At 51.8% G+C, this 138,116-nt stretch overlaps 4 protein-coding genes and 1 long non-coding RNA gene across 17 annotated transcripts; 2 read left to right on the forward strand and 3 right to left on the reverse strand.

Annotated features, from left to right (window-relative positions):
- The first annotated feature begins 2,104 nt into the window (after window positions 1–2,104).
- Window positions 2,105–6,742, forward strand: RCOR2 (REST corepressor 2). Its single transcript, XM_046017886.1, has 12 exons — window positions 2,105–2,247; window positions 3,029–3,085; window positions 3,390–3,470; window positions 3,703–3,755; window positions 3,842–4,003; window positions 4,124–4,248; window positions 4,352–4,421; window positions 4,498–4,713; window positions 5,056–5,133; window positions 5,274–5,331; window positions 5,449–5,678; window positions 5,775–6,742. The coding sequence occupies exons 1-12, from the start codon at window positions 2,121–2,123 to the stop codon at window positions 6,087–6,089; spliced, it is 1,572 nt and encodes a 523-aa protein (XP_045873842.1). The 5' UTR covers window positions 2,105–2,120; the 3' UTR covers window positions 6,090–6,742.
- A 211-nt stretch (window positions 6,743–6,953) lies between these two features.
- Window positions 6,954–64,243, reverse strand: MARK2 (microtubule affinity regulating kinase 2). Of its 10 annotated transcripts, none has more exons than XM_046017877.1 (19): window positions 64,110–64,243; window positions 23,611–23,790; window positions 23,394–23,447; window positions 20,318–20,366; window positions 19,945–20,010; window positions 19,772–19,842; window positions 19,466–19,522; window positions 18,603–18,839; window positions 17,801–17,920; window positions 17,592–17,691; window positions 17,403–17,515; window positions 16,075–16,207; window positions 15,614–15,792; window positions 15,217–15,314; window positions 14,011–14,172; window positions 13,106–13,363; window positions 12,064–12,090; window positions 9,916–9,960; window positions 6,954–9,253 (listed from the first exon to the last, which is right to left on the reverse strand). In XM_046017877.1, the coding sequence occupies exons 1-19, from the start codon at window positions 64,161–64,163 to the stop codon at window positions 8,893–8,895; spliced, it is 2,364 nt and encodes a 787-aa protein (XP_045873833.1). In that variant the 5' UTR covers window positions 64,164–64,243; the 3' UTR covers window positions 6,954–8,892. The 10 variants fall into 10 exon arrangements, with proteins under 10 accessions (XP_045873833.1, XP_045873832.1, XP_045873837.1 ...); XM_046017876.1 differs by having other exon boundaries at window positions 15,614–15,795; XM_046017881.1 differs by lacking the exon at window positions 64,110–64,243 and adding an exon at window positions 28,918–29,297 and having other exon boundaries at window positions 15,614–15,795.
- LOC123950036 lies at window positions 53,727–60,094 on the forward strand. Its single transcript, XR_006820117.1, has 3 exons — window positions 53,727–55,781; window positions 57,459–57,592; window positions 58,945–60,094. It is a non-coding gene; the product is annotated as an uncharacterized LOC123950036 (long non-coding RNA).
- A 12,350-nt stretch (window positions 64,244–76,593) lies between the features above and the next one.
- Window positions 76,594–89,572, reverse strand: SPINDOC (spindlin interactor and repressor of chromatin binding). 4 transcript variants are annotated; one of them, XM_046017786.1, is made up of 7 exons: window positions 89,226–89,572; window positions 85,680–86,009; window positions 85,445–85,594; window positions 85,177–85,314; window positions 84,808–85,008; window positions 82,070–82,127; window positions 76,594–77,355 (listed from the first exon to the last, which is right to left on the reverse strand). In XM_046017786.1, the coding sequence occupies exons 1-7, from the start codon at window positions 89,350–89,352 to the stop codon at window positions 77,223–77,225; spliced, it is 1,137 nt and encodes a 378-aa protein (XP_045873742.1). In that variant the 5' UTR covers window positions 89,353–89,572; the 3' UTR covers window positions 76,594–77,222. The 4 variants fall into 4 exon arrangements, 2 of the variants coding, with proteins under 2 accessions (XP_045873742.1, XP_045873741.1); XR_006820110.1 differs by having other exon boundaries at window positions 77,275–77,355; window positions 82,070–82,280; window positions 89,226–89,570; XR_006820109.1 differs by having other exon boundaries at window positions 77,275–77,355; window positions 82,070–82,286; window positions 89,226–89,570.
- A 33,152-nt stretch (window positions 89,573–122,724) lies between these two features.
- LOC123948546 (putative monooxygenase p33MONOX) lies at window positions 122,725–130,943 on the reverse strand. Its single transcript, XM_046015762.1, has 2 exons — window positions 130,936–130,943; window positions 122,725–123,262 (listed from the first exon to the last, which is right to left on the reverse strand). The coding sequence occupies exons 1-2, from the start codon at window positions 130,941–130,943 to the stop codon at window positions 122,725–122,727; spliced, it is 546 nt and encodes a 181-aa protein (XP_045871718.1).
- Window positions 130,944–138,116: the final 7,173 nt, after the last annotated feature.

Below are 138,116 nucleotides of genomic sequence, written 5' to 3' on the forward strand. Positions count from 1 at the left end.
CTTTGTCCAGACCTCCCTCCGCACCCTGGGGCTTGGTGCCCAATCCATGATTTAAGAGGAGGAAAAAGGCTCCCTAGGTCTGGACCGAGGTGTGGCGGGCTACGTGGCCGCGGGCTGGGTGGCCCCATGTGGCCCCACAGCGCCGCAGCCGGGTGGGGTGGTGCCTGACTTGCCTGGACGCCTCCCAGGAGCCCCCAGGACCAGGCGGCCCCAGCCGGGTCGTGGCCCGACCGCAGGACCCCGGCCGACTGGCCGCAGGCAGCGGGTGGGGGCGGGGATCCCTGGCTGGGCCCCGGGTTGCTTCTAAATTTAGGAATCTGATTACAGAGTGGCCGAGAAAGGGAAGGGAGAGGAGGGTGCTAACGCAGGATCGGCTCGGTCTGGGCACAGCGGGGTGTGCCCGGCGGAGGTGTGTCTAGGAATCTGGGGCTCCGGTGGGAGGGGCGGCAGGCGGGGGCTTCGGCCTGTGTGAGCTGCAGCACGTGCCCTGGGCGGCAGGGACGGGCACGGGCGCAGCTCGCAGGCTCCGAGCCGCCGCCGGTGTGTGCGCTGGCTCTTTGTGTGCCTGGCAGGGTGGCTGGGTCTGGCTTTGAAAGTCTCTGCCCACCCCCTCCCCCATCTCCGTCTGTGCCGCTCTACCCGCTTCCCGGTCTGTCACTCTGCCCGCGCTGGTCCTGGGGGAGGGGGATGCTGCTCCCAGCTGGGGTGACAGTGAACCCAGTGGGGAGGAGACCCGGCTCCTCCCACTCCCTGCGGTCCAGACCTTCCCCTACACCTCCCACTCCCCAGTCCTCGGCCCCTTATGCCACTGTTTTGGGGTGCATTCTGCAGCAGTTAAAGGGAACTGAGGTGACCCCTGGGAGCCCACAGATGCACCAGAAGCTAGGCTTGGGCCCAGTAGCTCTTGGAGGAATTCATTCCTCGCCTGTCCGGCCTCCCATCCGCTCTGGCCCCCAAGGGCGCAAGAGGGAGGGGGTCCCCCCTTGCGGAAGGGGGGGCGGGGAGTTCCTTGGCAGGAAGGGAAATGGAAGGAAAAGCTGGGCTCCACCCGGGCGGGCGGGCAGGCGGCCTCAGGGCCCCCGGGGCAGGCGGCAGTAACCCGAGCCCACTGGTGTGCGGGGCTGGTGTGCGCGTGGGTGGAGCTGACCCCGGGCTACTCCTGGGGGGCAGCCGGGGTCTCCCCCCAGGGGCAAGCCCGGGAGCCCCGGGGCCCCGCGGAGGGAAGCGCTCTCCACCCGGACCCTGACCCCACCCCCTGGAGGTCTAGCCCCGGCCCCCAGGCCCCGCCCCCCGGGCCCTCCCTCCCACCCCAGGGCCAGATGTTCAGCTGGCGGAGGCATCGGCTGGGGGAGGGGTGCTGAGGCCGCAGCCGGCACTACTTCCCTGCCAGCAGCTTCATTGTGTGCGCGAGGAGCGAGCGGCGGCGGAGAGCGGGCGGGCGAGCAGCAGCCCGAGCGCGGCGGGGAGAGCGAGCGCGCCGGGGAGGGTGCGAGGCGGCGCCCGCGGCTGCGCTCCGCCCGCCTCCCGGCAACTCTGCCCAGCGCGGCGCGCCGTGCGCGCCGTCCCGCCGCCGCCGCCGCCACCGCCACCACCGCCGGGACCCCGCCGCCTGCCGTCGCAGGCAGGGGTCTGGTCGGGACAGGGGTCCCCGCCCGGGGACGGGGGCATCCCGGTGCAGCCGAGAGGCGTGCAGCCCGCGGGGGGCGCCACTTGCGCCGCAGCGCCCGCCCGCTCAACTGCGTGGGCGTGAGGGCGTTGGGGCCCCGGGGCGCCCCGAAGGCAGGGTGCCCCGACTTCTCCGGGGGAGCCCCAATCCCGTGGAGCGTCCGGAGCGAGCGCGCCCCAGCCGCACCGGACCTTGCGCTCGTCCCCCGCGTACCCCACTTCTGCACAAACTTTTCTGACGCCCTCGCCCGTGGGGGTCGCGGAGAGCGCGGAGCTGTCCGCAGGGCTCCTGCCACGGACCCCGTGGCCGGACCCCGGCCACGCTGACCTCCTGCCTCTCGTAGCCTCAGTGGCGACCTCTCCAGGCCGGGCCGGGCGCGGCACTCGAGGCAAGCGCGGCAACCACCGCAGCTCTCCGAAGGCTCCCGCGCCCCCCGGGGCAGCTGGGCGGGGTAATGCCCTCGGTGATGGAGAAGCCGAGCGCGGGCTCCGGGATCCTGTCCCGCAGCCGGGCCAAGACGGCGCCCAACGGCGGACAGCCCCACTCGGAGGATGACAGCAGCGAGGAGGAGCACTCGCACGGTGAGCCCGGCGGCCTAGGGTTAAAGGTGCACCGGCACCGGGGACGCGAGTGGGGCGGGGGGAGAGTTGCGGACCACGGGCGTTTGCGACTCGTGGCTCCTGCCTCCTAGGACTGGAGCCTCTGGCTGGCTTCTTCCCAAGCCCGGGGTCTGCCCGCACGGGGAGTCTGGAGGCTGGGCCCCTAGCTGCCGAGGAGGCGGCCCTGCCCACCCCCGCCCTGCCCGCCCTGCCCGCCCTGCCCTGCCCTGCCCTGCCCTCAGTCTCTGAAGGACTCAGGCGGGCCTCCTTGGCGCAGTTTGGGTCGCTCATACCTTGCCACCTTACGGGGGACTGAGGTCTGGCTGGGGCAGGGGCTGGAAGGACACTTCCACACCGAGCTGTGAGGCTCATGTGGGGAGGAGCCTTGGTTTCCCTGCAGGGCTATGGTCCAGGTCTAGGGACAGCAGACCCCCCTCCCCACCCTTTCACCCCCCGCCAGAACAAAGGGCTCTGCTTGGCCTGGGCTCTAAACTGGCCCCTTGTCCCCGCCACCACCCCGCCCCCCCCACCCCCTCCACTATGGGCTATGACTAGGCAGGGTCTCTCATCTTCCAGTTTCTTCTGTGGCTGAGGGTAACTGAGGGGAAAGATCAGGGGAAAGTGAGCCTTCTAGAAGGTGAGGGCCCTGGGTGGTCAGGAAGGAGAGCCTTGGGCCGGCGCCCCCCACCCCCTCCCCGCTACATCCTCCTGTCCTCCCCCCCTCCCTCCCTGGAGTCCTGACTGCCTCCCCCTGGCTCCACAGACAGCATGATCCGCGTTGGAACCAATTACCAGGCCGTAATTCCGGAGTGCAAGCCTGGTGAGTGGCAGGACAGGCTGCGAAGGGAGGGGAGCGGAGGGCCCATGGCTTGGCCCTGAGCCCCACCTGGGGGAGCCCTTGGCTGGTGCCCACTGGGAGGACAGGCAGGCAGGCGGGCGGGGGTGGGTAGCCCGTGGCATGGGCTTAGCTTTCCTTCTCTGCCTTCCTGTCTGGGTCTCTGCCCCTTCTTCCTTTCTGGGCCTCACCTCACAGGCCCCACTTCTCTGCCCCCTCTGGCCACTTGTCTGGACCAGCGCCGCTAGGCTGAGCCGAAGGTCTTCCCCTTTCTGGTCTTGCATTTCAGAGAGCCCAGCCCGCTACAGTAACAAGGAGCTGAAGGGGATGTTGGTGTGGTCACCCAACCACTGTGTGTCAGATGCCAAGCGTGAGTGGGCAGGATCCCGGTTCGGTCACATCCTTGGGAGCTGGGGGTTTGGGTTCATGCCAGTCAGTGACTGGGCTGGAGGCTTAGGTATGTGGGTTCAGCCCCTGCCCTGGGGCTCAGGCTCGGGGGGGGGCGGGGGCTAGCCCCTGGAGGCCTCCCTCCATCTGGGCAAGCAGGCTTGGGTCGGGAGTGGTAACCCCGTCTCCAGTACCGGGCCCTCCCATCCCTGCAGTTGACAAGTACATAGCGATGGCCAAGGAGAAGCATGGCTACAACATTGAGCAGGTGAGCCTTGGCCCCGTAGGTGTCCGGGGTGGGGATGGGACAGTGCTGGGGGCAGCTGAGCTGAGTGGTTCCCTCTCCCGGGCCAGGCACTGGGCATGCTCCTTTGGCATAAGCACGATGTGGAGAAGTCGCTGGCCGACTTGGCCAACTTCACCCCGTTCCCTGACGAGTGGACCGTGGAGGACAAGGTGCTGTTTGAACAGGCCTTTGGCTTCCATGGCAAATGCTTCCAGCGGATCCAGCAGATGGTAAAGCCCCATCGCCCCAGCCAAGTGTTCCTTAGCCCTTCTCGTTCTGACGAGCCTGCCCCGGGGGGTGGGGGGCGCAGGGTCTGGGGTGGGCCTCAGCCTCTGGCATTGCCCTTCCAGCTGCCTGACAAGCTGATCCCCAGCCTGGTGAAGTATTACTACTCGTGGAAGAAGACCCGCAGCCGGACCAGTGTGATGGACAGACAGGCTCGGCGGCTGGGGGGCCGAAAGGACAAAGAAGACAGGTGGGGGTCTTGGGGGGTCCCGGGGGAGGAGGGCACACTGACCTCTGGGGAGGGGGTGGCCCTGGCCTCTGCCTCACTCCCTTCTGGGCCCCTGTGTCAACAGTGATGAGCTTGAAGAGGGCCGGGGAGCCGTTAGTGAGGGAGAGCCGGATGCTGGAGACCCTAAGCGAGAGGTGAGGTCTGGCCCTGCTTACCCGCCTGCCCTGTCCCTGGGCTCCCCACCACCCACTCCTCTCCTTTCCCTGGCAGCCTCTGCCCTCTCGGCCCCTGAATACCCGGCCAGGCCCCGGGAAGAAGGAGGCCCAGGGGTCTCAGTACCGTCACCACCCGCTGCGAACCCGACGTCGCCCACCCAAGGGCATGTACCTGAGCCCCGAGGGCCTGACGGCTGTGTCGGGAAGCCCAGACCTTGCCAACCTCACTCTTCGAGGCCTTGACTCGCAGCTCATCTCCCTCAAGCGCCAGGTGGGGGCCTGAGAGAGGAAGGGGCCGTGTGGAGGGGGTGGTGGGCAGCCCAGGGAGCTACAATTTTGGGGACAGCCGGAGTATAAGGGGAGCAGTCCAGCTGCCCCGACTGCCTCTGCTCCATCCTCTAGGCTTCTGGGTAACTGGGTCTTCTTCTCTGGGCCTTTTGAAGAAAACCCTCTGCTCTGCGAGAGGGGGACAAACCGCGTGGGGCGGGAGGGGCGAGCTGGGTGGTGGGTGGGTGGCCATGAGCCATGTTGCCGCAGTCCAGGCGTGGCCAGAGTTGGTCTTGGTGGCCTCTCTGGCTGGAGAGCTTGATGGGTCATTGCTCGGCCTTCTCAGGTACAAAGCATGAAGCAGACCAACAGCAGCCTCCGCCAAGCACTGGAGGGGGGCATCGATCCACTGCGCCCCCCGGAGGTGAGGGGGCTTTGGGCCTGGGTGCAGCAGGGGCTTCTCCCGCACCCCCCAGGGGAGCCGAAAGGGGAGCTCTGGGGGGGGGGGCAGGGCCCTCTGTTTGCATAGTTTTGAGTCCAAAGGATAAATCTTCTGCTCTCTAGGCCAACACCAAGTTCAACTCCCGCTGGACCACCGATGAGCAGCTTTTGGCCGTACAAGGTGGGTTAGACTTTTCCCCACCCTCCAAGGACCTGGGGCAGAAGGGAAGGGAAGGGTCAGGGAAGGAAACACTTCTAACGGGGTGTTCACACTTGGCTGCCCTCTCGATCCTTGCAGCCATCCGGAGGTACGGCAAAGACTTCGGGGCTATTGCGGAGGTCATTGGAAACAAGACCCTGACCCAGGTGAAGACCTTCTTCGTGAGCTATCGGCGCCGCTTCAACCTGGAGGAGGTGCTGCAGGAATGGGAGGCCGAGCAGGATGGGGCCCCCGGAGCCCCAGTCCCAATGGAGGAGGCTAGGAGAGGGGCCCCCTTGCCGGCCCCAGCCCTCGAGGAAGACGACGAGGTGAGGGGGTGAGAGGAGCGAGGGTTGGAGCCGGCTGCGGTCTTAGGTGGGGGTGAGGCTGTGCTGGAGCCTGGTCTCCCTTCTCTCACCTCTCAGGTGCAGATCACCTCCGTCTCGACGTCTGTGCCCCGATCGCTGCCCACCGTGCCGCCTCCGCCGCCGCCTCCCGCCTCGCTGTCCCAGCCGCCGCCGCTGCTGAGGCCACCTCTGCCCACGGCACCCACCCTGCTCCGCCAGCCGCCCCCACTCCAGCAGGGCCGGTTCCTCCAGCCCCGCCTGGCCCCCAACCAGCCCCCACCACCTCTCATCCGCCCTGCTCTGGCTGCCTCCCGCCACGGTGCCCGGCCCAGCCCTCAGCCCCCACCCACCCTGATTGGAGCCCCCCTGGAGCCTCCAGCACCCTCACTCTGAGCCCTGAGGTCCTCTACCCACCAGAGGCTCTAGAACCCCGTTGCCGGCCATCCTCGGACACGTCTGGCTTCACTGAGGACGGAAGGGACTAGAGCTCTTGGGCAGGTCTGGTCAGTCCCAGAGCTGCCGGTGGACAGAGTCTGGACCTGTGGGCTCTGCAGGGTTCTGGCAGCGGAGTCTGTCGGTGCCCACCCCGGCCGGGGGCTGGGGCTCAGGGGCCTTCTGAGCTGGCCTGGGGGTCTTTGCTCTTCCTGGCTGGGGCTGGAATGGCTGCCTCCTGGTCTGGGGCTTGGCCTTTGGGTCTGGCCCTTTGTGTAGAGGGGGTAGTGATCTTAGCTTGGGGGATGGGGGAGTGGACGGCCTTGGCTGTTCTTCCTCTTTCCTTTCTTTTAGCAATAAAGTCTGGGTGAGGTGGGGAGGGGGCTGGAGGGGGGAGGTGGGCAGAGAGGTTCCTTCGGGGCCTGAGTGTGGCAGAACTGGATGGGCAGGCAGCTCTCCTGTCTTCTGGAGCCCGCTGAGAAGTGCTGAGGAGCTCTGAGGGTGCCCACTGGACCCGCGGCCTGAAAGCTTAGAGAAAGGAGGGCTGGGAACATATGCAGACATGGGTTTATTTTTCAATGTTTTTAAAAAATAAATAAAATCTTCCACGTTCACCGAGTGCGCTCTCTTCCTTCGGTGTGGAGGGCCCTGGGCTTTTTGCTTCCTGTCTGTGCCCGGAGGATGGGAGGGAGCAGCCACCCAGCACTGGCCTCCCCTAGGCCCCAGACAGGAATCCATTCTCTCCTGCAAGGCTGGCGGGCTGAGCCACATCTTGCCCAGGGGGACTGGGTCCCTGCCCGGCTGGGAGAAGAAACAGGAGGCAGCTCAGATTCCAAACATTCTCTTTATTACGTGTTTGATCCAGAGGAGAAACTAAGTGCGGGTGTGGGAGTGGGTGGGGAGGGGCCACCTTGCCTGGGAGCCCCTCCATGGGCCACCACCCCCTCTGGGAGCCAAGGCATGCCCTCCCGGCCCCTCAGAGCACCCGGGCTGTTCCACTGGGCAGGAGGGGTGGGGAGGGAGGAGGAGAGAAAGGGAGGGAGGGACAGAAGGAGGGGGAGCCCTTGGTCGGAGCCTGAGCCCAGAGCCTGGAGCCTGGAGCCCGGAGCCCGGAGCCCGCAGCTGGGGCTTGGGGCAGGAGGGCTGAGGTTGGCTAAGCCCCTTCCTGGGACCTTAAGGGCTTGACTTGCCACAGAGCCTGGGCTGGGAGTGGGGTGGGGGTGATGAGTAGGGGTGGAGTCATCATAAATCAAAAAAAAAAAAAATAAAAATAAAAATAAAAATAAAATAAAAAATAAAACCCATCACAAAAAAATGTACAACTCAGGTGAGGGCAGGGGCGGCCTCTATGCAGGACCCCCCTCCCCCAGGTTCTCAGGAACAGAAACAGCAGAGAAATAAATTAAGGGTTGCAGCGGCCGCCACCAGCCAAGCGCCCATAACCAGCCACTCCCACGCTGGCCGAGGAGGTTAGCAAGCTGGGAGTCACTAGGCCGATCTGTCCCCCCACCCCCGGGGGGAGGGCAGAGGCTCCCGGCCCCCCGCTGCCCTATCCAGCCTCCCACCAGGCGGCCGTGGAGGCCCTAGGCAGTGTCTCCTGAGAGGAGGGGCGACAGTGTCAGGAAGAAAAGGCAAGGCCGGGAGATGAGTGGTGAGGGGAGTCACTGCTAGGGAACTAGCTGGTGCCCAGATTAATGCCAATGAAGGGGGCAGGGGAGAGGAATGGCGAGGGGCTGTGCTTTCAGACAAAGGCTCTCCCATAACGGAGTGCCCAGCATCCCTGTTCCAGAGACTAGCAGCCCAGGCGGCCCCCTGGGGGCCGAGGAGCCTATCTGCCCTGCAGTCCCCTCCCCTCTCCCAGCGGGGGGTGGGGAGGTCAGCCCCCCCCCCCCCCCCCCCCCCCCCCCCGCCTTCTGCCCAGGAGGGGTGGGAGAAGATGGCACAGACTTTTGAGGAGGGGAACAAAAGTCCCCACAGCAGCTTGTGGAAGGAAATGCCCAGCTCTGGGGAAGGAGGGGCGGAGGGTACAGTGTGGGGAGGGGCCGGAGCCCGGAGCCTCGCCTGCCAGCCCAGGGCAGCCGCCAGCCCCCCCCCCGGGCCCCCCCCACCTCAGGGCTGCGCAGAGCCCCTCCCCTGGCCCCTGGCCCGGCCATCCAGGCCTCCAGCCCTGGGGCCTAGGTCAGGGGAAGGCCACCTCTGGTGGTTTGCTTGGAGGGGAAGGGGGAAAGGAGAGGGGAGAAGCCCAAAGTGGGCCTGGCGGAGGGCCTGACAGGGAACTCCACCACTCTTGCCTGAGTGTCCCAGCCCTGAGCCGCCCTCCCAGGAAACCCCACAGATCCAGTCTCGACTGTCCCAATGGGGCAGGGAGGAAAGGTGGCCGCTGGGATTTTTTTTTTTCTTTTTTCTTTTTGGTAATAAAAAATTTCTTGGTTTAGGCGAAATACTCTGTGCAACCGCAGTACCGAGGGGGAGCCCTGCCCCCCCCACCCCCCCTCCCCCCTTCCTTTGCCTCCTGTGGGGGAGAGGGGGAAGGGGGACTTTCCGGGCAGGGGTCAATGTTGGGGGGAAAGGACCGTCTCCTGTCCCCCCCAAACATGGAAGAAAAAAAACCAAGAAGGGCGGGAGGGGAGAAGTGCCAGCAGGGGGAGACACGGCCATCCGCGCCCGCAGTCTCGCCCAGGTGGGTGGGAGCCCGGCCCCAGCAGCTCCGTCCGGCCGGCCCGCCTCCGGCGCCCTCCGGCGCCCCCCGGCTCCCAGCAGCCCGTTAAAGCTTGAGCTCGTTGGCTATTTTGGAGGCAATGTTTTTGAAGGCCATGGAGGTGCCCGATATCCGCTTGAATCGGACCCCGTTGAGAGAGAGCCGCGGCAGTTTGCACACCTCCATCTCCCACTGCACGAAGTTCTCGTGGCCCGGCGCCCCGTGCATGCACAGCAGCATGTACTTCTCGTGCAGCTCGCTCTGGCAGCTGTTCGCGTCCAGCACCTTGCGGATCTCCCGCATCATCTCGTTGGGCTCCATGGAGCTGGTGGTCTTCATACTCCACGTGAAGCGCAGGGAGCGCGGCTTGGCCTCCCGGAACTCCTCCTTGTCCTTGTCATTGCCTCCGCTGCCCACCACGTGAGGTCTGCAGAGAGGCCGGAAGCGGGGGGTCAGGGCGTGGCCCGGGGCACCCCACCCACGGGAGAGCCACCCTGGCAGCCGGCCCCCACCGAGGCCAGAGAGGAGAGCGGGACGGTGCCCCAGAGGCGACAGTGCCGTGGGAGGGAACATCAGACCTGGTAGGGGGGGAAGCAGAGGGAGGGTGAGAGGGGTGGGCAGTTTTGTGACCTCTGTCTCTCAGGGAGGGCAGAGAAGGGGAGGAGAAGCCAGGCCCTGGCAGGGGAGGGGAGGGGAGGGGAGGGCAACGGTTCCATGCTTTTCTCTGATGAGCGGAGGGTCAGGGAGGAAAGGAGAGCACGTGCTCCACAGCCCTGAGCGGTTCACAGACGGGACAGAAAGCAACGGCTGAGGTACAGAAAGGAGAGCTGGTCGATGGGAAGGAATCTGTAGCCCCAACCGCCCAGCCTAGGGCTCCTGCTTCCAGAAGGCACCAGAGCTGAGGAGAAGGGCCCACACCTACTGCCGCTGGGGCGTGGGGCTTCTCTGAGGAAAGGGAGGCCCCGAGACGGTGGGGACAGGGCAGAGCCACCGGAGAAAGAGCCAGGGGGCAGGAGGAGGAGAGGAGCGGGAGGCTCGAGGCAAGCCCGGAGGCCTGCGCAGGGCTGGTGCTGGCCCCAGCCCTCTCACCTGAGCGTCTCCACTCGGTCTTTGCTTTCAGGTTCATTCAGGTTCCTCAAAAAACAGAGCGAGGGAGAGTTTAGTGCTGGGACCTCTCGCTCCTTCCACCGCCGCAGACCCAGGTGAGGGTGGGTCTGGTGAGGGGCCACTGGTGGGTGAGCGGGACCCTAGCTCTGAGGCCACTTGCCCGTCACCTGGCAGGCCACCACGGCCCTGCAGCACCTCACACCGGCAGCTGGACTGTCCCTCTGCAGCAGGGAGCCCAGCGCCCGGGGCCTGTCCCTCCCTACGCCCCCAGAGATGTGTGCTGGGGAGGCGGAGCCTCTGGGCCCGGGGAGAGGGGGGTGCGGGTGTGCAGGCGCGCTCGGAGCACACGGCCGCGGCACGAGGCAGCTCGCCCACCAGCCCACGGCCAGGGCCTCACGCTGGGGATGTGTCTTCTTCAACACCAGTACCGGGGGGCCCCTAGGGCCGCAGTCCTCTTGAGGGGAAGGGGCTGGGCCGGGGGGGTGGCGTGGTGTGTGTCGGGGGGTCAGAAGGAAGCCTCTTTCAGGAGGCTCAAAGGGCTGAGAGCTGGAACCGTGAGCAAGCCTGGGGGCGGGTGCCTGGAGATGGGGTGGGGGAGAAGAGACACGAGGCCGTCCGTGGACAAGCCCGCCTCCCCCAGTCTTTTAGAACTCCCCCTGCCTGCCAGGCTGCCAGGCCATCTGCTTGTACAGAAGGGAGGACAGAGGGCAGGGCAGGGCCAGCACCTTGGGAGGGTGGGTGGGGAAGAGGTCTGGCCCCGCTGAGCGGCTTCTCCAGCTCCTGGCTGGAAGATGGGTGCCTGGAGCCGGGAAATTGGGGGCTGCAGAGGAGGGCAGAGGGCAGGGATGTGAGGATGACAGAGCAGCAGCAGCACATGGAAAAGGAACACGAAGACACGACAGACACACGAATGCACACAAGCGCGCTGCGTGCGAGCAGGGAGCCGGGGCTGTGCAGGGGAAGGAGCCTGCTGCTCTCCCCAGCCCCACCTGGTCCCTGCCCTGTGGGTGGAGGCGCCCGGCTGGGCAGGCCCCCACCAGGGCCTGTGAGTCAACAGCCAGCCATGCAGTGAAGAGCTGGGTGGGGAGCAGTGGGTGGGAAGGGGAAAGCCTAGGGACCCTGCTTGGCCATTAGTCAGTTGGGTCCCCAACGCATCTGCCAGGTGTCCTATAGCCCTAGCACAGAGCCGGGGCTGACAGCCTTGGGGAACCAGTGCTCCCAACACGGCCCTTGGTCTTCAGCTTGGTCTTCGGCCCACCCAGGCTTCCAGAGAGGGTGAGGACAAGGCCGGAGGGTGGCAGAGCCAGGTTCTGGTCTCAGAAGGGAGATGTCTGAGCTGGGGTGAGGGGGATCTCCCAATGTTTTGCCGGGGCTAGGAGGCAGACGGCTCCAGCCCTACAACATCCCGGCCCCTGGCTCTCTGGAGGCCACAGTCCCTATCCAGAGAACATGGGCCCAGAGAAGCGGCGTGGCTTGATTCGTCCAGATCCTGCGGGAGGCAGGAGGTGTGCTGGGTGGGGGCGGGGCAGGCCTAGTTCTGCAGGAGCTGCCAGAAGGGGGTGCTGTGCCCACTCCTGAGGCAAAGGCTCCTGAGGGCCTGGAAGCGTCAGACGGAAAAGCCTTGGGACCCCAGCGTCCCTGTAGCACCTCCGAAGTCCTGCTGTCCCTAGGACAGGGCCGAGCTCACACGACCCTGAAGTGTTCAGGGGACCAGAGAAGGGAAAGACCCAAAGACCCAGAAGGAGAGCCCATCCCAGACGCACTTGCAACCCTCCTGGAGCTCCTTCACAGCGCATGCACAGACGGGGGAAAGGGCCAGGGAAGGAACCCAGTGCTACGACCAAAACCCAAACCTGGGGTGGGGGTGAGGAGACAATCTTAAAGGGAGAATTCCCTGAGAAGGTCCCCTGTGCCTCGGGACAGGCCCCTCATTTTCAAAGTCACCTGCCCTGAGTGGCCGCCCAGTCAGAGGCAGTCTTCATCCCTTTAAGATGGCAGAGAGAGGGCCACACAGACGTGGTTAGCAGATGGAGGCGGGAGCAAGAGCCAGAAAAGGGGAGTTAATGACGGAGGCAGGACACAGGACACAGAAACACACACACACACACACACAGCGGGCTGAACGCCTACCTTCTGGCAAACCTGAAAGACAGATTTCTAAAAAAACAAACAAAAAAAGACAAAATAAAAAAAGAAATAAAAAAAAAAAACCAACAAGACAGTATGTGGATAAGCAGGTGGGGAGTGGGCTTTACAGGTTCGAGGGTCACCCCACGTGGAAGAGCCGCTCAGCGAGACTAGAGTCCTAGACGCCCCGCCCCGCTCCGCAGCCCTGCGCTCTGGGACGGGAAAGGCCATGGCTTTGGCTCTCGGCTACTCCGGCTGAGTGAAGAGCAGCGGGAAGGGCGGCGAGCCTGCTGCTGCTTCCCGAGCTCCGACGAGGTGGGGACACAGGAAGCATCCCGCCAGGCGCGATGGCTCCGGCGCATCCTAAGAATCAAAGCTGTCTCTTCGGGGTGGCTGGGGCCCAGGTGTGAGAAACCTCATGAAGAGAACGCCCCTCCCCCCGCTCGCCACCTCGGAAAGCGTCAACCCACGGGGCTTCGAGGGAAGAGGCCAGCCTGGCCCCCAACGGCTACTCATTTATGACAGGCCTTCATCCCGGCGAGCCCTGGGGAGGAGGACGCGGCTGACGCCGAGGGAGCGACCGCAGCTGGACCTAACTAACCGGATCGGGGGGAAAGGAGGTCAGAGGGGGCGAGCCAGAGGACCAGGAAAAACTCTCCTTGCCGGCCCAGCCTGGCTCGGGCCTCATGACTTTGCAGCTGCGTCACCAAATATAAGTTTCCATGGGAACCCAGGAGAGAAGAGGGGGGGCTTTTATTTTAGCATCTGAGTTCACACTCTCCTAGAGAGGAGGCGGCATTGGCCATCTGCTCTCGGGGCCAGAGAACGAGGGCTGTGTACAGCAGCTAGGGAGAGCCCGGGAGGGACAGACGGGTCTCGGATCGTGAGATGCTGAGAAGCACCCAATTCCTTAGGCTTCCCAAGGCCTCTTCCAACCCCAAGACCCAAGCCTCATGTCGGCAGTCCCCACCCCCACTCCCAGGCAGGTAGGAGGGCCTGGCCTTATTCTCTCTGCCACCCTAAGCGCCTCCCCACCCCCACTCACCTGCGTACAAACTTGGAAGTGAATTTGCTGAAGATGCTCCCCGAGGCCCCCCGCCGGCCCTGGCTATTGCCAGAGGGAGAGGCTGGGGTCACACCGTAGGGCAAATTCTGCTGGTCCCGCACCTGCCGGAGCTGTCCAGCGTGGAAGGTGCTTCGACTGGACACACCCCGGGGGAAATTAGTTCGGTCTGGGGCTCCACCACTGCTGCTGATGTTGTGGGCGGAGGGGGAGGCGACAGGGACACGCTGGGGGGCTGTGCTGTGGGAAAAGAGGTGGGGGCGGAGGAGAGGTGTGAGGGCACAAGCGCGCCGTTACCACCGAGCACCTGCAGCGCCCCGGGCTGGGCAAGGGGAAGGGAATGCTAGGGCAGAGGCAGCCATCACGGAGGACACAGAAGGAAGGGGTGTGACCACTGAGGACACCGGCAAGGAGGACATCTAGGCGGAGGTGGAAGGAGATGGTTCGGGGGAGGGAGGGAGGCAACAGAGGATACGTGTGTGGAGAGCAGTACAGGCCGGAGAGAAGTGGCTCCTTGGGAGCTAGGCACACTGGAACCTCCAGGGGACAATGCTGACCAACCCTCAAGGACTGAGTCCCTTTGGTGCTGACTGTCCCTGGGGTCCTAAGGAAGTCCGGGAAGGCTCAGAACAAAAAGGCTTCCTTCTGGAGCCTCGGGACGGCTTCTTGCATATCTGTTCTGAGAGGGGAACTGGAGGAAAAGAGGGGCATTAAGCTATTTTTTTTGTTCTATTTCCTGACTGTAGGGGACAGAGCCATTTCTTGTGGCTAAGATGCCAAGAGCAGAGTAGCACCCTGGGGCCGGGGCGGGGGGGCGGGACTTGTGGGACGCAGGGGGTGGGGCAGGCTGAGGGCACCCGCCGCACCAGCTGCCCCAGCACACTTGCCTGGGCCGCGGCACCTCACAGTTACTGTCCGTGGGGGGCAGCCCAGTGGCCTTGTTGGGGTGCACGGAGGCCGACATGGATTTCTGGTGCTGGCGGGGCCGGGCCGCAGAGACCGCGGCGGAAGCAGAAGCTGTGGAGGCCCGGGACCCTGGCATGGTTAGGCTAGGAGACAAAAGCAGCGAAGAGGCCTGGATTAGGGGTGGGTGGGAGGGGGGGCAGTAGGTTAAGGTTAGGAAGCAAAGGGCAGGGCAGAACGGTCGGGGGGTAAGGGGTGCGGAGCAAGCCTCGGCAGGTGCAGGTCAGGTCAGGTCAGGTCCGGGGAGCAGCAGTGGGACTCCAGTCAGAGCGGAGGAAGGCGGGGCTGGGAAGTGGAGGGCGGGTGAGGAAAGTGAGGCAGGCCAAAACCTGGGGGAGGAAACCAAAAGTGCAGGAAAGCCGACAGGAGGTAACTGCCTCCGGGTTGCGCTGGTCTCCTAGGAATTCTAAGAACAAGGATGTTTTGCCGACAGAAAGAGCAGGGTGTTGCTAAGGGGAATTTTCATTAAGCTCAGAAAAGGAGGAGCCAGGAAGGCAACACACCAAGGGACGCTGGTGGTCAAGGCTAAGGGGGGATCTGTTTGGTTAGGCCCAGCCAGGGTCACGCTCAACACGTACACCCTTCAGGTGGGCAGCTCGGGGCTCTGCTCTGAGCTGGGGCCCCCTAAGCAAAGCCTCAGGCGCTGACGCCGAGAGGAGCACGGCTGCCATGCCCTGGCTGCAGTCAGGAAGCAAAAAGGCAGGGGCGCCCCATGGGCTCAGTCAGAAGGGGTGTGACTCTTGACCTTGGGGTCGTGAGTTTGAGCCCCGCACTGGGTGTGGACATTGCGTAGATAAGTAAGTAAACAACAACAACAACAACAACAACAACAAAAAGAAAGAAAGAAAGAAGCGAGAAGGCAGCCAAGATGACCATGGAGTCTCCCTTGGTCCGCCCACTGCAAGCAGCAGTCCCAGGAACACAGGGGAGAGGACCCGGCGGCAGGGGTGGGGGTGGGGGGAAGAGCAGGGGGAGGAGCTGCTGTGTGGACAAGCTGGACTGGACAGAGCCAGGACGGAACTCCAGAGAGCAGGGAAGGGAGGCGGGGCTGCCGACCAATGTCACTGCTGTGAGAGAGGGCTCAGGGGGGCTCAGGGGACGCCTGGTGGGCAGGGCCTGGGCTGGCTCACCTGTCTTTGCCGTTCTGGATGGAGGCCTGCCCAAGGCTGGCCCTCTCCAAAAGCGGGGAATTCCTGCTTCGATTTGTGCTGGTGGAGAGGACGCTGTTCTGTGGGGAATAAAGGGCAGAGCTGTACCACAGAAAACCAAAGTGTCCTTCTGCTTGCCGAACTGGCTTCCCCTCTGCCTTGCAGCAGGAACAGCAGGTAGAGAAAAGAAAGGGTTCTGCTTTTCCTCTTAGGGGTAGGCTTTCCACAGGAAGCCAAAGTGGCCTGGGAGATAAGACCCGGTGGGAGGTAAGACCTGGTGGGCGGCCGGAGGGAGCTGCCAGAAGAGGGCAGACCCCACCGCAGGAGAGGAGCGGGGAAGGGAGCGGGGCTGGTGGTGGTGGGCCTGAGGGACGCTCACCGTGGAAGGGGTGGGGGTGGTCTTCTTCCTCTCCAGGCCGGGCAGGGGGCTGGCAGGCACTTTGGCTGTGCTGCTGGCCTTCCGCCCTGACTCCCGGTCTTCCTCAGGCCGCTTATTCTCTGCGTTGTTACTCTGCGTCTTCTTAGAGTAGGAATTAGACGTGGGAATGGCAGGACCAGCTGCTGGGCCAGAGGGGCGACAGGAAGTGGTAAGGGCGAGGGGCCCACCGAGCGGCGGCCGCCCACATACATGCACGCGCCGCGCTCTCCTACGGTCTTGCCAGCAACTTGGCAAACCCCAGGTCCCAGAGGGCGAGGGGAGTTATATTACGTGGCTCGGCCTAAGGCTAACAAGTGGCTGAACTGGGACCGAAACTCAGCAGTGTCATCCCCAGCCCCCAGAATCTGTTCCCTTTCAGGAGAGGGGTGAGTCCCCACCTGCAAGTCCCCCGAAGCACTCACCCTGGTCACTGAAGCGCCGCTGCTTGGGGTTGGCGGAGACACTACGCTGTACCTTGTGGGAGGGGGAGGGGGCACTGCTGTTGGTCAGATCGGCCGAAGGCCGGGGCTTCAGGGTGATGGTATCGCCCTCCAACTGCAAGCAGAGGCAAAGGGGGGCAGAAGTCATCGGAGATGCGTACAGATGGACCCGCGGACACACCATGCTGCCTGACACAAAGCCACCCCAGACTCACATGAGATAGGCCTCTGTAGGACCCAGGTGTACCTGAACCTTCCAGGAGACACATTCGCCCTAACACAGATCCTGACAGAGCCTAAGACCTCCCCCGCCCAGCACCGGCCCCCAGCACAAAAAGGACCCCCCCTGCCCCCATAGAGGGATACGCCTGTGTGAAAGTGTGAACACACTTTCACACTTGGAGACCACACCCTCCTGCCCCCGGCTAGATACCTCCCGAGCAGGCTAAGGTGAGAACCGACAGTCCAACACTACCAGGCGGAGAGCAGGGAGACCGGAGTGCATGTGGGGACACGCAGATGGTGAGCGAGACCCCACTCCCACACACACCCACAGACTCACACACAGGCATGGTTACCCAGACGGGCAGAAGAGCAAAGACGAGGCTCCAGATGAAGAGACGGGAGGACGGACAGACATGCACACAGATACACACAGCCAGACAGAAGCACTAGGTAGAAGCAACGCAAAGACTCAAGATTCCGATGAAAAAGGCACAGAGACCCGCACACCTGAACACCCAGAGATGGACAGTTCCAGATGCAGAGGGACACAACACACGGAAACAGACACACAGATTTCTAGATCAGCAAAGAACTGATCCTGGGGCGCCTGGGTGGCTCAGTCGGTTAAGCGTCTGCCTTCAGCTGAGCTCATGATCCCTGTGTCCTGGGATTGAGCCCCATGCTGGGCTCCCTGCTCAGCGGGGAGCCTGCTTCTCCCTCTTCCTCTGCTCCTTCCTCCCCACACTGGTGCTTGCTCTCTCTCGCTCTCTCAAATAAAATCTTTAAAAACCCAAAAAAAAGACAAAGAGATCCAGCCTAATCAACACAGACGGGGCCAGATCTACTCACCCACGCGGGAACCCAGGCCCAGGCCTAGACCCCACCAGCTTTCTTAGTCATTCTGTGACGGAGACCAGTGCAAGCAAAGGCCAGCGAGCCTTACCCACCAGTGCTGAGGCTTAAAATTCGTCCGTAGAGAGCACACCTACTCAGAGAGGAGCTGCTGCCCTCCACGGCTGCCAGAAGCACGGGGGTTCTGGTGACAGGAGAGCTGGCCGGCAGGGGACAAAGCAGGGGACACACACCTCGGAGCTCTTGTAGCCCAGGAGCAGGTAGGTGGCCATCACCTCGTTGTACCTCTGGCCCACCAGCGAGTCCTGGATCTCCTCCCGCGTGTAACCCATGGACACCATCAGTTCTGCACAGGGGGGACATACGGTTACAGCTGGTCCCAAGTCTGAGGGTGTTCAAGCTCACAGCTTGCAGAGCCTCACCTGTCCGCCGGGGGTCCTTGTAGTCAGGGAGCGGCTCCACGTAAGGCTTTAATTCATCATCTTCGTGACCCACATTCATCCATCGATCTTTCATGATTTGCTGGGGAGCAAAAGGAAGGGTATGGACAGGGAGGAAGGGGACTGAGCTTGGAGGTGGCCCTGGGAGCGTTCCCTGGACTATCCAGCCAGCCGGGCTCCAGGCTGCTCACCTCTAAAGTGCCTCTCTTGCTGGGGTTGAGAATGAGAAATTTCTTAAGCAGGTTTTCACAGTCCGTGGACATGTAGAATGGAATGCGGTATTTTCCCCTCAGTACCCGCTCCCGTAGCTCCTGGGTAGAAGACAAATTTATTTTATTATTTTTTAAGTAAGCTCTACGCCCAACGTGGGGCCTGAACTCACCACCCTGAGATCAAGAGTCGCCTGCTCTACCGACTGAGCCAGCTAGGCGCCCCAACAGGAGGGAAATTCAAATCACCCCAAGGCCCAGGGAAGAAAGCTAATATCCAGGCTCCTGAGAGCTGAAGACTGACCAGGCAGACATACCTGAGACACGGCAGGAGGCAGAGTCCGAACAAGGCAGCCCACTAGAGAGGTTCTGGGGTCAAACACCCTGCTCAGCCCGAGGCCTGCCATCCCTGCGCCTTGGAGGAGTGAACGGACACACAGTATCTCCCACCCCTTGAGGAAGAATGGAGGCCATGACACCGGGCACAGAAGGCCCCGCGTCCGCTGCTACCTTTGGCAAGCCCTTCTCTGAAGCTGAAGCTCTGGCTTGGGGAAAATGTAGCGGCGGCAAGGATGAGAGAGGTCAGGGGGTAAGACCAGAGGCTGAGAGGGGAAACGAGAGACAATAAAAATGATCTAAGCCCCGGGCACCCGGCTGCCTCAGTTGGCTCAGCGTGCGACTCCTGATCTCGGGGCTGTGAGTTTGAGCCCCTTGTTCGGTGTCGAGGTTACCCACAAATAAATCTTAGAAACAAACAAACAACTAAGTGTGAGCTTCACTCCACCTTGAGGTTCTGTCCGTCAAAAGGCAGGGATCCGCTGACCAGTGTATACAGGATGACTCCCAGGCTCCACACATCTACCTCGGGTCCGTCGTACTTTTTGCCCTGGAAGAGCTCTGGGGCAGCATAGGGGGGACTGCCACAGAAGGTGTCCAGCTTGTTCCCAAAGGTGAATTCGTTGCTGAAGCCAAAGTCTGCAATCTTGATGTTCATATCAGCATCCAAGAGCAGGTTTTCTGCCTGTGAGGTAAGATGGAAAATGTCAGGACTGAGTGGACCGCGGTAAGCCAGGGGACCGGAAGGACCTGACGGGGAAGGGAGGACAAACAGGGAGCCATCCTCCGTCTCAGGGCTTTCTCCATCAACTCCAGGGCAGGCCCCCAGTCAGTGTGGGGAGGCTGGGCTGGAGGAGGGCAGCGCGGGCTGGAGGGGCTCTGGGGGTTCCGCTGTGTCAGGCTCAGGTTAATCGCAGCCACGTCTGCCTGGACTTGGGCGGCCGGGAGCCTCCGAGGCATTCCACACTCGAGCAAGTCAGGGAGAGAGCGGAGCGAGCACGCGCCCGCTGTGGGTCAGTCACCGTTCTGCCCTCGGTCAGCGGCCAGGCCGCCTGAAGGGCCAGCAGAGCCTGCAGCGCTCCCGGCATGCCTGGCAGCCCCGGCGACGAGGGGGCAGCGGCCCTCTGTCTGCCCGCCAGAATGAGAACTAAGGCCAGTCGTGAGGCCCGTGGCAGAAGCAGCCCGAGGGGCTTCCTCATCATCTCCAAAAAATTAAAAGCTGGAGTTTCCTTGAACACGCAGGGCCTGATGGTTACATCCTTGCCGACCCCCGCCCCGACTCGAGACATGGGGGATAGGAGTGAGCCTTACCTTTAAGTCTCTGTGCACAATGAACTTCTGGTGGCAATACTGCACAGCAGACACTATCTGAAAGGAAGGAAAGAGGGTCAGCCCAGCGGTACCCTCCTTGCCTACCCGCGGTACCACTACCCGCGGGTCACGGGGCTGGCGGACCTGGGACCCGGGACCTAGTTCTGCGCTGCCACAGCGACAGGCAAAGCCCAGAGGACCCTCCACAGGCCACTCAGAGAGAGGCAGCTCCTTCCTACGTGCCGAAGCCGGAGGCACAGAGGCGCCGAGGTCGGGCCCATACTCCGCAGTGGGAGCCGCACCCACCTGGCGGAATTTGGCTCGAGCCTCTTTTTCTTTCATCCTGCCGTGGGCCACCAGGTAGTCAAACACCTCTCCTGCAAGACACAGGGTGGGGTCCAGTTCGGAGCTTACTGGGGCTGGGGGATGGGTACGGGGCTGGGGGGGGTGCCCACAGGAAGGGGCAGTTCCACACCTACCTCCGCTAGCATACTCCATGACAAGGTATAGAGTTTTCTCAGTCTCGATCACTTCAAATAACTTAACTACAGAAGAAAAGGCCAAGGCACAAGTCAGAGAAGAAGCAGGGGGCACACTCAGAGCCCCGACCTGAGCAGAGGCAACCTGGGACCAAAGCCCCCTCCCTTCCCCCACGAGAGAAAGTTCCTCTCGTGGCAGCCACACCACTCAGGACAGCCCAGGGCGCCAGAGGCACAGCTGGATTTTGAGCTGGGCTTCCCCAGAGGCGTTCGCAAGGACTCCAGAAAGCAGCATGCCCTCGGGGAGGAAGAGAGGCTGAGAAGCGGAGCCGTGCTGTGGGGGAAGGAAGGAAGGAAGACATCTCGTTCTCACCTATGTTGGGATGATTCAAAACCTTCATTATTCTTACTTCGCGGAATAGCTAGGAAAGAAAATACCAAGGGTCATGCTTGCTTAACTTGCTCCCCTTGGGTCCCCTCCAAACAGAGCCACTGCTAGGATTCTTCTCCCCGAAGAGAAAACAGGCAGAGAATAGAAAGAGGGCAGCTTGTCCCAGTCACCCAGGCCTGTCCCTGGTGGTTGAGAAGTGGGGGAACGAGAGCAGAAGCATCCGCAGGAGGAAAGCGGGGTTCCTGTGACTGGTAGCCTCGGGTTCAGCATCTGGATAGACCAGCCACGTGCCCTGTTGCAGTCTCCCCAAATCCAACCCCCAAACAGCAGACGGGTTTGGCCGGGTGCCTCTGAAGGAGGGAGTGTGAGCCCCTGTACATGAATATTCAGGACCAAGGCTGTCACTGAAGTTGTGACAAAACAGACTCCAGCTTGGTCTGTGTGTGTGGGGGGGGGGGGGGTTGTTTCTGAAGGGGACCCCCTTCATCTTCTGGTTTACAGAAGTCAGAGGGCTCTGCACTAGTGGGCAGGCCCTTCTCTCCCAGGCCTCTGGGGCGGTGACAGAAGCCGCCGCTCCTATATATAGCTGATGCCAATTTTAATCAAACCCACCTCCACACACTCACGCTCTCTTTGTGAAACAAAATCAGGGACTCCAAACCATGTATTTCCATAAAGAAAGATGACAGAAACGAACTCCATCCCCCCCTGCGGGGGCCAGAGGACTGGAGGTGGGGTTTTGGTAACTTCCAGGCCTCACCATTTGCACAAAGAGCAGAACTAGTTGTTTATATTTTGTTTGGTTTGGGGTTTTTTTTGCAGAGAGGAGAGGTCTGGAACCCTAATTCAGGAGAGAGTTTATGGAATCAAATGAGCATGGTTTTTCCCCTTAATGAGATCTGAGAGCTTCTGGGAGGTGGAAAGGAAAGGGAGAAAAGACAGGCTTTCCAGTCTTTGGGAATTGGACTCTGAACCTGGCTCCCTTTTCTTGTTAGAGCCCAGGTTTCTCTTGCCTTCTATCCTGGTCCAGCAGCTGTCTCGGATGAAGAGGCAAGAAATCCTGGACATCACCTCAGGGGTGGTAAGCAGCAGGGAAGTAACACTGAAATGGGGCCAGAGGCAGTGACCAGGGTTGCCCCCCTCCCATGCGGTACAGACACCCCCCCCCCCCCCGCCAGGGTCCTACTGGCCTGGGAGGGGCATTCTCCTGGGAGAACAGTAGAGTTTTCTGGGCTCGCTGAGAACCCTAGGGGATAGATTCTTCACTACTGTCCTCTTTACGGATCACTGCTGGGATCAAATTTAAACAGAGTGATTTGGCCAGAATCAGACTGGCCTTGGTAACAGTGTGTGTTAAAAGGCTTTTAAAATGGCTACATTTGTCTGGCATTGGTGCCTTCCAGCCGGCTGGTCAGAAGAGGCAAGGAGAAAAAAGAGATGGGAAATAAGACGGCCTGGCCGACCGTGGCAATGACCATATGGCAGGCTGGACTGCACTGGAGACCAAATGGCTCACACCAAGCTGGCTTCCATCCTGCACGGGCTGAGCCAAAATGCTGAGGAGCCCTCTTCCCCTTCCTTCCGGAAAGCTCTAAGCAGGAAAGCCCTGGTGATGACAGTAGTGTTTCCTGTGAACCGAAGAACCTTGAGGGGATCCCAGGGCTAAGAGAAAACAGGAACCACTCTGGTTTTGGCTGCCAGCATGTTAAGGCACCTGAACCTCCACCCTGCTAAGTCCAAGAGTGCCTCTTCCCAATACCAGCCCCCAGCCCCTAGTCCCAAGCTCCTAAATCACACTGCAGCAGTCAGCGTGAGCCTACGGCCTCTCCTAACTCAAATAACACAGTGCGGTTGTGGAAAGAAAAATTCAGTCCGCCTCCTGATAGAACTAAGGTGAATCAAGGTCAGGAAATCTGAGCCACGGTCAGGGGAGTATGAGGGCACCAGGAAATCCGACTGACCTGGATGGGGCAGCTAACTCTCTGGGAGCCAGATGGGAGACCTCCTCCTTCCCCTAACTGCCAGAGCCCAGGATGAGGGGAGAGGGCAGAGAGTTTCCAGTTCGACATCAACCCGTCACTGGCAAGCGGTCCCATTTTGCGATCGAAGCCTCCTTTTTGTGTCCCCACCAGTTCTTCATAGCTTCCCAGCCAGGGGTATGTGTGCCCACCTGAGCAGCTAGCTAAGACAGACCTCAGTTTCCCACTGTAAGTCAAGGAGGGAAGGAAAAGTTCAACCTCACCTGGCGAACATTACATGCAAATGACTCAGACTTTTAGCCAAGAGGAGCCTAAAAATGAGAAGGCAGGGGTGCCTGGGTGGCTCAGTGGGTTAAGCCGCTGCCTTCGGCTCAGGTCATGATCTCGGGGTCCTGGGATCGAGTCCCGCATCGGGCTCTCTGCTCGGCAGGGAGCCTGCTTCCCTCTCTCTCTCTCTGCCTGCCTCTCTATCTACTTGTGATCTCTCTCTATCAAATAAATAAATAATCTTTAAAAAAAAAAAAAAAAGAAATGAGAAGGCAGATTGGGAGTACCTGCCCTTCCCCTATGTGAATTGTCACAGGCTCGAACCTTTGGATTTAGCTTCTAAAAACCCTCATCTTCTAGACTCCCATCCCCGAAGTGTAGCTGGCACAAATCTGGTGGCAGGGCTCCCTGCCTCCTATCCCTCCCTGTACGTCTAGGTCTAGAGCCACTCCTCTGGGTCATTCCAGATCTTGCAGTCACCAAACGCATGTTTCTAGTAATGGCTACCAACCCAGGGCTGGCCACAGGCCAGAAGATAACAAGATGCAAGAAGTAGGTCAGACAGATAGGCCAAATGGTGGGGAAGGGCAGAAAGACTAAAGAGCCAGTGCCTGGGGCCAGGAAGCCCACCCAGAGGGGTCAACGTGGTGGATCTGATCAGAGCCCCACAGGTAGCCCCACGGAGCAGCAGGGACAGTGAAATGACCCAAAATTTTTAAATTAAGGATCCAAGGGGAGGCGCACCTGGGTTCAGTAGATCACTGACCCCAACAGAGAGGTTTAGAAAAGAACAGAAGATGCCGTGTGCTTACCTTCTGGAGGCTGGAGGAGTTCAGTTGAGTCTTGTCAATGATCTTCACAGCTACCTGCAAAGGAGACAAAAGGCCCCAATTCCCTCTTTGAGCAGGCTGAAGCCGGGACTCAACTCTCCCTGCCTTTGCCTCCTCCCTCTCCGCACTTCCATTCAACGGGGATGGCCTCTCCGCCTGGGGCAGTTGTCCCACCGCGCCCCGCGCCGCCAGAGCTCACCTCTTTCCCGGTCAGGATGTGCCGGGCCAGCTTCACCTTGGCGAAGTTGCCCTTGCCGATGGTCTTAAGAAGTCGGTAGTTGCCGATGTGGGGCTGCTCGTCAGCAGAGGCGGCTGAGTTGCGGCCCCGCAGCATGTTGGACTTACTGCTGGGCTTGGGGTCGAGGTGTCCCAGGGTGGGCTGCGGGTGGAGACAGGCACACGTTCCCGGATCCCGCCCTCTCAGTGCCCGTACCCTTGCCCTTAGCTCTCCACAAAAAAACGCCAGGGGGCTGGAGGAAGGGGAGGACTGCAGGGGGCTGGCAGGCAGGCAAAGGGTCAGAAGGAGGAGGGGGAGGAGAGGAGAAACTAGCCAGTCTTCACTCTGAGGGAGCAGAGTGTCCGGTCCAGGGCCAGCGTCCTATGGGCGCGGGAGCTCAGGTGCTGTCCCACCACCGCGGGCTCTGCCGGCAATAACCCACCAGGCCCTGCGCCTCCGGAGGGCGAGCGCCTCCTGCTACCCGCCCTGCCGCCCACTCACACCAGGGCGAGGGGGGCGCGGCCAAGTCCCAGAAGCCCAAACAATCAGGATGACTTCAAAGCCACTCATTGCCACTCAACACTTCACCTTTACTTTTAGTATCTATCGCTTTACATTCATGAGTGGTCGATCCCGGTGAGAAGGGAGGCTCACGAGCACGGCGTCCGTCATTTATTCAGAGACACGTCCCCGCACCTACACGATCGGAGCTATGGCGGATGCTCATGAAACCTGTGCCGTGAACAAACTGGGCGACAGGGTCTGAGCAAGACGATCGTCTGCCCTCAGACAGCCCGTGGCTGGAACGAGGGTGCGACAAAGCAGAAAGAGCAGACGCGGCACTGAACAGCTGCAGAAACGGAACACAAAACACTGTCCGACCCAGATGAAAACACACGTTCCCACGAAGACGTGTGTGTTCCTCGGAGGGCTACACAGAGCGGATATGCGAGCCGGCGGTGCCGCTCCTCCGGCCACACCTGAGAGAAATGGAGCAGACATCCGCCTCGAGGTTTGGTCGCAACACCCCACGCTTGCCAAAGCCCCAGAGCAGAAACCACGTGAGTGGCCATGAATCGACAAATGCAGAAACACACTGTGGAAAAGCCACACAACGGAATCGTCGTTGGCAATAAAACGCAGTGACGCCTGCCACGACATGGAAGAATCTTGAAAATGGGACGCCAGGTGAACAAAGCTGGTCACAAAGGGCCATATACTGTATGATTCCATTTATTTGAAATGTTCAGAATAGGCAAATCCAGAGAGACAGATTAGTCTGGTGCTGAGGAGGGTGGGGATTTAGGGGTGACAATTAAGGGGTGTGGGGTTCCCTTCTGTGCTAACAAATGTTTCCTAATGAGTTGCTGATTGTGGGGATGGCTACATCGCTCTGTGAATTTACTCAAAGTCCCTTAATCGCACACTTTAAACGGGTGACCTGGGGCGCCTGGGTGGCTCAGTGGGTTAAAACCTCTGCCTTCAGCTCAGGTCATGATCCCAGGGTCCTGGGATCGAGCCCCGCATCGGGCTCTCTGCTCAGCCGAGAGCCCGCTTCCTCCTCTCTCTCTGCCTGCCTCTCTGCCTACTTGTGATCTCTGTCAAATAAATAAAATCTTAAAAAAAAAACAAAAAACCCCCCACAAAAAACGGTCAATTGTGTAGCATATGAATTATATTTGAATAAAAGTGTTAAGAGTTTGGTCTGAGTCTCATTTGGAGCCCGGCTTTACCTCTCCAAGGGAAATGATGCCTGATGCCATCACTCGCACACACTGGGGCAAAGCGCTGCCAGAGCTACATCCCAGGACCATCCAGAGCTACCCTGTTAACTTCAGGGACACGGTGTGGAGGAGAGCAGGGTGACACAGAAGAGTGTGAGTCCAAGCGCTTCCTTTCACGGCCCCTTTGGGCTGGGCTGTCATGAAGGCCTCCACAAGCGCGGGGGTTAAAGGACTCACTACGCCACCCAAGGAACTGTCCAGGATTCCTTGTGAGAAGCTTCCCTCCCTCACCGCACGCTTTCCAGGCAGAAAAACAAGAACACAAAGCAAATGGAGCCTGCTACGGATGTTTCCCTTTTCTTCCTTGTGTCAACGGAGGACCTTTCTTTCTCTTTGCGCAGGAGCTGCTGGCTGGTTTGGGATAAGCGGTCTGACTCAGATCCCAAGAGCTCACGGATTTAGGCATTCGAGGGAAAAAAAAAAAAAAAAAAGATCCCGTGCATATGGTTGATTTTGAAGGAAGAGCTTCCTGACTTCTCAGCAGAGTCTCTTTCAACCTCTTTTCACCCTTTAGGGAACGCTCTCTCTCTCCTGCGAGTCCTTACCAACCCTCCCATGTCCACCAAGTCCCCAGGGCCTTTGCAATAGGCTCGCCGCAGGCCACACAGCTTTCTTGCCCTCTCTGCCTCAGACACCCTGTTGCTCACTTACCTCTGGATGGTCCTCAGTGTTTGTTAGATCAGTAGATTTTCAAACACCTGCTTTTTCACCCTTCCCTGCAACCCGAGGGTTCACACCCCTCGCAGAGAAGGGCATTCCTAGGCCCTGCTAGTACCTGCACCGAAGGGTACCCTAAGCCCCTCTATCAGGGGCCCGAAGGCTGGGCCTCCATGGCCTACCTCTTCTCGGCCCCACCCTGCCAACAAGTGCTGCCAGAAATGCCCATTGTCCTACCTGGCCTGCCTCAGAGGCCATGAACAGGGGCCCCAGCTCTCATGAGAGGAAGATGGGTGGCCAAGTGTCCCTGGCAACCTCCAATTCACCCCTTAAGTTTCTTGTCACGCCCCTCTTTACTGAGGATATGAGCCAACGGCAGCAGGAGCTTGGCAGTCTCGAGTCCTCCAAATTGGTAATAGGAATTTAGTGCTGACTTGATGATTCAGGCCCTCTCTGCCCCTCTGAAGCTAAATCGGGGAATCCTACTGTCCTTCCTGACCTCTGCTCTGCCCCTCCCTCCTGGTGTTTCTGGCCCTCTGGGCTGCTCTGTCTGTGCAGCAGGGCAGGACAGCACCGCCCGCCGGGCTCAGCTCAAACGCGGGACCGCAGGCACATCAATAACCCTCCCTCCTCACAGGGGCGGAGAGGGGTGGCTGAGAGTGCAAACGCCAGAGACAAACTGCTCCAAATCCTCAGTCTGCCAATGACCCCACACACGCTAATTTTATTATTATCAACACCATCCTTAAGAGGGAGATGGGATTATTACGAAGAAACCATCCAAAAGAGGACCGGTGCGGGGTGATCCCACACATCTGTGTCAGGAGATGGTCTGGTGGGGGCCAAGGAGTTGGCCAAGGGTCGGGCAGAACTGGGTTTGGGTCGTGGCTCCCCCACTTACTGCCATTAATTTCCTCAGCTGTAAAGTGGCAGCAAAATGACCCTACTTCCGGGCACCTGGATGGCTCAGTGGGTTAAAGCCTCTGCCTTCAGCTCAGGTCATGATCGGATCGAGCCCCCCATCGGGCTCTCTGCTCTGCGGGGAGCCTGCTTCCTCCTCTCTGCCTGCCTCTCTGCCTACTTGTGATCTCTGTCTGTCAAGTAAATAAAATCTTAAAAAATATTTTTAAAAAAGCCCCCTACTTCACATCCGGTGAGAGAACACACGTTAAGATGCTGCATTCAGGGCTCAAGGGAGAGCAACCACGACTGCTATCATTTTTAGTTCCCAAATACTACCGTCCGCAAAGTCACAGGTCTCTGTCAACAAGACTTGCATCTGAGCGGAGCCCTCCTAAGCCGGTGGTCACTCAGCGGAGGCCAAGGCAACAAGAGATGCTCTGGCCCTCCCTGCCGGAGAGGGGTCTAGGCCGGGCGGCGGATGGCCTCCTCTCCGGGCCGCGTGGCTACTAGCCTGCACCAGCGCTTCCAGCCTCCCCAGGAGGCGACCAGACGGGGCAGCTGTGAAGGACTGGTTCCAAGCCGGGGATCCGGAACAGGAAGAGAGAAGGTTGTGCTCTTCCAGGACCAGGGAAGCAGGGAACGCTGGCCCGTGTTCCTTGATCCCCTGCTCCCAAATTCACCCACTCCCCTTTCAGGACTGAAATCACCCACTGTCAGGACTCAAAGACCAAAGCTCTCCTCTCCCTCCTTTTCTCTTCTTCTCTGAGATAGTTCCCATAGCAGGGATGTGGGCCACGGGGAGGAGAGCCCAGGGAAGGAAGCAAAGGACGGGAGCGGAGAAAGGAGAAAGGCTCCAGTAGGGAATGTTTCTTGGGCCATGGCCCCACAAGAGGTGGCTGGCCTGGAGGCTGAAGGGGAGGTAAGGGAGCGGAGACCGTCTCTTCGGTCGCCCTGACGAGGACCCCTCAGCCTGGATCCAGGTCTCACCACCAGGTGGGGGGCTGCGGACTGGCCGCCCTTCTGGGTGGAAGAAACAGGATCTGGCTAAAGCCACACTCTTCCCTCTACGTCTGTCCTCCCTGCTCACAGTAAGGTAGAAGACCAGACATTCCCAAAGCCCGGAGAACGCCACCGCCAGGCCCTCAGAATCTGAAGAAGTCTGTTGCAGGTTGCCAGCGTGAGTCTCAGGCAGCCTTCAGAAAGAACCCTGCGAGGCGGCACCTGGAACCGATGGCAGACCCCACAGGTGACTTAGCAGGCCTGACTCAGAAGCAGGACATGAACAGCTTCGGAGGCTCGGCAGGGAGGTGGAATACAGGACCCGGGAGGAAAGAAAGAACCTTCTATCTAGCAGGCCCTCCAACCTGGGATCTCCAAACTCAGCCTGAGGCGTGTTGCCAGATTCACCCGGAAGACAGCCTCCACCCCAGAGGCCCAGCGGTGACTCAGGTAGGCAGGGCCCTTTCCCTCACACTGGGGGCTCCTACCAACAGTTCTCGCCCAGAAAAGCTCACGCTGTGGGGCTCTGCATGCAGGCCCGGCCTCAAGTGTCCTGAGACTTCCCCGGGGCTGGGAGGGGTGACAGGCAGGTACGCCCCGGCCAGAGGGAAAGTAAACCCAGGCACTGTGGGGAAATGAAGGGTCCCCTGGGCGCCAGCCCACTGTACCTGCCCCAGATCCCAGTCTCCCCTCACTAGAACACCGGAGCACCCTCCCTGGGCCTCCACCTGTCACCTGCCCCCTCCTCTCACTCGGGGTGCGCCTGCTGACTCAACCTATGTGGCCTCTCTTCCTTTCCCAGCCAGTGCCTCTTTCCACGGAGTTTCTTCCTACCTGTGCTACCGCCTGGCTCCATTTAGCAATTCTTTAAAGATCCTGTGTCTGGGGTGGGAGGGAGGGAGAGAGGAAGGGGGCAATCCCACAGCAGAAAAAGGGGAAAACATACCCGGCTGGAGAAAGGGACAAGCACTACCAGCAACTTCCATTCAGCAGAGCCCACAGGAGAACCTGTCAGGCAGCGAGGGCAAAGTACAGAGGCCGGGAAGAGCCAGGCCCAGGGCGGGGGCTGCGGGCTCTGCCAGCCACCCTTACTCAGCCGAAGCAGGCGACACCTTCCACCACCTCCTCAGTGAAAAACAGTGAAGCAGCCAGGCCCCAGCGGCTCCTGCCTGGGAACCTGGACTGTGTCGCAACCGAAACCACCACTAGCAGAGAGAGACCCGGCTTGGCAAGGAGAGCAACAGGGACGAAAAGCCCCACGGCTTCCCGCAGGCCAGGGCCCGGTGGCCAGAAAATGCATGCAGTCCCAGGACCCGGAGCAAGGTGGGAGGAAAGGGGCAGACAGGCGACGGGAAGGAAGGGAGACGGAGAGAGAGGGGCGGGTTTAGATCAACTTCCTTCTCCCTTCCCCTCCCCCTCCCCGGAAGTGGGCTGCCCCACCCTCCCCAAGGTGCTTTGCTGGGTAACAGCTGGGAGAGGGTGAGGAGGCTCCCTCCAGTCAGGGCTGTCATAAAGTCCTTATCTCACCTGCAGCAGGTGGGACCTGGGTAGGGGCTCCCACTGGCTGGGAGGAGTATGTGTGAATCAGGCCGGCTGACCCGCAGAGCAGCAGCCTGGCCAAAGCCCAGCAAACCACCCATGGGAGAACAAGACGGGGGTTAAGCAGAAACCAGTCACGTAACAGTGGCAGATGGACCTCCTGCTTCACGAAAAGCAGTGTTTAACTTAGAAAACTGCATATTCCACTTACATGCAAAATATTTTGGACATACTTTCAGGGAGTTCAGGGACCCTGTGAAGCCCCTTTAGATGTCGATGAGTTCTAGACTAAAAACCTTTGTCACTGACTGAATAAGACATTTAATCCTAAATCTTGCTCCAAAGATGGGGAACCAACCAGCCCCAATTCTGGGAGTCCATCCCTAGGTTCCTACCCAGCCTCCAACAAGTCCCCGCCAGCACACCCTCCAACAGCACTGCTTTAAGAACTCTGAGGGCCGGGGACAGCAGGGATGCTGGTCTTCACACCTTCCTACTACAGAGCTCTCCTGTCTGGGCATCTGCTAACTTGGGGGTCACTGAAGCCCTCCCTTGTCTGAGTTCTGCGTCCGGTCACGCCTTCCTTCCGGCTCCCAGAGCTACTTCCAATTCATCGCATATCTCTAGGCTAGGATCTTTCCCACTAAGCAGCTCCTGAAAGATCTCCGGCAGGTAGGCCATAAAGCCCCCTAGGGAAGGGCCAAGCCTCCTCTGTGCCCTCCGAGCCCCTGAGCACAGCTTCCAGAAGGACCATGCCACTCAGTGTTTGCCTTACACAGGAGCCCGGATCGACACATTCGACGTTCCTGACACTATCTTCTGCTGCCACATACTCCCTATGTCCTCCGCACCCACAGGTCGCATCCTTACGTTACAGATGAGAAATTAAAGCACAGAAGTTACAAGACTTGCCCAAGGTCCCACAGCCCCCCAGCACAGAGCTGGGACTGGAGCCCAGGCCTTTGGTGCCCAGGTCAGCACTCTGCTGTTCCTCACGGCCCCCTTTGCTGGCTTCGCCCAAAAGAAGTTAAGGAGGCGGAGAGGCGGGTGGAGGGGAGATACCCAGGGCAAGAGGAATGCCAGTGTCTGGCTCAGGCCAGTGCGGAGGGCTGTTGCGAGGACATATCCAGCGGGTCCCACAGCACACCCTGCTCCTCTCACCCTTCTCCAAAGTGGGCCCCGATCTCAGTGCAAGAGCTTAGGGTTTATTCTGGACCCTGGGCTCAGGCTTGCCTGCGACCACCAGCCCCTTCACTCAGAGGTCAGAGTGCATCAAACGGCTTCATTTTTCCAGTCCCTAGGGTTCTGCAATGCGACAGAGGACCGTTTCCTCAATCCTGTTGGTGGGAAGCAGTACGGGGTTTTGTAAACTGAGGAAGTACTGAGCACTGACCTCAAACAGAGAGGCTGGGGAGAAACGGGTATGACTGAGCTGACAAGTCACGGAGCCGTGGCGAATGGCTAGTTCTTTAACCCTTCCTCCTTCACTGCATCCAGAAACCCTCTCCGCACCCTTTAATCCTGAGCAACTGTCACTCTCAACTGCCAAGAGTCAAGAAACCCGAGGGGCATTGTGGGTAGGAGAGATCTCATGCGGCTGCGGGAAGCACTGACAGTGGTGAGGTCGGGAGCCAGCTCCTCCCCCCGAAATTAACTGTGATGGCTCCGCCCAGGGGGGGAGCCTCACCTTCCCTTAATAGCCTGGTGCAGGAGGGAGGCGGGGCTGTGTCGGAGTGTCAGATGGCTGCTCCCTCCTTCTAGCCGCGGCAGGTGCCCCCCTGACGGAGGGGACCTGCAGAGCCAGCAAATGAAGCCCAAAGCCCAAAGCACGGTGGGTCACTGCCTGCTCGCTCTCTGAGCTGCAAGCCTCACCCCGAGGCAGGGGACCAGCGCTGCAGCCTGGGCCCACGGGGAGAGCAGCCTGTAGGCCTCCAAGCAGCCACTGCAGGAGCGAGCACGTGCCTGGGAGGACCAGCAGGCAAGAACCAACCAGAATGATTCCGGCACCTCCAGCTCGCGCCCTGGCACGCATGGACGCCACGGTACAGTGCTCATTCCCCAAATCTCCTGCCTTCGAAGCCACTGGAAATGCCCGGCTCTTCCTCAAATAGGGCGGATTCTACAGAGCAGCAAGAGCTCTGTCAGCTTCCAGTCCCACTTCGTCCCTGAGAAGCCGCTCGCTGGGGTCTGGTCTCTATCTCAATCCCCAATTACTGTTGCTAATTCAGTAAACCTCTGTTGCGGGCCTACCTCTGGAGCCAGGGCTAGTTACGAAGTTCAGAGAGATCTGGTTCCTGCCTTCCAGAAAAAGAGGAGGGAAGTGAGTGTTGTATTAGACTCACCGCAGTATCTCTGCTCACTTGTTAAGGGAGGCAGGATAGCATGACAAAGCTCTGGAGGCTGAGGGGCCTGGGGCGGAAGCCTTGCCTTTGCTGCTCCCTAGTTCACTGAGCACGACCAAGATTCCTTGACTTTGTTAGATCCCGTTTCCTCATTGGGGACATGTGGACAGCAGCTGTCCCCACTTCACAAGATCGGCGTGAAGACAAAATGAAAAATGCACACCAGGGTGGACCACAGGGCCCAGCGCATGTAAGTCCTGACAATGTTTCCTATGATCTTGCTTCTCTTTCGGATAGGAATCTGCTTCCCATCTCAAGGGGTCCTCTGAGCCCAGAAGAGTTATCATCTCTAAGCACTTGACCAAAAGCACCAGTGGAGTAAAGCTGGTCTTGCTTCTGGAACATGGAAAAGTCCAATGTCCACCATGGCTGGGCTGTCAGGCAAAAAGGACCCTCTTTCCTAACCTAAAACCGCTCTCACCAAGAGAAGTGGGTGAATGAGAAGGCAGCCACGCCTCTGGCCTCTTAAGTAGCCCAGAGGAGGAGGAAGGTGTGCCTGCTTTTCCTTTCCTCATGGGCTCCTTAACTCCTTCCTCCCAGAAGAGGCCCAAGAAACAGCCGACATACCAGTACCACATGGTGCCAAGGGCTGGGGGAAGCTCACACTGCCAGCCTCGCGCTCCACTCGGCGCCGCCCGTACCAGTGGGTTACTGTAACCATGGAGACCAACAAGTTCCTCCATATCACAGGAGAGAGTCCGCCTGCCAGCAGCCCAGGGCTCTGGGGGAGGCAGAAGGCAGCCTGCAGCAGAAAGGTTTGGCTCACTCCACAGAGGATTGTGGGGGGCTGATGGGAGTCTAACCAGTGCGGCTGAGGTGCCTGGGCCTCCCTCTTCCTTCCTTTGTAGCTTACGTTTTTATTCAGCATTGTCTGGCTGTACACGGCGGAGCAAAGGGCTGGAGTCCCAGGTCTGCAGTGGGACCCCAGCTCCGCCACTCTGGCTGCCGGGGAGGAAACGGCTCGGAAGTGTGGTACGAAGAGTCACACAGATCCACACGCACTAAAAGCAAGGCTCCCGCTCTCATGTAACATCTTCTTTTAAGGGATCCAGGTCAGTAAACACTCTTATCCCTAGTTTATCCCAAATCCTTTTGTTCGAGGAATTACCCAGACACCTTCTGAGCAGAGCGTGATCTGTCTCTTCCCTGGACCTCACGGCATCCGTTCACCTCTTCTGACCCTGTGTCGCCACGCCTTAGCCTCCTCGAGCTCTGAGAGGTCAGAGCGGTGTCTTGCTCACCCACGTATGCCCTTAGTGCCCAACACTCAGTACCTGCCCCCGGCTGGCCCGTGGTGAAATACTTGAGGAATAAAAACGATACAAGTTTTTGATCTTTGCAGTCCCCCGCCTGGAGGGTGAGACAAGGGCAGAAGAAAGATCAAAACCTGTTGCCACAAGACCCCTTTCTCCTCTTTCAAGGTAGCTGTTGGTTCCCCGTCCGGTCTTCCCACTACACAGCGCTTTCGGGAGGGACCCGGGTCTGATTCGCGGCCACAGCAATGCCTCTACCGCAGAGCAGGGGTCGGCAATCGGTACTGAATGCATTAATGGGTATGGAGGAATAAATAACATGTAGGGTCATCTTAACGACAAGTCTCCGGGCCCTGCACCAGTAACCCGCATCTCTGTCCTCTGCAGACACATCTGAGTGGGCAGGAAGCCACAAGATCCCCTCGCCCAAGGAGGGAGGGCATCTAGGAAGCATTAGTTCCACAAACTAACTTCCTCAGGTGGCGACAACGCCCTTGGCGCTCTCTCCTGACACAATGCTGGCAGCAAAGGTCATCAAGAGGTGGACTGGAGACAGACTGAGAACACAGGCACAGCCAGGGATGGGGGGGGCCACGCCCCACACTCCCGTCCCTGACCCCCCTCAAACAAGCCCAAGGCCCCTCCGTTCATCATGGCGGGGTGGGGGGCTCTGCTCTGAACTTCCCGATGCCCAACACCACTGGGCCCAACTTAAGACCGTCCTCTGCCGCTGCACAGTCAATCTCACACCTGCTTTGCTATCCCAAACCACTGTGTCTTGCTGGGACGGGCCATTCTAAGAGCTACTGATTTGGGGAAGTGACAGTGACTTACTTGCAGGAGACATTTATTCTCTGGCACACTGAGAGCTTGGCTTTCCTATTTCCTCCCTGAACCGATGTAATGACTGTAAGGCCCTGTCACCCCTGGAACGCCAGTAAAATTCACCCATACACACCTTCCTCCTGTCCTGCTGCAAAAACTGGCATTCCCACCCTGCCCCCCAGCCCTCCCCAGGCTGCCTCCTGTTACAGAAAAGCAAAGGAACTAAAAACGGCAGCTGGGGAGCTCAGTTGACTCACCCAGCATAATCATCTCCTCCCAGAATCTCCCATCTTCTCCTGGGGTTTTTGCCAACACAAAGTAAAAAAGAAGCACGAGATCTTAAAAAAAAAAACAACAAAACACACACACACACACACACACACACACACACAAAACCCCCCCCCCCAAAAACTTCTCTCAGCGTTTATGCAACAGCCTCTCTACCTGAGTTCAGATTTAACCCCTTGTATTTGCCCCTTCCAAAGTGGTTTCCTTAGAATGACTTCACGCCGAGGAGCAGCTCCAGCTCCTGGCTGGGAAACAGGCCTTCTGGGTCCCATCCAGTTCCAGCTCCGCACTGGAAGGTGCTGAATAAGACATGTGCCTCCGTCCACTGCACCTTCCTCTGGAAGTGGAAAAAAGACTGCCTCCCTACTCCTCCAGCCTCAAAGAGGGTGCTGGAGGAGAAGGAAATACTGGGAAAAACACTGGGATAGCACTTGCCCCAGGAGTCCCGGCCAGAGGCTGGAGCTTGAGCTGGGGAGTAAGGAAGGGAAACCACCTAAGGTCATCACTGCCATGTCGCCTCAGGATGATCCCCACCTGGCAGGGCTGCAGTGAGGCTGCTCCGCTTTTGTGACCATTAAAAATCCAACTGGCCATGCGGGCCTCAGCAAACCTCTAGGGGGCTGCTCCGCTCACAGGTGGAGGCATCGTCTTTCTCCTACAGCCGACTGTTAGACAGCACCTGAGGGGCTGGGGACCTGCACCTGGTCGGGGAGGGGGAGTGGGGGCTGTTTCCAGCGCCTCCTGACAATGAGCCCAATCAGCTAAAATTGAGAATGTGGTCTCCCCCATCCCTTAGAGCGGTCAAGGGAACGAGTGTAGCTCTCGGACGACCTTTCTGGGTGCAAAGTGGTACCTCTGTGTGTTTCTGTTTGTCTTTGTCATTTGGTATCCAGAAGGCCAACTTACTTTTTGTAAGAGATGCTAGGACTACAGACTAATGAGAACACTTATACAAAGCATATACAAATAGGCTGGGGCACATTGGTCAAGAAATCCCCAACTTCCCGAGTTCCATTCGGAGAAGAACAAATGGTGACTGTCTCAGACCGGCTCGTGAGGGCCCGCCATTGAATTTGAAGTAGTATGTCAACCGTACCGAAGACTTAATCCACAGCCCAGAACGGGAAAGCTAACTCAAGAGTTCTGCCTTGGGTCCTAGGAACACGTCTTTGCTCCCTAAGCAGCACGGGTAGCAGTAACTGAGTCTCTACAGCCTTCCAACCTTGGGTGAGGGCTTAGAATAAGAGGACGTGAGTTGGGGGACAGGGCTTCAAAGCACTTGGGGCGTTCAGGTAGAAGGCAGGGTCTGAGGAGAAATGAACCCAGGCAGAGGTGAGAAATGAGGCTGGAGTTTCGAAAGGAATTTTGAGTAGGTACTGCCTTTCAGGAACGAAGGGCTAATCATGGAAGACCTCTTTGGCTTTCTCTCCTCCAGCTAGAGAGAGAAGAAAAGGGAGCCTGGGACAGTCCCCTGACGTATCAGGGGCAAATGCTCCTTAGAATGGTCTCCCTGCTTGGCACCTGAAGCCTGGGATGTGCTTCCCATCTACCTCACTGGGCCCACTGTGGCCTCAACCCTGGGCTGAGGATGGAGACTTGCTGGACCCTGTTATTAAGTGGCCATGACCTGGGCAGGTGCCTTGGCTAGCTGGCCAGATATCTGGAAGAAGGCTCATTCGTTTGAAGTTAGGTGGGGAAGACTGGAAAGCTTCTCAGTAAGACTGTGAATATGTGAGCTTCTGCTTGTAGGCCTTGGTGTCCCCTAAAGCCAAATCCTGGTCATTTTCTGGTGGCAATGGCCATTCTACTCAGGGCGCCCTAGTTATTCGTGCAGTTGACCTAGGGAGCAGAGAGGATGGTACATGAGAAGACAGCCATTATCCATTAGAAGTGCTTTCTTAACAAGCACTTTTAACAGTTAATTCATCTTTTCAAACAAAGTCCTACGAGGAGAATCTGTCTTTTTTCTTTTTTTTTTTTTAAATTTATTTATTTGAGAGAGCACGAGTGGGAGGGGCAGAAGGAGAGACAATCTTAAGCAGGCTCCACACTGAGCGCAGAGCCCAACTTGGGGCTTGATCTCAGGACACTGAGATCTCGACATGAGCCGAATCCAAGAGTCAGACGCTCAACCAACTTAGCCACCCAGGTGCCCCGTGAGTCGGAGTTTTCTGACCTCTGAAATGGACCTGGGAGCAGGGCTCTTTGGTACAGACTGGCTCAGTGCTGGTGGAAGCCCCCCGGAACGAGAACACCGACCTACAGTGGAGCTGGGGAAGGAGGGGGCCACTGTCGGGCACTGTTAAATGACTATTATGCAGGCTGCAGACAGCAGAATGCTGGTTATTTTGAAGGAGGCAAACAGCCTAGTCTCTAGCTCATCACCTCCGAATTCACCTAGAGAATGCAGGGAAGAAAGGGTGCCTACAGAGGCAAACAGACCCTCCCCAACACATCCCGAAGGGCAGCTCTAATTACCACCAGGCGTGGTGGCTTAAATAAAGATCTGAAGACTGAGAGGAAAAAAACCCACCCAGGATAACTCTGATCAGAAGACTCTAGCTGGGAAGCAGGAGGCCACTACTACCCATTGTGCTGTTCTACCTAGTCCAAGCAACCACCACCAAGACCACAGAGGCACAGGAGGAACTAAGACCCCCGAGGTGGATCTTTTCGAACTGGCCTGGGAGAGTTCCTGAGATGAAGACCAAGTTCTGCTCATCTCTTGGCACAGCTTGGACTTGGACTTGGGTTTCTGGTAGAGCCAGCAAAGGCTCCAGAGGTTCAACTGTTTTATCCCTTCCAGAAAAGGCCATTCTACCCTGTCCTGATTAAAAACAGATATTAAATCTACACATCCCACCCTAGGAAAATCCAGAGTGCACCCCACAGCTCCTGTGATATACAACGTCGGCAATATATATTTCTAGGTATACGGACCTGGAAGCTTGCAAATCAACAGTCGCAACTGGACAGGTGTCTAGTCATTAAGAAACGGACACACGCAACTCACACACAGTGTGGCTAGAGTCCCTGGCGCGTCCTGAAGAGTACTGCCTCTTCAGTTGTGAGACAGGGAAGCCAGCGTGAGGGGAGCAGGGGGGAGGGTGGTGATGGAAACTGAGCGGCACTCCGAGCTCCGGGGCGGCTCCGGCTCTGAGACTCTGCAGCCTTCCTCGGCAGCCAGGCTCCCACCACCCGCTGTCCTTCACACAGCACAACAAGATCACTGTTTGGGAAGATGGGATTTTTGGTGTTGGGTTTTGTATCCATGAGCTAGCAGGCATCTGTCTCAGGGGCAGTTTCCCGAAACAGCTGCAGGTCCTGGGCCCCGAAGCCAGGATTTGAGATACAGGAGAAAGAGAAATGAGACACCAGAAGTAGGAATTCAGGAAGAGTAAAAGCAGGAGGAATGAAACTGCTTTCCTTCTCGCCCCTGTCCCACAGGAGCTGACTTTCCCCGCCTAGTCCCCACTAAGGAGTTACATCCACCCCACATTCACCCCCACTTACAGCAGTCCCTATTTATTCATGGGGGATATTCTCCAGGACCCCCTCAGTGGACGTCTGAAGCCACAGATGGTACCAAATCCTGTATACAGCTGACCCATAAGCAACATGGTTTGAACTGTGCGGATCCACTTATACACGGATTTTTTCCATACAGAACAGTACCGTAAATGCATTTTCTCTTCCTTGTGACTTTCTCAGTAACATTTTCTTTTCTCCAGCTTATTTTAAGACTATAGTACATAATGCATGTAACATACAAAATCCGGGTTAATCAACTGTTCACGCGATCGGTAAGGTCAACCGTAGGCTACAGGTAGTTAAGTTTGGGGGAGTCAAAAGTTATACGCGGATTTTCGACTGTGTGGGGGTCGGCACCTTGAACCCCTATGTTGTTGAGGATCGACTATATACTATGTATTTTCCTACAGATGCATACCAGTGACAAAGTCTGATTATAAATTAGGCACAGTAAGAGACTGACAACAAAAACGGTAATAAAATGGAACAATTTTAACAGTATACTGTAATAAAAGCTATGTCAATGTGCTCTCTCAAAATATCTTCCTGTACCGTATTCCCCCTTCTCGTCAGGATGGGAGAGGACACCATGCCTGCATGCTGAGATGAAGCGACGTAAGGGACGCAGCGTCAGGCTACTACTGACCTTCCGACGCTACGTCAGAAAGAGGACCATCTGCTTCTGGACGGCGGGTGACAGCGGAAAGTGACACTGGGTAAGAGGGGACCACGGTACCGTCCTTGGCAGACCCAGGCTTCCTCCTGGTGTCTCCACCTCTTCACCCTGACAGCTCTGCCTTGTCAAGTGACCGTGGTATCTAAAAGTGATGCTGGTTACCCCATGAAGAGATAACCAAGGTCATGTGAGCTGGCCGGACACGTTCTGCTGCACTTGTTTATAGGCAAGAGGATTAAAACAACCTGTCAGGGGAGGGAAGGGGGCAAACCCTGTATACAGGGCAAGCACTGGCAACACGGCCCAGAGGCCTCCTGTCAAGAAATCTTTTGCTCAAATATAAAGCAGAAATCTCCAAACACCAAACCAGCTAACCACGCCAAATGCACTTATGATCCCGTGACCTTGAGGCACTGCTCAATTCTTCCAATGTTCTTTGTATGAAAGGTTCATGTTAGGGTCTTTTGGGGGTGGGGGGAGACTAGGGGCAACACAGTCCTCCATGAAGAGCCCCAAACTAAATTCATACCCAAGCAAAGCCTTTCGGGCCCTCCAAGAAATGTCTAAGGTGTAGGGTTTACACAGGGAGGTTTACACAGGGTTTATGCAGGCTTGCGTAGGGGTTTCGTAGGGAGGGTCCGAGGGGGTCTTTGGATGAAGCAAGCACTACATTCTCAAAGGTCTACAGGCCAACCGGAAGTCAAACTACCCAAACAGAACTTCCTAAACCATTTCTTGCCTCCTCAAAGCCAGAACAGGGAGGCGAACAGGGAGGCAACCAGGGACAGCTCCAGGGCGGAGGGGCTCAGGTGGCAGGGAGTCTGGGGACCCGACGAGGATCATCCTCTCTAACCAGCGAGTCAAGCTGACAATGGCAGCACTGGTCACAAGACACAGGGAGGAGGAGGGGAGAGGGGTCAGCCCGAGTCCATGGCTCCAGGCAGCCTAAGCTCTTAAGAGCGAAGTTGCAGAGACGCTGGCCCTTGGCTCTGCGAAATGAGATTCTCTCCCCGTTGCTCCTCCGCAAAGCCATTTGTCACAGCCCCTAAGTAACCAACCCTCCCCTCTCAGCAAACTTGGGCTACTCTGGTCCGGTCGCTGCCCCAGGCGCTTGAGCCTTGGCAGCAAGAAGGTGCTTCCACTTGGGTGTTCCCTGGCTGGCTGGAAAGGTGGGCAGAAGAGGGCAGGGGTGGGGGGCCTTTCTCTGGCCAGCCAGAGGGGAAAAGCCAAACACCTGCTAGCAACCTGCGCTCCCTCTGTTTCCGCTTCTAGCAAAGGGGAGCAGCTACCACTTCCCTAACCCTCTACTCACAGTCTAGCTGAGGCCAGGGAAGATAGACCCCTACTATGAAAACAGAGGATAGCAGTCCGGCTTAGGAACTAAAGAGCCTGGCTTAGGGAAAAGAGGGGTACCACAGTGCAAGGGATTCCAAGAATAACCTCCCCAAACCACCCACCGAGCTCTTCCGAAGAGCAGGGCTGTTTGGGGGTGCCTCCACTTCCCCAGGCCTCAGAGAAGCGGGGGGCCTTGGGCAAACACACACCTGGCTGGGTCACCATCTCCTCTAAGGAGCCTGGTCTCCCTGACAGCACGTGCGTCCACACCTGCCACCCAGAACCAGCCCGAGACGGGAACGTGCTCCGGCGCTCACACACTCACACGCGCATTCATCTTCCTCCAGAGCGCTGCTGTCATGCGGGGCAGTGAGGCGGGCTCAGTCCCCGCTTGGAGACTCTGAGCCGGTCACTCCAGTTTGCATGGCAGTTTTGGGGGTGGGACAGGGCGGGAGTGGGGAGGAAGGGGAGGAGGAGGACAAGGAGGACGAGGAGGACGAGGAGGACGAGGAAGGGAGATTATGATTCTCTATTTTCAAGCTCCGCCCCTAAAACCAGGGAGGGCAGCAGCTGAGTTCCCGTTGCGGGCGCGCTCCAATCTCTGGGCCCTACAGAGCCAACCAGCCGCAGAAGGAACTCTGGGGAACGCACACATCAAACACACTGGGAGAAGGAGGGGAAACCAACACGGGTAGAAGTGAGTTGGTCCCCTGCCAAGAGCTCTGAATGGTACTCCTATCAGAACTAGAACATAAGAGGAGGTGGGCAGGTTTACGGTCCTTGGGGAAAGGCAGGAGGGGAAACAGTAAAAGCCAGGCGAGCACGGGAACAAAACTCACTCCCTGGCAGGGGAGGGGACAGCCCAGCCATGTGCAGGGCAGCATCGTATGCAGTCTGAACCGAAACACGGTCCCATGACGGCTTCCGTTTTTTGTGTTTTTTTTTTAAAGATTTTATTTATTTATTTGGAAGAGATCACAAGTAGGCAGAGAGGCAGCCAGAGAGAGAGAGAGAAGCTAATTCCCTGCTGAGCAGAGAGCCCGATGCGGGACTCGATCCCAGGACCCCGAGATCATGACCTGAGCCAAAGGCAGCAGCTCAACCCACCGAGCCATCCAGCCCCCCCACCCGCCCCATGATGCCTTTCTGAGGCGGAGAGTCCACGCTCTAACCTGGGGTCACTCTTCACACGATTTGGCAGCTGTGCCCTGAACCCTGCAGTCTGGAGCGTGGTCATCTCTCCAGCCTTGGAAGTTAAGGTCTGCCACTCCAGCAGCTGGGGACAGGCCGGCAGGGGGACTCTCACTGGCTGTGTTGCGCAAGCGACTCCGTGACCAAGGGCAGAGCAGAAGCCACAGACGACGGCCCCTCCCATGGGGAGGAGAGACCGCCTCCTTCGCCAGAGCAGAGCCCAAGGCTGCCACAGAGAGGTGCTGTTAAGCGACAGAACTGTCTGTCCGGAGTGGCAGGAGGGACAGCCACCAGGTCCTTCCTCTTTCTCACCCAGTGCTACCAGAGGCTCCCACAGGCTGCCTGTGAAAAGCCGGCCAGGACCTCAGGGGGCAGCAGTGGCCCGGGAGTCACTCCCCTATGAGAAGAGGGAAATCGGTTCAGAAGCGGCCTTAGCCAGCCCGCCCCAAAGCTAAAGCCGTGGTCCCCTGACCGGGATGGTGGCCTCAGCTTCCTCTCCACGAAAACCAGCAGGTAAAAAACCAGTCCCGCCCCTCATTCTGCACCATGGGGGGGGTGGGGCACTGACAGTCACGTCAGCGGGGCGCTCGGCACTGGCAAGAGGAAGTGACTGCTTCACAGGCTTAGTGCTCCTCCAACGCATTTGTGTCTCTGTGCACGTGTGTACGTGTGTGTGTAAACGTCTATGTACGGATATATACGCATACATATCCATAAAATACCAACGCAATCCATAAAATGGATTTTCAGTCCAGACCCACATGGCTTCTGGATTCTTCCTTCAGCTGCATAATGAGCTGGCTGGTTCCCTTTCCCTGCCTGCAGTTCCAGCCTGGCCCCTGGCCCTTCCCAGAGTCTCACTCTGGGCTCCAGCCAACTGTCTTCCAACGTAGAATGTTCTCTCCAACCTTTGCTACTGCCTCGCACTGCCTGGAACACTTCCCCTCCACCATTCATTCCCATTCTCCCTCCTGGTTAGCCTCCGCTCAGACATGGCTTCCAGGAAGCTTTCCCTGCTCCATCCCTCTGACTTCACAAGGTCCCTGACACACATCACTTCAAGCCTCTTGAACAAGGACTTTGTGGCTTGCTGAAGGGCCTACTTCACAACCCTGTAGCTGCCTTGTTCAAGCCTGAGAGCAGCCTGAGGGAAATTTCCAGCACTTGGGTCATCTCTGTGTCCTCAGTGCCTAGGTACAGTATCGGGCACCTAGCAGGCTCTCTATAAATGCCTTCCTAATTCACGAGGGAAAGGGTCAGGGTCTTCCTGCTTTCCCCAGAGTCTCCTCGCCTGACAGCTCTCAGCATAACCCTGCCTCACCTGAGCCCTCCAACCAGGGTCAGGGCTAGAATGCTGGTGCCCGTTGCTCTCAATCCATTCCCCAAGGCCTCCTGGCACCTCTACGGATGGAGTGTCTGGCAGGATTTCAGAACGCATATCCGGTGTGTGGAGCTGGGTCTCTGCCCTTCCACCTGTCCTTTCCCAGCCTCCCTTCTGACGTGAGGTCTGTGGGTCAGCGCCTATGCAGACCTCCTAAGCAGCAGGACTGCCTCTGAAGTGGAAGTGAGGGGGGTACAGTGCCAAGGTCCCTGAGACAGACAGAGTGATTCTAGACCTGGTCCCATTCAAAAAAGTTCTATGACCTTGAGCAAGCCATTCACCCTCTTGGGCCCTGTGTCTCCCCACCTGTAAAATGAAGGCCTGTCCTGTGTGGGCATGAGGGTTTGCAGGGTCTCCGTGCTCATAAGCCTTTTAGGCTGGCCCTGAGACGGCAGCAGGAAGTGGGCATGGTCTCCACATCCTGAAGACCACATCCTGACCTTGGCTTACATCGGGTCAACCTGCCTGAAAGTCTGATTCCATACATAATATGCCTTGGACACCAGGCTCACAAATTGGAAAATCTCCTCTGCCAAGGGCTGAAAAAATTTAAGTTTACTCAGGTGACTACCCTGGACTTAGAAACATTACAACCCTGAACTCAGGGTGCCCTAGGGAAGGATCCTCTCCCTCCCTAGACTTCATTTAGGCACAATTTATAAGCTCCTCAACCCTCCCAGCCTCTCTGCCTACCATGAGCATGGCTCTAAGGCACAAGGGACAGTTATGGGGACACAGAGTCTATTTCCAGCAGGCCCCAGGGCTCTCCACACTGAGCGTCAGCCACACCCCGGAGGTGTTCCTCAGCACGTGGGAGTACTGGCACACCCCATAACCAAGCCCACCCGCAGCAGGACTCCCCAGCAGCCTAGCTCCTCGGGGAGCTCCTGAGTCCGGAGCTGCCCACCTGACTGCCTGGGCAGGTAACCCACGAGAACAGACTGGCTTGACAGAGCCCCAAGCAGCAGTTTCAGTCTCCCTGCCCTGTGCCAGGGGACACGGGGGAAGGCGGGTCCCAGGAGACCAGTCCAACAGGTCCCTTTGCCACCACCCTAACACAGCGAGTGCCTTCTGCACCAGTTCAAAAGCAGGAGATTCAAAAGTCAGGTGGAGCTTTCTCACCCTGAGTCACAAGGACCAGGGAATCGAGAAGAAAGGAGAAAATGGTCATCCTCTCATTCCCACCCTACCCACAACAGTCCTGGAAAACATGGTCCCTGATCTCATAGTTCTTGGGTCAGTTCAGAAAAGCAACTCATCATCCCCCGAGATGCGCAAAGAAAAATCTGGGTTCTCACCACCACCAGGCACCGAGGTGGAATTAGTTCTTCCTGGGCCATGCTCCTGAGCTTTCGCCCACTACAAGTAACTCCAGTTTCTGATGCAGACCACATGATCTCGCCAACTCTGGACAAAGTCCCCAACGCTCGGTGCGCCTCTGTTCACCCATCCAAGAGAGAGAAGGATGAGGCCGACTGAACCAGAAGCAACAATGTAGCCAGAGATGCTGTGTGTCAGAGGCAAGAAGAGAACTCAGCAAAAGGAGGACGGCTTGCTTTCTGGTTCCAGTCCCTACTTCAGGAAGCCAGACAAGGCTTCCTCAGCAGCGTGTTCTCCCCCTAGGGTTTCCTCTCTTGAGTTCTTAACAGAACCCAGTAACGACGTTAACCTTTCTCCTTACGCTTTCACCCTGAAAAAGTTGTCTCTGTCGTCCTCACTACACCTGTTAAAAGACACAAATTAAGACTTGTATGTCCAAAAACTGGATAGAGAGGTGTCTGATTTACAAATCAATATGGACACACTCCCTCAAGGCTGGCTATCAGTAAAGAATGCCTATTTCATAATTTTTCTGACTTTTTATTTCACAAATAATTGAGACACGCCCATGCATAAAGCACTCCAAAAGACTCTGGGGGAGGAAGGGATACAGGAAAAGATAACAACAGCCCAGACTTCAAAAGAGCTGATTATCTAGCAGGAGAGATCAATAAGCACAAATCACGCAGCCCAGTGTGGGACCAAATTCAGGAACTAGAGTCAACAGTCCACTCACCCCCAGCTTACGTTCCCCCCAGCTTACGTCTATGGCTTTTGTTCTTTTTCAGAAGAACCAAGGGTGAAGAGATCTGAAAGTCGTAAGCCCCACTTTTAGCTAGGACCACAGAGTTCTGCCAGGATCTGTAAACCCTGGGCCTTCAGCGAATGGGGATGCCCGCCCACTGAGTCAACAGTGGTGAGTCGTGGATGCCAGCTGGAGAGGAAGCCAATCCAGGGAGAACTACTGAAGAGTCCAGCATTGAGCCTTCCTGGGCTCCTCCCCATCTGGAAACTAGGGACAGGCCTAACAGACAAGCAAAGATGGGAAAGAGCTTAAACACAAAGTCAGAACAGGTACTCAGGTTGCGGAAATGAAGTCAGAGTAAACAAAGAGAACAAAACTTCTTGGGGAAGTTTGCAAGGGATTCTTAAAGCTCGGCATCTGGAACCCCCACCACAGTGCTGACCCTGCAGAGGAAGCCACATTTATGTATTTTTCCTTTTATGTCCCAACTGTTGGTTGTCAAGCCCCATCTCCCCCTTTAACTCCCATTCAATCAGTGCCAGGGCTCAGTGCGCACTGATCCCGGTTTTTAAACAGGACCCTCACCTATCGGGCTACCAGCAGTGGAGAGCTCTTCCGGAAGGTAGTAGGGGGAACAAATACACATTCCTGAAAGGGCCTGGAAAGAAACAAACTTCCCTGGACAAACAGCGAAGATTCTATGCCATTAAAAAAAGAAAGAAAGAAAAAAATCATTTCAGGCAGGACCTGGGGATAAAGATCAAGGCCCACGTCCTCTTCCATTGTGGAGGAAAACAACTCTGAAGCCAATTCTAACTTAAAATTGGGAAAAGCTGGTAAGAGGCTTGGTCCAAATCACCTCAAAAGAAAATCACTTCCTGAAATTAAAATTAAAAAAGAAAGAAAGAAAGAAAGAAAAAGGCGGCGAGGGGGAATGGGAATTGGGTTTGCTTTAAAACCTTTCCTATACAGTAGGTAGCAGATTAGCTGCACAAGACCCTTCTGGAACAGTTTACTGGGAAAAGGGTTATAATGCGGGCATCCTGGAGGCGAAGCCGGGAGCTCAGCACCTATACACGTATTACTGAGAAAATCCTCACGCCACCGTCAGGACTACGGGGCGCCGCCGGGGTCTGGCATGTGTCACTGCGGTGGTTAAGAGCACAGGTCTGGCAGCTTGCCCTGGCGGCTGTTTCACAAGCAGTTTCTGTGGCTTCAAGAAAGACAGGGTGTTTGCTTTTAAACACTATCTTAAAAATACACTTCAGAATGGAGTTCAGCCATTCCAAGATAGGAGGGAACGAAGAGCAAACCAAATAAAGAAATCTGGTTCTACCAGAGAGGGAGCACACAGAGCGGCAGGGAGGGGAAAGACACATTCACCACGCGCACCAGGACGGCAAGAGAGCCGACGTAGTGCACGGCGCCAAGCTAGGAAAGGAGGACACTGAAGCGGCGCTAAAGACAGGAGATTCACCCCCCACTCAGCTCTCCAGCCCTCCAAAATAAACTTACCTGGCTCAAATCTATTTGTTTATTTAGAAAAGAAATAAAGCAAAACCACCCCAACAGTTCCGCATCAATGCAAAGGACTGTGGTCTAATCAATTAGCAGCCACACCTCTCCGCCGGCGTGATGTGGTTAATTAACGTAGAGATTCTGCTCCCTGGGAATACAAGTACAGAAGGGCCGAGCCCCTATGGGCCTAACCCATTACGACAGCCTTTTTATTAGCAAGAAAACACTGCCATGCGCTCTCCAAGGAAGCGGTGGCCCGTGTCACTAAAAGACACCAGCGTGCAAACAGCGGCTACCTCCACTGGGAGATAAAAGTGAGCTGGAGGTGGGTGTGGGGAGGGGCGACCCCTCTTGAGGCGGCCCACAGGCTGTGCTTCTCCAAGTAACCTACCTGGACCTTGGTTTCACCTGGTAACAAAAAGACGGGTTCTACAGTAATTTAGAAATGGCACATAACCGTGATCTTGGAAAAGCGAAATCGGGTTTGAACGCCAAGTACGACTCTTCTTCTGCAAGGGCAGCGAGAGGGGCACAGGTGGGTAAATGAGGCTTGAAATAAGGGCAGCAGCTCACCGCCTCACTCTCGCTCCATGCTGGCATCTTACAATAGCCTTACAATTTTAGAACTTTGCTAATAACACTCCAAATGCCGAACGGGATCAAGGAAAGGGCACTATTGCGCAGGTAAGACAAGCAAGTAAATCCAATCATAAACTCCTGAACTCAAGTTAATTAAAATTCCATAGAGGGGCACAGAACAACGAGTCTAAGACACAACAGCAGAGGTCTGGGAGAGCCGTAAGCATGGCTGTGGGGGACTGGCTTCAGGAGAGAGCGGGCAACCAAAAGAAAGACTGAACAAAAGCAAACAGGAAGTAGTGGCACATAAAACAAGCGACTGGAGAGCGAGCCCAGCAGGAGGGCCAGAGCTCAGCTCCCAGGACTGAACTGGCAAGAACCGAATGCACACAGTGGCCTGGCACCACCAGCTGCGGTGCTCAGCGCCCTTGGCAGTCACGGCCAAAAGCAAGCAGCTCTGGGCCTCTGTGTAAGTGGCACGTAGAGGGTTGTAAAGGGAGAACGTTATTTTTGTGATGAAACATACAGTTAGAATCCACGCACAAAAGCTTTTTTTTTTTCCCTTTTTGGGGGGAAGTGAGGTGTGGGGGAGTGCCTACAAAAAGAGTTCTAGAACCCCAGCAACTCACGGGCACTACAGGGTAGGACAGTCAAATCTAGGAATCTAAGTGGTCCCATGCTATGAAGTACTTACTGCTGGTTACCAATTTTAGGTCTCGGGACTCTGGCTTTTTTGAAATGATCCTGAAAATCCAGAAGATGAGAAGACACAGAGAAGACAATCAGAAGCCAGGATTAAATAACAAAATTTTTAAAAAAAGTTTCCCGTAGCTCTTATACGGAGCGGTCAAGACCACAGAGGTAAGCCCAGAGAGCCGCATTTCACCCTTGGGCCACAAAGAACAAACAATCTGGGGCCGAGGAGGCCATGACCACTCAGAAGCCAACCTGGGAGACAGGTTTTACTCCCCATGGACTAGAAGCGAATCCTAAGGGATCTACCTACCTCCTACTGCGTGGACACAACTGAAGCAGAACCTAAGGGCTCACCACAGTCCAGAAAGTTTTGTTCTGACACCGACACACACTGGACCGCTCAGGTTTGTAACCTTAGGCAAGCTACTCAACATTTCTGGACCTCTCGTTTCCTCATCTGTGAAACAGGAGGACCTACCATCTCACAAAGATTAAATGAGTTAATCAATGCAAGACAGCTAAACAAGTGTCTGGGACAGGCTAAGTGTTCAATCCATATGGGCTATTATGATGTCTATAGCTAAAGCCAGTGGCCTCAGTGCAAACTACGCCCTGTGAGTGAGGATGGGCAGGAATAGTCAACCCTTCCAGTCCTCGACGGGTTAGTCCCTTCTAGAGCTCCCCAGCCACGTGGAAAAGTAATGTACTAGAGGGCCATCCAGGAGGCAACGTTACTGAGTCTGGCTTAGCTAACAGAATGAACAAATCTCCTTTGATAGCAAAAGTCTATCCTCCGTACCGACCAGCGGCGGAAGAGAGAGAGAAAAGCACATCAAATTCAATTCTGGAATTGAAATGAAAGCCCCATGCGAATCTGAAAAGAAGTAAGCGTTGTGTAAAAAGCAGAGGATTATGGGACTGCTGAGTGATGGGAAATGGAGCTATAATCCTGCAAGTCCATATGTAGACTCAAATTGATATAAGTTGAGCATTTGATTAAACACTGTTTTTTAATGACCCGATGAGAAGTGATTCGGAGCAAATGGGATGAATTTTAAAAGATCTGCTTCGAGCTGGTACAAGTGACTATTAGAGGAGATCCCAAGGTCTACTTCTAGCTGCCCCAAGGGAAGCCTTCCAAAGTCAGAGGGGCTATGGGAATTGGAGAATGAGTACAAGCCAGAGAACAAGGCGGAGAATGCTAAAATACTTCCGAAACTTTGTTATCTACCGCTATTTCACCTGTCCCTTAAAGACTCATCAAGCAAAGATAGTTCGCACCCTGTTACCAAATCTGCTTACCTCTTACGGTAGAAAATAAAGTGTTTCTCCATCAAGTGTGGGATTTGGCAGGCATGTGTCATTCAGAAGCAGGACCACCAAAGAGTTAAGCATGGAAGAAATAGGAACAAAGTGTGTGGGCTCCGCAGCGGCCCGGGGAACAGACTGCTGGTGCTGGGGCCGTAGTGAACGACTGCAGCCCACTGGCCTTCAGCTATTACGGGCACCAAGGTTCTTCAAGGATAGAAGCTAAGCAAGCTTTGCAGTTTTCAAATTTGGAATTGACCAATAGCCAACGCAGAAGCTTAAAAAAAATCTGTCATGATGAAATCCAAGTAAGCCAAATGATCCTTTTAATGGGGGAAAAAAAAGGCCAATGCTCCGAATTAGAAGGAGGAAAAGAGCCAACTTTGGTCAAAGTCCCTCGGGTCACTAAGAACCAGCTTCCTCAGCTAGAATCACTGCAAACCCAGGCAGCGAGGACCTTCCAGCAGCCCAGCAGCACTCAGGGAATTGCAAAACAAAGGCTCAGTGTGAGGTCATATCAAGTAGCCAACCAATGGAGCACAGGGACGATCAACCCCATGCTTGTCTACAAAAGATATTCTCACACTTCTGTCTAGAAACCCTTTACACTCTCTTTTTACACTCGTAATTACCAAGGACCTCAAAGAGCTTTTGTTTATGTGGGTTATAACGACTGTATTATAATTAAAACTGAGAAATGCCACACTATTAATTCATTTAAAATATTACTAAGCTCACTACAACTACATGTCCTAAGAATTAGATTTTCTAACATCAACTCAAGACATGTCATCAGAGTAAAACCCGCGTTCACTTTTTTTTTTAAAGATTTACGTATTTATTTGAGAGCGAGCATGCACACAAGGGTGTGGGGGGAGGGGCAGAGGGAGGAGGAGAGAATCTCAAGGAGGCTCCCTGCTGAGTAGGTGGGGCTCAATCTCCTGAGATCCGGAACTGAGACTGAAGAGACAGAGACTAAGCCACCCAGGTACCTCCTGAGCTAACTTTTAAAATGGAATTAAAGAGTGCATGGGAGGCTCAGTGGGTTAAAGCCTCTGCCTTCGGCTCAGGTCATGATCTCAAGGTCCCTGCATCGGGCTCTCTGCTCAGCAGGGAGACTGCCTCCCCCTCTCTCTGCCCACTTGTGATCTCTGTCTGTTAATAAATAAATAAATAAAAATCTTAAAAAAAAAAATGGGGGGCGCCTGGGTGGCTCAGTGGATTAAGCCGCTGCCTTCGGCTCAGGTCATGATCTCAGGGTTCTGGGATCGAGCCCCGCATCGGGCTCTCTGCTCTGCAGGGAGCCTGCTTCCTCCTCTCTCTCTGCCTGCCTCTCTGCCTACTTGTGATCTCTCTGTCAAATAAATAAATAAAATCTTAAAAAAAAAAAAATGGAATTAAAGCTACAACATGCATGAACCTTGAAAACATTATGCTAAGTGTAAGGAGCCAGACTCAAAAAGACCAATACTGTATGATTCCACTTATATGAGGTCCCTAGAGTAGTCAAAATTCGTAGAGAGTGAAACAGAGGTTGCGAGAGGCTAGGGGAGGGGGAGATGAGAGTTCTTGTTTAATTGATACAGAATTTCTGTTTGAGATGACAAAAAATTTCTCGAAATGATAAAGACAGTTACATAACACTGTGGATGTACTTAATGCCACTCGACTTAAAAATGATTAAAATGTGAATTTTATGTGTGTTTCACCACGACCAGAAAATGGAATTAGAACATAAGGGCCTGAGAAAAATTCAGATTACCATAATTGGGGAACATTCTATAAACTAACCGGTATTTCTCAAAATGGCCAATGTCATTAAAGACCTGGCAAGACTTAGAATGGTCACAGATCTGCGGGGACTATGGAGACATAACAATTAAAACGCAACGTGGGATCCTGGAGTGGGTCCTAGGACAGAAAAAGCACATCGGTGGAAAAACTGATGAAATCCGAACAAGTTCTGTACTGTGGTTAATAGTATTATACCAAGGTTAATTCTTAGTTTTGATATACGTTCTGTGGTTATCTAAGATGTTAACACAAGAGGACGCAGAGTGAAGAATGTGTAAGAACTCTCTGGGTTAGTTTTGTAACTTTTCTAAATTTAAGATTATCTCAAAATTTAAAAATAAAAATTACCTGTTTCAAAAAACCTCACAAGGCCAATGCTCTGTATCTGAAGAAGAAAAAGAGCCAACTTTGGTCAAAGTCCTGGATCAGGTCGCTGAGAACCAGTTTCCTCAGCTAGAGTGACAGCAAACTAAGGCAGCAAGTGCCTCTTTGAGGCACAGCCAGGACTAAACAGGGGCTAGGAATTGCAAAATGGTTTTTTATGAAATTACCAAGAAACTGACCAACCAAAGCCAGGGAGAATTAATCCAAGTTTTGTCTACATCTGTGCTTCTTATATTTTTTGGTTTTGGAAATTCTTTGCAACTACTAAAAATAATGGAGTCCCCCAAAACTTTTTGTTTATATGGACTATATCTATTAATAGTTACTGTATTTGAAATAAAAAAGACTTCAATATGTATCCATCCATTTCAAAGAACATAACAGACCCATTGCATGTAAACATGAGTTACTTTTTTAAATATTTATTTATTTATTTGAAAGAGAGAGAGAGAGCGCCCGAGAGAGAGCACATGCACAGACAGAGAGGGAGAGAAAGAATCTCAAGCCGACTCTGCACTGAGCGTGGAGCCTGATGTGGGTCTTGATCTCACAACCCTGAGATCATGACCTGAGCTGAAACCAAAAGTCAGATGCTTAACTGACTGAGGCACCCAGGCGCCTCTTGAGTTACTTATTTTAATGAAAAACAAAGCAAAACAAAACAACCAACGAGAAAAAAGCCATCCAAAAAACCCTGTATTTGCCAAACCACAATTTCACACATACCAAAGGAAGTCCACCCCATGAACTTATCTCATAATTCAATCAAAACACAATACCAGACAAAAACTCGAAAAACCCCACACTAAAAAACTAGGGGGAAAAATGAGGAAAACTTAAAAGAATAAAGAGGAAGGGAAAATGGGGAAAAGAAAAAACTTTAAGGAAAAAGAGGGAGGGGGAATAAACCAACAAGCCACAGATAAAACAACGAAAAACCTTAAGGGGCCAGTGCTGTCCGTATTGCAAGGAGGAAATAAGTTAGCTTGGGTCAAAGTCTCTGGGGCCCAGACAGGACGATATAGCAGCAGGAACTACAAACAAGGGCTCCTTATGAAGTCATCGCAAGTAACCAACCCAAGACAGACAATCAGCTCAAGTTTTGTCTACAAACAAAGGTTTTTTTCACGTTTTGATCTCCAGAACTCTCTATACTCTTAAATAAATTACTGAGGACTGCAGAAATATTTTGTTTATGGGGGTTACAGCTATCGATAGCTACATTGTTAGAAACTGAAATGGTAACTTAAAAAATATTTTCATTAATTCACTCAAAACACTAAGCCCACTACATGTTTATATGGAAAACTTACATTTTGGTGTAAAAAAACTGTGTTTTCTAAAACAAAATTAAATTCATGGCAAAGACTGCATTGTTTCACATTGCCGTACACCTCTTTAACGTCTGGCTTAATGGACGAGAGCTGACTTCTTATACCTGCTTCTGTATTCGATGTGCTTCGATCTGTTGTTCTGGTTGTAAGATATAAAGAGAATCTCCTTTCATACAGACCTGTAGTTGGAAAACGATGTTTAACAGCCTTTCAGATACTGAGAATTTCTCTTCTTCGACACCGGACCCAAACTCAAAAGCAGTAGTTTGTAAAAGCTAGTTGCAACGTGCAATCTGAAAATTTATCGAAGAATTTTGTGTGTCCTTTTATGTCAAAATCCACTGGTCATCTTGTACTTTTTGAGTGGCTCTTTTACCTACTGACAATCTGGGAAATATTCCTGCGTTGAATTATAAAGAATTTCCAAATACTGACATTTCATACGGTATCAAAAAATCACATTCCATTCATTTTACCACTGATCTCATCATAAAGCTCTTTGACAAACACAAGTTTTTGATAAGTCTCATTTTCGCCTGAAAGCTTGGATATCATCACTGGCAACGGTGACAGACTCACTCCGTTCAACGTCAAGAAAATGTCCACTAAACACTCAAGTACGAATAACTAGAGTTTATCCGCCAGTTGTTCTTTCAAGTAAAAAACAGTGACCCATACAGCTGGTTCGGCTCCAACACACTAGTGCATTTTCTTGGGACAGTCACTGTACCTCGGTATCCAGCAGCTAGGCTCCAAGGACACTTGGCATTTCATCACTCAAAATATTTTTTTAACATCTTTTTTTTTTTTTTTTAAGATTTTATTTATTCATTTGACAGACAGGGATCACAAGCAGACAGAGAGGCAGGCAGAGAGAGAGGAGGAAGCAGGCTCCCCGCCGAGCAGGGAGCCTGATGCGGGGCTCGATCCCAGGATCATGACCTGAGCGGAAGGCAGAGGTCTTAACCCACTGAGTCACCCAGGCACCCCGCATCACTCAAAATATTAAAGAGACATTTTAGAGGGTTGAGATTTAATAAAAATTAATAATTTTTAGTGCTTCATCCAAGACATTCTTAAGTAAAAACAGCTTTTTTTTTTTTTTTTTTAAACCACAAGCACAGAGCAGGAAAGAAGTCCCCGACTACCACCACTAGAAGAATCCGGGACCAATCACTGCCTTGATTCACGCTATGACGCCAGCAATTTTCTCTGTCACTGCTTCTGCACCAATCGTGCAAATGGAAACAAAGTTGCTCCAGGATGAACGGTGAAAGTCAAGAGCGTTATTCAGCCCCTGCATATTTACCACTACTTGTACGAGCTGCTGAGCATTCACACAAAACAAAATTCTCTGAGGCGTAGTTGGTGCAGACACAGGTTGAGCCATGTCTGTAAATCTGCACACTGGTAAGGCAAAAGCACAGATCTGCAAACAAGATATGAACTCAGTCTTCGCGTCTGTAGCTAGATCTTTAATTCGACAAGTCACGGTAACACATGAAGTGTCCCTGCCCTGGATTTTTACTGACTTTTCAGCCAGTGGGCAGTCAGCAAGGCCCGCTGCTCAAGACTTTATTAGTCTCTCGGCTACTGGGCAGGCTTTTCCAGCCAAAGCGATGTCAAAAACTTATCCGGTAAGAAAAATGACTTTTTCCATTTCTAGGCTGGAAAGCTGGAGCAAATTCTGGCTTTTAAAGAGCTCATGGTGTGTGTACTTAAAATACTCAAATTCCTTTTTCTTTAAGCTTTGAATGATTGGTCTTGACACGATGTTGCAACTTAACCGGCACTGTAATACTACACAGACATGTTCTGTTGCGTAAGACCTGATAAAGTGCGTTGTTAACATCTATACCGCTGAGAAGACAGCTTTTGTTATAATATGGTCTCCTTTAATAACTTTTCATTTCTTAGTTACAATCCTGCCTAGGTTCTTCAGATGCCTCCCATTCACTTGTTGATGCGACCGTTTCAGTAAAAAGAGATCGCAAATCTTCTAATCTCCCTTTTTAAAAGCCAACCATCCATCCTTAAATATAAGAGAAACGGGATAAATTTTCCTGTTTTAGAATAGAGTGCTAAAATAAGTTGTAAGTGAAATTTTAAATACTCTAGCCTTTCCCCCAAAGCTTTTATAAGTAAGTTTTACAAGTTGTACTTACTTCTTGTTTCCTCGAAGGTGCCAGGAAAATGCTGGCATTTCAAAATGATGATTTATAGGACAATAATGAGGTTTACAGGGATTAGAGCAGGCACAACTGAAGACAGCTGGTAAGAGTACAGCACAATACTGAGAACAAACTGAATTCATCATTGCAAACTTTCATATTTATACCTTAAAGGACTACTACCTTAAACATTCCAGAAAACACAAGAATACAGAAGCACACATTTCATTAACCCAGAGTGATGATGTCAGCACACATCATTCAGCCTCTGGAAAACTCCACTGTACACCAACAGAACGAGAGTGGGAAAAGTCAAATACTGCATTAACGTTGGGGTGAAACTCATTTTGATTTCACGTACCACCGAACGGGTCTTAGGGAGCCCCAGGGTCCTCAAATCACACTTCAGGGGCCACATTCAATATTGCATTACCAGAATTAACAACTCTCTCCTCGGATCTCTTTCAAGACAGGGTCCAATGTTGTAGCATTCCGGGCAGGCCACGGGAAAACAGCCGAGAACTAACTTAGACCCTGTCACCAGGGAAACTGGGATGCCGACCCTAATAAGTTGTCAGATTGCCAAGCCTGGCTTTACTAAAGAAGGTGGCTCCAGAGACATAAAAAGAAAATGTTTTCTAAAGCAGCAAATCCTTAACTTTATAGAAATCAGACGAACAAGAGAAAGGACTGGGTGGTTCTGGGATTCTATACATGAAGGAGCTCTCAGACTATCAGAATTCCTCTCCTGAGCCAGGCCACAAAAGAGGCATAGAAACAGGTCAGGCAGAGTGGGCCATGGAGATGAAAACCCGAGATGGACAGTGATAATGAAGCAACAGAGTTCAAAGAAACCAAACAGAAAAAAAAAAAAAAAAAAAAAAGGAAGTGAGAGAAGTCAGCAGAGGGGTCAAAAGGAAGAGGAAAATACAGTGAAAGAAATATTCCCTGATGAGCTCTGAGGCGACACTGTTACCTTTCTCCTTGGCAGTTGCAATGTGAGAAAAGGAAGCAACTTAACTTGCTGTTCTGGCCAGGCATTCAGGCTCTAGAAGCTCGAGAGATAAAGATAAACAAGGAACCGACTGAGACCAAAATCTCAGCCCAAGATTCAAAGTCCGCAAACTCCTAGGAGCAGCCGCTGAGAAACGGCCACGACCCTTCCAGGCCTCACGAAGGGGAGGCTCTCTTCTCACTTCAGAGAAGCCAGCAGAGATAACAAGGACCTGCCCCTGAAGGCCCCCTTGCTAGTGAAAAAGGAACCTAAAATCATTAGCTGCTAAGTTCCCATGTGGTCTTTAAGAGAAACAGGGAGCTTTCTCCTGTTGCCAAAGGGTAAATACTGCACTTGAAGAAAGGAACGTGAAAGAAATCCCCTGGGCTCGCTCAGCCGGCCTCTTGTAACGCCCGGATCCCAACACTCAGAAAAACCCATGCTCTGGTGACTTTGGACTTGGCCTTCCAGGCACTGATGAGGCTGCACATACTCCACCACCACCAACACCACCGCTCACAACACCGAAATATGGGCAAGCAGAAGGTAATGTTTTGGGGTGTTTCTTTCTTTTTTTTTTAACTGATAAAAATCACCTGAAACTGATATCCTGTAAAAAAAAAAGTCATCCCCATTTTTATAAAGTGATCTCAATAGTCTCTAAACCTCTCCAACAGCATTTCTATTCATTTAGGGGGTTGGCTCAAAAACAAAAAACAAGGGGCACCTGGGTGGCTCTTTGGGTTATTAGGCTCAGGTCATGATCACAGGGTCCTGGAATCAAGCCCCCACATCGGTCTCTCTGCTCAGTGGGGAGCATGCTTCCCCACCCGCCCCTCTGCCTGCCTCTCTGCCTACTTATGATCTCTCTCTGTGTCAAATAAATAAATAAAATCTTAAACACACACACACACACACACACACACACAAACCCCACAAAAATCAAAACAAAAAAGACCAAAAAAGCCCTAAAATAAGCAAATTTGTTTTTAAAAAAGATTTTATTCATTTGAGAGACGGAGCTGGAGAACACAAGCAGGGGGAGAGGCAGAGGGAGAGAGAAAAGCAGGCTCCCCGCTGAGCAAGAAGCCTGATGGTGGCGGACCCCAGGACCCTGGGACCATGACCTGAACCAAAAGTAGATGCTCAACCAACTAAGCCACCCAGGCGCCTAAAATAAACAACTTAAAAAAGAAAAAATGCTGGAAACAGCACCTAAGGGACCCTAATGACTAAAAGAAACCAAGATTCTTTTAATTAATTCAGAGAAATTCCGACATACATTGACCGGGAGCTGTGTGGTGCCCAGGAAAACCCACTGAGTTGCTCGGCCAGGACGGTGACAATGACTACGATGTCCTGCCGGCCATTATGCTAAGTGCCTTATATTCACTACCCCTTTTAATGCTCCCAATAACTCTACCTACAAGATAGGTACTATCATTACCCCGTTTTTATAGATGAGCAAACAGGCCCGGAGCAATTAAGTAAGCCTGAGGTCATAGTAGAGACTGACCAAGACTCCCGTCCAGGGTATGGAATTTGGAGAACCTGCTGTAATCACAACACACCACTTATTGGAAATCTCCAAGTGCTGGGATGTCTCTGCAACTCTGCCATAAGCTCAACGCAATTAGAACGCTATTGCTAGACCAAGCAGGCCTAAGGGGGCCCACTTCCTGTGACTAGAGAACCAGTAATTCGAACTCTTGTGGGCAAAAACAAAGCAAGAAGCCACAAGTGCATCCAACACCACACACAAAGACACTCAGATGACGGCCATCTGTGGTGGGGAGGCAGGGAGGCGGGGTGGTGATGGGGGGTAGGGGAAGGCCAGCAGACCCTCAGATCTGAAGAAGGTGGAGGAAAAGGGCCACCCTCCACAAGGGTATCAGTAACCAAAACAAAACCTTCACTGAAATGGTGCTCAGGAGAAGCAATGAGTACATCATTGTAGTATCGACAGGAGCAGCCTGCCCCCAAGGACAAGGGCAAGAGCAAGGACTGGAACTATGTTTGCAGGTGGTTTCACTCATTAATCAGCGAACTTTCGGACGTGGGAGTTCTCTGTTTGGTGGGGGACTGGGAAAACAATCCTGCTGTATTAGCAGCGCCGATGGGCACAGGTGCCTCAGAATCCTGTCCTTTCCCGGAGAAAGACTTCCTGTCGCCGTTCAGGAAGTGCCAGCACACGGTGACTGATGACTCCCACCTTTCCTACAGGTACAGGTCGGCAACAGACTCACTGTCCCCATGGCTGAAGGACCTGCTGAACTGCCAAAGACCAGAAAGTTTTCTCTCTCCTTTTTCTTCCCCAGCAGGCCTGGACAGAGAGTCCCACCGCATCAAGCCAAAAGGTGGGTGGGTGGGTGGGGGTGTGTCTTACTGGATTTAGCCAGCAGATCACAACAGCCAGGAGTCAGTTCCCATCCCAAACCACAGACCCAGTGCCTTCGCCCAGGCCAGGCTGGAGGGCCTTCTGCCAAGCCGTGACCAGCCGGGGTGGGGCCAAGGCCAAGAACAGAAATTGTATCTTAGAGTGTCCGGTGAAAGCTGTGTAAGACAAAGTTGCCCTGAGCATCCCTAGGTGTAGAGAGAGCCCGCTGGTGTAGAGACGCCCGCCTTAGAGACCCGGAGAGGATGGGGATGTTTACAGATCTCATCCAAGCTCGTATCTCAATGAGCAGAGCCCCAGAGGAGGCAGACCTTTCTATTGCCAACTTCCCAAAGAGCACACAAGAAAATAGACCGAGGCTGCTCAAAACCAGCTTGACTGGTTCTACAGGGAAGCCTCAGGTCTGCTCCGCCTTCCTTATGTTAAAAAGAAAAAGGTGGCTTGGAGCCAATCATTGAACACACCCCTCCTTTTCTCCTCTCCCCCTACCCTGCCCCTCCTCTCCCCTCCTTTCTGCTGTCCCTCTGGACTCAAGCAGCCATCAATATCAGTGTTCACCTTGCCCTCGCCTACCAACCCTGGGCCTACCCGGCTTCATAAGCCTAACATTAACCGTCTGAGGAGCAAAAGGAAATGCATTTGTTTCTGCCCCTTCTGCCCTCATTTTCTACTGGGAAATGTAGGGATACATGGAAGTAGGGAGAAAGAGTGCCTAGGGACCAAGAAACTTCAAACCCTCTAGCAAAAGTAGACAGGTAAAGGGATCTGGCTTATTTCTAGCCCCTAAAGGCCGAGCAGGGCTAGTGGGCAAGAGAAAGAACTGGGATCCTTCTTTTTTTTTTTTTTTTTTTTTTTTAAGATTTTATTTATTTGAGAAAGAGATCACAGAGAGGCAGGCAGAGAGAGAGGAGGGAAAGCAGGCTCCCTGCTGAGCAGAGAGCCCAATGCGGGACTTGATCCCAGGACCCTGAGATCATGACCCAAGCCGAAGGCAGAAGCTTAACCCACTGAGCCACCCAGGCGCCCCAGGGATCCCTCTTTCAGTGGAGGATCAGCGGAAACCAAGAGGCCAGGTTCTCTCCTGGTGTGGTCTCAGAACCAGATGCACCCTGATAGCCCAAAAGACAGCACGGGCACTCAGCGGCGGCCAACACCGAAGGGGCTGTGGTGGGGGCGGCGACATTCTGCTCCAAGAGCTAGAGCTTTCAGAGTTAACGTCGGGAGAGATGGCCTCTTCCCATGGCAGAAGTGGAAATGCGTGGTTTCCTCCCCCACAAAGTTTGTAAAGGCTTACTCTTCCCTCTGCTGAGACAGAAGGGCAAAATGCACAGATAACGCTGCAGTGACTCACTGGCGTTTGGCGAAGGCTGCGAGGAAGCCTGGAGGATCCAAGCGAGAAGTGCGAAAAGGTACACGCGCTGGCGTCTCCCACCAAGAGAAGGCGACCCGGGCACCTATCTGGTTTGTCACTTTGCTGAACTTCCGCAGGAGGAGGCGGCCTAGGTTTCCAACGCCACCCACCCTTTCCCCATCACTCTCGGTTTTGGCTTTGCTATAGGCAAGTGGCAAACCTGGCAGCACCGCCGGCTCTGATAGCATCAAACCCTTTCTCCATCTCCTCTCACGGAGGTGGCCCAGGAGCCCGTCCACAGCTTAACCAGGCAGCGGGGGGCGGGACCTGCTTATGGCAGGAAAGCCTCATCAGGCAGTCTTGGGGAAGGAAGGACAACCACCCTCCTTTGCCCTTTCCATCTGCTGAGGTTACTTCATCCCGATCCATTAATAGGCTTCAAAGTGCTGCTGGGGGGGAGGTGGGGTGGTGGAGAGTCCATTTAGCAGAGTTATCATGGGCCAAAGGTGGCGCCCAGCCCCCACCCCACTTGTCGATAATGGGCCACAAAGTCTGAGGCTTGGCTGCACTCTAGGCATAAAATATTCATTCCAGTCGACATAATACATATGTAGGAAAGTCATGGAAGCTCCTGGGAGAAGAGAAAGGCCAGCCAGGTGGCTAAGTGCGCAATGGGAAAGAGTTCACGGAGGAATGGGTTAGTCCTGGTCAAATGCCCACTGAGAATTGGGTTGTTCTGTCCAAAGGGGAAAGTGTATAGTCGGAGAAGTTTCTGCCTTCCAAGAGCTCTAACCATGCAAACCTCTCAGGCATATTCTCAATTTTTTCCTATCTCACTGGCATCAGTTAAGACAATGACAGTGGAAAGAATCTTAGGCCCAATCTCTGGTCACCATCTGAAAGATGCAGTCATTCCCTGTGCAAACTTGATGTTAATCTAAAGCAGGCCAAGTTTCAATGACTCTCTTGTATCCATCTGTTTAGCTACTTCTCAAAGTCCACAGATTAGAGAAAATATGACAATTCACTCGTTGGTTACCTTTACTGGGTTCAAAGATTATGGGATGGTGAGCAATTCTGCGAGCTCCCGACTCCTACAGCCCTTGCTCTTACAGGGCCTCATTCTAATTTCTAGGGTCATGCAGGAAGTGAGAATGTCATCCACCCACACCTCTGACCAGAAGGCAGCACCACTAAGGAGCCCTTGGCCAGAGTCAAAGGGCAGAAGTCAGAGTCTGCACCCAGAGCACAGTGCCGCACAGCCCCCAGGACACGGCAGGGAAATGAGAGCCAACCCAGCTCTCTGCTAGAGTCGACGCTAAAACCAAATTATTCAATGCAATGTTCAGCCAGAATCAACACTGGCATCCAAGGGATGTGTGTCCGGAGCGGCTCAGTTGTTCTTTACAGGATTCTGTGAGTTAGGTTTGCTCGCTTCAGCCAGACTTCCACACTCCTCTTCCTAGAACCACCCAAAAGAATAAACACCACCGCTCGCTCCCCAGCAGAATGACAGCAACCCCCTCCCTTGCCCACTTCGGCCTAAGCGGGGCTGGTAGTGAAAGGCTCCTGCTTTCTGTCAGAAGGCCTCCCTCCTGGTTCCTGAGGCCCAGGGGTGGAGCAGGTCTGAAGCCAGTAGGCCCTCTACCAGGTGTAGCTACCGGAAGCTCCGGCCAGCAGCAGGAGAACTCTAGAAGCTGGACCCCCTCCACACTGGCCCATTACTGCTGCCCCGGCTGGAAGACAAACAGTCATCTTGCTGATTGCTTTCACCACAGCCAAGCCTCCGGGCCAGCAGAGCCATTTGGAGAAGAAGTGGACAGAAGGCTGAGAATCAAAACTACCAGCCCCAGGTCACAACCCTCCTTCTGCAAATGAAAGAAGAGTTTATGGCTGCGAGAAAGCACATCTGCAACCAGGTGTCACAAAACCTTCTCAGGCGACCCGGGACCAGGTGTCACAAAACCTTCTCAGGCGACCGGGGCCTGACTTTCTTTTATCTCCCACTTTCCCTGTGAGCAGCAGCGTCGACAGCAAACAGGCACTCTCCCTGCAACACAAGGTTTATTTTTATGCTTCCACATTTTCTGTGTGTGTGTGTGTGATGTGTGTTTAATTCAGATGTGATCAAAGAGCTCCTGGAAACAGCTTCTCATCAGCCACATGTTTTAATAAAGAAAGCGGGAGAGGAAGAGCAAAGAGGGGTGGGAGCTTGAAGACAACCAGGGGAGTTTGTTTACCTACTTCCTGGTGAAACCAGTGTAAGTAATTTAAACCTAAATACAGCGACAGAGCACCTTTGGGGGGAAGCAATCAGCCCAACCAAATCCCTCGCTTTTTTTTTTTTCACAACATTATGGCTTACTGCAACGACTGAACTTCCGAGACCAGGATCACAACAGGACCAGAGGCTTTCTTGCTTTTTACCTGGTGGCACCATCTACTCTAAAGGAGGCCAATGCTTCTGGCATCCCTGGCCTCGTGACCAGGAGGGCTGCTACTCGTCTTTTTCCTTGTTTTGTGAAAAATACAGGCATCTGCCTAGGGTAGGTGTATCCAAGCTTTGCCAAAGACTGTGCTTTTACTGGGACGAGACTTAATGTCAAGTAGACAGCATCATCGGCCACCTTGAGAACGCCAGGAAAAGCGATAAAGCGGCTGGGGAACCTTAGTCCGTAAAGTGCAAACGGGATGAGTAATTCATAATTTGGAATAGGATGACAAAGTATGCAGCCACTGCTCCAGACTCAGTTACCAGAGAGCAGCTTGCATTCCCAAATGGTTCACCCGATTACTGCTCTCACAAAATCAATGGGTGTGCACCGACTTCCTACTACGCGCTCAGCAGTCTGCGAGCCATGTAGGGAAGAGAGGAAATCAATGTACACATCACAAGAAAAAGACCACGGCGAGAATACATTTACATTTAGTAAACAGCACAAAGAAACCACATTGAGGCAGTCTGTACTCTACTTTGCTGAACACAATGCCCCCCACAGCCTCGGCCAGAGAGCAGGCACGGCGCCGCCGCCACTCCCCACATGCCTGAGGGTGTCAGTCAGTCACTTGGCCTCCTCCTACCAGCTCGTAATCAACAGTCTGGGAAAGTTCTCCGGTTTAGCAGGGTTTACCTGCTAAGACAAAGGTGGTGATAGGAAAAGGAATGGAACAGGCCACCTCAGGAGGGCCTAGAAAAAGCGGTTCCCAGCAAGGAGACTAACAGCTGGCAAACGAGGGCGAGGCTGGGAGATACAGACCACACTCTGGTTTCCAAAGACCTCAGTCCCATGCACAGCCAGTTGCAAAACCCAGTGATGAAACAGAAATCCACCGGGCCTCCCTCTCAACTCGTTTCACCCCCAGAAGCAATGAGTCCATCAGCAACAAAAGAGTCAACCGGTGCAGAGAAAAACTCGGGCCAGAACTCCTCCTGAGTTCCTGACTGCCCAGGTGACAGAGCGAGGGCGAGTGACACAAGAGAAAAACGCAGGAAAACGCAACGAGGGCAGATTTTCTAGGGAAGGATGTGAACACGCAAGAGAACAGAACAACATTCTACCGAGCCACGAAGAAAGAGTGCAGCAAGAGGAAAGCATAAAGGATGTCGTAAGGGAGAGGATGCAGAAAGGCAGCTGCAGCCCCAGGGGAGAAGAGCTCCTTTTTCAAATCAAGTTCTTCTGGGCCTAGTAAAGTTCTCGACGAGGGTGAGAAGGAGGCAGGGGACTCTCCCCAGAGCAGTCAGCAGTCAGCAAGGGACGGTGAAAGAAAGGGGAGGAGTGGAAAGTGGATGCCTCTGAGCTCACAGGTGAGGTGACACAGAAAACGCTAAAGCTTGGGTGACAGATGATAGCAGTGATTGCCAGGACGGGGTGGGGGTGGGCAGTGTAGCTCAAGAAACTAGTATGCTGAGTGCTTGCCCGGGGAGTTACAAACACAAGCCAATCGGGAGGGACGGGACGGGGGCACGTGTGGGGCAAAGAAATATGATGTGAAGAAGGTAAGAGACTGATCCGGAGATGAAAGGCAACGCTGGGTAAAAGGTAGAGCAAGGAAGACCGGGTGAGGGTAGAGAAACCGGAAGGCATCAGGCAAGGAGGAAGAAACTGAAAAGTGACAGAACCAGGAGTGAAGACACAGGAAGGCATCATGGTTTGTGTGGCAGTGTGAGAAGGCAGAAGGGCAAGGATGGTGAGGGAGCGTGGCCAGGGAAAGGACTCAGCAACAGGTTGTACTGGCAGAGTGGGGCTGGGACAATGTTCTCCCTCGGCAGGGGAGCGTCCAGGGAGCAGGTCGGTAAAGCACTCGGGGAGAAAACAGGAAGCCCGCAGACTTAAAGCAAACCTGGGGGAACAGAACCCGAGGGATCCAGGCTCTGAAGGGAACCCTTGGGCCTGGAACCCCAAAGACAACCTGTGGGAAAACTACGCGCATGACAGCAGTCTGGGAAACACGGAAGCAACAAATGCCAGCGCGAGGCACCAGGGAGCTCCTGGAGAAAAGAAGGGAAAGTGATGAGCAAAGAGTAGGCGAACCATTTGGAAAGGTGATGAGGGTGGAGCTGGTGGGTTGCAAGCACGAGGGAGAGCACAGTTTGGAGAAGGAAGGGGGGGAAGGCTGGGGAACTGGAAGAGGACAGGGATCGAGAACACTCCGGGGCAGGGACCCTGAGGATGATAAGCAGGGACTGGGAGAACCGGTGCGGGAGGAAGAGAAGCAAGGCTAGAGAGATGGAGGAAGGGGTGGGTGACGATCTGGGGCAAATCGCGGGGTGCTCTTCGAGGAGCGGGAGGGTGGCGGCTTTAAGCGTGGGTGGAGGAAGACCAGAAAGGCCCCTGAGAGAAAAAGGGAAGAGAAGGGGAAGCTAGGGAGGTAACACGGAAGAGCGCAGGAGGGCGGTGAGAGGAGAGGGGGGGGTCAGCAGAAAAGACAAGTGTGCAGCTTGGAGTCAGGACGAGGTGGGTCCCAGGACAGGACTCAGAGGGGGATGTGCGAGGCCGAGAGCCAGATGACAGGGCAGCCGAGGCTTGCAGGGTGGCAGCAGGGACACGAGGAGAGCAGAGGAGGAAGGAGGCTCTGCAAGGTGCAGGGGCCCAGCCAGAGAATTCGGGGAGCCCTCGGGGCTCCTTACCTGCTCCGTGTCCCTCTCGTTCAGCGTGGGTAGGGGGGTCCGGGCGCTGGACATGGCGCCGGTATCTCAGGGGAGGGAACCGAGAAGCTTGGAGGAAGGGAGGGAAGGGAAGGCGCGGAGCCCGGCCGGGCGGGGCTTCTCACAGCAGGGGCACCCGCCGCATGGGCCCCGGCCGGGGGTGCGGGGAGGCCGGGCAGCCGCTCACGCCAGCCCGGGGATGCGCCGCTCGGGCTAGGCCGCGCCGGCTCCGAGCGGCTCCGGACCGCACCCCCCCGACCCCCGGCTGGGCTGTGCCGCCTTTCGGCCGGGCCGCGCCGCTCCGCCTACTCTCTGCCGCCGCAGCCGGCCGCCTGCCTCGCTCCTCCCCTGCCCTCAGCGGCACTGCTCCGCGCCCGGCACACAGGCAGCCGCCGCCGGACCTGCTGCTCCCAACATGGCCGCCACCACCGCCGGCCCTCGGCTCTTTCCGCCGGCAGCAGCCGGAAACATCCGAAGCGGCGAGGAACGGGAGGGGGGCGCGCCTCCTCCTCTCGGCCGCGGGCTACGGGTGAATTCCGGAAACACCCGAAGAAGGTAACCCCCGGGGACGCGCGCGCTGCCTCGATTCCGAAGCCCAAGCTTCGGCTCTGTTTACGGAAACCCACGAAGCCACTCGGGAGACTCCAGCCACGCCCATAGGCCTTTCCCCGCCCACTTCAAGCAGGCTCGCCGCGGTTTCCGGAAACACCCGAAGTGGCGCCGCGTGCAGCGAGCCGGCCACGCCCCCGTCCCGCCCCGCAGCCCACGGCAGTCGTCGGCCATTTCCGGCAACACCCGAGGCCCTGCGAACCGCGAGTTGTTGCCTCGGGTAGTGCCCAGAGCCTGACTCTTCGTTTCTTTCCGTCAGTTTCCGGGCCTTTTCAAACCTCCAACCGGGAGCGCGGATCACCTGCGCGCGTTATTATTTGACTAAATAGAAAATAAGGCTGTTAGCGTCCCAACGATTGGCATCCTTTGGTTCTAAAGCAACTTCCCCGTCTGCGTGTCTGCTCATCAGTCGGCCAGTCCCTCATAAAATCCGTCTCCTTTATCACCCAGCTTATCAACATGTGTGTCACCTGTCAAATGCAGCGTTATGACCCCCCTAGCATTCTTCACCTGCCATCGTCTGTCTGGGCTTCTGTGTATCCATACACCCCACGTCTAGTCCGCAGTGTCCCCTAAAGTCCGGGGCGGGCACCAGGTCAGGAGCTGCGGGAGGCTGCGGGGGTCTCCCCCAGCCCTGCATTCCAGCCGCAGCTCGGTGGAAGGAAAATACGACGTGATCTTGGAAAGATTACATAACATCTCTGAGTTTAGGCTCCTTGACGTCCTTATATTAAGAGAATTCGTGCCTTTGTTCCAGGGATGACATTCCAAATAACGTCTTTGAATTCCACTTACCTCTTTTTTTAAATTGTTCAAAATAGCACAAAACGACATTGCACTATGGTAATACTGAGTCACGCCGATTACCTTTTAAAATACCCCTGTAAGGTAAGGCAGAGGAGACAGTCTCATCTTAATTCATTTTTCATTTATCCCTTCTAAGACCGGAAAACTCACACACACACAAAAAGAAACTGGTTGAAAATGAGGATTCCTCAGGATGGAGAAGTTCCCTTCCTTTCCTGGACTTCAGTTTCATCAATAAAGTGAGGTCCCTCCTATCTTTTGAGAGCCCCAACTCCAACAGGAAGTTCACTCTTCACTTCCCCCTAGTCTCTCTCACCAGGGCAAGGCAGTAGGATGGTTTCATTCCCCCGGCTCTGAGCTGCCCCCCACCCACTGTACCCTGGACCTGTGGGAACTTGCCCCACCACCACCCCAGGGCTCCACAGCAGTTTAAGGTGGGCAGCAGCCAGAGTCCCCACAGGAGCCTGAGACCAGGCTCAAGCAGCAAGTCCCCAAAGGTACAGGGGGAGAGAGGCCCCAGGAATTGTGGGGAAAGGTGCTAGATGGACCTCTGACGCTTGACTTTCAACTCCTGTCTTGAGCAGAGCCCTTGGCCAAGTCGCCCCGAGAAATAGGCGGCTGGACAGATGCAACAAACGACGGTATGGAGTACTTTCTAAGGCGACAGGTGCCACCTACAGTGCTCCAGGACACCTCCCCATGGACCATTCTGGGTCCAGTCAGGCTCCCCGTCATTGAGGAAGAAGGAGCACAGAAGAAGGTGTGACGAAAAGAGAGGAAGAAGTGAGGCAGGAGGATAGACCAAACCCCCCACCCCAAATTCATCCGGAAAATCCATGAGAATCATCTGCCCTCTGGTGGCCAAAGAGAGACACACCGCTGATTGCTGTGCCCCATACCACTCCCAGGCTTGGGTCTGGAAAGTAGGGAAAAGGGGGAAAGCGGTTGCAAGAGTAAAGGAAGGTGCCCTCGGGGTCTTTCCTGGCCATGTTCTTGTCTAAGCAAACTCTCCCTCCTCCATGCTTCTAACTCTCTCCAGTTCTCACCCCTGCCTTCTGTCCCTGAGCGCCCACCCCTACTTCACCCATCCTCTCCTCTTCCTCACAAGGCTGCCCAGCTGGTCTCCGTGTCTAGACTCCCTCCAAGCAAATCTCACCAGATGTGCCAGAATAATCTGCCCGAAATCCAGCTCCAAGGACATCTCTGCCCTACTGGAAGGCTCTCAGCAGCTCCTGTGTGAGATCATTAGAGCTGGCTTCCTGGCCCTGGAATCCACGTGGTCCCACAGACCACTACTCTTAGAAGGGCCTGGAGTTTGATTTAATATTCTGCTGTCACCCTCTTGAAATTTTACCCAGGGGGGCCTGCATTTCCATTTTGCATTGGGCCCCACAAATTTTGGAGCCGGTCCCGGTGGTAAGAAAAGTGTTAGCTTGCATTCGAAGCTTTGCACAGTCTAGCCTCAACTTAAGCTTGCTCGGTATCACTGGTTGACACCTCCCCCCTCCCCCAAGTTCCTGCCCTGCCACCAAGCTCTCTCACGGTGTTCTGCGCCACCGTCCCAGATGGACTTCAAGATTCAGGTTCATGGGGCGCCTGGGTGGCTCAGTGGATTAAGCCGCTGCCTTCGGCTCAGGTCATGATCTCAGGGTCCTGGGATCGAGCCCCGCATCGGGCTCTCTGCTCCGTGGGGAGCCTGCTTCCTCCTCTCTCTCTGCCTGCCTCTCTGCCTACTTGTGATCTCTCTCTGTCAAATAAATAAATAAAATCTTTAAAAAAAAAAAAAAGATTCAGGTTCAAATGTCACTTTCTCAAATCCCCTAACCTACCTAGTTCCCCTCAAAGATTAGTTATTGCCACACAGCTACCCCTCTTCAATCTACACACTCATCCATTCACGAATCTCTGTGGCACCCCTACTATGTGCCAGACATTGTTCTAGGTTCCTCAAGTAGGTCAGTGAACAAAATAGACAAAGATCTCTGCCCTTAGGGAACTTAAATCTCAATTACAGGAAGACAGACACCAAGCATAACATTAAGGATTAAGGGCTATGGGAGATAAAAAATGGTCAGCTAAGCAGGATCGGGATTGCAGGGGTGAGTGGGGAGAGTATGAGTCGCGGTATTAAGGCCGTCAGTGTTGGCCTCACCCAGAAGGTAACACGAGACACAAGAGGTGAGGGAGTGAGTATCTGTGGGTATTTGGGGGAAGAGAATTCTAGGCAGAAGGGAAGGCCAGTGCAAAGGCCCTGAGGCAAGAGAACAAGAAGGCCACTGGGACTGGAATAGAGAGGGAGTGCGTAGTAGGAGAAGAGGGCAGAAAGACAGCATGGAGCCGGGCCTGGTGGACCACGCTCTGGCTTTCCCTCGGCATGGATAGGGAGCTGCTGTGGGGACATGATCAGACCGTGTGCTGAGTCAAGAAGAGGGTAAAGGGGCAGGGCAGGCGCAGAAGAAGCCTGGAGACTGAGAAGGAGACTTTTAGGATAATTCAGAGGTGAGGTAACAGTGGCTTGGAGAGGAACACCAGCAGCGGACATAAATGAGAAGTAGTTGGCTTTGGAATGTATTTGGAAGATAGGGTTGATGGGATGTCAGATGGATTGGCTTAGGGGGTGTGTGAGAGAGGAATTAAGGGTACTTCCAAGCTTTCTAACCTGAACAAAATAAAACAAACACAAAAAAAGACATCTACCACAGGCCTCAGACCAGGTAGAAACTGACCAACAGGACCAGGGTTCCAGAGAAGTCATGAGCTCCTCTAGAATCAGGGAATGCAGGGGGTGTGGGATTCCCAGCCCCAGTGGGCACAAAGGGGTTAGGGTAGCGCTCCCACTGTGGGCAGGCAGTGAGGAAAGAAGTCAAGGGGAGGGAAGGGGGCTCAAATGGAAGACATCCTTGTTCTCACTGCTCTGAAATGAGACACTTCATCTTTCTCCTCCCAAACACCAGAGCCAGAGTACGTTCATTCCCGGCAGGCCACTCTCTGTGCTGGGAGGCAGGGACCAGAATTACTCTCTGATCAAGAGTCCGATGTTTGCGGTGAGACAAGACCCACGGATGCCCTCTGACTCGCCACAGACCCTCCCATCTCGTAGAGCATTATCCTATCTTTCTTGGTGTCTCTGAATTTCCATCATGCATTTTGTCACCATGCCCAGACGCCACACTGAAGTCGGGGCATTTCAGAGATGTTGGAGTGTGAGAACCAAATGCCCCTCTGAGTACTCCTGGACTAGAATGTTCAGTATCAGTGCCCCTGCCCAGCCGCCCCCAGGGCTGGCTCTACCCTTCGCATTCCCCTTTCTTTCCTGGTTTTGCTAACACACATTGAGAGCTGTGTACCGTGTGGACGCTATCTCAGTCAGGATGAGCGGGAGGCACGGTTATTTCCCCGAGCTTACTCATAAGGAAGTCAAAGGTTAGAGAACCTCAGTTCCCTGTTGCGGGCGTGGGACTAGAGGAGTCAAGTTCGGGTGTCCTCGCCAGAGGGGGCTCCTTAGTACTTCTGTCATCTTAGGCAAGCCTCTTAACCTCTCTCTACCTTAATTTTCCCATCTTTTCAGTGGGGAGAATAAAGGTACCTACTTCATGAGGTTGATGGGTGAGGATGTGAGTTAATATAGGAAACGTGCTTAGACAGAGCCCGGTGGACGGTGAACGCATTGTGTGGGCTGCTGTTATTATAAGGCATCATCCAACCAGCCTCCCTGAGTCTCCTTTTAATTCTCTCTGCCGTAACCTCCCCGCTTCCCTGGAGAACAACACGGGACTAGAAGTAAGAGAGCCCATTCCGGTCGTGCTCTGTTGCTAATGGATCACGGGAGCCATTAGGAAACTCCCTTCCCCCTTTGAGGTCTCAGACTCCTTGTCTGTCTGGTGAGGGGGAGCTGGACTGGCTGCTGTCTGTGGGGTCATCTATAATGGTATCATCTGAATGTCTGTGCCCCCCCCCCCACCCCAATCAGGATTCCTATGTTGCAATCCTAACCGCCAAGGTGCTGGTGATGGCCTTGGGAGGTATTGAGGTCGTGAGGGTCGAGCGTGACCTACGGGACAGAATGGGGTTGGTGCCCTCCCAAAAAGGGCCCCACAGGCCTCCCCAGTCCCTTCCTCCAAGTGAGGACACAGCAAGAACACTGCCTTCTGTGAGCCAGGAAGGCTCTGGATCTGCCAGCGCCTTGAACTTGGACTTTCAGCTTCCAGAACGGTGAGTAATGGATTTGCTGTTTATAAGGCACGCGTCTATGGTATTTTGTTACCACAGCTCGAGGTCTGTGACAGTCTCCAAAACCCAAACCCAGCAACCATATCCCTCTCACCCTTCCTCAGCCACGGCCAGGGACCGCCACGCCTGGGGAGGAGGGGATGGTGTCCCTGTCAGCCTTGCTCGGTGTGGTCACAGTGAGATGGGACGACCAGTGCGTACCACCCTGGGGGAAGGGTGGGAGGGGAAGGGACATCAGGCAGAGAACCCACCTTCGGAGTCTGTTCTCCTGGGAGGAGGTGCCCTTTAAACCAAGCCCTGCTCCCACACTGGGTCACTGTCCCTGGGCAGCATCCTGCTGCCATCGTCACTGTCACTGAAAAGGCTGGGCATCCTGGATGGGGAGCTGGGCGGCCACATTGGCAGAGGTCCCGGGAGAAGCCAAGGAGAAAATAGAAGTGGGCAGTTTTTCACGGGGCTCAGAGGGAGCATGGGACCTAGAGGGAGTAGCACGGAAGGCTTCTCAGGGGAGGTGACGCTGAGTCTGACCCCAGGGATAGGCAAGCTGTGCAAGGAAGGACTGGCAGATCAGAGCAGCCTGGGGCGGCATGAAGAAGACGGGTCCTCAAGGAGTTCCCATCTCAGGAGGATGTCCGATGGGCCTTGGACTGGCCCACTTGGAGCTGGCAGAGGGAGTTGGTACCAGCTGGTGTCCAGCGCTCTAATTGACTTCCTGGAGGAGGGGGGTAGCAGGCTGAGCCAGACTCATCCGTGTGCCGAGAGGATTTTCCCTAGCATCCACGGCTGTAGAGACACAGCCGGAGCCATCACGCAGGGTGTCTGTAGTCGAAATTCCCACTTTCCTCCCCTGCCGACCTCCCTGGGAAGAAGAGCCCGAGCTCCAAGGAGAGCAGGGACATTCTGTGGTTCCTGGGAATGTTCTTGGCGCCTCCTGCGGGGCCTGGATGTAGCAGGCATCCGTGAACCCCTGGGGAATGAAAGCCAGAGAGCTTTGGCGCACCTTGTTCCCCTCTGCCCAGAATGCTCTTTCTCCGTTGAACTGCATGGCTCCCTACTTAAATGTCCCCTCCCGAGGAAGCCTTCCGAACATGTCAAATGGTGTTACAGGGGTGCATTCCGAATGGAGCCAGATTCCGAATGGAGGAAATTCTGTTCACAAACCAAGTCACCATATTCTTTTTTTTTTTTTTTTTTTTTTTTTTTTTTTTTTTTTTTTTTTTTTAAAGATTTTATTTATTTATTTGACCAGACAGAGATCACAAGTAGGCAGAGAGAGAGGCAGAGAGAGAGGAAGGGAAGCAGGCTCTCTGCCGAGCAGAAAGCCCAATGCGGGGCTCGATCCCAGGACCCTGGGATCATGACCCGAGCCGAAGTCAGAGGGCTTTAACCCACTGAACCACCCAGGCGCCCCCAAGTCACCATATTCTTAAACAAGAAAAAAAAAAAAAAAAAAAAAAAAAACAAGACAAAACAAAAAAAAAAGGAAAGAAAGGCTGTCACAGGTTGAAACGCAATGTATGGACCTTACCTAGTGTCTGATTCAAAGAGATCAGCTGTGGAAAGAGGCTCGTGGAAGACTTCCCGAGAGGGGCTGCGCACCTGTGTGAGCGCACTTAGCTGCTGCCCTTGCAGACACGATGAGATGGCGGATGCCATGGCATGAGTATTTTTGCCGCAGTTAGAAAATGAAAAACAAAAGAGACGTTCATGGACCTATTGGGAAATATGAACACTGACTGGATATTAGATGTCATTAAGGGATTATTAATTTTGTTCAAGGATTTTATTTATTCATCTGAGAGACAGCACAAATGAGGGGAGGGGCGGGGAGAGGGGGGAGAAGCAGGCTTCCTGCTGAGCAGGGAGCCCGATGCGGGACTCGATCCCAGGACCCCGAGATGCTGACCTGAGCCAAAGGCAGATGCTTAACCCACTGAGCGCCCCGGGTGCCCCGGGATTATGAGTATTTTTTTAAAAAAACATTTATATATTTATTTTATTTTATTTTTATTTTTTAAATTTTATTTATTTATTTGACAGAGATCAACAAGTAGGCAGAGAGGCAGGCAGAGAGAGAGGAGGAAGCAGGCTCCCTGCTGAGCAGAGAGCCCAATGTGGGGCTCGATCCCAGGACCCTGGGATTATGACCTGAGCCTAAGGCAGAGGCTTTAACCCACTGAGCCACCCAGGTGCCCCTATATATTTATTTTAAAGAGAGAAAGAGAGAGAGATTGAGGAGAGGGGCAGAGAGAGAGGGAGAGAGAAAATCTCCAGCAGACTGGCCACTGAGCATGGAGTCTGATGGACTCAGGGATCAGTCCCGGGACCCTGGGATCATGACCTGAGCTGAAATCAAGAGTTGGATGCTCAACCCACTGAGCCACCCAGATGCCCTGTTTTTTTTTTGTTGTTGTTGTTGTTTTTGTTTTTTTTTTAATGTAGGCTCCATGCCCAGTCTGGGGCTTGAACTCATGACCCATGTTCTACCGACGGAGCCAGTCAGGTGATTATTAATTTTTATTTATTAATTTTTTAAAAAGATTTTATTTATTTGACAGACAGAGATCACAGGTAGGCAGAGAGGCAGGCAGAGAAAAAGGAAGGGAAGCAGGCTCCCCGCCGAGCAGAGAGCCCGATGCGGGGCTTGATCCCAGGACCCTGGGATAATGACCCGAGCCGAAGGCAGAGGCTTTAACCCACTGACCCATCCAGGCACCCCTATTTATTTTTATTTAATTTTAAGGGATTATTAATTTTTACTTATTAATTTTAATTTACTTTTTTTTTAAGATTTTTACTTATTTATGACAGAGAGAGCGAGACAGGGAACACTGGCATGCAAGAGGTGGAGAGGGAGAAGCAGGCTCCCCACCGACCAGGGAGCCCGACATGGGGCCTGATCCCAGGACTTTGGGATCATGACCCAAGCTGAAGGCAGACGCTCGATGACTGAGCCACCAGGCACCTCCCCCTTTTTTAAAAAAATATTTTATTTATTTTCCAGAGAAAGACAGAGCGAGAGAGTGTGAGAGCACAAGCAGGGGAGAGGCAGACTCACTGCTGAGCAGGGAGCCCGATGTGGGACTCGATCTCAGGACCCTAGGATCATGACCTGAGCCGAAGGCAGACGTTGAATGACTGAGCCACCCAGGCGTCCCGGGATAATTAATTTTTAAAGTGTGATATTGATGTGTTTCATTGAAGATTGCCTCTTAGAGATACAAACAAACCTATTTACAGATGCAATGACAACCCGTCTGGGATTTGCTTTAAAATAATCCAGAAGGGCGGGGGGTGTCTGGGTGGCATTTCCTGGAAGGCATTTTCTGGAAAAGGGACAAGGGAGGAGCAGGACTCCCTCCACCTCAGAGCCCTCAGCTTGGTGCCCAGCCACTGTCACCTGGGAAGCTGAGACGAGCATCCTTCTGCGTCGGCTTGAAGCCCCTTCAGTTGGCTCTGCCGGGTGCAAGGTAGGATCGCAGCAGGTGCCGGCCCGGGGGGGGGGGGGAGGGCGGTGCTGTGGACATTGGCCTGGTGAGGGCACTGGGCACCCCTGTCTGAATGCAGGAGGTGTTGAGCAGTCGTCATCGTGAATGACCTTCCCTACTGCCACCTGACGCCATTCCTGCCTCTCACCCTCACTGACCCCACCGCAGGTCCCCAGGCTCTCCGGGGAAGAGGTCTCAGTCCTCCTGAAGCCGAAACAGGCCATGCAGCTCAGGAGACGAGAGCCCAGGGGTCAGACAGATCCGGGCTCGGCCTGGCTCTGCTCCTTCGCCAGCTCTGGAACGGTGGGCAAGTCACCTCGTTCGTCCTGCTGGGCCCAACCCTTCACCTGTGTAATGGGCACAGTGTGGGGGTGACCCCCCAGTGGAGACAGGCCAGTGTCCCGTCTGTGCTCAGTGCTTAGCTTGCTGCCTGCTCCCAGGGGCCTTCAGTCCTGTCTGTGGAATCCGAGCCCTGCAGGGTGCTCGCCCGGGCCCTGCTGCTCCTGCCTCCTCGGGCGGCCCAGATGTGGGGTCTCTGGAGACCAGAGGGGCTGACGGGGCTGCGGGAGGGACCGAAAGTCCTGCGCCGCTGCCTCCTGTCAAGGCTGGTGCGTTTTTTTTGGGTGGGATGAGGAGCTGACCGGGTTTGGTGTGAAGGCTCTGGGCCAACGCACGTGGTTCCAGGAAGGCTGGAAGATAGACACACTTACGTGTCGCTGTGCCCGCCAGCAGCAGACCCCCTCCCGGCCTGGGCGGCCCAGGCGGGTCAGCTGGTGCCTCCTTCGGGGGACGCAGAGAGGCTGCGTTCCGTCACAGATGCTCCCCCACTCCAGCTCCCCATCCTCCTACCACACCTCGGGTGTGTGAGGGCTCTGCGGTCTCACGGGCTACCCAGCTGTGTGCGGGCAGTGGGGGGCGACGACCAGATCTGCGGCGGCGGAGGAGAGGGAGGTTGGACTGCGGGAGCTGCGGAGGCTGGACCGGACGGGCGATGCCGCTGGGGTGCCCCGCAGGGCCCAGCCAGTGTCTTCTCTTCCCATCCACACCCTCACACACTCCAGTTTCTCTTCGAGGAGGGAAGAGGCTGCTTCCTCTTTTGTCTTGGACCAGTTGGAGCTATACAGCTCTTGCGGGTATCCAGAAAGATCGCCCCACCCTGGACTCCGAGGAGGGCAGCTGTTCCCAGCTGGAAGGCGGCCCGTTTCAGAGAGCAAAGGGGACTAGAAGCAAGGGTGTCAGGAGCTGGGGACAGTGGCACCTTCGTCCCTGACCCCTTCACTCAACGTCGTGATGGGGCTCAGCATCACACCTGGAGAAAGTCGCCACCAGCAGCTCCTGGGCACCGAGAGCGCGTGAGGCTTCCTTGTTGTCTGGGCAGAGCCGCAGCAACGTCTGGCCTGGGGTTGGGGGAGATGGCGAGGGCGGGGGGCACACGCTCCTCTCCCCACTTCTCCCTGGAAACCCAGAGATGCCCACTGGGAGCTCCCAGCCCCACACACTCACAGTCCCTACGGTCCTGGCCGAGGCTGGGCAGACCCTCGGCAACCAAGATGTGGGGATGAAGTCACCGGACAGTCGTGCCACCGGCAGCCACCGCGGCCACCACCCCTGTGCGGGCAGCCGTGTGCACTCTGGGGACTGGGCGCACAGGAAGACACACCAGGAGGGCACCTGACAAACATTTATTGAGCACCTACGATGTGCCAGGCCCCAAGCAGGGTCCTAGGAAAACGAGGTCAACGCAGCCTGGTCCTTGCCCGAGAGGAGCTCACAGTCTAGTGGGCCATTGATCACATGAACAGCCGCGAAGGGGCATTGGACGTCACGATTTTACAGCGCGCTTGAGACATTTTCTCAGTTGTAAACACGCCGTGACACAGCCACGGTGAGTTAAAAGCACGTTGGCATCAATGTAAACACAGTCACGCGGAAAGACATCACCTGCGATGATTCACATTCGTATTTCAAAGCCCGATTTGCAGCCTTAGTTATTCCTCCTGTTAAGTGGGACAGAAGTTTTACCCATTTGCAGAAACAGGAGTGGAGACACGGGAGTTTTGAGGCCCACCTGTCACACACTGGGGAAGCCACCCCACACACAACGTCTACTGCCTGTTCTCCACGAGCTACGCCCATGCCTTTTAATCCCGGCTAGGGGCCCCACATCCTCGAGCTCCTTTTCCCAAGCTGGTCAGACGGGGAGACGGGACCGTGTCCCAGGAAGCAAACCCATGGAGATCACCCACACCTGGCCCACACCAGCGCAGGGAAGCACACAGCACGGTGTAGTGGGCTCATGCCCAGATCCTTCTTGAGTTAAAAGAGGGGCTTTCCGGTTAATCTCAAAACCTGGCTAGGTCAGTGTGGTGGGCGAACTCCCCCCCTGGAGTCCTCACCTCTCCCGGGATGCACAGAATTTATCAGGAGCGGTGAAGCCGCCCAGAGCAGGGGCTGGACTGTCCCAATGCAACACGTGCCTCTGGATTCTAAAGGCGACAGGGGGGTCTGGGGTCTGACAGGGAGCTCCCCGTGCCCCTCTCGCCAATGAGAGAGAAACAAAAATCCCACCGAGATCTGGGCTGTGACAGTAGTTTAGAGGGTAAGGTGTCTGGCGCAGGAACCCAAAGTGGGCCACCGGGAAACGGGGCAAAGGAGGGCGTCTAATGAAGCCAAGGAGAGGGCGGCTTGGAGCAGGGTGCCAGGTGCCCACCTCCTCGTCCTGGGGCCAGGGACGGGAGGCAGGCCACCCCCTGCAGGCTGGTCACAAACATCTCAGCTTAGAAGGGTCAGCAACTGGGGCGCCTGGGTGGCTCAGTGGGTTAAAGCCTCTGCCTTCGGCTCAGGTCATGATCCCAGGGTCCTGGGATCGAGCCCCGCATCGGGCTCTCTGCTCAGCAGGGAGCCTGCTTCCTCCTCTCTCTCTGCCTGCCTCTCTGCCTGCTTGTGATCTCTGTCTGTCAAATAAATAAATAAATAAAATCTTAAAAAAAAAAAAAAAAAGAAGGGTCAGTAACTAGGGTGGACATGGTTTCCCCCTACCACGGTCTCTCTTGCACAGAGACTTACCAAGGGAGTCAGAAGGTCCAAAATGTTAAAGAAGAGGTGTTTGTGACCCCATTTCAAGGCCACGGAGAAGGGGCGAGGTGTCCCTCTGTGACCGGCACCGACTGGGCCCCGGTCCTCCAGCCAATGGTGCCCTGTCGCCTGGCCCTGGTCTGCCCTCCCACCCCTCGAGGTCGCTCTGGGAGACTAGATATCCTGCTAGCAAATCCCTTCCCCCAAGGATGGCCCAGATGTAACTCTCTTAATAAAAAAAAATAATTTATTGTCAACAAAGGAGATATATACAACAGGAAAATAGGTGAAAAGGAGGGAGCGAGTGAACAAAGCCCCCAGGTGGGCTGCTCGGGCCTCCTGCAGGGATGGAGCGGGGAAAGAGGTAATGGAGGCCTCCTGGTTTGGGAGCCTGAACAGGTGGGGGAGGAGAGGCGTCCCCCGAGGTAGTGGGACTCAGTTCAAACCCCATCGTGACCACCTCTTGTGTAAGGCACTGTGCCAAGGGAGAGTGGTGGGGGGTTAAGAGGGGGAAAGGAGGGGGGACAGAGAGGTCAGGGTCAGCGAAAGGGTGGGGATAGGTGTTCTCCACAGGCCCAATGCCGTACCACACGACAGCCCTGAGGCCAGCCTTGCCCATCTCAGGGCCTGGCCTTGCGCCTTGCCAGGGGCAGACGCTGCCCTCCCCCACCCCCGGTCCTCTCCTCCATCCTGCCTTGGCACCTGGTTTTACTCTCTCCACCAGGTGGCCGAGCTGGGCAGCTCTGAGTGAGAAGCCAAAGGGGGACCCTGCCTCCTCCCTCCCTCCCTGCCCGGGAAAGCCAGAGCCTACACCCCACCCCCTGCCTCTGGCTGGCCCCCCACAGTGGTGCTGGAGTCTGACAGAACCGCTGGCCAGTTTGGGGTGTCACCTGCTCCCACACTCTTGGCGCCCTGGGGGTGCTTGGACCAGTCTTGCAGGAGGCTGACTGCCGGGGGCTCCTCCATCCGTACGCGGATAACCTGCAGATCCAGTGTCCCACGGAGCCCCGGAGGGGGAGCTGGGCAGGGATGGGAGCAGAGAGCAGAAGTCAGGGCCCTCCGGACCCCCCACGGCACGGATGCCCCCCAAAGGCCTCTGCAAACCGCACCTCCACTCCCAGGCCTTCACTTCCACAGTCCAGGGCCCGGTACAAGGGGGGCCCAAGGCAGGAAGCCACACTCCTGGTTCATCTGAGGACCACGATCAACCAGAAGATGGGGTCACGGGCTCTTAGGCATAAGTCAGACGCAGCCCGTGGGCTTCCTCCCCCACGTACTCTGGTACACGCATGCTCAGTGCTGTCTGCTCACCTCGGTTCCTGCCCTTAGCTCGCTCTGCTTCATCTAAAACTTCCCGGTGCCCTAGCCTGAGGGCTTCTGCCCTGTGTGGGCACAGGGGGTGGGTGTGGGGAACCCCCCCTCGACCCGAGTAAGATGCACTGTGCCTGCCGCTCATGGACAGATCCGGAGGTTAAGGCGAGAACCCCGCATGGCCTGCCCTGGGTTAGCATCCCAGTTCTGCTCCGTGGGGTTCCCTGGGCTCTTCCCTCCCGTCAGGACCCACGCCGCGGGGATCGGACACCTGCCTCAGCAGTGGGGAGCAGCTGCTCCGAAAAGGCAAAACCGGGCCTTAAAGAGAGGGGAGAGCAGACTCCCCATGGCTTTCAAGCAGCCACAAAAAATGTCCCTGCCACACGGGTACTTCACATTGTACTTCACATTGTACTCACAAGTACTTCACATTGAAAAGCAAAACCGAACACGGCGACTGCAACTGTCGGGATGTCTGTTTCGAGAAGGATCCACTTGTGGCGTTTGGCCTACATAGAGACGCGGTCTAACAGGTGGCTGGGAAACTAGGCACAGCTTTGCCATACAGTTTGCTGACATCAAACTCCGTACCAGCAGCCATCGTCAATCCTGCTCTGTATCTGGGTAAGTTGGTCTGCGTCTGACAAACTCTAAGCTCCGTGAGGACAGGCCGGATCCCAAGTTCAACAGCAAGTCAGTGGGCACCCAGCCTATGCCTGGCACAGCTCTGACCATCAGGGGTCCAGTAGCGCATGGAGCAGACCATGCGGCCCTCCTGGAATTTCTGACCCCGTGGCGGGAGCTGATATGATGAATGAGCACAAGATGCGATGTGTCCCGTACGGATGGAAAGAAAGTGAAGCAAGAAGACACACCAGGGAAGGGGACAGGATAGCGTGGAGGGCCTTGTGGAGCGGGTATGTGAGCAAAAATGTACAGAAAGTGAGAGTCCACTACGCGGGTGGCCGGGGAGCAGCACTCCAGCCAGAAGGAAGGGCGAACTCGAACGCTCCGGGGGTCGCCTGCCTGCCGTTGTAGGAACAGCAGGCCGGTGCCTGTGGTGGGCTGGCTTAGGAGAGTCAGGATCCTGCAGTGAGCATCCCTGGTCGCCATGGACTCTGGCTTTTTATCTGGAGTGTGACAGGAACAGCAGGGACAGCACCTAACTCGGTTTGCACTGAGGACCCTGGCTACCGTAGGAGAGGAGACCAGAGTGGGCAAGACCAGAAGCTGGGAGGCCAGGGAGGAGGCCATTAAGGAACCAGGCAAGAGATGGCTTGGACCAGGGTAGGGGGACCACAGTGGAGGGCATGGACGGTGAATTCTGAACCGATTTTGGAGGTGGGGCTAACACGATTTGCCAAGGGCTTGATGGAAACGGGAAGAGGAAGATTCTGAGGCTTTAGCCTAAGCAAAGTGCGGAATGGGTGCCTGGGTGGCTCAGTGAGCCGCTGCCTTCGGCTCAGGTCATGATCTCAGGGTCCTGGGATCGAGTCCCGCATCGGGCTCTCTGCTCAGCAGGGAACCTGCTTCCCTCTTTCTCTGCCTGCTTGTGATCTCTGTCAAATAATTAAATAAAAAAATCTTTAAAAAAAAAAAGTGCAGAATGGAAAAGGGGAGGGGAGGCTGGGGAGGAGAGAGGCTGGGGGCACGGGGTGGAGGGGGGGATTCAGTTTGGATAAGGCAGTTCCACAGATCTTCTGGACAACCACAGGCATGTCACCAGGGGAATCTGGGTGGGAGCTGGGAACACATGGACTTGGACTGGGTCGCTCTGGGAGTGAGGAAGGCCCTGCCCCAAAGTTGAGGCATCAGTCCGTCACTTAACCACTCACTCACTGAACACGTAAGCAGCACCTGGACCCCATGCCAGGCTCTGGGGAGATCACAGGAAATGAAACAGATACATGTCCTGACCTGAAGCTACTTACACTCGAGAAAGAGGAGGAGAGAGAACCGTCAGATCTGACTCAGGGAGCCGCGTGGGAAAGGACAGGCTGGGGAAACAGAACATCCGGTGAAGCTGGAGGGAAACCCGGCCAGTGGTCCGGGGAGCCCCAAGACCAAGGGCAGATCTGGGAAGGAGGGAGGGACGGTATCATGACTACGGGCACATTGGGGAAAGGCAAGCACTGAGAATCGACGATTTTCATTTTAGGCAAGTCAATGGTGGCCTTGCCAAAAAAAGCAATTTTAGCATGAGACGGGAGGATGGGAATAGGACGGAAGTGGCTCCCCGAGAGAGGAGGGCCTCCCCAGCCTCGCTGAAAAGCTTTGGGAACAAATAAGACAGTGGCTAGGGAGGGATGAGCGGTCAAGAAGGGAGAAATCTCAGCTTAGCGTAGGCTGCCGGGTGAGATCTGGAGGAGAGGGAAACACAGACGGTGGACAAAGAGGAGAGAGGGAGGGAACGGCCAGCAGGGAGGGGATGGGCTCTAGCCAGGCGTTGGGGGGCCGGGCTTCCCCAGCAACAGCTCAGCCCCAGCAGCAGAGAGAAGGCTTGGAGGCTGGAGGGGGATGGGTACAGGTGGAAACACAGGCTGCCCCTTACTAGGTGAGGGGCCCTGAGACAGGTGCCGTAGCTCTCCGAGGCTATGTCCTCTTCTCCAAAATGGAAACCCTAACACTGTGTAACATGACTGTGGGGATTTAAGGAGACGGATGACAGGCTAAGATGTTAACAGAGTTCAGCACGTGCTAAGAGTTCACGGACTTGGGGACTGCTCCAAGCAACGGAATTACGTACCAGTTCTTTCTGGCAGCATGGAGGGCAGAGCTGAGAGTGGTGGGGAGGGGAGCATCAGGACAGTGAGGCCTGATGTGGGATGCCCTTTCAGAAAAGCAGGCATGATCCGAGCCCCACGGCCGTGAAAGAGCAGGCCAGGAGGACTTATCAGTCCGGGGACAAGCTGAGTCCTCTTAGCACTCCAAACCCAGGGCTGGCCCCCTCCGTCCTGGGGGCCCAAGCCCCTCTGCTTCTCCAGCTCCCTGCCCCCACACTCGTGCGTGTATGCGTATAAGCACAAACCTTCTCCAGAGGACGGGCCTGAGTGCTTTTCTCTTGTTAAGGCTTGTTTCTGATCAGCAACTCTGAAAACGTCACTGCCACATGACAAGTGAAGGCAGCCCCTATCCACCCTTCTCTCAGTAAATCTTTACGGAGGGCCTTCTCTGTGCCAGGCACCGTACTGGGTGCTGAGGATACCACAGTCAACAAAGACCCTGTCCCTTGTGAAGCGCACACACGCTCACACCCGTGAGCACAGGCACGCACGCACACGCACCCCTTTTCCCTTGGACCAGCCTGGAAGCATACTGAGCCTGGTCGGGGCAGCCTAAGAGCCAGCACTCTAGGTCTCACACAAACACTAGCAAGACCTAGAGGCTCTTTTTCTCACCATTTGTGAGTGCGGTCCTCAGCCTCACCCTTCTCTCCTGGCTTGGACTTCTCCCCACCCTCACCCTGCAAGGCCCGTGGAAAGTTCCCGAAAGTCTTCTCTGCTTCACATTCCTATCCATCAGCTCAGCTGACCATGCCACAGTGACCTCTCCCAACTTGTAAATCCTTGACTTTTAAGCTTTTTTAAAGTGACAGAATCTTTACTCAAAATCTTCCAAGGGGCGCCTGGGTGGCTCAGTGGGTTAAAGCCTCTGCCTTCGGCTTGGGTCATGATCCCAGGGTCCTGGGATCGAGCCCCGCATCGGGCTCTCTGCTCAGCAGGGAGCCTGCTTCCCTTCCTTTCTCTCTGCCTGCCTCTCTGCCTACTTGTGATCTCTGTCAAATAAATAAAATCTTAAAAAAAAACAAAACTGGGAGCGCCTGGGTGGCTCAGTGGATTAAGCCGCTGCCTTCGGCTCAGGTCATGGTCTCAGGGTTCTGGGATCGAGCCCCGCATCGGGCTCTCTGCTCTGCAGGGAGCCTGCTTCCTCCTCTCTCTCTGCCTGCCTCTCTGCCTACTTGTGATCTCTCTGTCTGTCAAATAAATAAATAAAATCTTTAAAAAAACAACAACAAAAAAACTTCCAAGAACTTCAATCCATAAAACAACTCAATGTGAAGACATTCTGGTTGACGCCTCACAGGGTTTCGAGAAATCTGTCCGAGCTTTGCGATCCTGAAACAGTCTGCGACCACTGTTCCGGGGCCTTTGCTCTGCACAGAACTATGGTTGCTGCGTCACTGCCTCTGACCTGTACCCTCAAAGAGACAGTTTCTTAGGGACAAAGACACTCTGTCCTCACTCAAGTCATCTTCCAGAGTGCTTGCCTCAGGGCTGAGCTGCTGTGGGTTCCCTAGATCCTGCCACCCGCCGAGAAAAACCCTCTCATGTCAATCAGATGGGGGAACCCCATGGCTTCAGACTCCGCCCACACACCCCAAAGGAACCTGTGATCTCGGGGACTCCCTTCTCAGCTACTCACCACTCCAGAGAGGTGGAATTTGGGCACAGGGTATCCCGGGACTCAAAATGAAGGCTCCCTTTCGAGAATGAAATCGGAAGACCCATTAAACAGTGGGAGCGGCCAGCCATTTCGAGCAGGGATCCGCCGCAGGAACGAGGAGGCCCGGGGAGCGCTCAAGTCCCAGCAGAGCGCACAGTCTCGGGGAGGCAGGACTGGAATGTGGCTCAAGCTGAAACTTGAGACAGTTAAAACCGTGACCTATGTGAACACCTGACGCCTGCCTCAAGACGAAGAAAAGCGGAGCCTGGTTTGGTAAAATATAATTGAGCGAGGGGTGCCTGGTGGCTCGAGCATTGAGCGTCTGGCTTCAGCTTGGTCGTGATGCCGGGGTCCTGGGATCGAGCCCTGAGCCGGGCTCCCTGCTCAGTGGAAAGCCTGCTTCTCCTTCTCCTACTCCCCCTGCTGGTGTTCCCTCCCTCTCTGTCTCTGTCTCTCTCTGTCAAATAAATAAAATCTTTTTTTTTTTTTTAGATTTTATTTATTTATTTGACACAGAGAGAGAGATCACAAGTAGGCAGAGAGGCAGGCAGAGAGAGAGGAGGAAGCAGGCTCCCTGCGGAGCAGAGAGCCGGATGTGGGGCTCGATCCCAGGACCCTGAGATCATGACCTGAGCCGAAGGCAGCGGCTTAATCCACTGAGCCACCCAGGCGCCCCAAATAAATAAAATCTTAAAAAAAAAAAATACATTAAGCAGAAGTGTGCGTGCGTGTTAACACGCACACCCTGAGCTTTGCAGAAGGTCTCGAGGACACAAACTGGACTGTTAACAGCTCACTGCTGGGGAGTGGGGAGGGGAGGGCAGGGGAAGAGGCACATGTGCTTTTCTTTTTTTTTTTTTTTTAAAGATTTTATTTATTTATTTGACAGAGAGAGATCACAAGTAGGCAGAGAGGCAGGCAGAGAGAGAGAGAGGGAAGCAGGCTCCCCGCTGAGCAGAGAGCCCGATGCGGGACTCGATCCCAGGACCCTGAGATCATGACCTGAGCCGAAGGCAGCGGCTTAACCCACTGAGCCACCCAGGCGCCCTGTGCTTTTCTCTTTATGCAAAAAGCCCACCTCCTTTCTGAGAGCCCCGCTCTGGGGAGCCCCCATCTTCTCCTGCGCTATCTTCCCTTGGGCTCTAACTCCGGATGCACATTTCAGACAGGCCAGGACAAGGTGCTGTGGGTCTCTCGGTCACTCCTTCAAGAGCCATTTCCCAAGCCCGAGATGCCTGGCACAGAGAGGTGAAGAAACCAGGCTCAGCCTCTGCCCTCCCAGAAAGCATTCTGGTCAAATCTGAATTCTGCCACTGATTCATTCTGTGACTCTGACCTAAAGACGTCCACGAGGGCGCCTGGGTGGCTCAGTGGTTTAAGCCGCTGCCTTCGGCTCGGATCATGATCTCGGGATCCTGGGATCGAGTCCCGCATCGGGCTCTCTGGTTGGCAGGAAGCCTGCTTCCTTCTCACTCTCTCTGCCTACCTGTGATCTCTCTCTGTCAAATAAATAAATAAAATCTTTAAAAAAAATTAAAAAATAAAGACGTCCACGGCCTCATTCCCAGGATCTGTGACTGTGCTATGTCACACGGCAAGGGAGAATTAAGGCTACACGTGGAATTAATGTTGCTGATTAGTCAGCTGACTTTAAGCTGAATAGATGGTTCTGGATGATCTGGATGGGCTCCACGTACTCCCAGTCCCAGTGGGGAAAAGGGAGGCGGGAGAGTCAAGCCGAAGCTCAGAAGGACTCTCCTGGTGGCCACGGGCTTTGAAGACGGAAGGAGACCGAAAGCCAAGGACTGCACACAGCTTCTAAGAAGCTGGCAGGATGGGCGCCTGTGTGGCTCAGTCAGTTAAGCATCTGCCTTCGGCTCAGGTCATGATCCCAGGGTCCTGGGATCGACTTCCACATCAGGCTCCCCACTCAGCGGGAAGCCTGCTTCTCCCTTTCCCTCTGCCTGATGCTTCCCCCTGCTTCTCTCTCTGTCTTTGTCAAATAAATAAGTAAAGTCTTTGCCCCCGGAGCCTCCAAAAGGAACACGACCCTGCCGACACCCAGATCTTAACTTAGTGAGGCCCGTTCCTGACCTCTGGAACTGAAAAGGAATAAAGCGCATTCTCGTAAGCCACGAACAGGTTGTTATAGCAGCCGCAGGAAATGAATACGGGGACCAAGGGAAGGAGGAACCAGCTCTGAGACTCAGCCTTCCCACTTCCATCTCCCCTGCAGAAAACAGACTTTCCCAAGGGCCTGAGAAACCACGTATAGAAGTTTCTGGAAATCGGTTACACATGATACAAACACAAGCGCTTACTGCTATCATTAGACAAGTCATTGGACTGCTCTCTGCACAGAGCTGCGTGTTGAGTTCCCCATGGGTCCGTTCAGGCCTTTGCTCCAACAGGGTGAGCGGAGCACCGCAGGCCCCCGGTGGGAGCAGCCTTAAGTGTGGTGCTGGGTGTCTGGCCTGGGGGAGCACTGGCCTAGCCCAACGTGACGACCACTTCCAGGACACTCCCAAGGAGCTAGCTCAGCTTTCTGGCCAGTCCCTGTCATTCCGGTCTGCCTGTCCTCGGCCCGGGCCCTCAGGAGACCCGAGTACTGACCACCTCGACACCCAGGGCTCTGCTACAGAGCGGCCTCGAGGAGGCCCGAGCCCCAGGACGCAGCCTGCCTGACCCTCCCTTGCCATCCCCTCTCAGGAGCTCACCTGGAGAGGGGCTTTCCGGCTGGGGAAGGCCTCCTTCTGCAGCTCTCCCCTCTTTGGGTGAGTCCTTGCTGTCTGAGGCCCTGAGCTGGGTGTGGGAGAAGAGCTGGAGGACGAAGCCTGGGGGGAAGCTGCCGTCGGTGAAGTGTCGGACCTCAGTGGGGGCTGCGAAAGTCTCTGTGGGTGAGTCGGGGGACGGAGGGTCTGAAAAGAGAGACGGGAAGGGACTGTGAGTCCGGGAGGTGGAGCGGTCTATCCTCACCGAAGCCAGAATCCAAAGGCCTAGACCATCTCCCTCCCCTGCTTGGCTTTTCCTCTTGGAGCACTGCGGCCAGAGCCCAAGTCCACACCTGCACGGGGCCTTCATCTCACCTGGGTCGGGGTCTGGGTCCAGGTCCAAGTTTTTGGTCATGGGTCTGCCTCTTTTCTTTCTGACCGGCTCTTCCCCAGGGGGCTCCTTCCATCTCTGACCACGGGGCTTCCTATTTCCTGGCTCTGAGACAGGGGCAGCTGCAGAATGAGAAGACCCCAGACCTTTTAAAGGGTCCACACCTGAGCCCCGCAGCCTCTCTCTGCAGAGAACGCAGGGTGCGTGCTTCCCTCTCCCTGGCTCAGCCTCAAGGGCTTCCCTGAGACTGACCAGGAAGCTCGAGGGGGCGGAGGCCCCTGGGCCGGCTCCTTTTTGGGAGACACGGGTTTTCCTCGGAGTCGAGGAGAACGACGATCTCTGCCGGCATCCTGGCAGGGTCTGGCTCGGAGTCCGGGTCAGCTTCGACATCCTGGCCTGAGTCTGGAGAGGGTGCGCGCCCAGTAAGCTCCAAATGCTCTGTGGGGCCAACCCCCCACCGCCCCGCCACCCCCACTGTTCCAACTACCCGAGGTTGGTGAAGAAGGTTGCTCCGCTCTGTCGTCCTGCAGAAGGGCCACTCCCTCACTCCAGGCCTCCAGGATGTTGCTTTTCTCCGAAGGGCTCAGGTCCAGCGTGTGAGGGTGCTGTTCCAGGATGTGTGTGCGCGCCGTGTCCGCCGAGGGGGCCCGGATCTCCGCCCCACACACCATGCACAGCGCCCGCCCGCTGCCTCCGGGGCTGTTTCCCACCAGGAACTCCTGCTCCCAAGACACCTGCTGCTTGGGCTCCTCACAGCCTTCGCCACCTGCCTCCAGCAGGCTGGACCTGGGCGGGGGGGTCTTCTCCTGTGGGGCTACTGCAAAGGGAGACGTGCAGAAGGCGTTAGCAGGAAAGGTGTCCGTAGCCTAGAAGACTTACAACATGGTTCCCCAAACTTGGTGGAGTCTGGGGGGGTGGGGCGAGGAACATTCCCACCCAAAGTCTTTCTCTCCCTTCCCCTGCCGCCCATGAGACTGACCTTAACCTTATTAAGACCATAACCCTATTAAACCACCCGCTATCTCCCTGCCTCTCTGCTCTCCGTCTGGGCTCCGACCACGGGTCCCTGGGCTTTTCCAACAGGCTGCTCTTGCAGGTCTTCAGCCTTGACACATCTGTCCAGACCACCCTGATGAGTCGGCCAACTTCCTTTACTCCTGGGAAGCCTTCCTGACCTCTCACCCCTGGTGGGGGATTAGATCTACATCTGACTTTCAGGCCACACTGTGTCCTTTCTTGAGAACAAGAATGGTCCATCTGATCTATTGTCCCTACAGGGCCTGGCAGGCAGGAGATGCTCGGTGGGCCTTCTGTCCTCGAATGACGGGCATGCCAGCCTCTCCACTCGGCGAGGCCCCTTCAACAGGCCACCACAACCCGTCAGAAGCCCTTTCCCATCTCCCAGAGCATGCGCAGGTGTAATCTTGCGCCCAAGGGTCTGCCTGGCATCTGCTTTGTGCGCATGGACCACAAGCTCGACAAAGAAGGCAGGCTGAGACCCACGTCAGCCTGTGTCTACGGTTTCTCATGGCCACACCTCTTTCTCACCGGAGAAGATGGGATGAAATAAAACATGGGCCGTCCTGACGCCGAAGGACTGAACAGGGAGGTAGCATTGGAGAACTGTCTGAGAACTGGCCAGGATTCAGAAGATCCAGGTCCAAGGCTGGACTGTACCTATCTCCCACATGACCGGGGACCTTGACCTCTTGGTTGCCATTGGGCTCTTTCCCACCATTCCTCCAAAACAGCTCTTGCCAAGGTCATCAATGCTAAACCCGGCGGTTAGTTCTTGAACTTCATCATTTGACTCATCCCTTCTTCCAGCTCGAGTTCTGTCCCTCAGATTCCAGGCACCACCTCCTGTTGGCTCGTCTCTTACTTCCCTGGGGCTCTCTTGGGATCACCCATGCTGGCTCCTATCCTCCCCTCTCACAGCTTTCTTACTTCTTTCAGGGCAGAGCTGAAGAACCATCCTCTCGAGACGGCCTTCTCAGCCCCCATGCAGAAAGCTGGGCACCCCATTACCCAATCCCCCGCCATGTCCCCCTAGCCCACATTGCCACCGGGTCTAACATGGTGTCCCTTGCGCAGTGTCTCCCCGCTGTATGACTTTTGATTGTCCACACCTGGACCCCCGGACTCTAGAACAGTGCCTGGCCGGTGCGGAAACTCTCTGATGGGGGACTGACTGACTGTATCTCCAACCTGTAGTGGCCGGAGAGAGGTCTGTAGCTCCCGTCTTGGACCCCTTCTGTCTACCTCCCTGCTCTGACAGTCTCTTCCCATTGCCTGCCTGCTGATGACTTCTGTATTTGTACCTCTGGCCAGACTCAAGGCATCTAAACGCACGACGTGTCTGATGCCTATCTGGCCATACCACTTGAATGTGTCACAGGCCTACATCTTAGCCTTCCTGCCTTTGCACATGGGAGGCCCGTCCTCCTCGGGGCTCAGGCCAAAGACTTTGAATTCGTCCTTTCTCCTCTTAACCCAAATCTTTCAAAAAGCTTCTGCTTTAAGACATGTGTACTTGCTATCCTCTCTGCCTCAAGTGCTTTCCCTCCCTCCCACTGTCCACAAGGCTGATTCCCTCATGTCCTTTGGGTCTGTGCTCAAGATTCACATGAGAGAAGCCTTTCCCGACTGCTTGATATTCCAAATAAAACACCACCATGCTCTTTTCTCCTCCCTTTGCTCTGGTGTTCTCTGAACCACTTATGGGCACCTAACACGCTATGCATTCAATTATGTTTGTCTTGGGTCATTCATTTATATATTCCAGAAGGGGTGTTTCTTTCATCTTTGCTCATAGTCATTAGTGTACCCAGTCTTAAACTGCCTGACTTACAGTAGGTGCCTAATAAAGACCTGAATGATTTAACTTCTCTGGACTTCTATTTCCTCATCCCTGACAGTGGGGAACAGGGCCTCTCTTGCAGGGTTGTTGGAGGATGAACTGAGACGGCTTGGCCTCCAGCACTCAGTAAATACTAGCAGAAGCAGGGAAAGAACCTCTGGTGGATGGCAAGCTCTGAGATAAAGGGTAGCTGCCTTCATTTCCCTGACTTGTTTTATAACCCTCCAGAATCCAAAAAAGGATGAGAGAGGCGGTGGGGGGAGACAGTGTGTGATGCTGAGGTTAAATAAATGGCCTTGCTCTCAACCTCTTTGGTGAACAATCTCCCCTAGGGAAGAGGTATTTGAGAATAAAAACGATATTTGCATTTCCATGAACATTTTTTTTGGCATTTTCCTGAGTATTAAGTTTCCCACTAAGATGGCCCTTTGTTTTCTAATGATCTGCAAGATCCTGCGGACTACAGAAATTGGTAAAGGGGGAGGGGAAATCAAGGGCTCCCAGGTTGTTCCTCGAATCCCTTCCCAAGGCCAATCTCCTTCCTGCGTGGCAGAGGGTACCCCTAGCAAGCGCTTCTCTTCCGAAACTGAGTGTGCTCTGTGCCATCCCATTCACCCCTGAAGCGCTTGAATCTGACACCTGTGGCTTACGCAAGTGGCAGGCCCGGGATGCAAGGGGAGTTGGGGGACAGGAAAGCTTTCTGCGTAGCGGGACCTGAAAATCCTCCTCTTGGCGGGCGGCATCCTCGGATCTCTCCGGACACCAGGCTGCGGGCCCAGACTCGGCCCTGAAGGCCTTGCTGCCCCTCGGCCTAAAACACAGCCTGGCCCCTGCGCCGGCCTCTGGCTCCGCGGGGCGGGAGACCTCGGCCGCCGGTGCGGGGCCCGGGAGCGGGGGCGCTCGGGCACCGGAAGATCCGGAGCGCGCGGGGTGTGGATCGAAGGCTCCAGACCCCGGACGGGGGCGGGAGAGGGGGAATTCGGGGAGGCCCCAGATTCCAAACCCTGGAGGGGGCGGAGCGAGAGCGCGCCCGGGCCCCAGGCCGGAGGGGGAGGGGGCGCCCGGGTCCCAGGCCGGAGGGGGAGGGGGCGCCGGAGCCCCCCGACTGCGGAGGGGGAGGGGGCGCCCGGGCCCGGACCGTGACGCGGAAGCGGGGTCCCCTTCCATCCTCACCTCTGAGCATCGGCTCAGGCCGCGGAATTACGGCCACCACCATGGCCTCCTCCTCGTCCTCCCCTTCCTCGCATTTGAGCGTCACCTCGAAGCAGTCGAGCGCGGCCCCCTCGGCCTTCAGGGCCATGGTGCGGCCGGTGTGTGTGTGCGGGGCGGAGATCGCGGTGACCGGACGCCGGAGGCCGGGCGCGCAGCCAGGGGCCGCCTCCCGCCCCGCGCCGCCCCCTCCCCGCCGCTCACCGCCCGGCCTGCGACGGTCGCGTCCGGGCCTCCCCGAGACCGAGCGCGTCGGGACCCCGGGCGGGGAGGGCTCAATCCGGGGCCCCAGGCCCCCGCCGCTCCCTTTTATGGAGACTCATTGTCAGCGCCCTCCCGGCCGGCCCGCCGCGGGCCCGCCCCCGACCCCGCGCGGCCAATCGCGCGTGGCCCCGCCCCGGGCACGCGGCTCCGTTAGCCGCCCGGGGACCCGCAGGGTGGCGGGGAGGGCCGCGGGCTCCCCGGCGGCCTGCGGCGCGCAGGCGGGCATTGCCGGCCGGCGGAGAGGCCCCCAGACCCCGCGGGCTGGGGGGCATCGTCCCCCGTGCTGCGGATCGGGCCCGTTGGCGGGCGTCGAGAGCGCTGCCAGGTGCCCTGGGGTTTTGTTGGGGGTCGCCTTTGCGTTCCCCAAACGCGCCTTCATCCGCCAGAAGATGCCCGGGCGGGAAAAGATCCGGCGGGGCAGCGAGAAGGGCCTTGCCGTGGGAAGGGGGGAGACGGAATTCTTTCGGATTTTTGCCAGCTCTGTGACCTTGGGCACGTTATCTGTTTTCTTAGACGACCTCATCCTTTCTCGGAAGACATTGTGGAGGCTTCTGGACAAGGGGATGCGGAAGATGAAAGAGCCGTGGAGTGTGGGCACACGCAAACCACCCCCGGATGGTTTTGATTTCCATTTATTAAAACGTGAGTCTAGAGATTTTGCATTTGTACACAAATCCTTGAGAGCCCCAAGACCGGAGTCCAGTTGCCATGACAATGCTTCGCTGCAATCCTACTACTCGGGGTGAGCTTTTACCTCTGTGACACAGAATGGGCACACCCCCCCCCCCCCCCCCCCCCCCCGCTACAGAAGCTCTCCTGAGATGTCGGTTGAGAAAATGTCTGACACTGGAAATCCGTCTTAAAATGCCACCATATCAGGGGCGCCTGGGTGGCTCAGTGGGTTAAAGCCTCTGCCTTTGGCTCAGGTCATGATCCCAGGGTCCTGGGATCCAGCCCCACATCGGACACTCTGCTCCGCAGGGAGCCTGCTTCTTCCTCTCTCTGCCTGCCTCTCTGCCTAGTTGTGATTTCTCTCTGTCAAATAAATAAAATAATAATAATAAAAAAGCCACCATATCAGACCAGACACAGGAGTAATTCAGAATAACGTATGTAGTGGGTTGGGGGCTGGACAGCTGATAGGAACTAGTGTATCTGCGTTACCGTGGGTCTTTAAGTGAATAATTTTGTTACTTTCAAGTGTATCCCATACTTTAAAGGTTTTATAAATAAAGGTATTACCAAGCTGTTTCCAATCATTTCTCTCTCCATCACCTGGTAACCTGTGCAGGGATTCCTTCCTTGAACTTCTGCTCTCCCCTCTACTGCCTTGCATGGGTCCAGATCCTCAGGCTTCCAGGACTGGGGCCATCAGGTGTGGGTTTGGCCAATGGGAGCCAGTGGCAGGAGACTGGAAGATAGCAGGAAGGATAAAGCCAGTGTGTTTCTTCTCTTTCTCTTGTTTGCTCGGGCTTGGGCAGGTCTCTAGCCGTAGATAAAATTCCTCTGTGGTCCCAACGTCTGGGGGATGATCCTCACTTCCAGGCTATGTTAATTCCATCTCCTCCATGTGTCCCTCCAGTTTAGGAGTGGTGGGGAGTGCCCTGTGTTTGCTAATCTCTGTGTTGCCTCTCTGTCCCCTTTTGGGATTACTCAGCCCTTCCGTCACCCTTGTCACTGGTGTCACGGACACCCTGCATTAAATTCTTTGTTTTAGGGGCGCCTGGGTGGCTCAGTGGGTTAAGCCGCTGCCTTCGGCTCAGGTCATGATCCCAGGGTCCTGGGATCGAGCCCCGCATCGGGCTCTCTGCTCAGCGGGAAGCCTGTTTCCTCCTCTCTCTCTCTCTGCCTGCTTGTGATCTCTATCTGTCAAATAAATAAAATCTTAAAAAAAAAAAATTCTTTGTTTTACATACCTAGAGTGGTTCCTCTTTCCCCCCTTGGACTCTGAGTGATACATCCAATATTATACCAGGCAGTTTGTCCTCACAAGTCTTATGTGGTAGACTGTATTGTTCCCATTTTCCAGAACAAGAAGTTGAGGCTTAAAGGGGTAAATTACTTGCCCAAGGTAATACACCAAGAATCCTATTTCATCAAATCTAAGATGAGCGTTTTTTCTACATTTTAACATCTTTGGAATGGGGATGCTTTCTATAATGGACATCACTATGAAGTTTTAGGAATACCAAGAACGTTTAAGATTACCCCTCTGATATTCAGACCGTGATGTTACCAGCAGACATAAATCACCTTCAGAATGAGACATCGGTGAGGCCCCTTGGTGACCACAAAGTTGATTCTGAGTGGTTGCTGCTTCATTACCGTAGATAACTCCAGCCCCGTTTGCGTCCTCCTGCCTGCTAGGTGAACTAGTTAGGACTATATATAACCCAGTCTTTAAGTTGCCCCTGCTTTTTGACAACTTTCAATCCAGAAGTGGTCCCACGCTTCCCTAATCCCTCTACAGAACAGCGGGATGCAAACCTGTATTTAAAGAGACTCATATGAGGGTTTCCCTAGGGTACATTCTCCTTTACAGAAGCAAATTAAATAAACCTAACTTTTTTGACAACAGCTGTGTCCCTGGTGGTCTTCGGTCAGAGGGCTTTGACAACCTTAGCCAATTTATTTTGCATTCATTTTTATGTATATGAAGAGTGATATATAGGAATAGACATTCTTCCAAAAAAAGACATCCAGACGGCCAAAAGACACGTGAAGGCGCGCAACATCCCTCATCATCAGGGAAGTACAAATCAAAACCATGATGAGATAGCACCTCACACCTGTCAGAATGGCTAAAATTAACAACACAGGAAACAACAGATGTTGGCGAGGATGCAGAGAAAGGGGAAACCTCTTGCACTGTTGGTGGGAATGCAAAATGGTGCAGCCACTCTGGAAAACAGGAGGTTCCTCAAAAAGTTAAAAGTAGAACTACCGGACAACCCAGCAATTGCAATTCTAGGTATTTGCCAAAGGGTATAAAAATTCAGATTCGATGGGGCACACACGCTCCAATGTTTATAACGGCATTGTCAACAATAGTCAAATTATGTAGAGTCCAAATGTCCATTGACTGATGAATGGATAAAGAAGATCTGCAGGGCACCTGGGTGGCTCCATGGGTTAAAGCCTCTGCCTTTGGCTCCGGTCATGATCCCAGGGTCCTGGGATCGAGCCCTGCATCGGGCTCTCTGCTCAGGAAGCCTGCCTTCTCCTCTCTCTCCGCCTGCTTCCTTGCCTACTTGTGATCTCTGTCTGTCAGCTAAATAAATAAAATCTTTAAAAAAAAGAAGATCTGGGGTGCGTGTGTATAAATATATGTAGTGGAATATTACTCAGCCATCAAAAAGAATGAAACCTTGCCATTTGCAAAGATGTGGATGGAGCTAGAATGTATTATGCTAAGGGAAATAAGTCAGTCAGAGAAAGACAAATACCATATGATTTCACTCATATGTGGAATTTAAGGAAAAAAACAGATGAACGTAGAGGATGGGGGGAAAAAAAGAGAGGTAAGCAAACCATAAGAGACTCTTAACTATATGAGCCAAACTGAGGCTTGATGGAAGGAAGTGGGGGAATGGGCTAAATGGGTGAAGGGCATTAGGGAGGGCAGTTGTGATGAGCACTGGATGTTATATGTAAGTGATGAATCACTAATTCTACTCCTGAAACCAATATCCGACTATATGCTAACTAGAATTTAATAAAAATTTGAAACAGTAAAAAAAATAAAAAATTCAGTCTTTGAATTGGAAAAAAAAAGACTGAATAGTAGAAGTCTATGTCAAGGGGCACCTCGGGGGCTCCGTCAGTTAAGGACCTGCCTTCGGCTCAGGTTGTGATCCTGGGGTCCTGGGATTGAGCCCCGCGTCAGGATCCCTGTCCAGCGGGGGGTCTCCTTCTCCCTCTCCCTCTGCTGCTCCCTCTGCTTGTGTGCGTGTGCTCTCTCTCTGTCAGATAAATAAATAAAATCTTAAAAAAAAAGTCTGTCAAAATATCAGTAAGTTTGGAAGAGATCTTTAACTATAAAATGCAATGCAAAGGGATAAGAAATTGTATCAGAATTTGGCAGTTGTTTTTTTTTTTAAAGTAAGTGCCACATCCAGCATGGGCTTGATTCACATGCTCTACTGACTCTGAGTCAGGCAGGTGCCCCTTGGCAGGGTTTTTTTTTTTTTTTAAAGATTTATTCATTTATTAGACAAAGATCACAAGCAGGCAGAGAGGCAGGCAGAGAGAGAGGAGGAAGCAGGCTCCCTGCTGAGCAGAGAGCCCGATGCGGGGCTCCATCCCAAGACCCTTGGACCATGACCCGAGCCAAAGGCAGAGGCTTTAACCCACTGAGCCACCCAGGCGCCCCGGCAGGGTTTTTCTTAAGGGTACATAAGATCATGGCTTTTCTTGCAATCTGTGATATCTCAGGTTTAATGGAAGATGGTTAGTTGCAAAATCAGGACTCTGGTCTGGCTCTGCCTGTCCCCTGTCCTGGTTCGTTCCATTACCGTTCTGCTCTGCTTCTCCGTGAACTTGAAGTCCTCGTTAAATGAACGAAGGTGTAGCTTCTATTAGCTCCAGTATATACATGAAGAAATCCAATCTGAGAGAAATCAGTCCTTTGACTGGAACAACTTGCAAGTGACAGTATAATTCTGTCCCGCTGCAAAAGTTGGGCTCTCATCACCCCGACTGCTGAGCTAGCCTTCTCTGCACAGAGGACCTGAGGGAGAGCTCCAGACCAATATTACAGGGAGTTCCCATCCACTGACTACATAGTCAGTACCTTGCTGAAGGAAGTGGAATATTTTCCTTTTTTAAAGATTTATTTATTTGAGAAAGAGAAGGAGCAGGGGCAGAGGGAGAAACAGACTCTGGGTCGAGCACGGAACCTGACGCGGGGCTCGATCCAAGGACTCGATCCCAGGACTCGGGGATCATAACCTGAGTCGAAAGCAGATGCTTAACCGACTGAGTCACCCAGGCCCCTAGACAGAAGTGGAATCTTAATTGTTGAGACAGCCCCCTGTGGAGGAGAGACAGTAGGTTTCCTAGATAAGCAGGTCTGTAACTCATCTTTTCCCCTCTGTAAATTTGGCTTTAGAGTATGAGATTCTTTTTTTTTTTTTTTAAAGATTTATTTATTTGACAGATAGAGATTACAAGTAGGCAGAGAGGCAGGCAGAGGGAGAGGAGGAAGCAGGCTCCCAGCTAAGCAGAGAGCCCGATGTGGGGCTCGATCCCAGCACCCCGGGATCATGACCTGAGCTGAAGGCAGAGGCTTTAACCCGCTGAGCCACCCAGGCGCCCCTCTTTTTTTTTTTTTTTTAAGATTTTTTTTATTTATTTGACAGATAGAGATCACGAGTAGGCAGAGAGGCAGGCAGAGAGACAGAGGGGGAAGCAAGCTCCCTGCCAAGCAGAGAGCCTGATGCGGGGCTTGATCCCAGGACCCTGGGATCATGACCTGAGCTGAAGGCAGAGACTTTAACCCACTGAGCCACCCAGGCGCCCCTGGAGTATGAGATTCTTAAAACAGGAAGGACAGCCTGGAGATGAGAGAGGTGGGAACGGATGGCCTGTTCAACAATTAGCTGCTCCAGGCCACTCTCCATAGTGTCCCCTGGGCTGGAGGCTCAGGCTGGGATGAAGCATTCTCTCTTGGTACAGCTTTCACCGTTGGGGGCGCTTTAGGGTCTCAGTGATGACGCCGACAGTGAGCAGAGTGCTGCTTCATAAAGCTCTACACGTGGAGAGGGTTGTTGAAGGCTAAGTAGGAGGGTGGATGTGGGGGTGCCTGGGTGGCTCAGTGGGTTAAGCCTCTGCCTTCAGCTCAGGTCATGATCTCAGGGCCCTGGGATCGAGCCCCGCATCGGGCTCTCTGCTTGGAGGGAAGCCTGCTTCCTGCCTCCCTGCCTCTCTGCCTACTTGTGATCTCTCTCATTCTGTCAAATAAATAAATAAAATCTTAAAAGAAAAAAAAAAAGAGGGTGGATGTGTGGCTTCACTTCTAACTTGCTTGTCATTTTGTAGTGATCTTCAGCAAAAGCCATAATAAATATCTGTCCATGCTCTTTGGCTCAGTAAGCTGATTGCCAACAGGGCACCTGGGGGGCTCAGTCCGTCAAGTGTCTGACTCTTGATCTCAGCTCAGGTTTTGATCTCAGGGTCACGAGTTCAAGCCCTGGATTGGGTTCCCAGTGTAGAACCTGATAAAAAGGAAAAAAAAAAAAAAAAAAAGAGTTACCCTGAAGTCATCTGAAGTCATGCAAAAGAAGAAAAATAATGACCCAACACGGATATCAGAGCACTGTTTGCCGCCTGAACTACTCATTCCCTGAAACTTAGTATACTTTCACTCCCAGGTGCTGGGTGAAGTGTTACTCAGTTCTTGCACGTAGTCCGATGTCCCCTTCTCTTGGCCCTTGACTCGGCTGGGACAGCTTTCCTAGGACCCCGGGCATAGCATACTCTGATGATCTGTTTATGCGTCCCAGTCCCCTGTGGTCTCCGGGCTCCTAGAGGGCACGTCCATTTTTTGTTGTCCATCTTTCTAGTTTCAGCATTGGCTCAGGGGCTGGGCTGTTAGCACGGGCTTGGTCCCTGCACTTCAGGGCTCTTGTTGCAAAAAATGTCAACTCAACATAGCTCAGGCACAATGGGGGATTTGTTGACTTGTGGATTTCAAGGAAACACTGAACACCCAATCCTGGGAAGGGCAGGGACACAGACAGACTCTGGGAATAACGGGACCCAAGACACGAATGCCACAACGACATTCTTTTCATCTGTGGTCTCTGCCTCTCTCTGCATAGAAGCCTTATTTTCTCCATGTTGATGGGCTTTTCCCACGTAGCAGGCGATGCGGCCACTCCTTCCCTAGACTAACTTCTAGCCCTGTACACTTTGAACCTCGTTTCTCCTCCACCGCCTGCAAGTATGAAGCCCAGCTTCTGGGGCTGGGCTCTGTATGACACCTATGACACCCCCGTATCACCAAGTGACGTCTGGCCCTGTGCTTTGGTGCCAGAAAATGAGCCGAAACAGCTTAGTGGGCAGCAGGAGAATCTGGAAACCATTCCTACTGAGGACAACTATCGATGCCTGTATCTGAGAAGTGGCTCCAAACGATGTAAGTTTACATAAACCGCTCCACATAAAACTACGTAATCTACATAAAATTACGTAAACTGCTCTTACCGAACCGCTTAATTACTACCGAACCGCTTAATTACTACCGAACCGCTTAATTACTACCGAACTCAACAGCTGGAAAATGCCAGCACCTGGCCCACCTCTGCTCCATAGGAAGGGAAGAATGGTGGAAAAGAAGGCAAAACCAAAAAAAACAATCAAAAGCCCCACCCAATCAATGCCGTAAGAATTTCTGCGATGACTGAAGGTAACAGTAAAATACTAGCACTAACCCTAGCGTCTATTAGGACCTGGCTGACAAACGATGGTGTGTTAGCACCAAAAAGAATATCCAGATTGTAACAACATGGGAAAGCATTTATGAAATACTGTTAAGTGTACAAATCCACAAACACGTACGCGATGCTTACACCAAAGCAAAAAGATTGAATAACATTGATACAGATCGAAAGTAAACATGAGAAATGGAAATAAATGTGTCATGATAACGGAATTACTGGTAAAAAATGTTTACGAACATATGCAAAATGTGTAAGTACCATAAAAATCCTAGGAACATTAGAAATAATGATCTGGGGCGCCTGGGGGGCTCAGTCGATTAAGTGTCTGGCTCTTGACCTCAGCTCAGGTCATGATTTCACGTAGGGTCGTGGGATCGAGCCCCGGGTTGGGCCTGCTTAAGAGTCTCTCTCTCTGCCCCCTCTTCACCCCTGGTCGCTTGCCCTCTCTAGCTCTCAAAAAAATTTAAAAAATGATCTATTTAAAAAAATATATTTCATTTATTTAACAGAGAGAGAGAGGGAACACAAGTAGGGGGAGTGGGAAAGGAAGAAGCAGACTTCCTACTGAGCAGGGAGCCTGATATGGGGCTCGATCCCAGGACCCTGGGATCATGACCTGAGCTGAAGGCAGGTGCTTAATGACTGAGCCACCGAGGAGCCTGGTGATCTCTTTGTTTTTGTATAGAATGGTATTCTTGAAATTTTAACTGACAATAGAGATGACAAAATAGTATGTTTGTCATGATACTGATTATGTTAAATACAGCATCAGTGTGATTAATTTATATGTAAGAAATTATATAAGAATGAACATGAAGGGGCGCCTGGGTGGCTCAGTGGGTTAAGCCTCTGCCTTCGGTTCAGGTCACGATCTCAGGGTCCTGGGATCAGCCCCGCATCGGGCTCTCTGCTCAGCGGGGAGCCTGCTTCCCCCTCTCTCTCTGCCTGCCCCTCTGCCTACTTGTGATCTCTCTCTGTCAAATAAATAAATAAAATCTTAAAAAAAAATGAACATGAAGCTATTAACATTGTCTAACCCTGAAGGGTGGGATTCTGGCTAATTTTTACATTTTTCATTTTACATTTTTACAAGTTTTCCGTATGGTCTGATATTTTTACTTTTATAATCATCATTTTAAGCGTAGTAATCGCTATTAAAGAAAAAATGATCCCTATGCCACAGACATTAGACAGATGTCTCATAAGGCAGGAATGGCAAGTATGTGGCCCAGGAGCTGTGGTAGATTGGCTTGTTTTCAACTATTCCACTCCCCCTGTAATAAGATTACACACCCAGCCCCATTACCTTGAGAATTTTCAGTGCCTCTTACTAGGTATTGAACATTTTCCCATCCCTCTGACTTTGGGCTAGGCAGTGTGACTTGTCTTGGCCGATAGAGCGTGAGCAGGGGTGAAGTAAGCTGTATCCTGGATGAGGCTTTATGGATACTTACATGGTGTGGCTTGGCCTCTCATTGTGCTGTCCACCGTGAGAAGAACTTGCCCCGGGGGGATGCAGCTCCTTCAGCCTGGGTCCGTGCATGGGAGACACCCAAGTCCACCTGAGCCCAGCTGGCCTGCAAGAGGCACAGTCCACCCACAGATGGGTAAGCAAGAAATAAACGTTTTTCTCCCTAGACCAGCATGGTCACAACAAGCCTATAGTCCAGGCCCTGTGTTCTCTCCCTCCTTGTTCTTTTTTTTTTTTTTTTTTTAATGTTATATGGCTGCGGGTGGCACGAGGGGGACAAACCTTCTTGTCTGGCCCGAGTGACAGAGGGGTTTCCTGGGACAGCAGGCTTTCAGGTTATTTATTTATTTTTTTAAAGATTTATTTACTAGGGGAGCCACTCCTGGGCCCGATCCCAGGATCCCGGGATCATGACCTGAGCCGAAATCAAGAGTCCCTCCCTCAACTGACTGAGCCACCCAGGTGCCCTGCAATAAAGCTATTTTTTTTTTAAGATTGTATTCATTTATTTGACAGAGAGAGACAGCGAGAGGGAACACAAGCAGGGGGAGTGCGAGAGGGAGAGAAGCAGGCTCCCCACTGAGCAGGGAGCCCGATGCGGGGCTCGATCCCAGAACCCCGGGATCATGATCTGAGCGGAAGGCAGACACTTAACGACTGAGCTACCCAAGGACCCCCATTTTTTTTTTTAAGTAGACTATGCCCAAAGTGAGGCTTGAACTCACAATCCTGAGATCAAGAATCACTGGCTCTACACAACTGAGCCAGGCAGGCACCCCTCAATCAAGCTATTTTTTAATAACCTGAAAGACGAGGGCACCTAAGTGGCTCAGTCTGTTGAGTAACAGACTGCTGATTTTGGCTGGGGCCATGATCTCAGGGTAGGGATGTCAAGCGCCACCCCCCCCCCCACATCAGGACCCATGCTGGGCATGAATTCCACTTAAAAGAGTCTCTTTCTCGGGGCACCTGGGCGGCTCAGTGGGTTAAGCCTCTGCCTTCGGCTCAGGTCATGATCTCAGTGTCCTGGGATCGAGCCCCACATCGGGCTCTCTGCTCAGTGGGGAGCCTGCTTCCCCCTCTCTCTCTGCCTGCCTCTCTGCTTACTTGTGATCTCTCTCTATCTGTCCAATAAATAAATAAAATATTAAAAAAAAAAAAGTCTCTTTCTCAGGGCACCTGGGTGGCTCAGTGGGTTAAGCCTCTGCCTTCAACTCAGGTCATGATCTCAGGGTCCTGGGATCGAGCCCTGTGTCAGACTCTCTGCTCAGCAGGGAGCCTGCTCCCCCCCACCCCGCCTATTTGTGATTTCTCTCTCTCTGTCAAATAAATAAATAAAATCTTAAAAAAAAAGAGTCTCTTTCTCCTTCTTCCTTTCCCAACCTCTCTCTCAAAAAGCAATAAATAAATAACAACAACTTTATTGAGATCGAATTTATATTCCGTACATTTCATTTAAAGCATCCAGTTCCTTGTGCAATCCACATCACTACAATGTGATTTTAGAACATTTTCTTTCCTCCTAAAGGAAACCCTGTACCCATTAGCAGCCCCAACTCATTTTCCCCAGCACCACTCCCATCCTACAGCAACTGCTTGCCCGTCTACTTTCTGTCTCTATATATTTGCATATTCTGGGCATTTCATATACATGGAATCATACAGTATGGCCTTTTGTAATTGACTTTTAATGAGCATAATACCTCCCAAGTTCACTCTTACAACATGTATTGGTACTTCATTTCTTCTTATTGCAGGATGATATTCAATTGTACACACACACCACATTTTATTTATCCATTCATCAGTGATGGACATTTGGGTCGTTTCCATCTTTTGGTTATTGTGAACAGTGCTGCTGTGAACCTATATGTACAAGTCTTTGTTTGGACAGCTGTCTTTGGTTCTTTGGGGTGTATACCTAGGTGTGGAACCGCTGGGTCACAGGCTAGTTCTACGTTTAGCTTTTTGAGGAATTGCCAACATGGTCTTCCACAGTGGTTGCATCCCGCCTTGCCAGTGGCAATGCAAGAAGGACCCAGCTTCTCCATAACCTTGCCCACCCTGGTCATTGCCCATCGTTTCTGTTACAGCCATCCTGCCAGAGGCTCAGGGGTCTATCAGTCACACAGCTGAGGGGCGCCTGGGTGGCTCAGAGGGTTAAAGCCTCTGCCTTCGGTTCGGGTCATGATCCCAGGGTCCTGGGATCGAGCCCCGCATCGGGCTCTCTGCTCAGCAGGGAGCCTGCTTCCCGCTCTCTCTCTCTGCCAGCCTCTCTGGCTACTTGTGATCTCTCTCTGTCAAATAAATAGATAAAATCTTAAAAAAAAAATCACACAGCTGATTCCACGAATCCTCTTGTAATGGATTGGACTTAATGGAATTTTCCTGAGACTTCCGGAAGCTGACTTTCCAGGAGCTCTCTCTGTGCGCTACTTCAAATCCTCTCAACCATGTCTCTTTTCCTGTTTTTTTTTTTTTTAATTTATTTTTATTTTAAAAAAATTTATTATTATTATCATTACTATTTTTTCTTTTTCAAGTTCTCTGCGGGCTTTGCCCACTTTGTGTAGGTACAACCCCATGGCCCCTCTTCCACACCTTGTCGCTTTCACACCTTGTACCTTTCGCTTTTTGCTCTGGGGTTTCTCTGACAGCTCAGCACGGGGAGCCTCTGGGAACCTACTCAGCACTAACACACCTGCATCCTAAAAGTGAGTGGCCTGTGGAGCCGTCGTGAACCAATAGGGACCAGGGTTAACCAATGAATGAATGTGTTTCCCCAAAGGGTGCCAAAAGGCAGTTTGAAGGATGCTGAACAGGTATAAATAACGGCTTCTACTCTCTCTACAAAATCAGAATCTATAGAAGGATTCCAGGAATCTATATTTGTAACAAGCCCTACAGGTGAGTCCTACGCATGCTAAAAAATTTGCAAAACACTGAATTAGGCTGTTTTCAGAAGGAATTACATTATAAAAGGAGCAATGATTATAATTCTGACTCCCCTGTACATTCCCTGGTGAAAGGCAGAAAAGCACCAGAGGACTTGAGGCTTCTTTCCCTCTTCATCCTCATGGATGCTTCTCTTCCTCTGACAGCTTTCTGGTCCTCAGGTTCACCGTGCATGTGAACGTGAACTTGCTTCTTAGCCTCTAAATAAGATAACTCTTCTCTTCCTAAGGAAGACTCCACCCCTTTCCACAGGAGGAGATTTTGCTTCTGTGTTCCTTCCTGCATCCTGTTGTCTAGAGTGGGTCCTGGGCTTTAGCTGGAAGGTCACTGATGTCCACTTCCTGCCGGGCCAGCAAGCTCTGGGTGATGAATGGCCTCTAGCACCAAGAGTAAAGAGGAACGAGGTGAACCCACCAATTTTAACTCAGTGGAAAGCGTCAAAGCTGCAAAGCCTGCTGATTCCCTTATTAGGTTTCTTCTTAAGTAAGCACAACTTTTACACCCCACCCCCAAAGTTTCTGGAAGCAATAAGCGTAAAAATATATCTAAAAAGACATCTTCCTGCCCATTTGCACATCTCTCAACTTATCTTTTCAGATTCTGTTCCTTCCTGCACTGCCTGGGTCTTGGTGTTATAAATCCATAATACTTTTTACTACCCAGGGGGCAATACCAACACTCACTAAAGTCTTTTGATTTAGGGTCTACCTCTGATAAAGTTGATAGTGGTGGGATTTGGGATTTGAGGACCAGTATAATGGATCGGATCTGGCTTTGGTCTGGGGCAGAGGGATGGACGCTGCAATTTCTGTTAACAGGGACCATGTTTTTCTCCTGCTTAAAACCCCTCCCTGGTTCCCAGCTACTCCAGGATAAAGTCCAGACTTATTTGCCTCACATTCCAGTCCTACATGATCTGACCCCTGCTTGTTTCCTGTATCACTTAGGACTCTCCCACTGCAGATGACAGAAACCAAAGGCCAACCAAAATGTACTGGCCTGTGGATCAGAAAGCCTGACTTCAGACACGGCTGGATTCAGGAGCACGCAGGACAGTTTCAGGAATGTCCTTTCTCTCCAACTCCAGGCTCGGTCTTCTGCAAGTGGGTTTGTTTTCAGGCAAAATCTAGTATATGGTGGCAAAAACGAACACTGTAGCTGATGTGAAGAACAAAGGCAAAAGAAAAAATAAAACGAACTTCCTTAAAACTTATAGCCATTGATAAGTACTTGAGACAGGCAGAGTGACCTTCCTCAAGGAACTTAGCTGCCTGGGGGTGCATGGGTGGCTCAGCCAGTTAAGCTTCCCCTCTCTCTTTTTTTTTTTTTTTTTTTTTAGATTTTATTTATTTATTTGTCGGAGAGAGAGCATGCATGAGCACAAACAGGGGGAGGGGCAGGCAGTGGGAGAAGAAGGTAAGCACCCCAATTCGGGACTAGAACCCAGGACCCTGGGATCATGACCTGAGCCGAGGGTAGATGCTTAACTGACTGAGCCACCCAGGTGTCCCAAGCTCTTGATCCTTGATATCAGGGGCCTGAGTTCAGTCCCCACGTGGGGCTCTATACCAGGTGTGGAGCCTACTTAAGAAAAAAAGCAGTTCATCTGCCTCAATGTTAACACTTTGCTAGAGGCAAAAGGCAACCTTAGCTTCCCGGATCCTGTAAAAAAACCCTTTGGAAATTTCCTTTATCTTTACACTATCCCAACCCCCCAATATACACATTAGCGATCATCACCACCCTCTAAACATATGTCCCACTGATATACATCCGCAGGGTCTCATGACTGAGGTTTTACTAGGCAGTAGTACATGACATTTTCCTAACAACAGCTAGCCCCTCAAAGTCCTGGAAACCTGGAAAGCTTGTTTCCAAATTCTTTGAGGCTTACGCTATCCCTAACTCCCTCCCAACTTGAAAGTATAAAATCAGTGACTCCTCACAACACCAGGGCTGCTCTTCCTGCCTCCCCTTGCTGTCCCCGTGCTTTAATGAAAACCACCCTTTTTGCACCGAAGATGTCTCAAGAATTCTTTCTGAGACAGTTCGTTCCAGACCCTAACATTTTACATCAATAGCCATCTCAAGTTCACAATCTGGCATTTTATTAAGCTCAACAGAGAGTAAATGCATCTTGTGCAGGAAATTCCTGAAGAGTTCAGAGGATACCTCCTAAGAATGAGACGAGGTCATATGCCCATCCTTGAAACATCACTGTGACTTTTGTTGTTCCCTCCTGATGCTTGAGGGTGGGGTCATCCTGTCTGAACTACTTTTTTGAGAGTGATGTATGGGAGTTTCCAAAGTGCGTTTGGGATGGCATTACCATAGAAGAGCGTTGTGGCATACGCCACCACCTGCTTATGAAATAGTTACGACCTTCTTTTTCCTTGCTAATAGAGTCCAAACTCTTTTCAGCAGCAACGCGCTGAGGGAAGGAAAGCCCTGTGCTTAGCCTCGGGGGGAGTGTAATTGGTCTGACCCAAGCACAGAATCTCATTTCTTTTGGTTTCTGGTTTATGGGTCTGCATGGGATGGGGCTCTAGCCAATGAGATTCTAATGAACAGTCTGCTGGAGGGCTCTTGGAAAGGTTTTCCTCTCTAAGAAAAGGATATTGTCATGTGGGCATGGGAAACTTTAAAGCTGTGGCGGCCATCTTGGAACAATTAAGAAGAAACAGAGATCCCCAGGAAAGCTAACCGCCAATCTGCCTTCGTTGAGAAGCTGATATCCAACCTTAGTGCTCCCTTTAAGACTTTCTTTTAAAGAAAAAAAAAAAAAAACTGTGCTAAAATATACAGAACATTAAATTCACCATCTTAACCACTTGAAAGCCTATAATTTGGTGGTATTTGGAACATTCACAATGTATGAAACCATCAGCACCATCTAGTTCCAGAATATTTTCATCACCCTGAAAGGAAACCCTTGTCCCCGTCAAGCAATCACTCCCAAGTCTCCTTGCCCCAGCCTCTGGCAACCACTGCTCTATTTTCGGTCTCTCTGCATCTGCCTGTTCTGAATATTTCATATGAATGGAATCATACCATACATGGCCTTTTCTGGCTGGTTTCTCTCATTCAGCATGATGTTTTCAAGATTGATCCATGTTGTAGCACATACACCGTGACCTCTTCCTTCGTTTCTTTCTTTCTTTTCTTTTGTTTGTTTGTTTATTTATTAGGATCCACACTCAGGAAGGAGCCCAAAGTGGAGCCCAATGTGGGGCTTGAACTCACGACCCTGAGATCAAGACCCGAGCCTAGATCAAGAGCCGGACTCTTAACTGACTGAGCCAGCCAGGCACCCCAGTACTTCATTCTTTTTTTAAGGCTGAACAATTTTACATTGTGTGGACTTACCCCATTTTATTTATCTATTCATCAGTGACGGACTGTTAGGTTCTTTCCACCTTTTGACTATTATGAATAGTGCTTCTGTGAACATTCGTATACACGTTTTTGTTTGCATGCTTTCACTTCTGAGGATATGCCTAGGAGTGGAATCGTCATGTGATGTGGTACTACCGTATTTCATTATTGAGCAATTGCCAAACCGTTTTCCAAAGTGGCCGCGCCATTCTGTATTCCCACCAGCATCATAGGAGGGTTCTAATTTCTCTACATCCCCACCAACACTTGGCTCTTTTCTGCTTTTGTGATTATAGCCATTCTCGTGGGTATGAAGTAGTTCGTTATGGTTTTGGTTTTTATTTACCTAATGACATTGAGTCTCATTTCATGTGTTGTTTGGCCATTTGTATATATTCTTTGGAGAAATGTCTATTCAACTCCTTTGTCTATTTTTTAAAAAGATTTTATTTAGGGGTACCTGGGTGGCTCAGGGGTGAAGCCTCTGCCTTTGGCTCGGGTCATGATCCCAGAGTCCTGGGATCGAGCCCCACATCAGGTTCTCTGCTCGGCAAGGAGCCTGCTTCCTCCTCTCTCTCTCTCTGCCTGCCTCTCTGCCTACTTGTGATGTCTGCCTGTCAAATAAATAAATTTTAAAAATCTTAAAAAAAGATTTTATTTTACTGTTCTAATTTAATTTTTATTTATGTTTATTTTATTTATATTTTAAAGCCCAGCATGGAGCCCAATTTGGGGCTTGAACTCACAACTCTGAGATCAAGACCTGAGCAGAGATCAAGAGTTGGACACTGAACTGACTGAGCCACACAGGCACCCCTAAAGATTTACAATAATCTCTACACCCAATGTGGGGCTTGAACTTGCACCCCCGAGATCAAGAGTCTCATGCTCTACTGACTGAGCTAGCCAGGTGGCCCATGCCCATTTTTTATTTATTCTTATTACTTTTCTTAATTTTAAAAAGATTTTATTTGGGTGCCTGGGTGGCTCAGTGGGTTAAGTCTCTGCCTTCGGCTCAGGTCATGATCTCAGGGTCCTGGGATCAAGCCCCGCATCGGGCTCTCTGCTCAGCGGGAAGCCTGCCTCCCCCCACCTCTGCCTGCCTCTCTGCCTGCTTGTGATCTCTCTCTCTCTCTCTCAAAAAAAGAAAAAATCTTTTTTCTAAAGATTTTATTTGTTTATTTGAGAGAGAGACTGAACATGAGTGGGGGAAGGGGAGAGAAAGAGGGAGAAGCATCAGATACATGATTTGCCCATATTTTCTCCTGTTCTAGTCTCTTCCACCTTCTTGGGAATGTTTTTTGAGTTTTCAAAAACTTTGATGAAGTCTGATTTGTTTATTTTTTCTTTTGTTTCTTGTGCCTTTGGTGTCAGATCTAAGGAAACCTTGCTGAATGCAAGGTCATGACGATTACCTGTATGTTTTACTCCAAGAGTTTCATAGTTTTAGCTATTTATTATATATTTATATATAGTTTTAGCTTATAGTTAGGCGATTGATCTATTTTGTGCCGATGGTGTGAGGAAAAGTCCAGCTTCAACATTTTGCATGTGGAAATCCACTTGTCCCCTCACCGTGTATTGAAGGAACGATTCTTTCCCCATTGAATGTTCTTGGCCAACTTGTCAAAAATCCACTGGCCTGGATATCTGTTTCCTTCTGTACTCTCAGTTCTATTCTATTGATCTATCCTTCCATATGCCAGTTTTGGTTACGATCATTTTATATTAAGTTTTGAAATCAGAAAGTATGAGTTCTACAACTTTGTTCTTTTTCCATATTGATTTGGCTATTTGGAGCCCCTTGAGATGCCACATGAATTTGACGTTGCGTGTAAGTGTCTGTGGTTAGACTCCTGACGTTGAGTGTGACCCACTCCCTTTCTCTTCTGCTGCAGTCACAGTAGGTATGACAGTAGGTGTCCTAGGAGTGGCCCTGCTGCCCTAGCCCTCACCAGGAGCCAGAAGGAAGCAGGCAAAGCAGTTAAGTCCAAGGAATTGTCCTGAGAGCAACCTATTACCTTGGAGAAATCTTGCTTAGCCAGCTGGTGTGGAATTCAGTTTATTGATTTCACTCTGTTTTGTGGTCACTTAGGCTTATTTTAAGGGAGCTATATAAAAACACAGAAAGATTTTATTTAGGGAAATGCAATGTAATGGGGATTCTACATTAGTTGGGTTCTGTTATGAACTGAATGTGTCCCCCTCCAGAAATTCATGTTGAAGCCCTAACTCCCAACGTGATGGGACTTGGGCTTGATGCCTTTGAGAGGAAATTAGGATTAGATGAGGTGAGGATGGGGGGAGCCTGGGTGGCTCAGTGGGTTAATCCTCTGCTTTCGGCTCAGGTCATGATCTCAGGGTCCTGGGATCGAGCCCCGCATCAGGCTCTCTGCTCAGCAGGGAGACTGCTTCCCCCTCTCTCTACCTGCCTCTCATCGCTCTCTCTCTGTGAAATAAATAAATAAAACCTTTAAAAAATATATGAGTTGAGGATGGGATCTTGTCCTTTAAGAAGAATAAGAAAAGCAAGTATTCTCTTTCCCCCACCTCTTTGCAAAAACACAGTGAGAAGGCAGCTGTCTGCAAGCCAGGAAAAGGGTCTTCACCCAGGAACTCTATCAGCTGATACCTTGATCTTGGATTTCCAGCCTCCAGAACAGTGAGAAGATAAATTTCTGTTGTTTAAGCCTCCCAGTCTGTGGCATTTTTGTATGGCAGCTCTAGCTGACTAAGATACCCATGATTTCCAGGGCAATAATTCTAATATTTTTCCTTTTGGGATGAGATTTTCATTTAATTTAATTTTTAAAATTGATTACATATGATGTGAAGCATCTTTTCATGTGTTTATTTGCTATATATACATCTTTGGTGTCTGTTTAAGTCTTTGGCCCTACTATGGACTGGATGTTTGTGTCCCCTCTAAATTCATATGTTGAAATCCTAATCCCTAATGTGATGGCATTAGAAGGTGGGGCCTTTGGGATATGCTTAAGTCATAAGAACAGAGCCCTCCTGAATGGGATTAGTGCCTTCATAAAAGAGACCTGAGAGCCCCCTAACCCCTTCCACCACATAAGGTTACAGTGAGATGTCTCTTGATGAACTGGGAATCAAACCCTTACCAGAACCTGACCATGCTTGCACCTTGACCTCAGACATCCAGTCTCCAGAACTATTGAGAAATAAATTTCTGTTGTTTATAAACCACCTAATCTATTGTAGTCTGTTATAGCAGCCCAAATGGACTAAGACCCATATTTTAATCAGGTTGTTCTCTTCTTGTTGAATTTTAAGAGTTCTTTGTGTATGTTGTGTAACAGTCCTTTATTAAATATGTATTTTGCAAATATTTTTTCACAGTTTGTGGCTTGTCTTTTCATTTTCTTGAGAGTTCTTTCACAGAGAAGAAATTTTTAGTTTTTTAAAAAGATTTTCTTTTATTTTTTAAAGTCATCTCTACACTCAGTGAGAACTTTTTAATTTTAATGACGTCCAGCTTTTCAATTCTTTCTTTCATGATTTGATGATATATCTAAAAAGTCATTGCCAAACTGAAGGCCATCTAAATTTTCTCCTGTGTTATCTTCTAGGAGTTGTATAGTTTTGCATTTTAAGTTCTGTGGTCTGTGATCCATTCTGAGTTAATTTTTGTGAAGAGTGTAAGGTCTGTGTCTAGATTTATTTTTTGTTATGTGGATGTCCTGTTATTCCAGCACCATTTATTGATGAGACTATCTTCTATCCATTGTATTGCCTTTGCATCTTTGTCAAAGATGAATTGATTACATTTATGTGGATCTTTTTCTGGGCTATTTTATTCTATTGATCTAATTGTCTACTTTTCCACCAATACTGCACTGTCTTGATTAGTGTGTAGTAAGTCTTTTTAAAATTTTTTATTTTTTTTAAAAGATTTTGTTTATTTATTTGTCAGAGAGAGAGAGAGCACAAGCAGAGGGAACAGCAGGCAGAGAGAGAGAGGCAGGCTCCCTGCTGAGCAAGGAGCCCGATGTGGGATTCGATCATGAACTGATCCAAAGGCAGACACTTAACCGACTGAGCCACCCAGGCTTCCTAGTGTGTAGTAAGTCTTGAAGTTGGGGAGTGTCAGTCCTCTAACTTCGTTCTCCTTCAATATTATGTTGGTTATTCTGGGTATACTGTCTCCCCATATAAACTTCAGAATTAGTTTGTTGGTATGCATAAAATAACTTGCTGAGATTTTGACTATGATAACATTGAATCTGTACATCAAATTGGGTAAAAACTAACATCTTGAAATATTAATTCTTCCTATCCATGAACATGGACTATCTTTCCATTTATTTATTTCTTTGATATCTTCCATCAGTTTATAGTTCTCCTCCTACAGATTTTTCAATTATTTTATTGTGGTAAAACACATATAACTTAAAATTTACCTATCATCTTCTTTATCATCTTATTTTTAAAAAAGATTTTGTTTATTTGACACACAGAGAGAGACAGCAAGAGAGGGAACACAAGCAGGGTGAGTTAGAGAGGGAGAAGCAGGCTTCCTGCTGAGCAGGGATCCCCATGTGGGGCTCGATCCCAGGACCCTGGGATCATGACCTGAGCTGAAGGCAGATGCTTAACAACTGAGCCACCAAGCATTCCTCTTTTTTCTTTTTTTTTTAGATTTTGTTTATTTATTTATTTTAGAGAGAAAGAATGAGAGAGAGAGAGAGAGCATGAGAGGAGGAAGGTCAGAGGGAGAAGCAGAACTCCCTGCTGAGCAGGGAGCCCAATGCAGGACTCAATTCCAGGACAACAAGATCATGACCTGAGCTGAAAGCATTTGCTTAACCAACTGAGCCACCCAGGCACTCCATCTTATTTTTTCATTTTAACTATTCTACATCTAAAGTTCAGTGATATTAAATACATTCTTCATAATGTCGTGTAACATCAACACCATTCATTGCTATAACCCTTTTCACTTTATAAAACTGAAACTCCATACCTATTAAATAATAACTCCTTATTTCCCCATTCCCCTAGTCCTTGGAAACCACCATTCTACTTTCTGTCTCTTACAAATTTTTGTTTGAGGAAGTCTTTATTTCTCCTTCACTTTTTAAAAAAAGATTTTATTTATTTATTTGACAGACAAAGATCATGAGTAGGCAGAGAGGCAGGCAGAGAGAGAAGGAAGCAGGCTCCCTGCCAAGCAGAGAACCCAATGTGGGGTTCGATCCCAGGACCCTGGGACTACAACCTGAGCTGAAGGCAGAGGCTTTAACCCACTGAGCCACCCAGGTGCCCCTCTTCTTCACTTTTGAAGGATAATTTCACAGGGTACAGAATTCTAGGTTGGTTGGTTTTTTTCTGTCAATGCTTTAAATATCTCATTCTACTCTCTTCTCTTGCTTGTATGGTTTCTGTGCAGTTGGATTTGATTCTTACCTTTGTTCCTTTATAAGTAAGGAGTTTTTCCCCCCTTTTCCAGCTTATTTCAGAATTTTTAACTTATTTTGATTTTCTGTAGCATAAATGTGATATGCCAGGTTATAGGTTTTTGTTTTTGCATTTATCCCGCTAGGTGTTCTCTGAACTTCATGGATCTGTGATTTGGCATCTGACATTAATTTGGTGAAATTCTCATATTTCTTCTGTTCCTGTCTCTCTTCTCCTTCCATTTTCCCATTATGAGTATGTTACACATTTTATAGCTGTCTGAAGGACTTTGGACATTTTGTTTTGTCATTTTCTTTTTTTTTAAATTTTTTTATTTATTTGACAGAAGGAGATCACAAGTAGGCAGAGAAACAGGCAGAGAGAGAGGAGGAAGCAGGCTCCCTGCTGAGCAGAGAGCCTGATGTGGGGCTCGATCCCAGGACCCTGAGATCATGACCTGAGCCGAAGGCAGAGGCTTTAACCCACTGAGCCACCCAGGCGCCCCTGTTTTGTCATTTTCAATCTTGGTTCTCTTTGTTTTTCCATTTTGGAGGTTTCTCTTGATGTGTCCTGAAGCCCAGAGATTTTTTTCCTCAGTTGTGTCAAGTCCACGGATAAACCTACCAAAGGTGTTCTTCATTTCTGCTACAGGGTTTTTGAGCTCTAGCATTTCTTTCAGTTCTTTCATAGGATTTCCATCTCTCTGCTCAGATCGCCCATCTGTTCTTTCATTCTGTCTTCTCTATCCATTAGAGCACTTAGTGGATATAATTTTAGCATATTAATCATAGTTGTCTTAAATTTATGGTCTGAGGGTGCCTGGGTGACTCAGTTAAGCGTCTGACTCTTGATTTCAGCTCAGGTCATGATCTCAGGGTTGTGGGATTGAACCCCATGCCGGTTCCCAGCTCAGCAAGGAATCTGCTTCTCCCTCTCCCTCTGCCCATCTTCCACCACCCCCCACTCATTCTCTTTCTCTCTCTTAAATAAAAAACTACACTCTTTAAAGATATATAAATAAATTCCTGGTTTGATAATTCCAACATCCCTGCTATGTCTGCTTCCGGTGCTTGCTCTGTCTCTTCAAACCGTGTTTTTGTTTTTTGGCTTTTAGTGTGTCTTGTAATTTTTTTTTTTTTTTAGATTTTATTTATTTGAAAGAGAGGGAAACGGAGAAACAGAGCACAGGCAGAGGGAAGAGGCAGAGGGACAGGGAGAAGCAGACTCCCTGCTGAGCAGGGAGCCCATCACGGGGCTGGATCTCAGGACGCCAGGATCATGTAACTGAGCCAAAGGCAGACACCTAACAGACTGAGTCACCCTGTCTTATAATTTCTTCTTAACAATCAGACATGATGTATTGGGTATAAGGACTGCTGCAGATCAGCCTGAAGTAATGTGGACATAAGGTGGGGAGGAGGAAGCATGCTATAGTCTCATGATTACGTGGTAGTCTTTACCTCTGGACTGTGAACTTCACATGAGCTTCTTGAGTCATTGCTGTGTTTTCCTCCTCCCTTAGGTAGGAGAGCATGGCTAGAACGCTCTGAAGTTAGGTATTTTCCTTCCCCCAGATCACTTAGGCTCTGAAACCCCCCCAGCAAATCAGGCTCTGGTTACAAAGCTTCGTTGTTGTTGTTTTTCTTTTTGTTTGTTTTTTAAGTAGACCTCAGGCCCCACATGGGGCTTGAACTCATGATCCCAAGATTGAGAGTCACATGCTCTACCTAATGAGCCAGGCAGGTGCCTCTAAACAGTTTTACTTGAAGGCAGATCTTGTTAAGAAGGACAGAATACTTGGCATATTTCCTTCTTTCTTTCCTTTTCAAATGATTTTATTTATTTATTTCACATAGCGAGACACAGTGAGAGAGGGAACACAAGCAGGGGGAGTGGGAAAGGGTGAAGCAGGCTTCCTGCTGAGCAGGGAGCCTGACGTGGGGCCTGATCTCAGGACCCTGGAATCATGACCCGAGCTGAAGGCAATGCTTAACAACTAAGCCACCCAGGAGCCCCTACTTGGCATATTTCAAAATGGTTACTTTTCCCTTCTCCCTGCCAGAAGCATGAAGGGGTTTTTCCTCTGATACTCACTGTGAAAACCAGGTCGCGTTCCTGGAGATAAAACTTACAAAAGTGTGGGGGCCCCTTTATGACTGAGTCCCCCCAGCGATTTTATCTCTCAGAGCTGTCCCCGCTGAGCCTCCAGGATTTTGTCCCTTACAGTCCAGTTTTCTCTACTCCAGCACTGCTTCCCATGGAGGTTTCAGCTTTGGGTTTCTGCTCTGGGAGGTTGTGATTCTCTGTTTGCACTGTTTCTCCAGTTTCTCCAGCAAACTGCTGCCCTCACTTCTGGGACTCCCTGCCCATGTCCCTATCACTCTGAGACCTTCTATCTCTTGCTGTGACCTCACTTCTCTTACAGATCTAAGAATTACTGATTTTTCAGGTGGTTTACCTTCTTACTTGTTATGACAGAGAGTTAACTTCCAAGCTTTGTACGTACTGGACCCCAAGAACCATTGTCTTTTATACAGATGATTTTATCTCCCACCAGAGAAGGTCCTACCTGTACTCTTTAAGGCTCATGCACCAAAACACGGATCACATCCATTCAGTAACTGGTGGAGCTGGAATGAGGATAAGACCCAGTTTTATGAAGACCCTGTCCACTGTTGTTTCATCCTCATTCTCCAGGCATGGTCCTTCCTCAGGTCTCGAAGCTCTCCATCTCAGCCTATGGGCTGCGGGAGATTTTATTCTGAGTATTGGAGGGTTTGAGCTTAACTCTCCTGCCTCCTGCCCCACACATCTTCAAAATCTGGCAAATATCCTTTCTTTCCAGTAGACTCCCTTTCTCGAATTGGATCCTGTCTTCTCACCGCTATGAGACTGCGGAGGATTTCGCTCTTTTGTTTAGGAGCGTGTAGAAGCCTGCCGCTTCTCAGGGCCATCCAAAGCTCCACTGGTTTCTCTTTTTCCCTGTACAGTCCCTTTGCTTGAGCTAAACTTTTGTGCCCAGAATTGACAATTGCCCCGGGGAAGAAGATTTGGGCAGTGATCCTCAGGTCATCCAGGGAGGAAAGCCTCTTCACTCTCTGAAATTTTAGCTCATCTCAATCATTCAGAGCATTGAATTTATAGCTCTCTGCTATCTTTAAAAAGATGATTCTTGCAATCTTTCTGGTTTTTTTTTTTTTTAATCTTTTTTCCTTTTGCAGTGGGAGCACTGACCTGCCGAACACTCTATATCTTGGTTGGAAACAGAGCTTTTTTTTTGGAAAAAAATTTTTTAGTTTAAATTCTAGTTAGTTAACAAAGAGTGCAATATTGGTTGTAGGAGTAGAATTCAGTGATTCATCAATTTCAGACAACACCCAGTGCTCCTCCCAGCAGGTGCCCTCCTTAATGCCCATCACCGATCCAGCCTATCTCCCACCCACCTCTCTCCATCAACCCTCAGGTTGTTCTCTATCATTAAGAGACTCTTATGGTTGGGGTGCCTGGGTGGCTCAGTGGGTTAAGTCTCTGCCTTCAGCTCGGGTCATGATCCCAGGGTCCTGGGATCGAGCCCCGCGTAGGGCTCTCTGCTCTGCAGGGAGCCTGCTTCCCTCTCTCTCTGCCTGCCTCTCTGCCTGCTTGTGATCCCTGTCTGTCAAATAAATAAATAAAAAATCGTAAAAAAAAAAAAAAGAGACTCTTATGGTTTATTTCCCCCTCTCTTTTTTTCCCCTCTTCCCATATATTCATCTGTTTTGTTTCTTAAATCCCACATATGAGTGAAATCAAATGATATTTGTCTTTCTCTGACTGACTTATTTCACTTAGCGTAATACACTCTAGCTCCATCCATGTTGTTGCAAGTAGCAATATTTCATTCTTTTTGACGGCTGAGTAATATTCCATGATGCATCACCATATCTAAAACACACATACACACACAATCATGGGATTGAGCCCCCTGTTGTGCTCTGTGATCGCCAGGGAGTCTGCTTGGGATTTTCTCTCTCCATCTCCCTTTGCCTCTCCCCCCACTCACACACACTCTCTCTCAAATAAAAATAAATAAATAAAATCTAAGGAAAAAGAACTTTGGGTTTTAAAGGGCTACTAAAGAATAATCAGACTGCTATACTCATTCATTCCTATGTTTATTGAATCCTTACCTCGTGCCAGGCTGGGCTCTAAGCATGAGGAATTTTTTTTTTTTTTTAAAGATTTTATTTATTTATTTGACAGAGAGAGATCACAGGTAGATAGAGGCAGGCAGAGAGAGAGAGAGAGGGAAGCAGGCTCCCTGCTGAGCAGAGAGCCCGATGCGGGACTCGATCCCAGGACCTGAGATCATGACCTGAGCTGAAGGCAGCGGCTTAACCCACTGAGCCACCCAGGCGCCCCTAAGCATGAGGAATTTAATTACCACTGAGAAAAGGAGAATTGCTAATTTAAACCTCCAGCTCAGACCTGTAGAGACAACAGCCTACTTGACATCAGTAGGTATCTCAAACTCAACATGTATAAAACTGAACCAGGGGTCTTCCTCTAATCAGGAGTCTCTTGGAGGCAAGTGGCAGAATTCCAAGTCAAACTGGTTCAAGCCATAAAGGAAAGTTATTGGCTCAGTTCACTGAAAAGTTCAGGGTGACTTCAGGCCCTGGCTGATTTTAGGGGCTCACATGATACTGACAAGATTCAGTATCCATACTTCTATCTCTTGCTTCTGCTGGCTTCACTTTTAGGCCTACATGCCTCACATGGTCAGCAGGAGCCCCAGGCTTTCATTCTTCCAGCTCAGCAACACAGAGATCTCTCTTCCTGATAATTCCATCACTAACCCCATGCTTGACGCTTGCTGACTTTGCTTGGGTTTTGTGTCCAGCTGTGAACCAAGCATTGCAATATGAAGGAATATTCAGATAGGTCAGATCTGGGTCTTGGGCACTCTCCTGCAGCTGATGTTGTGTTCTGCTCGCTTTTCATCCTGGTGGAAAATGAGAGCCTCTTTGCTGAGAGATCCATCAATTGTCAATCGGGGGGAGCCATCATCAGCCTGGCTTAGGACTCATGACCTTTTCCAAACCAACCTGTATCCTCTTAGTAGGCCTGGGTCTAGAGCTGCCAGATGTAGTAAATAGAAATACAAGACATTCAGTTACATTTTAATTTCAGATAAATGATGAACAAAGTCTGAAGATCAGTATGTCCCAAGTATGTTTCCTGTACTTTATGTGGCAACCATATCTGACTTACACCAACTCTTCGATGAGGGGGATGAGACCAGTCACACCCAAACCACTTGGTTGGAGTGTGAGAAGAGGAAGAATTTCTTTCTTTTTTTTAAAATATTTTATTTATTTGACAGAGAGAAATCACAACTAGGCAGAGAGGCAGGCAGAGAGAGAGGAGGAAGCAGGCTCCCCGCGGAGCAGAGAGCCCGATGCGGGGCTTGATCCCAGGACCCTGGGATCATGACCTGAGCCAAAGGCAGAGGCTTTAACCCCCTGAGCCACCCAGGCACCCCAAGAGGAAGAATTTCAAAAGGGAAAATGGCAGTGCTGTCTCCAGAAAGAAGCATGGGCGTAGATTGCACAAATGATATTGTCGTTGCTGTTCGTGCACATCTAGCTCATAGCAACCCGTTAGCCCTTCCTTAGCATCTTTACCCCTGGAACCTCCCTCTCCATCTCCTGTTTGTCCCCCTGTTTTGTTGAACTCCCTCCTGCAGGAACTCTGGAATCTACCTCCTTTCTGCATTTCCTACCACCATGGCTATATTCCTGGTGGCTCCTCATTTCTGTCCTGGCCCAAGACCATAGACTTCTATCCAGTCTTCCTGCCTCTAATCTTTTTCTCCTGTAATATATTTCCACAGTTATCTTTGCAAATTATAAATCTGATAATTACACACACACACACACAGTGTTTAAAAACCCTTCAGTTTCCTCCTCTTGCACTTAGAAAAAAGAGCGAACTCCTTAACAGAGCTGTAAAATCCTGCATGCTTGGCCCTACCTCACACCATACCTCATCCATGCTACTTTACTTTTGTTTTGTTTTTAAAGATTTTATTTTGAAGTAAATCTCTCCACTAATGTGGGGCTCAAACACAACTTTGACATCAAGAGTTGCATGATCTACTGACTGAACCACCCAGGCACCCTCAGTACTTCCTTCCTTTTTTTTTATTCTTTAAAGATTTTATTTATTTATTTGACAGAGAGAGGTCACAAGGAGGCGGAGAGGCAGGCAGAGAGAGGAGGAAGCAGGCTCCCTGCTGAGCAGAGATCCCGATGTGGGGCTTGATCTCAGGACCCTGAGATCATGACATGAGCCGAAGGCAGAGGCTGAACCCACCTAGCCACCCAGGCACCCCAGTACTTCCTTCTTAATAGGAGTCTGTTCCCTTTGCACATGCTGGAATGCCTGGAATGATCTTCCCCACCTGCACTTACCTGAGCCCCTCCTGCCCTGCCTTTAGATCTCCCCATTACTCTGACTTTCTTAGGTGACTCTTTTTCTGACCACCTAAACTCATTGCTGGACCCAGTTTTTCAGAGCTCAGAAAATTTCTCCTTAAGTACAATCCACAGAGACCTTCCCTATTGCTCCCAAGACCTTGTTAGTGTCCACAGGCATCTCTTCTATGCCTCCCCTGGAATCCTGTCAGAACTGCCTTTAACTCCTGAGATCTTTCCTTTCTGGAACAATCTTGCTACTCTGGCTTCTATTAACCCAAGCCTTCAAACCCAGTGGCCTGCTAGTTCTCCCACAGCAGTGAGAACAAAAAACAATACACCCTCTCCCTCGGAAAAAATGTTTTAAAACCAGTTTGAGTTGGGTTTTCTGTCATTTACCACAAAAGTGTTCTGACTCATACTAACAGTTAGGATTAATGAGGCATTAAGCAACCACTGGAATGCTCTGTGTTGGGTGACAGGTTATAGAAAAGAGACAGAGGAATCCCACATGGCCAGTTCTGACACATTTAAAGATGGACAGGAATGAAAGACTTGCTAGTTAACCTCTCTTTGTTCTTCTACATTTCTGCTTATGGCCAAATCAAGGAGTTGGACTATTGTGGGATTTGTCCTAAGTAGTCTGGAGAAGCAGTGGGAAGACTAAAATCCTCAAATGTTTATGCCAGATCAGGAAGAGTAGGACACTGGGGCCATCTTGGAGACATCCCTGCCACCAGGAGCAGGGGACTCAGCAGCAGGCCAGGATCTGAGGCTGGTTCTGAGGACCTTCAGTGAATTAAACATGGCGGCCGTTAGATGGAAGTGGCTCTACGGGCGTGACGCCTGAGCAAACCTAAACCTGAGACTGTAAGTCCCTCAAGGTTATGAAAGCAAAACCTGAGAACCACCCTTCTCAATAGCCAACAGGATGGAAGCCATAGCCGATCAATAATTTCCTCACTTTGCTTCCACCTTTTCCCCATAAATAAAGTTTCTCCAAGCTCCCCCTGATGGAGTGATTCTAACGCATGTGGAGAACAAAGCTAAGAGAAATACGGAAAAAAATTAAACTTCCTTACAACTGACAGCCAGTTGGCAAGTACCTGGGGCAGGCAGAGAGACCTAGTGACTTTCCTCCAGGAACTCAACTGCTTCCATGTTAACACTTGGCTGAAGCCGAAAGGCAACCTTAGCCCGACCTCCAGGATCCTTGAAGTCTCCTTTAACATATGAAAATCCCTTTGGAAATGTCCTTCATCTCTATAACCCGCCCCCCCCCCCGCCCCCGCCAAGATACATGTTAGCAATCATCCTCCAAGCATGTGGGCCACTGATCTCTATCTGAAGTGTCTCATGACTAAGGTTTTATTAGACAGTAGTAAATGACCCCTCAAGGTCCTACACACCTTAGAGATTTACGCTCTCCCTAACCCCCTCCCAACTTGCAAGTCACTCCTCACAACCCCGGAGCAGTTCTTCCTCCCCACAGGTCCTGTCCCTATGGTTTAATAAAATCACCCCTCCCTTTTTTTTTTGGCATCGAAGACATCTCAAGAATTCTTGCTCAGCCATTTGCTCCCTGACCCCAGTGTTTCACATCATTACCACCTTCGCTTCGGCACTACCCAATTTAAATTGATTTTTGCTCAGATGAACACCTAAAATTGTAATATGCCTCAGTTTATGGGTTCACAGTTCCGGTCAGCAGGGGGAGGGGAAGGCCCAGGAGCAGCCAGCAGCCAGCCGCCAGCTCTCACAAGGCCATGGAGCTCTTCACTTTCTCACTGGCCTTGGAGTTGGTGGGTCCCTCTCTGGTTCAACCTCCTCGGGTTTTTGCGTTTAAAAGACCGTTCTGAATTTCTTCATGTTTCTTTCTCCAGACTGGGTCCGGGATCAGCTAATGTAAAAACGCCTGGACTGAGTCCAGGATCAGACGAGGTCCAATTTAGAAACTGGACTGAGTCCAGGGTCAGACAGGGTCTGACTTAAGTTGGACCGGGTCCAGGGCAAAGCCTCGGGTAACAAGGGAAAAAAAGAAAAAAAAGAAAAAAATACGTTCCTCTGAATCCAAACAATCTGGGCTTCCTCCATCGAGGACCCCAGCTACCGATAGGTATAAAATTATGGCCCTAGAACCTGCACTTTTTGAACCAGTGGGCTAACCTTACTAAAGATAATCTGAAAACTCCCCTAGAGAGAAAGTATCCCAAGTTTTTCCAAAACAACAGAATGCATTTTTTATTGATATGAAGAAGCTTCTAAGAAACTAGGTGAATAAGGGCTCCTGGGTGGCTCAGTCGGTTAAGCAGCTGCCTTCAGCTCAGATCATGATCTCAGGGTCCTGGGATCGAGCCTCGCATCAGGCTCTCTGCTCAGTAGGGAGTTTGCTTGTCCGTCCCCTTCTATCTCTTCCCTCCCTATGCTCAAACCCTCTCTTTTCCAAATAAATAAATAAAATCTTTTTTAAAAAGCTAAGAGAATAAAAAATTGCCTCTTTAAAAGATTCTTTACAAAAGGCAAATGAAAACCTTACGCAACAATCTATAACTTGTCTGAGTGCTCCTTCCCTTTACCCCCTCTCTAAATATTCTGAACCTATGAATCCCTTTGCTCAATTGCCTTTTCACTCAGAAGATGACCTAGAGTTCTTTTTACACATCTTTTTTAAGATTTTATTTATTTATTTGATTGAGATAGACAGAAAGCTTGTGCAAGAGAGAGCACAAGCCAGGGGGAAGGAGAAGTGTAGAAGGAGAGGGAAAAGCAGAGCCCCCACTGAGCAGGGAGCCCAATGTGGCTGGACCCTGAGACCATGACCTGAGCCAAAGGCAGATGCTTAACTGACTGAGCCACCCAGGTGCCCCTATCTACTTATTTTGGAAGTCAACTCTACCCTCAATATGGGGTTCAAACTCATGACCCCAAGATCATAACCCTATATGACTACCAGCTGAGTTAGCCAGGTGCCCCAGGAATTTAGAATTTAATTGGAACTTACGTCTGGTGCTCCCAGATCGCTTCCAATTTATTAATATGACATTAGGACCCAGTATCACCCAAAAATGGATGGCTGAAGCCAAATGGGAAGATACTGAGAGCAAAATTAAAGACCCACGTACTACTTGCTCTGCTAGGCATGGGCCAAAATGTACTAGAAAAATAGCCCAAGACCTATCTGAGAGGGCTTCCTCAAAACACTGACTGGTCTATCATCCCATCTTGCAAACAAAGGAAAGATGAGACAGTCTCACACTATAAGACAAGATGGGAAACACTTTTGGCGAAACCTCTTGGCTTTATGACACCCAGGCACAGAAAAGTGTCCTGACTTCCTTATTCGTTAGCAGGCGCGGGTCCACACTAGGTAGCCTGACAAAGGGACAGAAGCTGGGCTGGAAAACCAGCCCCCTTGCTGAGCATTTTGTAAAAACCGCAAAGCCAGGTACAATGCAAAAGCCCATATGCTTATGGCCCTGAGGACATACAACAGCTCCCAGGGCGGAGAGGACCGCCACGCACGCATGGCAAGACAGAACCTAGAGCTCCTCCAGACAGGAATACCGCACCCGGGAATGCTGGCCTGTGCTGTAAATGACCAGGGGCATGGGAACCCAAGGAACGCCCCCTGCTAAACCCATCTTTCCTTTTCTTTCTTTCTTTCTAAAGATCTTTATGGTGGAGGAGTGGGAGACTGAGATATCTCATTACGTCCCAGGAGTTCAGCTAGATAGTTATCAAACCATTCCAAACACCTACAAACTCAACAGGAGATAGAAAAGAAGAGAAGCAATTCTAGGAAGAGACAATTGACCACTTTCCTGAAGGTACGATGAGCAGAGAAGTGAATCCGAAGCGACAGAAAGATAGACCGCGCGGGGAGGGGCCGGCTCCCGGCTCCCGGCAAGCAGTGGAGCAGCGGAGCACAAAATCCAGACTTTTAGAAGCTGCTCCACGGGAGGACATCGCTCCAGAGGCTAAGCGGGAGGTGAAGCCCTCACAGGGACAGTGTGGTCCCAGGTCCCGCAGGGTCACAGAAGGATTGGGGGTGTCTGAGTGTAGCAGAGCTCGCAGGTATTGGAGCAGGGAAGCTGCTGCAGAAACAGAGCTGAGGAGTGCGCTCTCAGCTCGGGGTTACTTAGGCCGTGATCCGCCGCACAATCGGGCCACTATTCTTCAAGCAGGGACCCCACAAGCGGCAGATCAGGGGAGACTTACCTTCAGGGAGAGTGGTGCAGGAGTGCGTGGCAGGAATCTGCTGGGTTTGGAGACTCCAAACGGGGCCATGTGCCAGAGACAGAAACCCTTGGTCACAGGCCAGGTGAGCTCGGAGCGCCGCCGGAGGCCAGGGAGACGGGAGTGATTGGGCGCTTTTCTCTGCAGGCGCACTGCAGTGCAGTGCAGTGGGGCCCGAGGTCTCGGCTCCTTTTGGCCGGAGACTGGGGGCCGCCATTTTCATTCCCGTCCTCCGGAACTCTACGGAAAGCGTTCGGGGAACAAAAGCTCCGAGAGCGAACCCGAGCGGATTACTCAGCCTGGCCCCTGGCAAGGGCGGTGCAATTCCGACTCGAGAAAAGACATCTGAGAATCAGGGCAAGAAGCCTTTCCCCAGAAATCAGCAAAACTGAGTTGTAAATGTGTTTTAGCCAGCACTTTATTTAAAATAAATAAAGTGGCTTCCTTAGTTCTTTTCCTCTGTAACTTATTTATAAAAGTATGTAGCTCTTTCTTAGAGGCAATGATTTCATACAGAAAAATGTAAAATTCTTGCACTTCCCAGAAAAAAGAAGAAAGTTTTATGCCTGGCCTGAACAGGAAAATCTAAATAGAAAAAAAAAATAGGGTGACGCTAGTTTCACACAAACCTCAAGACTACCATCTAAATGTAGGTATCACCTTGTGCATACCTGGAAAAAGTTTAACATCCACTTATCTATATCAAACCAGTAGCCTGAATTTTCTTCCTTAGGAAGTTTTCAATCAAATTGGAGGTAAATGAATTTCATTTTATTTTATTTTATTTTTTTAAGGATTCTATTTATTTATTTGACACAGAGAGAGATCACAAGCAGATAGAGAGGCAGGCAGAGAGCGAGAGAGGGAAGCAGGCTCCCCGCTGAGCAGAGAGCCCGATGCAGGACTCGATCCCAGGACCCCGAGATCATGACCCGAGCCGAAGGCAGCGGTCCAACCCACTGAGCCACCCAGGTGCCCCATGAATTTCATTTTAAAAGTGCAAAATAGGATATGCAAGGCTAGTGTTTGTTCTGAGACACAGAAAAGCGTAGCATCCCTCCAACAGCACTGGCCAGAAGTGCTCTGGTAAGAAGTGACTGCAGGATAAAGTGACCTGGAAGGCTACCAAACACAAGAACACTCTGGTTTCAGCCCAGGAAAGGGGGGGACCCTGCTGCTCTGGCTGCCAAACAGATCTCAGGCCCCCCAGTTGACAAGCCTGGAGCACATGGAAGTACACAGTCAAGAGGACCAAAGTCTCACCTAGTGCGGGCACACCTCTACTCCGTGGTTAGGCCACGTACATGTTTACTGTGGTAAAGAAGTCGAGAAGCCTCAGGTCCGGAACAACAGAAATGTTATTTACCTAGTAAGCAATGATCAAAGTTCTCCTGTAAGGTAAATGATACAAAAATGAGTAATGAGTTTCCCCCATACATCACCACCAGGATTATTTAACTTTAAACCATACAAAATGGTTTCTTTCACACACACAAGGACAAGCTTTGCATTAACATTTCTCAAAAACCAAGTATATCTCCAGCTTTAGCTTCAGTTTAAGAGGTTTTAAAAGCAAAAAAAAAGGGGGGGCACCTGGGTGGCTCAGTGGGTTAAAGCCTCTGCCTTCTGCTCAGGTCATGATCTCAGGGTCCTGGAATCGAGTCCCGCATTGGGCTCTCTGCTCAGCAGGGATCCTGCTCCCCCCCACCCCCCCACGCCTCTGCCTACTTGTTATCTCTCTCTGTCAAATAAATAAACAAAATCTTTAAAAAACAAACAAACAAAAAAACCTCTCCTATGTCAAAGCCAAGGTAAAAGGGGAGTTGGGTACAAGATACCCTCTATCCAGAGTCCCTGGAATACAAAGAGCTCCAGAAGCCAGTGGGTGTGAGCATATTTAAGTCACAGGGTTTGGGATTATGGGTCCCCGGCAGTGGTTTCTTCCCTTCCATCAATAGGATGTCCACCTTGGGTGGCTTGAAGGTTGCTGGATCTTTGGCCACTTGCGTGGCCTGGACATGGATCAGTTCCATTGGAGAAGGCTTCTGGGCTCCTCTGTAAGTCTGGATGGCAAAACCTCCTGAATCAGACTTCTGGAGGGATCTTGGTCCAAAAAGGTTCCATTTATCCACCAAGTTTTTGTCCTTGTCCTCACCCGCAGAATCCATGGTGCCAGGATTTGGACCAGGTAAGGCTGCAGAAGGACCAGAAGTAAACCAGCCTCTGGACTTCTGCTTAGGGAAAGAGTGGGGGGTGCTGCTTGGGGTGGAGTGGGCCGAGGCTGGCTGCTTCTCTTCTCTCAATATCCCTCTACTCTGTAGCTTTAGTTTGTGGAGTGCTTCTGTCACTTGAAGGTACTTGGTCTCCTCGGAGGTAAGGCTATTTTCACTTTAAACTATTTTATCTTATCAATACCCTTTAAAAATATATTTTTTAAAGATTTTATTTATTTATTTGACAGAGCGAGATCACAAATAGACAGAGAGGCAGGGAGAGAGAGAGAGAAGGAAGCAGGCTCCCGCTGAGCAAAGAGCCCAACGTGGGACTCGATCTCAGGACCCTGAGATCATGACCTGAGCCGAAGGCAGCGGCTTAACCCACTGAGCCACCCAGGCGCCCACCCTTTAAAAATATTTTGAAAATTTCATTGTTATAGTCATATTTTATCCTTTCATTGTATTTAACCTTATTATTTGTATACATATAGGGTTTTTTTTTTCTTTAAAATTTTGGGATACAATCTCTTCTAATAGATGAAAATATACCCTAAACTTAGCACATGGCTTTGTTCTAGTCTCCAGCCTGATCACAGTCTTTCCTTTTTCTTTTTCCAACAAAATTCTTATAAATTTCTTTTTTTTTAAGATTTTATTTATTTATTTGACAGAGAGAGATCACAAGTAGGCAGAGAGGCAGGCAGAGAGAGAGATGGGGAAGCAGGCTCCCTGCTGAGCAGAGAGCCCGATGCGGGGCTTGATCCCAGGACCCTGGGATCATGACCTGAGCTGAAGGCAGAGGCTTTAACCCACTGAGCCAGCCAGGCTCTCCCTTCTTATCAATTTCTTTTTTAGAATCTTTAAAAATTTTGATCTTTAGGGGCGCCTGGGTGGCTCAGTGGTTTGGGCCGCTGCCTTCGGCTCGGGTCGTGATCTCAGGGTCCTGGGATCGAGTCCCACATCCTCGGGCTCTCCGCTCGGCAGGGAGCCTGCTTCCCTCTCATTCTCTCTGCCTGCCTCTCTGCCTACTTGTGATCTCTCTCTGTCAAATGAATAAATAAAATCTTTAAAAAATTTTGATATTTATAGTCATATTCTATCCCTTCAATCATGTTTACATATATATGTATATGTATATATATGTATATGATTTTCTCTTTCTTTAAAATTTTGGGAGGTAGTTTCTTCTAACAGACCAAAATACACAAGAGAAAATCCTGAAAGCAGCTTGGGACAAGAGGTCTGTAACATACAACGGTAGAAATATTAGATTGGCAGCAGACTTATCCACAGAGACCTAGGAGGCCAGAAAGGACTGGCATGATATATTCAGAGCAATAAACGAGAAAAATATGCAGCCAAGAATACCATATACAGCTAGGCTGTCTTTGAAAATAGAAGGAGAGATAAAAAGCTTCCAGGACAAACAAAAACTAAAAGAATTTGCAAACACCAAATCAGCCTACAGGGAATATTGAAAGGGGTCCTCTAAGCAAAGAGAGAACCTAAAAGTAACAGACCAGAAAGGAACAGAGACAATATACAGTAACAGTCACTTTACAGGCAATACAATGGCATTATCATATCATATCATATCTCTCAATAGTTGTCCTGAATGAAAATGGGCTAAATACCCCTCAAAAGAAACAGGTATCAGAATGGATAAAAAACCAAAACCCATCAATATGCTGTCTACAAGAAACTCATTTTAGACCCAAAGACACCTCCAGATTTAGAGTGAGGGGGTGGAAAACAATTTACCATGCTAACAGACATCAAAAGAAAGCTGGAGTGGTACTGCTTATGTCAGATAAATTAGATTTTAAGCCAAAGACCATACTAAGACATGAGGAAGGACACTATATCATACTTAAAGGGTCTGTCCAACAAGAAGATCTAACAATTTTAAATATCTATGTCCCTAATATGGGAGCAACCAGTTATATAAACCAATTAATAGCAAAATCAAAGAAACACATAGACAATAATACAATAATAGTAGGGGACTTTAACACCCCCCTCACTGAAATGGACAGATCATCCAAGCAAAAGATCAAGAAGGAAATAAAGGCTTTAAATGACACACTGGACCAGATGGACATCACAGATATATTTAGAACATTCCATCCCAAAGCAACAGAATACACATTCTTCTCTAGTGTACATGGAACATTCGCCAGAATAGATCACATCCTGGTCAAAAGATTGGGATCATTCCCTGCATATTTTCAGACCACAATGATCTGAAGCTAGAACTCAACCACAAGAGGAAAGTTGGAAAGAACCCAAATACATGGAGACTAAAGAGCATCCTTCTAAAGAATGAATGGGTCAACCAGGAAATTAAAGAAGAATTGAAAAAATTTATGGAACAAATGAAAATGAAAACACAACTGTTAAAAATCTTTGGGACAGCAAAGGCGGTCCTGAGAGAAAGTATATAGCGATATAAGCCTTTCTCAAGAAACAAGAAGGGGGAGACAAACCATGACAGACTGTTGACTCTGAGAAACAAACTGAGGGTTTTGGAGGGGAGGGCAGTGGGAGGTTGGGTGAGCTTGGTGTTGGGTATTATGGAGGGGACGTATTGCATGGAGCACTGGGTGAGGTGCATAAACAATGAATTCTGAAACACTGAAAAGAAAAAAAAATAAAAATTTTTTAAAAAATGAAAGAAACAAGAAAGGTCTCAAGTATAAAACCTAACCCTAGGGGCGCCTGGGTGGCTCAGTCATTAAGCACTTGCCTTCGGCTTTGGTCATGGTCCCGGGGTCCTGGGATCAAGCCCCATGTCGGGCTCCTTGCTCAGCAGGGAGCCTGCTTCTCCCTCTCCCTCTCCTTCTCCCTCCCTTGCTTGTGTTCCCTCTCTCTCACTATGTCTCTCTCTCTCTCAAATAAATAAACAAAATCTTTAAAAAAGGATAAAAAAATGGAGAATTACAGACCAATATCCCTGATGAACATGGATGCAAAAATTCACACCAAAATACTAGCAAATATGATCTAACAGTACATTAAAAGGATTATTCACCATGACCAAGTGGGATTTATTCTTGAGCTGCAAGTTTGGTTCAACATCCGCAAATCAATCAATGTGATACAATACATTAATAAAAGAAAGAACAAGAACCATATGATACTCTCAATAGATGTTGAAAAAGCACTTGACAAAGTACTGCATCCTTTCTTGAGCAAAACCCTTCACAGTGTAGGCATAGAGGGAACATACCTCAATATAATCAAAACCATCTATGAAAAACCCACAGCAAATATCATTCTCAATGGAGAAAAAAATGAGAGCTTTTCCCCTAAGGTCAGGAACACAGTAGGACTGTCCACTATCACCACTGCTATTCAACATAGTATTAGAAGCCCAGCCTCAGCAATCAGACAACAAAAAGAAATAAATGGCATCTGAATAGGCAAAGAAGAAGTCAAACTCTCACTTTTTAACAGATGATATGGTACTTTATGTGGAAAACCCAAAAGACTCCACCCCAAAACTGCTAGAACTCATATAGGAATTCAGTAAAGTGTCAGGATATAAAATCAATGCACAAAAATCAGCTGCATTTCTATACACCAACAACAAGACAGAAGAAAGAGAAATTAAGGAGTCAATTCCATTTACATCTGCACCCAAAACCATAAGATACCTAGGAATAAACCTATCCAAAGAGTCAAAGAATCTGTACTCAGAAAACTATAAAGTACTCATGAAAGAAATTGAAAAAGACACAAAGAAATGGAAAAACGTTCCATGCTCATGGATTGGAAGAACAAATATTATGAAAGTGTCTGTGGTACCTAAAGCCATCTACCCATTTAATGCAATCCTTATCAAAATACCATCAATTTTTTCAAAGAAATGGAAAAAATAATCCCAAAATTTATATGGAACCAGAAAAGACCCCGAATAACCAGAGAAATGTTGAAAAAGAAAGCCAAAGTTAGTGGCATCACAATTCCAGACTTCAAGCTCTATTACAAAGCTGTCATCATCAAGACAGTATGGTACTGGCACAAAAACAGACACATGGATCAATGGAACAGAATAGAGATCCCAGAAATGGACCCACGACTCTATGGTCAGCTAATCCTCGACAAAGCAGGAAAGAATGTCCAGTGGAAAAAAGACAGCCTCTTCAACAAATGGTGTTGGGAAAATTGGACAGCCACATGCAGAAGGATAAAGCTGGACCACTTCCTTACACCACACACAAAAATAGACTCAAAATGGATGAAAGAGGGGCACCTGGGTGGCTCAGTGGGTTAAAGCCTCTGCCTTCAGCTCAGGTCATGATCCCAGGATTGAGCCCCACATCAGGCTCTCTGCTCGGCAGGGAGCCTGCTTCCCTTCCTCTCTCTCTGCCTGCCTCTCTGGCTGCTTGTGATCTGTCTGTCAAATAAATAAATAAAATCTTTAAAAAAAATGGATGAAAGACCTCAATGTGAGGTAGGAATCCATTAAAATTCTTGAGGAGAACACAGGCAGCAACCTCTTTGACCTCAGACACTGCAACTTCTTCCTAGAAACATCGCCAAAGGCAAGGCAAGCAAGGCCGAAAATGAACTGCTGGAATTTCATTAATATCAAAAGCTTTTGCATAGCAAAGGAAACAGTCAACAAAACCAAAAGACAACTGACAGAATGGGAGAAGATATTCTCAAATGACATATCAGATAAAGGGCTAGAATCCAAAATCTATAAAGAACTTATCAAACTCAATACCCAAAGAACAAATAATCCAATCAAGAAATGGGCAGAAGACATGAACAGACAATTCTGCAAAGAAGACATCCAGATGGCCAATAGACACATGAAAAAGTGCTTAACATCACTCGGCATCAGAGAAATACAAATCAAAACCACAATGAGATACCACCTCACACAGTCAGAATGGCTAAAACTAACAAGTCAGGACACAACAGGTATTGGTGAGGATGCAGAGAAAGGGGAATCCTCCTACACTGTTGGTGGGAATGCAAGCTGGTGCAGCCACTCTGGGAAACAGCATGGAGGTTCTTCAAAAAGTTGAAAATAGAGCTACCCTACAACCCAGAAATCACACTACTGGGTATTTACCCTAAAGATACAAATGTAGGGATCTGAAGGGGCATGTGCACCCGAATGTTTATAGCAGCAATGTCCACTATGAACATTGCCAAACTATGGAAAGAGTCTAGATGTCTATCAACAGATGAATGGACAAAGAAGATGTGTTACAGCTACACAACAAATGGAATATTATGCAGCCATCAAAAGAAATGAAATCTTGCCATTTGCAATGACCTGGATGGAACTAGAGGGTGTTATGCTGAGTGAAATAAGTCAATCAGAGAAAGACAATTATAATATGATCTCTTTGATATGAGGAATTTGAGAGGCAGGGTCATGGGGCGTAGGGAGGGAAAAAATGAAACAAGATGGGATGGGGAAGGAGACAAACCATAAGAGGCTCTTAATCTCAAGAAACAAATCGAGTGTTGCTGGGCAGTGGGGGGAGGGGTAGGGATAGGGTGGCTGGGTTATGGACATTGGGGAAGGTATGTGCTATGGTGAGTTCTGTGAAATGTGTAAGCCTGATGATTCACAGACCTGTACCCCTGGGGCAAACAATACATTATATATTAATTTAAAATTTTATTTATTTGTTTATTTGACAGAGAGAGACACACACCGAGAGAGGGAGCACAAGCAGGGGGGCTGAGCAGGGAGCTCAATGTGGGGCTTAATCCCAGGACCCTGGGATCATGACCTGAGCTGAAGGCAGAAGCTTAACAACTGAGTCATCTAGGCACCCCCTGAACCCATCTTTTCATGGACTTCCACCTTTGAATCCAGATTGCTTCTCCCCTGGGGGAAGTCTTGCAAAATCAGATTACCAAAGTAATCATAAGGATTGATGGGCTACAAGGGCTCTTCAGGTAAATTGCTCCCCCTGATGCCTCTAAATGAGCAAGGGGGCACTAAGGTAAACATTTACAGAGGAGCCTGTTTAATGTCGGTGAAGTCCAGAGCCACTGTATCCACGCGAGACCCTGCTTTCATAAAGGGGCAAACCCCTCAGAGTAGAGTGTATTCCTGTAGTGAGGGATTCTAGCAAGCTCCAAGGGTACCTGTATCTAAACCAGTCCAGATGACACTAGGACCATTTTCGGGGACCCATACTCTCTTCCTGTGTGGCCCTGCCCCAGTCAAACTGTGAGGATGAGATCTGCTTTCTAAATTGAGGAGTCATGGGGCGCCTGGGTGGCTCAGTGGGTTAAAGCCTCTGCCTTCGGCTCGGGTCATGGTCCCGGGGTCCTGGGATCGAGCCCGGCGTCGGGCTTTCTGCTTGGCAGGGAGCCTGCTTCCGTTCCTCTTTCTCTGCCTGCCTCTCTGCCTGATTCTGATCTCTGTCTGTCAAGTAAATTGAGGAGTCATGTAAAATTTAACTCAGAAGGAGAAATGACCTTTGGGGAGCCCAGGTGGTGCAGTTAAGCGTTGGGCTCTTGATCTCAGCTGAGGTCCTGATCTCCTAGTCAGGAGATCGAGTCCCATGTGGGGTTCCCCGCTGAGTGTGGAGTCGGCTTGGGATTCTCTCTCTCTCTCTGCCCCTCCTGCTGCTCTCATTCTCTCTAAATAAATAAATAAATGATTTAAAATTTTTAAATTCTTAACAAATAAGAACAATTTAAAAAATATAATAAAAAAGAAAGCATGAGAGCCCCAATCTCTCAGAAGTGCCTGAAAGCCTATGGGCTTTTTCTTCAACCAACAAAGGCAAAATTAAGAGAGCTGAACCCATAAAAATATTTCAAATCCCCATAGGACTCAATTTGATGATATTTTGCTGAACATCTTCATGTCCAAGATCATAATAGATATTGGAGTATACTTCACTTTTCTGGAAACATCTTTATCTGGTTTTGATATTAAAGTAATGCTCTCCTCAAAAAAAAAAAAAATTTCAAATCCCTGCCTAAGTTGACTTAAAATCCACTAAAACCAGAAGGTCTCTGAGGGTGCTCACCAGTTCGAGAAGACTAAATGAAGCAAGGACTGACTCCCGCCACGCTCCCATTTTACTCATTAAAAAATCAAATAGGGGCGCCTGGGTGGCTCAGTCGGTTAAGCATCTGCCTTCAGCTCAGGTCATGATCTGAGGGTCTTGGGATCCAGCCCCAGGTCGGGCTCTCTGCTCAGCAGGGAAGCCTGCTTCTCCCTCTCCTTCTGCCCCTGCTCGTGTGCTCTCGCTCTTGCTCACTCTCTCAAATAAATAAATAAAATCTTTAAAAACAAAATCAAATGAATGAGGTTGGAGTTTTGTCCAAGATCTGGGTACAGTCAATAAAATTGTGATACCAAGGCTCCCTGGAGTTCCAAATTCCCAACACCTTGCTGTCTAATGTACCTACAGACTGAAAATGGTTCACAGTGGTGGCTCTCAGCTTCCCTTTCTGTAGGAGCCCAGATGACAAGAAGAATCAATATTTATCCACCTTCAATTGGAAAAACCAACAATATACCTGGATTGCTGAAGGCCCATCCTTATTTTTTTCACAGGTTTTATTTTTTTATTTTTAAATTTTTATTTATTTATTTGACAGACAGAGATCACAAGTAGGCAGAGAGACAGGCAGAGAGAGAGGAAGGGAAGCAGGCTCTCTGCCGAGCAGAAAGCCCGATGGGGGTTCGATCCCAGGACCCTGGGATCATGACCCAAGCCAAAGTCAGAGGCTTTAACCCACTGAGCCACCCAGGTGCCCCTTCACAGGTTTTATTAAATCAAGGCTTGGCAAACTTATAGTTCCCTAACAACTCTACAGTCATTCCGTATGGAGATGACCTACTGGTACATCCCCCCTAGGAGGGATGCCTAAGAAATAGATTTGATTTGTCTATTACAGCATTTAGCTTGCAAAGTCCATAGGCCTCCAGTGAAAAACTGCAGTTCTCCAAAGGCAAGGCCCCCAACCTAGGACACTGTTTGGTTGCAAAAGCAGTCTCTGTCTCTCACCTGAAAGAATAGAGATTATCCCAGACTTCCCCAGACTCACAACTAAGTGACAATTAAGGAGTTTCCTTGGATTTGTAGGATATTGTGGATCTTGGGTTCCAAAGTTTTCTCTCATTGCAACTCCCCTGTATGAGCTTACAAGGGTCCCTACAAGAGCCCTTACCCTGGGAAGATAATCGTGAGCAAGGCTTTAACCAACTAACATTAGCCCTACAACAAAATCTCGCCCTAGGGCTCCTAAATTATACTAAATCTTTTATCTTATTTGTCCAGAAGCATGATAAGCAGACTCTAGGAATTCTAACACAGCAGCGTGGGGGAAAACATGGACAGGTTGCTTACTATAGCTTACAGTTAAACCCGGTAGCCAGACCCCACCCAAACTGTTGGAAGGCACTGGCCACAACAGCTAGCCCGGCAGAACGGGTATTAGTACATGTCTGACACTTCCAAGTACTCCATGCTCTCTGATCAGGCTCAGCGTTTCTCAGCAGGTAGACTTATGCCCTATGAGAACCTTCTCCTCTCATCTTCTGACCTCCACCTTAAGCGGTTGGCAACTTGCTCAGCCAGCTCTGCTACTCTACTTTCCCTGCCTGACAACAGGACGGACCAACATACCTGGGTGGGTGTGAGGTTGTGGCTTGCACTGACTCATAGGACACACTGGAAAACCCAGAGGTGATATTCTTGGCTCATGGGTCCCACGCTAAGAGTTCACTAGGGAAATATCGAGCATGATATGCTGTAACAACTCAATATAAACTATTGGAAAGGGGAGGGGGTGTCCAGGTGGTTCAGATGGTTAAGCGTCTGCCTTCAGCTCAGGTCATGATCCCTGGGTCCTGGGATCGAGCCTCGCATTGGGCTCCCTGTTCAACAGGGGAGTCTGCTTCTCCCTCTTCCTCTACAGCTCCCCCTGTCTGTGTTAGCTCTCTCTCTCTCTCTCTCTCTCTCTGTCAAATAAATACATAAAATCTTAAAACTATTGGAAGGGGAAATCTTTCCCAACTCAAGTCTGTGTGACGAAGCAAAGCCACATGCCTGTCCCCAGGCTTGTCAGCCACGCACAGTAAAATCAATAAGCATTCATGCTGAGAGCATGTACACCTTTGGGACGGCCCATGACTTGGGCATGTTATGGAAACAGAGAGGGTTCCTCACTTCTAAGGAAACCCCCATCAAAAATGGGCCCCAAGAAATAAATGAACCGCTTCCTGCTATTCTATTCCCTAACAACTTGCGACGATTAACATTGAAGATCCTACTAGAATACAGAAGCTGAGTATCAAGAAGTACTCTAGTGGACTTCTATGCTAAATCGACCGGCACTAAAATTATTCCAGTAGGCAACTTGAATGAAGGAGGGTGCAACTAGATGACTCACTGAGGGCCCAGGTGGCTGCCGGGTTCTTTCTGAATGCCAGCCCTGAAAGCTCTACATTCTGCAACTCATTGTGGGACAGATGAAAGATCCAAATTACCAAAAACTATGGGGGGGGGGGGTAACTGCTCTGAGGTCGCAAAACTGGTTTACCAATTTTGGCTACCAAATTGGTTAGCTAGGTTTTGGGGCTGATTTGTCCAACCCATCACCCTGGAAAGACCATTAAGTTAGTAGATGGAGCATCCCCACCACCTACTGGGGCGTGTGAAGACTTACAAATGGATTTCTTTCAGTTGTTCCCTGCAATGGGTTATCAATATGCTCTTGTGGCTGTATGTTCTTGGGATGGATTGAAACCTTCCCATGCAGGATGGCTGACACCATAATCATGACTAAGAAACTTTTAGAAAATATATTTCCTTATGGGGTATCCTAGGAGAGATCGCCAGTGACAGGGGAACCCATTTCTCCCAAAGCTACCTAAATTAACAAAGTCAACTGGATGGCCATGGCTCAACGTTCTACCATTGGTTTTGATGGCAATTAGATCAATGCCTTTGGGAAGGCATAAAGTAATGTTTTATAAAGGAAATAGTAATAGGAAGACCCATGTCTTTGGCTGATAGAAACTCATGTGCCTCCCGTACTTATAAATCCTGATATGACTCAGTATTGTAAAGTTTTAATTCATTATGCCGAAGTGTATTTCCACCAGGTAAAGGAAGCTTTCTGTGATCCTTCTAGAGGTGGTCAAACCTTCCATGAGTCAGAATCTGAAGAGTGGGTCTTCTGGAAACAACACTTAAGAAAGATTGCCCTTGAACCTCATTGGAAGGGGCCACACCAGGTTCTCCTCACTACCCAGGTGGCAGCCAAATTTGAGGTACCTGATCCTTGGGTCCCCATCTCCCAATTGAAAAGAGCTCCTCCAGACTCTTGGGACTGCATTCCAGCCAGAGATCTAAAATTAAAACAGACTGGGGAGATTCCTCCCCAGAAGCCGTCAACATCTTGAGGCGGACGGCTCTCCCAAGATACTGGATCAAGATCTTCATCTCCAATATGAAATCTTTATCCCTTTTATCTATTTGCTATTTGCTTTTCTCTCTATTAAAGCATGGGAAGGCAGTGCTATAATTAGAATTTCACAAGTAATACTATGGCAGAAAACTTGGCTAACTGCTCTGTTGATCATGCCATGTCAACATCAGGCTGTAACGGGAGAGAACCCCTTAGTTCACCCTACAAGTAATTTCACTGACATCCCACATGCCACTGTATGCCTAAATTTCCCACAGGCCCCTTTTATAAAGTTAAAATGCTAAATCCACAGACCCTCATTCTTTGCCTCAATTTTACCTAACCCTGGGATGGGAAAATGAGATCCGTTGGCGGGGGTAGGGAGGAATAGATATGAAAGACATTACAGAGCAGTCCGTGTTTATCAGACCAATTTTAGGCTGCTTTTGGGCCCCTATGTTCACGTGGTCTTTCAGTACGTGATAATACGGTATTTGAGTCTCGGTCGAATGATGCTAACACCAATGGGTCCACCATACATGCTAATACTTATGAAGGAGTCCTAGGTACCTCTCCTAGCTACTCCTCATAACGTGGAGGGTTTGGCAACGGCCTCTAGGCTTGGCCAACTCGTTGTCTTGACAGCTGGAGGTTGTAAGGCAGTGTGAATGTGCGGTTGCTGTATTTACCGTTTCACTGACCCTTCATCATACCTCAGAAACTCAACATTGGTCTGCTCCTTTGAATTTATACTATGACTTAGAAGAAGTTTACCGGCAGATGTACCCCTCTGGATAGGTGTCATTTGGACGGTCCCTTCTTCCTTCCCTTGAGACGAGTACAAACAAATAAGTGGTTAAAAACTTGTCCTTGACCTTGGCAACCATCGCTGAGTCTACTGCTCCGGCCATGGGTGGACAACAGATGTCCCTAGAATCTCTTGCTAACGTGGTTTTCGGCAACAGAATTGCTTTCGGTTACTTGCTGGCTGAAAAAGGAGATGTCTGTACCTCAGTAAAAACCTTCTACTGCCCCTGGGTCAACTTCCAGTTGTGTAGAAACTCAAATATGAGAGATTAGCAAACAGGATACCTGGCTAGAACCGTTTGGTACCTCATCATTTACATGCTTTGACTTAGATGGTTCTAGTTGGGGATTGGCTCATGGGGACTCTGGCTAAGAGCTGATGTCAGCCTCTTGGCGTTGTCCTATTCACAGTCAGCATTATCATCTGTCTGGGGCACTGAGTTCTCTCTGAGATCTCCATGCATGTTTGCAGCCATTAGCACCTTGGATAGTCTCCCTACGGTTGGAGAAACAAGAAACAAGACGTACAACAGGGACACCTGGGTGGCTCAGTCTGTTAAGTGTCTTCCTTTGGTTCAGGTTATGGTCCCGCTCAGCAGGGAGCCTGCTTCTCCCTCTTCTCCATGTTAGTGTGCTCTCTTGCTATCTCTGTTGCTGTCTCTCTCTCCCAAATAAACAAATTAAAAAGAAAAAAGACGCACAACAGACGAATGGCCAAAGCAATTCTTCGATGGATTTGACGTCGTAACCATGAATTTCACGTTACGGTAAGAACAATTTAATTCTGACGTTGACTGAGAGTAGTACCAGTACTGAATTTGTGGTCCATCTATTACCATGCAAGGATGACCAAATGGAAATAATTGTTAAATTAATTCAACAAGGAGGCCATTAGACAGAGGTGCCTCTCACCCTTGGCTCCTATGTAAGCAAACCCAGATCTAAGCCTGTAACTACCTCAAGGTCACTAAAGTGCAACCTAAAAGCAACCGATTGCCAACAGCCACCAGGAGTTCAAGCTATAGCCAATCAATACCTTCCTTACTTTGCTTCCGACTCTTCTCTATTAGTCTTTCTCCAGCTCCCGTTGACAGAGTGCTTCTAACCACTCTGGTTTGGCGCTGCCCCGCTTGAATCGATTTTGTGCAAATTCCTAAAATTTTAATATGCCTCAGTTTATCTTTTCCCAGACTTCACTGTGTCTCCACCCTCCAAATCTATGTTGTCTTTTATATTCCTGACCCCCCTGATCCCGAGGCTTGGGAGTGAGCCTGGTCTTTCTCTGATCAGCACACTGAACCCTGCTCCATGTCCTGTGGATTCTACCCTCTCTATGGCTCAACCTAGGACAGTGGCTAGCCTTGAAGGGGGTCTTTGTTAAAAATCAGTGAAAAGGGCCCCTTTGGGGCTTGTGAATTAGGGAAGGATGCCCCCTGTGAGTGGAAGCAGCTTTCAGGTGCATGCTTGCTTTACGTATTGCTCCTTGGTGAGAAGAGGTATCCTCTCCTCCTGGGTGACAGTGGGGTGTATGACTCAGCCAGGGGCACAGGTGACATTTCGCCCCCAGATCGCCCCCTTGTGTGCTGGGAAGATGGCACACACATACTGTGGCCCCACTTGAACCTTCTGCCTCCCCTCTGCTGCCTTCATGTTACTTGCACTGCAGTCTGCGGACTGCTTGCCAGTGTCCCCATCTCTCCCTCCTCGCTCCCTCCCTCGGGTTCTCAGGCTGCCTCCAGAACGCCTTGCACACTGGCTCCAGGCACTCCTCATGCCTTCAGGACAAATGCTGACTCTCAGCCGGGCACCCAAGGCCCTGGTCCTGCTCATTCCTATTTCCTCTTCTGTCTCTCCCACCGGAAACCCTCCACCCCAGGCACTTCCCTGGCCCCGGCATCCGGGTCACAGCCCTTCAAGACTTGTCTCAGTATCTTCCCTAGAAGTCTCCTCTGCTTGGGTGGCCTCCCTCGGCTATTACCACGCTGTGCTTCAGTCGAGCCTGACTAACCATCAGGCACTGAGGACATAATCCCTAGAACCTACGATAGCTATAGGGGCTCATGGAAACATTTGAATTTACTTTTTTTTTTTTTAATTTATTTGACAGAGATCACAGGTAGGCAGAGAGGCAGGCAGAGAGAGAGGAGAAAGCAGGCTCCCTGCTGAGCAGAGAGCCCGATGCGGGGCTCGATCCCAGGACCCTGGGATCATGACCTGAGCCGAAGGCAGAGGCTTTAACCCACTGAGCCACCCAGGCGCCCCTGAATTTACTTTAAAATCAGAAGAGAACAGTGACATTCGAGGCTCAAAGAAGAGGCATTATTTTTCCTCACATCTGAGAAAATAAAGAAGTTTGAAGGGCCCACAAAAATCTATTAATTTTTTTTTTTTTAAACTAGAGGAAGATACACATGGAGCCCAAAGTCCATAGGTTCCATGAAAAGTCACAGTGTGGTCCTGGTTACTACCGCTTGCCCATCCTGCAGGAGACCCGGTAAGGGAAGATCTGCTCCGAAGGGCGGATGAAACATCCCAACCCCCTCCCTGGCTGTGTTAGGTAATTTTTTCGGTGATGAGAACAAAGCTTTATCTTCACAGGGTGGCTGTGAGCATCAGTTGGCGAGAATGCTTGAGGACTACAGAGCTGGGAGCCATTTCTGGAGCCGAGCTGGATGTAGACAAGGAGAGAAGCACCACGCATTAAAAAAATGGCTCCAGGTGGCTTTGATACCTTTCTTTTGGTAACAAATAAAATGATCCTACTTAAGCGCGCCTGGCTGGCTCATGGGTAGAGCGACTCTTGATGTGGGGGTTGTGAGTTCGAGCCCCACGTTGGGTGTGGGGACTACTTAAAAATAAAATCTTAAAAAAAATACCCTATTTATACTGATAGAGAACCGGCAGGACACATAGCTAGAGTGTTGCAAAGTGGCCAGTCCTGGTCATGGGTTACCTTTGTGATTTTTTTTTTTTTTAAACCCAGACTTAGGAGCATTTGAAGGTCAGGTCTGTATCTCATTTTCCCTTTATGGCCGTGGGATCGGCACAAGTGAAGGACGTAATGACCCAAGGAATCCCCCATCTCATAGCACTGTCTGGCATCACCGTCAGGGCCCCAGAGTTCCAAGAGGCTGCAAACAGCGCAGCTGCAGCCTGAAAGCAAGGCCAGCGGTGCAGAGAACAGAGCTGGAGGGCCGAGACTCAGTTTACCCAAGGAGATCTCTCTCGCGGGCCATCGTGGGGACAACATCTGCAAGCGGTGACAGCCGCCTTCAGGTACTTAAGAAATTTTAGCTCTGGGCCGCTCTTCACGCACGCTTAGGGGATAGGCTTCCTGTATTCTAAGTAATTTAATATTTCCCATGGCTCCCGAAGGGCTGGAATTGTTTCCTTTTTATAAGCCGTTGGTGCCTGTTAAGTCATAAACAGTATCAGTCTTGTCTGTCTCCTTCACCGCCCAGCGCCTACAAGCGGGTTGGCACACAGTAGGTGCTGGATGGGCGAACGAGTCTGTCCAGGATGACTTCTTTAACGGATCTCTGGGTACCTCCCCAGGGAAAAGCATAAAACCCACCTCGAGATAATAAGACCCTGCGTGGCCTCCGCACCCTGTAATTTGGATCTCTAGGAATCGCCTTTGTTGTGGGCGACCAACCACAGGCAAAGCGAGCACCTGCTCCTCCAGCCGGTCCTCGCGAAAAGACCCGCGCCCCCCGCTGCTTCTCGGGATCCCTTCTCTCTGCTTCCTGGGAGCTGGGGGCCCCGAGGCATCCCGGGGCTTGCGGCCAGGGTGCGCCCCA

The sequence above is a fragment of the Meles meles genome, chromosome 8 (assembly GCF_922984935.1).
Source record: "Meles meles chromosome 8, mMelMel3.1 paternal haplotype, whole genome shotgun sequence".
In the NCBI taxonomy this organism is placed as follows: domain Eukaryota; kingdom Metazoa; phylum Chordata; class Mammalia; order Carnivora; family Mustelidae; genus Meles; species Meles meles.

Bases quoted from the DNA above. Each gene is read 5' to 3' on its own strand.
- RCOR2 (XM_046017886.1), top strand. From the start codon at position 2,121: ATGCCCTCGGTGATGGAGAAGCCGAGCGCGGGCTCCGGGATCCTGTCC. The intron at 3,756-3,841 runs GTGAGCCTTGGC...CTCCCGGGCCAG, and splicing joins ATGGCTACAACATTGAGCAG to GCACTGGGCATGCTCCTTTG. The intron at 4,249-4,351 runs GTGGGGGTCTTG...CTGTGTCAACAG, and splicing joins CGAAAGGACAAAGAAGACAG to TGATGAGCTTGAAGAGGGCC.
- MARK2 (XM_046017876.1), bottom strand. From the start codon at position 64,163: ATGTCCAGCGCCCGGACCCCCCTACCCACGCTGAACGAGAGGGACACG. The intron at 17,921-18,602 runs GTGGAGTGAAGC...TCTTCTACCCAG, and splicing joins TTGACGGACAGAACCTCAAG to GAGCTACGGGAGCGGGTACT. The intron at 15,796-16,074 runs GTGAGTGCTTCG...CCTCTGGCCCAG, and splicing joins GCGGCGCTTCAGTGACCAGG to CAGCTGGTCCTGCCATTCCC.
- SPINDOC (XM_046017785.1), bottom strand. From the start codon at position 89,352: ATGGCCCTGAAGGCCGAGGGGGCCGCGCTCGACTGCTTCGAGGTGACG. The intron at 85,595-85,679 runs GTAGTTGGAACA...CACCCTCTCCAG, and splicing joins ACCTTCTTCACCAACCTCGG to ACTCAGGCCAGGATGTCGAA. The intron at 85,009-85,176 runs GTGAGATGAAGG...CTCTCTTTTCAG, and splicing joins GGACCCAGACCCCGACCCAG to ACCCTCCGTCCCCCGACTCA.